General features: G+C 37.5%; 2 protein-coding genes across 3 annotated transcripts; one reads left to right on the top strand and one right to left on the bottom strand.

The window, feature by feature from the left end:
• The first annotated feature begins 3873 nt into the window (after positions 1–3873).
• On the top strand, positions 3874–28791 carry FAM227B (family with sequence similarity 227 member B). The gene is made up of 9 exons (XM_056135374.1): positions 3874–3924; positions 6258–6302; positions 8151–8382; positions 15232–15284; positions 19909–19944; positions 20709–20813; positions 23310–23408; positions 25302–25428; positions 28646–28791. The coding sequence occupies exons 1-9, from the start codon at positions 3874–3876 to the stop codon at positions 28789–28791; spliced, it is 894 nt and encodes a 297-aa protein (XP_055991349.1).
• Positions 28792–42253: 13462 nt separating this feature from the next.
• On the bottom strand, positions 42254–105183 carry FGF7 (fibroblast growth factor 7). 2 transcript variants are annotated; one of them, XM_056135396.1, is made up of 4 exons: positions 105039–105183; positions 103891–104440; positions 45804–45907; positions 42254–43379 (listed from the first exon to the last, which is right to left on the bottom strand). In XM_056135396.1, exons 2-4 carry the CDS (start codon positions 104174–104176, stop codon positions 43185–43187), a joined length of 585 nt encoding a protein of 194 aa, XP_055991371.1. In that variant the 5' UTR covers positions 104177–104440; positions 105039–105183; the 3' UTR covers positions 42254–43184. The 2 variants fall into 2 exon arrangements, with proteins under 2 accessions (XP_055991371.1, XP_055991372.1); XM_056135397.1 differs by having other exon boundaries at positions 103891–104267.
• Positions 105184–116833: the final 11650 nt, after the last annotated feature.

Raw genomic sequence — 116833 nt, 5'->3', positions numbered from 1 at the left:
GCTGGGGCTCCGCAGCATACCCCAAAAATGGGCAGTGGCTGAGAGCCCCGAACTTCTTCAAAGGGGATCTTATATAGGCCTTCACTGGCCGTTACAGCAAAGCCCGCGCATTTCATAGCCAATAGATTTGTAACAACATATACTTTCTTAACCAATCCATTTAAAAGTACCTCACTCCTTAGCCTATAGATTCAAAGATCAGCATTTACGTACATCGATTGTCAGCACAAGCAAGGTTATAGCTGGAATCATTAAGCCTTAGGTAATCTCCCTTGACCATCCTCGTTTTGTGTTACCCAAGTCTGCAGGGTGCTTTAGTGAGACAATACATTCCAGGAAAGGGCAATTTCCCCCAACCACCAGCATCCTGAGTTAGCCTTTACCCAAATCTGCAGGGTGCTTTACTGAGACAATACATTTCAGGGACAGTAAATACACCTGAATCTTGTAGAAAGAAGTTATGCCCTGTTCACTTTGCAAGTCCCCTCTCCCCCAGGTGCAAAGCAGCCAAGCAGTTTTACAGAAAGCAATGTTGCAAGTTAGCTAAAGTACACAAAAATTTGATGCCCTAATATGGATTCTTTCAGAATAACCCCTGTGTATCGCTGGGTGTAACCCAAAAAGAAAAACAATAAATAAATAATTGTATCTATTTTAGTGTCTTTGGGTTACCAAAATTGAGTATTAGAGAAATTTAGTTTTGCAGGGTTTTGGAAGCTAAAAGTTCAAGATTAAGTTTTCATCACCTTTGGTTTTTAGAGGCATCGTTCTTTTTTTTTTTTTTTTTTTATTAGTGAAACACCATGAGGTACAGTTGTAGATTTACAAATTTTTGTGCTTGGATTTCAGTCATACCATGATCAAATACCCATCCCTCCACCAGTGCCCATTTTCCACCACCAGGATAATATCCCTCCCCCCCCATCCCCCCATCCCCCCATCCCCCCCTGCCACTGAGGCAGGGCATTCCCTTTTGTTCTCTCTCTCCTTTTGGGTGTTGTGATCAGCAAAAGAGGCATTGAGTGGCAAACATGTTCAGTCCAGTCTACTTTCAACCTGCATCTCCCCTCCTGGGAGGATCCTCCAAACACCCTCCATTTGGTGTTCCCTTCTCCATCTGAACTGTCCTTTCCCCTAGAATACCCGGCTGGAAGAGGCATCGTTCTTTCTGGGTTGCAGATGACTGCCTTCTCACCTGTCTTCCTGTGGTATTTGTATATGGATAAAGATGACGAGCTGGGGCTGGAGCAATAGCACAATGGGTAGGGTGTTTGCCTTGCACGCAGCCAACCCGGGTTCAATTCACAGCATATGGTCCCCCAAGTACCACCAGGAATAATTCATGAGTGAAGAGCCAGAAGTAACCCCTGAGCATCACTGGGTGTGACCCAAAAAGAAAAAAAAAAGACGAAAAGGTTTCCAGTATCTTTTCCTCTTCTTAGATATGACTTCTAGTTACAGAAGTTATTAGATTTTTGGAATTAGGTTAGTTGTTGGATGGAAAAATAAAAATTTTAATAAATTATGAAAAATTTGGTATTACTTAGTAATAGACAAATGGATGAATGAATTAGAATAGAGACCTAAATATAAGCCCGTGCAAACATAGTAAACTGATCTACATAAAGGAGCAAAGGCAAATAGATTAGAGAAAAGATAGTGCTTCTGCTAAAAGAGCTGATTTCTCTTGGAATCCCAATGAATCTTGGGTGATTTGTTCTGTATCAAAAGGCAATTTTATGCAAGTGTGGCAGATGGCAGAGAACATCTATAAAGATGAGGACTCTGGAGGAAGCGTATATCCAGAAGGACAAGGGTCCTAGTATGTCTACACTTTTGATTTTTGACTCCCCTTTTTCCCTCTCAACCCAAGATTAATTTAACACTGGTTTTGAGGCCCCCTCTCCCCCCCAAAAAAAAAAGAAAAGAAAGAAAATGTAGTGCTTTTAGTAAATGGGTTGAAACAATTGACTATCCAGCAAAATATTAATGCATTTATACAGTGACAACAGTTAGCTAAAATTTAATAAAATACCTAAATATAAAACACAGAATGATAAAATAATCCTATGATTCTTTAGGATATTATGTAATAAAGATTGTAATTATGCATACAAGTTACTTTTAGGTTATCATATATATAAAATTTTAAAATTCATACATCAAAGATTATCAGGAAAGAATATTAGATATCATTTGTTACTCTTTTCTTATTTTAGGTCTATTGTGGTCAGAGAATATACTTTGAAATTTCAATTGTTTGAAATTTTTGAGAATTGTCATGAAGTATATGTTCATTTTGGTGAATGGTACACGTTCTATTACTTTAAAGGTCCAGATATTCTACAGTTGTGTGATTTAGTCCTATAAATGTCCACTAGGTTAAAGTGTTTGGTAATCAATTTTTATATCATGCTGATTCATGTACATGTTTATGCAATAGTACATCATTTATTCAGAGAGATCATTCATATCTCCAACTGTAATTGTTTTTTGCCTATTTTCCTTTAATTTTAACAATTTTCACATTTGTTTTTGGAGCACTATTAGTCTATGCAAAGAGTTTTGCAGTGGTATATTAATGAATTAAACTGTTATCAGCATGAAATAGCCTATGATATTTGGTAATATTCCTTGACTAAAGATATCCTTTTGTGTTAACATACCAGCTTTCTTAGGATAATTGTATGTAAGGTTTTAGAATTCCATTTGTTTCTTTTTACAGAGTTGGGGGTGAGGGCTCACCTTATGGTGTTCAGGGCTTAATTACTCTCATTGCACAGGGGTCATTCCTGATAGTACTAAAGGAATAGTATGTGGTGTCGGAGATTCAAACCCAGGTAACCCTAAGCAAGGCAACCTCATCACTTTCTCTTTATCTCCTATCCATCTATTTGTTTCTCTTTTTAGAATTTCAATTTATCTTGAAATATCCACTTTTATGTACTACAGTCCAATCTACTATAAAATCTTTGACAAATTTATCATTTTTTTTAAAGTTCTTAAGAAAAGAAAAGTGCCTGCCGCAGAGGCAGACTGGGGTTGCTGGGTGGGGGTCGCAGAAGGGAAACTGGGGACACTAGTGGTGGGAAATGTATACTTGTGAAGGGAAGAGTACTGGAACATTGTATAACTAACCCAATCATGATCAACTTTGTAACTGTTACTCATGGTGATTCAATTAAAAAAAATTCATAAAGAAATTAAGTCCTTACCTGCGAATTACAATAACCAGTTTCTCGGTGAATTGGTTTATATTAAATTTTTTTGATTGGGAGTCCTATTTTCCCTATATATCTTGTAATTTATATTATTATAAGTTGGGCATTATATGGGAGAAATTGTGGAAGTTGAAGTCCAAGCTAGTTTCATTTTCAGAGAGTGCATGCCTTTTCTTTCTTTGGCTTTTAGGATGAAAAGCTGATCATTATTAATTCTATGCAACTTGAGTTGATCTTTAGGGTGACTGCAACTGCCTGTGTCTAAATTACCTGTATCTAATGCAACTTCCCACCTCACACTCCACCTCCACCCCATATCTTCCTCATATTTTGTTAATATTGAGCTGGGAAAAGTTTTGACTAAAATTTGAGATATTTTTGGATCACCTTCAGAGTTAACTCTTTCAAGCCCTGAGAATTGAAATACTAAAAATAATGTTTTAGCCTATTTGAGCTCCCTTACCTTTCCATCCCTTCCAGTATTGTTACATTTTTTGTACAAAAATAAGAAGCAAGGTATGCTGCTGGGGGAGGGGATTGTGACTGAATCATTTTTCTTTTTATTTTGGGTGTCTTTCAGAGTCCAGTTAATTCCCCTGGTTTATGCTGATATCTAGCTGGTTTCTTCTGATCTAAGAAAAGTTCTTGCACCATGTTAAACCAAAATTCCCTTCTAAATCTGTACAAACTTTATTTCAGACAGGTAAGGAAAATGGCACTATTTAACGCTCTCAAGGATGAAGGGTAGGTATTTGGACTTTCAACTAATACAATTGGAAAGGGCCTCATGATTTGAAGGACCTTACACTGGGTCTAACAGTTTACTGTTACCTTCTGAAAATTTGTGATTTTGAACAAATTATGTATACAGTCCTGCTTATTGGCATCCACTGCTCTTCACTAATGCCAAATAAAAATAGTTTAATTTTCTCCAGTTTTTTTCTTGTAACCAAGGAAACATAGGTATGTTGCATCCTACCAGAAATGGAAATGTTATCTTACATCATTTTACATGGAATTACTTTATGTCTTTTTTCCTTTTAATTTTACCCTTAGAGAAGTTAAAAATTTTTATATTGAAATAAACTAAAACTTTCAAAAAACTTTCATTTCCTGAACTTATTGTTCAAATTGTCTTTAGTTGATGTATGGATATTATTTTGATGTTTCAAATTACTAAAAGTAATTTGACAGCCATTAAAAAAAGGAGTCAAAATTTAAGTAGTTTTAATTTGCCCCCTTTTTATTCAGTGCATTTCAAAATGTGAAGATTCCTTCTAGCCAAATTAGTCTACTCACTGTCTTTGAAGTCATTATATCATGAACATTTTTCTGATAATTAAACACCATCTCCCTTATTTTTTACCCTTCTCAATTGGTTAAGTCCATCTCATGTTTTCCATAATTCTTTTTTTATTTAATTTTATTTTTTTGATTGAATTACTGTGCGACACACCCTTACAAAGCTGTTTATGATTAGGTTTCAGGTGTATAGTATTTCAACACCCATCTCTCCACCAATGTACATTTCCCAGCATCAGTGTCCCCAGTTTCTCTCCCATCACTCCCCCACCATCACCCCACAGCCTGCCTCTGTGGCAGGTGTTTTATTTCCCTCTTTCTCTGTCTACAACTCTATCCGTTTTTGTATCTGAACACCTATCTTTTGAAATTTTTTAATTTTTTGCTTTTTGGGTCACACCCGGCAATGCTCTGGAGTTACTCCTGGCTCTGTACTCAGGAATTACTCCTGGCAGTGCTCAGGGGATCATGTGGGATGTTGGGATTCGAACCTGGGTCGGCCACATGCAAGGCAAACACCCTACCCACTGTGCTATCTCTCCAGCCCCTGAACACTTATCTTTAAAGCACTATTAATATATATTCTTTATTATATTATCATCTATGTATTATAGCCTTAGAACTTAAATAATATTAAAAGAATAAAATATTCTCTTCCACTTCAAATGTGTAATTATTTTTTAAAAACATGACCTATTATTTTGTTTTCTTAGTTATCTTTTGTTGTGAAAAATGTGTTTCAGTACATTAAAATGTGATCTTTCCAGCCATGTCCTCATCAAACCACTAAAGTATTACATTAAGTTATTCTGAATTGCTCTTATGTTTTCTTATCTCTCACGGGTTTTCCATCTTCTAAAAGTGTTTTGATTTTTTTTAATAGCTTACATTTTTGACATTTCCCTATACATTTACTCCATTATTTTATTCACACTACAAGTACTTATACATTAACCCAGGGCCAACTGATTTATGAAATTCTGACAGTTTAGCAGTGGTTATATTATAGATGCTCACTGCTTGGAGATACAAATTTTCTGTGTGTTATCATACAGAATGAAAGAAAAAGGAAAATTTTCTAGAAAAAGTGACTTTCAATTTGATATTGGACACAAACATTAAATATTACAAGAGGAGATTGAAGGGAAAGAACAAAGAACTTGGGATTTCATCCTTCAAAGCAGAAGGGAGAATAGAATGTCTCTGTCAGTCTTTACCACAAGGAAAAGAAATAACAGCTTTTGATTTAAATTAGTTTAATGAAAAAAAACTTTTGACTTGCAAAGATACTACTAGTAAAAACGTGCTTTTCACTTATTATACTGAAAATCTCAATTACTTCAGTTATCTTTATCACATCCACAAGAGAATCATGTGATTATGTTGCTGGTACTGTATTGAATGTTCACAACTTCCAACATAGCTCAAATGTCTAGAATCTCTGGTAGGAATTTGAAATGAAGACATTCAGTAAGGATTCTTGTGGCGTTTAGCTCTAGGAGCTGTGTATAAAAGAGAAGCCCTTTAAGAGAATTTGCTTTGGTGGCTCAAAATTTAAATGCTGATTTCTGTTCCTTTTCAAAGTCCAGAGTGAATATTTATTTTGCAATATTGTATAGCTCTGAAAATTATAAACTAAGACAAGGGTTATTTTTATTTTGTAATTGTGTATAGGCAATTATGTATAAATAATTTGAATTTTTGTTAATGAGAAATATTGAATTTTTTTATTAGCGACCTCCAAAAACTGTTGAAGAATTTCTTAAAAATCAAAATTGGGTAAGTAAAGCATTTTACTTTATGTGCCCATGACTCTTTTTTTTTAAGTTATGTGGATATGTAAAGCTCAGGAAAATACTTAAATATAAATTCAAAAAATATGTTTTAGTGGAGAAAAATATCTAAATATGTATGTCCTTTGGTAGATGTTATAGCTATCCCCTCTTGTCAGTATTCTGTTCTACTTTTCACTCTTAAAAAAGCCAAACTCTGGATTTTATTCAAAAAAGTATATTTTTCATACAATTTTGCTGTTATTCCAACTGGTATATTTACATCTTAAAGAATATATGACAATATTGTTTACTTTCTAACTGTATTTATTTATGTCCTACAGTTTAGACTTATGCTTCCCAGATGTCTGTATGTCTTTTTAATTGATATCTCAATAGTGTATGAGAGAGGTCACTTACAAAATCTAAATGGCAGGAGGACCAAGATCACTCTGGGAAAGTTTTCCAACACTGAAAACTGGTCTAAAGACTCAGAGAATGAGGATGTATGACTGGGGTGTTAGGAATAGGAATGTTCTAGGAATTCAGAGTGTAGGCTATGAGGTGGTGTGAAAAATCAGCCCAAGTGGAGTGAGGAGAATGTTCATGTAGAATGTGCAGCCTGGAGTGGGTGGGGGTAGGAGGGGGGTCAGAGCCGAAGCAGGTAGATCATCCATACAGAAGAGGCTGATTGTAGATAGGATAGATATAAAGAGTACAACAGAGAATTCATATCGACGGGGAATTCAATTTTCACTTAAAAGCCCCAGTAAAATTTCATGACATACAGGTTATCTGCTAATCACAAACATCTACCTGCTGGAAACCTGTATTATACAGTAGGTTATGAGAACTGACCAAAATAATAAGTTATCTGCTGCCTGTACCTATTTTTGCTAATTTATTCTGCGATTTGCTTAGCTAGTACAAAATTTATATTAACCTGCTGCTTTCACTCAAATAAGAAACTTCCTCCCTTGAAGAGATTCTGCTAACACTCTGTTCTTTGTATCTGCCAGAATAAAACTTGCTTGCCTTATTCTCTTGAGTACTGAATAATTCTTTATTTTTTATTCAAGCCTTCAGACCTCAACAAGACTAACTACTCAGGAGAACTGACTAATAAAAGTACATATATAATGATAATATCATCTATGTTATTTGCTGTTGGAGATTGGAATTGCAATATGGGGGGAAAGAAAAACAGAATATTTGGGACTGGAATATTCATAAATGTAGAGGTCAAAAGAATACTGAAAAGCCATTACAAACTCGCAAAGGACTAAAGACATAAGACTTCTATATGTAAGATGCAATAATAAAGTAAATTCTTTAGATTCAGGTGATGAAACTCTAATAGATTATGTAGTAAGAATGCATTAATGGCAATCTCCTGGTATTTGATGCTTGTATTTCGATTATGTAGGTGAAAATGTTTATTTTTTAGAAATGTTATGGTAAAACCAGCAGATATTTTTATTTTCTTTATTTGGGATGTGGTGTGGGCCTCGCCCAGCTGTTGTTTAGAGTTTATTTCTGGCTCTGTACTCAAGGATCACTCCTAGAAGTCCTCAGTGGTCCATATGTGGTGCTGGAGATTGAACCCAAGTTGGTCATATGCAAGGCAAGCATGGTACCCCTGGTAATAGATAACCCACAATTTATTTTCTGAATAATTCAGAAGTGTTCTATAAAACATTTAAAACCTTTATATCTTAGTATTGTTTCATGATTTTGAAATACATTTGATTAAAATAATACTATGAAGTAAAATCCCAATTCATTTCATTGATTTTTAAACTCATTTAAATTAATTTTAAATAATTTTATTTGTATTCTCTCATGTTTAATACAGGATTATTGGCCAAGGGATTTTATTTTTCCTAATAAGGATCAATGGCTAAATGATCTACAACAACTAAAACATGACTGTACTGTTGCTGAAATTTATTCACATTTGTGGAGTACTGTTCCTCGAGTATACGATGCATCCATGAATATGGAGACAAGATTAGCGGAATGTTTGGCTTTTATGAAAAAACACGCATCTAAACTATTTGAGGAGGAAAACCTAGTAACTAGGACATGTAAATATTGTTTCATATGAGTATAGTATAATGCCCATATGTGTGTTTCTGTGTGTGTCTGTGTGGTTTTGTAAATAATGAATTCCTCAGATACAAAGTATCTGAAATCATAAAAATAAACTTACTTCATTTTAAAAATCTTTTCATTTGGAAAATGGCCCAATATAGTTTTTCAGTTCCCCTGAAACACATGAATTCAAAGAAAGTATTGCTAGGACAAGCCAAAAATTATCTGTCAGTTTCATTAAACTGGAGTTAAGGTAGCCTATTTTGAGGAAAATAGGAGTGCATCAGCTGACATTGGTACCATAGATAAGTAAGTCAGGAAGTCAACAAGAGTCAGACTACAAGAACAGAAATATCTAGGACAGAGAGACCAGTTGTATGCCTGGTACCACATGATTTTTCTGTGCACCTCCAGATGTGTCCAGGGCCCTCCAACCCCAGCACTACTGGAGTGACCCAGGTAATCCTTGGTATTGAAGGGCCCAAGCATTACTGCATTTTCATATCTTAGTATTGAGCCACTGAATCAGCAACTGAGTATTGCCAGAACCCCACCCACTCCATAAAGCAAATACAAACAGAAATACCTAAAACCCAAAGTTAAAGTGATGAGAATTGACCTACATGATCAGGAAGGGATAGTTTATAAGAAATGCTTAGCAATAGCATCCAATAACTACAAAATTGATTGAAAAGCATACATTTAAGTAATGACAATGTTTAATGATGATGTTTAATGTCTCATCTATCTGAATTGATCAATGAATGTAGAATACATTTTCTACTAATAGTCATTCATGTCTTATAGATTTAATGAACAACATTGCCATATATTTCATATGTGCAAGTGTGGATATAGAGGGAGAATGCATACATGTACACTTTGTGTATATACATACATATACAATATACTATAGCTTGTAAATTTTAATGGGTTTTAATATAAAATAAACATGGACTTTTAAAAAAGTTTAAAGATGTTTTAAAATAAATTTAAAGTTGGGGCTGGAGTGATAGTTCAGTGGGTAGGGCATTTGCCTTGCACGCAGCAGACCCGGCTTCGAATCCCAGCATCAGATATGGTCCCCTGAGCACCTCCAGGAGTAATTCCTGAGTACAGAGCTAGGAACGGCCCCTGTGCATCACCGGGTGTGACCCAAAAAGCAAAATAAATAAATACATTTAAAATTACTTGAATTTAAGGTGACTATAAAACAATCAAATATAAATCAAGCTCTCACTATTTGCAGATGATATGATATTAAGAGAACCCAAAAACCTCAACCAAGAAACTCCTAGAAACAATAGACTTGTATAGTAATGTTGCAGGCTATGAAATCAGTACCCAAAAGTCCATGGCTTTCTTATATGCCAATAGTGAGAGACAAAAAAAGTGACATGAAAAAAAAATCCCATTCACAATTGTGCCCCAGAAAATCAAGTACCTAGGAATCAGCTTAACTAAGGAAGTAAAGGGCCTGTAAAAAGAAAACTACAAAACGCAACTTCCGGAAATAAAAGAGGACACGAGAAAATGGAAAGATATCCCTTGCTCACAGATCGGGAGAATTAACATTGTCAAAATGGCAATACTTCCCAAAGCATTGTACAAATTCAATGCGATCCCTATAATGATACCCATGACATTCTTCAAAGAAATGGAGCAAACACTCCTGAAATTCATATGGGACAATAAGCCCCCACAAATAGCTAAAGCAATTCTTGGGAAAAAGAAAATGGGAGGAATCAACCTCCCTAACTTCAAACTCTACTACAAAGCAGGAATAATTAAAACAGCATGGTACTGGAACAAAGGCAGAGCTAGACCAATGGAACAGGGTTGAATATACTGACATCTCCCCCCAAACATATGATCATCTAATCTTTGACAAGGGAGTAAGAAATGTGAAGTGAAGCAAAGAAAGCCTCTTTAACAAATTGTGCTGGCAATACTGGACAGCTACATACTGAAAAAATGGGCTCAGATCTCTGCATAAAACCATGTACAAAAGTAAGATCAAAGTGGATTAAAGACCTCAACATCAGACCGGAATCCATAAGGTACACTGAAGAAAAAGTTGTCAAAACCCTCCATGATATTGAAGCTAATGGTATCTTCAAAGATGTCACGCCACTGGCGAAGCAAGTGAAAACAGAGATAAATAATTGGGACTATCTTTTTTTTAGATTATTAACAGTGATTGTTTTTAATAACAAATGTCTATCACTTGATCACTTGACTTCCCGTTAATTGTCGATTTGCTCAAGTGGGCGCCAGTAACGTCTCCATTTGTCCCTGTCGCGTGCTAGTGTAGCCCAATGGCGTCTGTTCGTTCTAGGAACACGAAGAGCCTCAAATCGATCATTCATGGTTTTGATGAAGAAGTCTGACCATCTGTTAGGTGGGCGGTCATGCGGTCTTTTGACATCCCATAGAATCCAGTTGGTAATGGCTCTAGTCCAGCGGTCATCTCTAAATCTCATTACATGACCAGCCCATCTGATTTTGATGCCTTGGCAAACAAGACAGCGTCCCTGATTCTTGATCGTCCATGGAGGTCGGAACTCCGGATTCTTTCATTTGAGTGAAACGTGATATTCCAAGCATAGCTCTTTTAATTCCTCTTTGGGAGACCGGAGTAGCGTTCTCATCCTGTTTGCGTAGGGCCCAGGTCTCTGAGACGTATGTTAATGCAGGAAGAACAGTGGAATCAAAGAGATGTGCCCGGAGCCGGAGGTTCTTCGTCCTCTTTGCTATTTCTTCAACGTTCTTGAAGGCGTTCCAAGCCGCTCTCTTCCTCCTGCGCAACTCAGGTGCCAGGTCATTTGTCATGTTGACTTCTCGACCTAGGTACACATAACTGTTGCATTCGGAGATGGTTGTTCCGTTTAAAGCGAATGGAGCGTCAGGAACGAGGCTGTTTCTCATAAACATTGTCTTCGTAAGATTCAGCTGTAGTCGGCCTTTCCACACTCACGGTCGAAGTCGGCCAGCATTTGTGCCGCTTGGCTAATGTTTGATGTTATTAAAACAATGTCATCAGCAAAGTGGAGGTGGTGTAGTTGCCAACCATCTATCTTCACTCCCATTCCTTCACATTCCAGCCGTCACATGATGTTCTTGAGGGTGGCACTGAGGAGTTTTGGTGAAATGTATCACCCCGCCGAACCCCTCTCTTGACATCAATGATCACTTCTTTGTAGAATGGGGAGATCCTGGTAGTGAATCCGTAATACAGCTCACGGAGGATCCTGATGTATTGAGTTTGAATGCCCTGATTGGCTAAGGCTTCAATGACCACTTCCATCTCAACAGAATCAAAGGCCTTCTTTAAATCAATGAACGTTAGACAGAGCGGCATCTTGAACTCCCGAGAAACCTCAATGAGCTTGGTTATTGTGTGTATATGGTCGATGATGCTGAATCCTTTGCGGAACTCGGCTTGCTCACATGGTTGTCCTTCATCTAGTGTTCTGCCAATCCTATTCTGGATGACTCGAGTGAACAGTTTGTAGATGACAGACACTAGGCAGATTGGGCGATAGTTGCCAATGTCATGGATATCTCCCTTCTTGTACAGTAGTACAGTCCTGCTGGTTTTACAAGAAGCTTATAGTTTACTTATGACAGTTGGCCAAGTTTGCAGTTTCCTTGTGATACCCTTGGATAATACTCCTGATGACTATTCACTTTATTTTCGGACCAATGAAAATTTTCACTGATTTAAAATATGCCTGACACCAAACAAATGTCTATGAAATATTTAATATACAATTTAAAAGGACTTTATGAAATTGATATTTCTATAAGCCCCTCAAATTTTATCTAAGTGGATAAGATTTTCAGAGATTGCATCTATAAAAATGGAATATAAAAAAATTGCTGAATTCTGTCATTCTAGCAGAAATATACACAGATATATGATCTAATTTCCCCCAAATAAAATATTTCAATTCATTTTATTGGTATATACATATATGTGTCTATATGTATGTCTATGTATATATACATCTATATATAGATATATATTTATACATCTACATATATATCTCTCCAATAAAAATTCTCTGATTCCTAAAATACTAAAATACTTAAAAATTAAATGTGTTCATTCACCTTGCCTCTGTGGCAGGGCACTCCCTTTTGTTCTATCTCTTCTTTTGGGTGCTGTGGTCTGCAGAAGAGACATTGGGTGACAATCATGTTCGATCTATAGACTACTTTGAGCATGCATCTCCCATCCTGGGCAGATCTTCCCAGCACCCTTTATTTGGTGCTCCCTTCTCTATCTAGTAAAGTAAAGTAAAGGCCCTCCCGTTGATCATTGATTTGCTCGAGCGGGCCCAGTAACGTCTCCATTGGAGACTTTGTTGTTACTGTGTCTGGCATATCAAATACGTCACGGGCAGCCATGCAGCCAACATGGCCGACCCGAGTTCAATTCCTCCGCCCCTCTCGGAGAGCCCGGCAAGCTACCGAGAGTATTCGACATGCCAGACACAGTAACAACAGTCTCCAATGGAGACGTTACTGGGCCCACTCGAGCAAATCGATGAACAACGGGAGGGCCTTTACCTTTACCTTCTCTATCTGAACTGCCTTTATCCCTAGAGTGTGCAACTGGCCTCTAAGCCATGGAGTGAACAACCTGGTATTTATCACAGCTGTTCTTGGGTGTTAGTCTCTTTATTTTGTTACTCTATATTACCCAGGTGAATGCAATCTTTCTATGTCCCTCTCTTTCTGACTCATTTCGCTTAGCATGATATTTTCAGATGGGACTATCTTAAACTAAGAAGCTTCTGCACCTCAAAAGAAAGAGTGACCAAAATGCAAAGACAGTCTATTGAATGGGAAAGGATATTCACCCAATACACATCCGACAAGGGGTTGATATCAAGGATATACAAAGCACTGGTTGAACTCCACAAGAAGAAAACATCCAACCCCATCAAAAAATGTGGCAACGAAATGGACAGAAACTTTCTCAAAGAAGAAATCCAAATGGCAAAAGGGCACATGAGAAAATGCTCTACATCATTAATCATCAGAGATGCAGATCAAAACAACAATGAGATATCATCTCACACCGCAGAGACTGGCCCACATCCAAAAGAACAAAAGCAACCTGTGTTGGTGCGAATGTGGCAAGAAAGGGACCCTCCTCAACTGCTGGTGGAAATGCCGACTGGTACAGCCCTTTTGGAAAACAGTATGACCAATTCTCAAAAAATTAGAAATTGAGCTCCCACTTGACCCAGCAATACCACTTCTGGGAATATATCCCAGAGAGGCAAAAAAGTGTATTTGAAGTGACATCTGCACTTGTTTGTTCATTGCAGCACTCTTTACAATAGCCAGAATCTGGAAAAAAACCTGAGTGCCCGAAAAAAGATGACTGGTTAAAGAAACTTTGGTACATCTACACAATGGAGTATTATGGAGCTGTTAGAAAAGATGAAGTCATGAAATTTATATACAAGTGGTACTACATGGAAAGTATCATGCTAAGAGAAATGAGTCAGAAAGAGAGGGACAGACATAGAAAGATTGCATTCATCTGGGGAACATAAAGTAACAAAATAGGAGACTAACACCGAAGAATAGCCGAGATGAGTACTAGGAGGTTCACTCCATGGCTTGGAGGCCAGCCGCACATGCTAGGGAAAAAGGCAGCTCAGATAGAGAAGGGAGCACCAAATAAAGGGTGTTGGGAGGATCCTCCCAGGATGGGAGATGCATGCTGAAAGTAGACTATAGACCGAACATGATTGCCACTCAATGTTTCTTTTGCAAACCACAGCACCCAAAAGGAGAGAGAGAACAAAAGGGAATGCCCTGACACAGAGGCAAGGTGGGATGGGGGGGAAGGAGGGTGGGAGGTATACTGGCATAAGTGGTGGTGGAAAATGGGCACTGGTGGTTGGATGGGTTGTTGAATATTGTATAATTGAAATCCAAGCACAAAAATTTGTAAGTCTACAACTGTACCTCATGGTGTTTCACTAATAAAATTTTTTAAAAAAAATAATAAAACAATCAAATATAAGTGGCTGTGCTATTTGAAAATCATGGGCTTCATAAGTAGAGGGAGAGAGTAAGAAGGAAATTGTCTCCCCTAGAGGCAGGGGAAGAGTGAGACAGGGTAGGTGGGAGGGATACTGGGGACATTGGTGGTGGAAAATGTGCACTGGTGTTGGGATGGGTGTTTGGTCATTGTATGACTGAAACTCAAACATAAGAGCTTCGTAAGTGTAGCTCATAGTGATTCAATAAAAAAAAAGTGAAAAAAAAACCACATGGGCTTACTCAGTTGAGAGGGATTGAGGAAGAACTTCAGTTAAAGAAGTCACTGTCACTGTCACTGTCCTTCCATTGTTCACCGATTTGCTTGAGCGGACCCAGTAACGTCTCCATTACGACAATTGTTACTGTGTTTAGCATATCGGATATGATACAGGTAGCTTGCCAGGCTTTCCCGTGTGGGCAAGATACTCTCAGTAGATTGCTGGGCTCTCCAAGAGGGGCGGAGCAATGGAACTCGGGTTGGCCATGTTGGCTGTGTGCAAGGCAAATGCCCTACCCACTGTGCTATCACTCCAGGCCAGTTAAAGTAGTAAAGGCAAACTAGTTGGACTATGACTTTTCTTAAGAACAAGGAAACAGCAGATAATATTTCATTCAACTTAGAGTTTGTATATCTAATACTATGCTTATCAAAATTACTAACTTGTTGAACAGCTCATATATAATTTCTTTGAAATATTTTATATTTTAACTGTTAAAAGATAGACATATTTGTATCTCATAAATTCTCATTTTAAAATTTTCTTTTGAAAAAGTTCTAGGATGCAAGTCACCTATAAAGAAGCACAAGAAGAAAGAGAAGATAATGGTATAGTAACTGTTTTAATCTTCCTGAAAAATTTGTACTTTCACAAAAATATAATTATAAATTCACAGATCAATACTACTATTTTAAAATATTTTATTCTATATCTTTCTATTCCCTTAAAATAACTAGATTCATTGAACTTGACTCAATAGTCTAAGGTCGGCATTTTCACATTATTGGTAGTTATTTATTTAAATGTACATGTAGTTCATTTTCTTGTTATGCAATATTTAGAATAGATTATACTTGGTAGTGCAGGCCCCATATCAGTTCTTTTTCTTTGGAAAAAATTATTTTGAAAAAATTTTAGAGAAAAATGCATTCTTCTCTATTATTATCCTTAGAATTTCTCTAACTTTTTTTCTAAGAATTTTTATTAGAATTATAGTTTTTGAATTACTTTTAGAAACTTGGCCCTGTTCGAAAATACATTTTAAGGTTGTATGATGCTGAATTTCAGTGCCACCACTAATCCATTCACTTCAATTAATGTTATTTTTTAAAATTTCAACATGACTTTAATTTGGGGCCCACACATTGCTTATTAGTAAATCACCTACTTTACCAGATATGAAGCTACCAGTTTTATCATAAGCATTGCCTCACTTTTCCCAGTCTCTGGCATCATATGAAAATTTATACCGCTTTCTACTACATGGAAAGTATCATGCTAAGCAAAATGAGTCAGAAAGAGAGGGACAGACATAGAAAGATTGCATTCATTTGGGGAACATAAAGTAACAAAATAGGAAACAAACACCCAAGAATAGCCAAGATAAGTACCAGAAGGTTTACTCCATGGCTTGGAAGCCAGCTGCACACTCTAGGGGTAAAGGCATCTCAGATAAAGAAGGGAGCACCAAATAAAGGGTGTTGGGAAGATCCGCCCAGGGTGGGAGATGCATGCTGAAAGTAGACTATAGACTGAACATGATTGCCAGTCATTTTCACTTTTGCAAACCACAGCACCCCAAAGGAGAGAGAGAACAAAAGGAAGTACCCTACCACAAAGGTGGGGTGGGATGGGGGGATGGGGGGTGGGAGGAATACTGGGATTAGTTGTGGTGGAGAATGGGCACTGGTGGAGGGATAGGTACACTATCATTGTATAACTGAAACCCAAACAGAAAAATTTGTAAGTCTACAACTGTACCTCATGGTGTTTCACTAATAAAATTTTTTTAAAAATTTATACCACTTTCCCTAAAGCACAGCGGGTAGGGCGTTCGCCTTACAAGCGGCCAACATGGCCGACCCGAGTTCGATTCCTCCGCCCCTCTCGGAGAGCCCGGCAAGCTACCGAGAGTATTCGATATGCCAGACACAGTAACAACAAAGTCTCCAATGGAGACGTTACTGGGCCCGCTCGAGGAAATCGACGATCAACGGGAGGGCATTTCGAGGAAATCCCTAAAAACTATTTTTTATTCTATTACATACTTTTTGGCTGGAGCGATAGCACAGCAGGTAGGGCGTCTGCCTTGCATGCAGCCAACATGGCCGACCCGAGTTCGATTCCTCTGCCCCTCTCGGAGAGCCCGGCAAGCTACCGAGAGTATTCGATATGCCAGACACAGTAACAACAAAGTCTCCAATGGAGACGTTACTGGGCCCGCTCGAGCAAATCGACGATCAACGGGAGGGCCTTTACTTTTACTTTACTTATTACGTACTTTTTAAAATACCAGTAGTATGATTCTCATTGTATTACTAGCATGTTGTAATCCTTTCAATTTTGTTTTTTGATTACCCTCCTCTGAAATAGACATGTGTGTAAGCTTCATTATTTCTGGAGAAATTGGAATATCAAAATAAGAACAATAGACCAACATGGCTAGATTGAAAGCTATAGCATACTATTGAAGGCAGTCTGTTTCTGTGTATAGAGACTGTGGAGTTGAGGTGGAAATGTACCACCCTTCACGGAATGGCCTATTGCCTCAGGTGCTAGTTAGTGCTGTTTGAGAGCACCCATCTGCTTTCAGAATATTAAATGTTGCAGCACCACCAGAAAAATCCTTTTTCCTGAGGCTGTACCTTTCTGGAACTACCCATATCCAGTGACAGGAGGTAAAAACATCTGACTAGTTAGTCCTAATGCAGAACTGTAATGAGTCTTGAGCTCTTAAGGTCAATTGAGTATACGAGACTTGCTGTCTTCTCCATGTTCCCACTCCCACTTTTTCCTTGGTCTTTCATAAATATTGATCCCAAAACATATCCAATAAATACTCTGGACACCAAACATATCCAATAAATACTCTGGACACCAAACTCAGCGTCCATTTCTTTCTTTTTTTGTTTTAATTAATTAATTTTTTCATAATTTTATTTATTTATTTATTTTACTTCTTATATTTATTTATTTATTTATTGAATCACTGCGGAAAAAGTTACCAAGTTTCAGGTTTAAGTCTCGGTCATACAATGATCAAACAACTTTCCCTTTACCAGTACTCATTTTTCACTGCCAAGAACGCCAATATACCCCCCTCCCACCCCTCCCAATGCCTGTGAGGCAGATGATTTCCACTAAACTTTTCTCTACATTGATTAGATTCATTATTTTGACAAAAGATGCACCATTATTGCTTAGAATCCCCCCCCCCCCAACAATCAGAATTGCTGAAAAGACATTGTGAAATACTTTGTGTTCTATAGCTGGTTTTGAGAATCATATAATGATTTTGGATTTCTGCAAAGAGCCAGATCATTACGAGATTGGTTTCTGCGTGTCTGGTGTTATGACTGTGCCGTAGAGCCACTCATGGGGGCAACTCGTGACCTCGGTAGGGTGTGAAGGATGAACTGGTACTGCTCCCCCCCTCCCATGAGACTGCAGTTGCCCGTCACCGCTGGCTCATACCTGGCTTTCCTATAAGCTCTGAGGCGGTGGCCACCTGCTGTCAGGGGGGAAAAGGCAGAAGGGAGCAACACCCTTTCCCTCCCAGGGAGGCATGGCGCCATAGTTTTAACACATGGTCCATTCACTTTTTTGCCACAAGCTGCCGGGCTCTGGATTAAGTCCTTTTGCCTCTGGATCCATGCCCGTACCGGAGAGCTGCTCGTGGGGGGCAACTCATGACCTCAGTAGGGCGTGACGGACAAGCTGGTACCTCCCCCCTTCTCATGAGACTGCAGTTGCCCCATCACCATAGGCTCATACCTGGCTTTCCTATAAGCTCTGAGGCGGTGGCCACCTTGTATGCGGTCCAGATGCATTTCTGCCAAAAACCACTGGGTTTCAAGATTTGTTTCTGAGTCTCTGGGATCATGGCCGTTAATCAGCTTGATCAGGAGCCAGAGAGGCCGTTTGTAGGCGGCGACTCGGGGTCTCATTTGGATGGGGAGGAAGGGCCGGTTCCACCATCTGGTGAGGCCTCACCTGTCTCGTCACTGCACCCAAACCTGACTGTCCAGTGGCCTCTGGAGGATGGTGGTCACTGGGCCACCGGGGGAATAGGCCAAGGCACGAAACCTATTCCCACCTGGAGTGGCCCAGCACCAGTAACCTACTGCAGGAACAGGACAAATTTCTGCCTTTGGGTTCCGAGATTCGTTTCTGAGTCTCTGGGATAATGGCCGTTAACCAGTTCAATCAGGAACCAGAGAGGCCATGCTTCCAATTATATAGCTGAGCCAGAGGTGGTTTGTGGGTGTGTCTCCTACATACCTAACTTTTGGCCATTTACTTTCTTGGGAAACTTTGCCCCAAGTTTTTGGGCTCTGGCCAAAGGCACCGTAGCAATTTTGGGGTATCTGAAAGTCTGATGGTACCATCAGGCTGCTGATCCTTTCACCTCACAGGTATAGATTAACCTGCTGGCGGCACCATACCCCCATTAATTTATTTTTTAATGAATCACCAATGAGATACAATTACAGATTTACATACTTTGGTGATTACATTTCAGTCATACAATGATCGAGTACCCATCCCTCCACCAATGCCCACGCTCCACTACCAATGTTCCCAGTATCCCTCCCGCTATCCACCTCCCACCCCACACACACCCTATTGCTTCTGTGGCAGGCACTTTACTGTTTTAGCTTTTACTTTCTCTCCTTTTGGGTGTTATGGTTTGCAATACAGGTACTAAGTGGCCATCATGTTTGATCTATAGTCTACATTCAGCATGCATCTCCCATCCCAAGCGAGCCTTCCAAGCATCATTTACTTAGTGGTACCTTCTCTATCCCAGCTGCCTTTTCCCCCAGCATGTGAGGCCAGATTTTAAGCTGTGGAGTGATCCTCCTGGCCCTTATTTCTACTATCTTTGGTGTTAATCTCCCATTGTGTTACTTTATATTCCACAAATGAGTGCAGTCATTCTATGTCCATTTCTCAGTGAAATCAAACTGCAATACGTAGTTTACTTATAAATCTAGATTCACCCCAATCTTTATATTTTGTTTGTAATGTATTTTGATTTCCATCTTGTGCTATGACTATCCTGAAATTAAGGACCATCTTTATATTTCTGACATTTAATAGAAACAATACTTTGTGCTTCACTATGGGACACACACACACACACACACACACACACATACACACATGCTAAAAAATATGTAGAATTTTAAAAAAGCATTTAGACTGTTAAAGAGTTTAAATGTTTTTCAGCTTTCACCTGAAATGAAGACGGAGAAAAATATAGAGGTATTTAACTTTCTTGTTATATAAGATTATGTGGAGATAAGATTGTTTACAACAATGTAGATACACTTATAAATAAATATCTGTAGGAGCCCTGGGAAAGAGAATTGGAAATAGGCACAGATGTTTCTTTTTCTGTCTAATCCATCTCTTTATATGTGCTTTAGTTAAAAGAATTTTTTTTATTTTGATTTTCGGGCCACACCCAGCAGTTCTTGGGATTTATAGCTGGTTCTGCACTAAGGAGTCACTCCTGGCATGCAGTGTTCACTCCTGGTGGGGCTTAGGCAGACCATATATGGCACTAAGAATTTAACTCAGGTCAACCACGTGCACAGCAAGTGCCCCTACAGCACTGGCCCAAGTTAAAACTCTTGATTATTCGATTCATGTCACAATTTGTTCTGCAATATGAGCCTGGCAAGCTACCCGTGACATATTTGATATGCCAAACACCGTAACAACAAGTCTCAAAATGGATATGTTACTGGGCTCGCTCGAGCAAATCGATGAAAAACAGGAGGACAGTGCAGTGCTATGATTGTTTAATTTTTATATTAATATATGAATTCATTAGGGCTCTTAATTTCAGAGGGGAAGGAAATATGAAGATCTTAGAATATTTGGGATAATACTCTTCACTTATTTTAGTAAAAAGAAGTAAAATAACTGTTAATTAATTATAAATAATTACATGTCTTCTCTAATAATATATGAATGCTGTAATTAAGAGTAATGACTGTTCTGTGACATTTTCCTCTTTCTAGGGTTTCAACTTTGCAGGATTTAAAGCAAGTGAACTTACTTCACTACCCAGACATTTGGATGCTGAACGAATTTATCTTTTTATTTTAAAAGCCCAAAAGCTGGATGTAAGTGAATTTTACTCTATTTTCATATACTTGGTACTTTTTGAGAATAATGATCTCTATATATAAAATATATTAAAAATAGAGATTGTAATTCTCAAATGGAGCATTTTTTAATTTTTTATAATTTTATTTATTGAATCACCATGAGAGCAGTTACAAAGCTTTCGGGTTTAAGTCTCGGTCATACAATGAAACACCTGTACCTTTACCAGTGCCCATTCTTCACTACCAAAAACACCAGTAATACCCTCATCCCACACCCTCCCCCTACTTGTGGGGCAGATGATTTTCACATTACTCTTTTTCTACTTTGATTGCATTCAATATTTTGACACCAGACCCACTATTTTTATTTGGGATTTTAATCCAACACTCAGATCTGCTGAAAAATCAACAGTAGACAATTTGTTTTCTATTTCTGGCTATGAATAACATATGATGTCACGCGGCTGCAGTAGTGGCCGTGCGATTTTGAAATTCCTAAATTTTAACAATTAAACCTGGAGGGATTTCTGCCAAAACTTGCTGGGTTCCAAGATTTGTTCCTGAATCTCTGGGACCAGGCCGTTAAGCAGCTTGATCAGGAGCCAAAAAGGCCATTCGTTGGCAGCGACTTGGGACAGGGAGGAAAGGGCCAGCTCCACCCTCATCCTGCCAAAAGCCATTGGGTTTTGAGATTTGTTTCTGAGTCTCTGGGATCATGGCCATTAAGCAGTTCGATCAGGAACCAGAGAGGCCTTGCCTCCAATTATATAGCTGAACCAGAGGTGGTTTATGGGTGTGTCTCCCACATATCTAATTTTGGCCATTTACTTTCTTGGTAAACTTTGCCCCAAGATTTTGGGGTCTGGCCAAAGGCACAGCAGCAATTTTGGCGTATCTGGAAGTCTGAAGATGCCATCAGTCTGCTGATGCACTCACCTCACAGGTACAGACTGACCTGCTAGCAGCACCATACCCCCGAAATGGAGCATATTTTTATTTTACTTTAAGTTATGATATATTTTTGCAAGATTTAATTCTTTGGAAATGAAGTTTAGCAGGAAGAGTGGGGTGTTTACCTTGATCACTAGAGGAGAATGTATTATGGTCTCAGTGTTATGGTCTGGAGAATCTGAGATTCCTAGTAGACACAGACTTGATAGGTGTGGGTAGCATTACATGCTCCCTCTTCCTGATTTATCAGCTTCGGTTTTGTAGCTTACTCTTTAGTCCCAGCATAACTTATGAGAACTTTTCCCAACAACCCATTTTGAGCCTCCAAGTATCTGAGGAATATTTTAATTGTACCCCTTCAGAATTGTCTGTTGGAAAGAAGATGCAAGCATAGGTAGGAAACCAGACCATATTTCAGTGATTTGCAGGGGTGAAACAAGAATTGAGTGGTTATCGGTACTGATTTCTCAACCACTTCAAAGACACATTAATATTTTTGTTCCCTGAATGCTTGAACAATGCTCCTTGCATCCCCAAAGAGATTTCATTTCAACAGATCTCTGAAATGGATTCAGTGCCTAATAGCTTCAGTTAGTGCTGGTGACCATGTGTTTCAGGGATTGAACCCTGGTCTCTCACATACAGAGAGAAAATAATCTTTTCTTTTCTAATCTTCACAATAATATAGTCAAATATTATTGTTGAGCATTTGAAATGTGACTGTAACTACCTTTTCCTCTTTTTATTTATACAAAATTATATATATAGCTTAGAAACTAATATTTGCATTAAATATTGAAAAACTTTTCATAATGATCACAAAAAATATATAATGTATTTTATGAAGTGTACATACTGACCTAGTATTTATGATGAAATCGAATTGTTCAAATTGAAATGTGTTATAAGCCTAAAATATATACCATGTTTAGAGACATTGTACCAAATAAGAATGTAAAACATTGTATTAATAATTTTATAATTATATTGTTTCTGTATTTGTAAATTCATTTGTAGATTTTTTTACTTGTTATAAAGTGGTTACTAGAAATTTTAGTCATCACGGTCGTCACGGTCCTCCCGTTGTTCATTGATTTGCTTGAGCAAACCCAATAACGTCTCCTTCATGAGACTTGTTGTTACTGTGTTTGGCATATCGAGTACGTCACGGGTAGCTTGCCAGGCTCTGCCGTGCGGGCAAGATACTCTCGGTAGCTTGCCGGGCTCTCCGAGAGGGGTGGAGGAATTTTAATATTTTTTAAAATTTTTTGGTTTTTGGCTCAATTCCAACAATGCTTAAGGTCTACTCCTGGCTCTGTGCTTTTGGGATCATATGTGTGTCTGGGGAACTAATTCTGGGTTGCTGCATGCAATGCAAGAGCCCTGCTCACTGATTATCTCTCCAGCCGTTTATTTTTAAGCAAATGTTAAAATGCTTTGTATATTTCCAGTTTTTGACTGCTTTATATAGTCAATTTCTGCTTATAAGGACAATTTCTATTAATATTATTAATATTTTAAATAAAATTTAATTTTATCTTTGTGTTTTTTATTTCACAGGTAAAAGTTTTTAAGATTTGGAAGTCTCATTTTCTTTTACCATCTTCCATTGCTCTTTTGATTGACTCTTTTTGGTGGTGGTTTCTCTATAAATTTAAGGTACAATGATATTTTAACTTATTTTTAAATTATAATTAAATTCTCAGTTATAGTAGTACTGGCCCAAAAGATTCTTTTCTTGATCCTTTCACAGAATTTGAATTTTGAGTACTCCACATATGTAAGAAATTCTGCTTTAAATCTACAGTTTTTTCAGAAAACTTAGGTTTAATATAGATTTTTTTAATATTCTGGGTTTTGATTATTATCAAAAAAGATTACTGGAATGAAACACTGTATTTATTGTGAAGTTATAATGTTACTTCATACTATAACATGCTTATAAATACAAAACAGAAAACCCACTGTAAATAATTACTATTAAAAGATATTTTATTTGGAAAAAAAGGTTTAATATATAAAGTCAAACAAGCATGATCTTTGTCCTTATTTAATTTTAATATATTATTTTTACATAGGTATACCTATGAGCTGGAGTGATAGCACAGTGGTACAGCTTTTGCCTTGAACGCAGCCGCCCCGGCTGAACCGGGTTCGATTCCTCCACCCCTCTCGGAGAGCCCAGCAAGCTACCAAGAGTATCTTGCCCGCACAGCAAAGCCTGGCAAGGTCCCCGGGATGTATTTAATATGCCAAACACAGTAACAACAAGTCTCACTATGGAGATGTTACTGGACCCACTCGAGCAAATCGATGAAAAATGGGAGGACAGTGCAGTGCAGATATACTTATAACTACATTTTTTATTTGAGGAAAAGAGATTTAATTAGCTTGCTGTGGTAATGCAGCTATGTACAGATTACCATTGAAATTCAGGTGGGTCGATGCCCAATGCTATGCATCATTTCATTATGTAGTACTAATTTGCCTTTTGAAAATTGATTAAACTGCTGTAATTATAAAAAACATAATAATTTTAATTGTGATGTAAATTATATTAACGCCATACATGCTTTGTATTTTAAGCCTGATAAAGAAAATCAAGCTTTCTTATTTGATAGAATGTCAGAAAGTTATGCAATGCTATTCACGAGCATACCTGTAAATCAGAAGGATGCATTCATTCAGGTAAGCATAGAAAGTATCTGGTTATGCTAATTGTTGTAGAGCTAATAAAGTAAGTGGGTAGGGCGTTTGCCTTGCACAAGGCCGGCCCAGCAAGCTATCGAGAGTATCGTGCTTGCATGGCAGAGCCTGGCAAGATCCCCGTGGCGTATTTGGTATGCCAAAAACAGTAACAAGTCTCACAATGGAGACGTTACTGGTGCCTGCTCGAGCAAATCGATGAACAACAGGAGGACAGTGCTAATAAAGTAAAAATAATGACCTGAACATGTATGTTAATACATTTTATTGTTTGGAACAAAAAATTGCCTGAATTGTAGCATAGGTACCACTAATTTTTATAAATTAAATCACCGTGAGACAGAGATAGAGATAGACTATGTCGTTCATGGTTGGTTTTAGTCATACGGTGTTTCAACACCCATTAGTGTATATTTCCCACCACCAGTGTCCCCAGTTTTCCTCCCGCCACTTTCCCCCAGCCTATGACAGTCTCTCTCTCTCTCTCTCTCTCTCTCTCTCTCTCTCTCTCTCTCTCTCTCTCTCTGTCTCTGTGTCCCATGCCTCCCCAGTTTTGGGGCATTCATGATTTGTAATACAGATAACTGAGAGGTTATCATATTTGTTCCTTTACTATAACAGTAATTTTTTAAGTTAGTCTATCTTTTAGAAACCATCATTTTATAAAGCACTTTATGAACTTTGTGTCTAATCAATCTCTTCAACTGATTAGACAACCCAGAGTAACTGAGAGGTTGGATGTCTTGTGAAGATCACCCACTCAACAAACAAATTTTGATATTTGTAGTACTTGAGACACATAACCAAAAAAGTGTGAAAACGTTCTCATAAGACTCTTTCTTGTAGGTATACCCTGACTATTTGTCACAAGCTATCTATGTAACATTCCAGAAAGCATTTCCAGAATCCTGTGAACTCTTTGATGAAGCATTTACAAAAGAGTTAGTGAATACCGTCTTTCTTTGGTTGTCAGGTATAAACATCTCATTTACGCATTGATCATTTATTTTGGTACCTAAAACTTTTGGACTTCAGTATTTTTTTACTCTATTAAAAAATTGGTAGTTTTGGCCAAGAAAGTTGCTCAGTATGCTTGTTTCACATGTATGATGCTCTGGGTTTCAGCCTTGGTGCCCCCAACATTAAAAAAAGTAATTACATCAAAAGAAACGGTAGTAACTATGCCTTACAATCCATGCTATCTCATTGCCTGTGTTTTAAAATAATTATTATTTACTTATGAAAAATTTTAGGTCAAAATTAATTGGCTATTTATTTTAGACAATAATTTTATAGACCACTCAATCGTTGAAGAATAGTTAATTATCACAGAAATTAATTACATAAATGTAGTGCATATTTTCAAGGAAAAATCTCTTTCTTTTGGCTTTTTGGGTCACATTCAGCGTTTCTCAGGAGTTATTCCAGGCTCTCCATTTAGGAATTACTCCTGACGGTGTTTGGGGGACCATACGGGATGCCAGAGATGGAACCCAGGTCAACCGTGTGCAAGGCAAAAGTCCTAGCCACTGTACTATTGCTCTGGCTCCTCAAGATAAAACTTTTAAAGCTATCGAACACTGTCAACATTTATGGGAAAAAATATTAGATAGATTTGAAAGCCAATTCACTTCTCATACAATTAGTCATTACTGGATGTAGTCTTGGTTTTTGAGTTACGTACGTGTACATAGGAGTCATAGAACTGAAATACTGAAGAGAGAAAAATTCTATTCCTTCAGGAATAGTCAGGAGATTTATAAGAAATGTGTTGACAGCACCAAAAGGAGAGAGAGAACAAAAGAGAATGCCCTGCCACAGAGGCAGGGTGGGATGGAGGAGGGGGCAATGGGAGGGATACTGGGATCAGTGGTGGTGGAGAATGGGCACTGGTGGAGGGATGGGTATTCGATCATTGTATAACTGAAACCCAAGCACAAAAATTTTTAAGTCGACAACTGTACCTCATGGTGTTTCACTAATAAAAATTTTTAAAAAAGTGTTGAAATCTAATGGTAAATCCAGCAAACATGTCTGTTTTGCTTTTCTATAGATCCACCAAGTAGGCTATTTATTCCACATGCAAAGACAAAGGCACTAATAGACATATGCCTCATTCTACATAGCTATTGGAATGGGTAGTTTTAACTGAAGTAAATAAAAATCTTGGTCAGTAAGTTTCCTAAGGATATGACTTGTAGCCTTATTTAAAAATTAAAAATAGGTAATTTCTATTATTCTGTTTTCCCATTCTCTGGTTCATTTCTATAAGCACTCCATTATAATGAAGAACACACAATACTTTTTAAAGTTTCAGTTATTATTTTAGTAATAAAATTCCCACTTAGCTCTTTTTCATATGTTCAATTTGCTAAAACTGTTCTCCCTGCCCTGTTTGTTTCAAGTATGTTCATCATTGCTCAATTATTTTTACTGTAACTTCTTAAAAATTGTGTCAGATGGGGCCAGATAAATAATCCAGCAGGTAGGCATTTGCCTTGCATGCCACTGAACCAAGTTTAGTCCCCAGAAATGCTTATGGTTCCCTGATCCATGATCACAGAGCAAGGAGTAAATCCTGAGCACCACCAGGTATGTTGATAAAAAAACAAAAGAGAGATTTTTTTTTAATCAGATGACTCTAATATCTGAATCATCTGCAAACCTGAGTTTAACCTCTTCTCCATTTTAGATCACTTTGTTTTCTTTTTCTTGTCTAAAGAAAGACATTGGACTATTCTCTAAACCCACAAATAAAAATGAACTCAAAATAGATTAAATATATTTATTTAACACCCCAAATTATAAGGGACATAATTATACTATATGCTCCATTATATTAGCATTAGAGATTTGTTTTGGGGATTTGTGATAACGATAAACATAAAAGCAAGCAAAAATAAACAATGCAATAACAGTAAATAGACAAGTTTTTGTACAGCAAAAGAAACTATAAACAATTAAAATACAGGCTGGAGAAATAGTACAATGTGTAAGGCTCTTATATTGCATGTACTCTACCCAGGTTCGAGCCCCAGAGGCCCCTGCTGTCCCCCAAGACTTGCCAGGAGTGATCCATGATTGCAGAGCCAGGAGTAAGCCCTGAGCACGCTGCATATGGCCCCATAACAAACAAAAAAATACAATTAAAATGCATCCTACTGAATGATGAAAGATATTTGCACATCATTATTCTATGTTTGCATGTATTCTATATTTGCACATCATTATTCTTATTCTATAAGGGATTAATATCCAAGGCAACGTTCATCAGTGCTCAGAAAACAATTCTACTAAATTTATGCTATTTCTTTATTAACAAATATTTGCAACTTTAGTGATATTATAAACTATGATAACTCTGTCACTGTACCGGTCGTCCTGTTGTTCATGAATTTGCTCAAGTGGGCCAAGTAACATCTCCATTGTGACACTTGTTACTGTGTTTAGTATGTCAAATATGTCATGGGTAGCTTGCCAGGCTTTGCCGTGCAGACGAGATACTCTCAGTAGCTTGCCGGACTCTCCGAGAGGGGCCGAGGAATTGAACCTCGGTCGGTCGAGTCGGCCGCGTGCAAGGCAAATGCCCTACCCGCTGTGCTATTGCTCCAGCCCATGATACCTTAATAAAAATACTTAAAAATCAAACAAAAAATATTTATAAGATAGGGACTGTAGTGATGGTAAAGCAGGCAGGGTGCTTGTCTTGTATGCAGACAATCCAAGTTTGATCCTTGACATCCCATATGTTCCCCCCCAAACCCTACCAGGAGTAATTCCTGAGTGCAGAGCAAGGGGTTACCCCTGAGAATCACTGGGTGTGGCCCCAAAACAAACAAAAATACTTACAAGATAAATTTTAATGAATATTTTATTAACTGCTGTTTGGCTATATTATTGTCAAATACTGGTTCTTTACATGTTTCCACAATAATTAATCTCTTCATATATCCTAGCATATGTTTATCTTTGTGAGACAGAAGACAATACTGAGTTTTAACTGTTTATTGCTGATTTATATAGTAAAATGTTAATATTTCTATGTAAAGTTTCCCTCTTGTGAACCTTGAGATTGTCACTTCTCACAAGAGTATTGTGCTAATGAAAAATACAAAACTTATAAATGCATTAACAAATGTACATATCACAATTCATATATCTATGGTTAAATGCACATTTTATATCAACAGGTTTAAAACCTCAAAAACACGTCTTTGCCCATTGGAAATGGAATGATCTCTGTACCAGTACCACACAGGATCTCAAAAAGGAAACTTCAAAACCTCTACTAGAAAAGTGTACAAGGACTCAAGAACTTATATCATCTTGTAAGTAAATTCATTATAAACTTAGTGAAATGAAAATCAAGCTTATTAAGTTATTTGCATTTTCTAATGACTTAGTTTTTATAGATATTCTTATAATAACATTTGATTTATATATTAGTGGTATTAATGGTTTTAATACTGCTTTCCATTTTAGTTTTTTGTAAGAAAAGTAGTCATCTTTAAAACCTTTTCTCATTTGCTTTTGATTTTATTTAAATAATTACTTTAGGAACTTTTCAGGTTCTACAACAAATATTCTTACTTCTTTGTTATATTGATAATTTATAATAGTTTTTGACTACAGCTAAGTTTAAATTTTTTATTTGGTAAGTTTGAATAATATTTAAACATTGTTCTGTGGAATGTTTGCCATGTGCAAGGAAATATGTCATTGAATTTGACATAATTTAAGATAAATTGTTAGAGAAATACCAAGACTAAGGCAGGAAAAATAGAAAATTAGATTCAACCCAAAAATCTTCCCCAAAACATGGACTGGAGTGAGAGTATAGCTAGTAGATGTTTGCCTTGCACACAGAGAACTTTGTTTCCATATATAGCACCATATGGTTCCTGGAGCCCAGCGGGAGTCATTTCCGAGATTAGAGCCAGCAATAAGAATTAGCATAGATCACTGAGTATGGCCCAAACCTCCCATAAAAAGTTGAAAAGAACAAAGACCAAACAAACAGGTTTATGAAAAGATGCTCATCATATCTTACTAGGGAAGCGCAATAGAATTCCTCTTAAAAGCAGGGACCCATTCTGTATTGGGTATTAAACATAGGGCCTATTCATGCACGACAGGTTTGTTGAGAATATTTGCATCAATGTTCATCAAAGTTAGTGGTTTGTAATTAGTTTTCTCTTTTTGAGGTGGTATGCCTATCTAGTTTGCTTTCACTTTAATAATTCTGGTATCATAAAATGTTTTCTGAAACATTCCTCTTTGGATTTTTCTTTAAGCTCTTCTTTAAAGCTTTTGTAGAATTTAATAGTAAGGGTTCTTGGGGGTATGGTGCCGCCAGCAGGTCAAACTGTACCTGTGAGGCAAGTGCATCAGCAGCCTGATGGTACCGTCAGACATTTAGATACCCCAAAATTGCTGCTGTGCCTTTGGCCAGACCCAAAAACTTGGGGTAAAGTTTACCAAGAAACTAAATGGCCAAAAGTTAGGTATGTTGGAGACACACCCACAAACCACCTCTGGCTCAGCTATATAATTGGAGGCATGGGCTCTCTGGTTCCTGATTAAACTGCTTAACGGCCATGATCCCAGAGACTCAGAAACAAATCTCGAAACCCAACAGCTTTTGGCAGAAATGCGTCCGGTCCCTGCAGTAGGCTACCGGTGCTGGGCCACCCCAGATGGGAGTAGGTTTTGTGCCTTGGCCTGTTCCCCCCTGGCGGCCCGGTGGCTGCCATCCTCCAGAGACCACTGGACAGTCAGGTTTGGGCCTGCAGTGATGAGACACGTGGGGCCTCACAGGATGGGGGTGGAGCCAGCCCTTTCCTCCCCATGCCAACGAGACCCCGAGTTGCCACCCACAAACGGCCTCTCTGGCTCCTGATCAAGCTGCTTAACGGCCATGATCCCAGAGACTCAGAAATAAATCTCAAAACCCAGCGACTTTTGGCAGAAATGCATCTGGACCATGCAATAGGTTACTGTCGCCAGGTCACCCCAGGGGGGAAAGGGTGCTGCCCCTCCGCCTGCTCCCCCTTGGTGGCCTGGTGGCCACCATCTTCCAGAGACCATTGGACAGTGAGGTTTGGGCCCACAGTGACGAGACACATGGGGCCTCACGGGATGGGGGTGGAGCCGGCCCTTTCCTCCCCACCCCAATGAGACCCTGAATCGCTGCCCATGAACGGCCTCTCTGGTTCCTGATCAAGCTGCTTATGGCCATGATCCCAGAGACTCAGGAACAGATCTCAGAACCTAGCAGGTTTTGGCAAGAAATCTCTCCAGATTTAATTGTTAAAATTTTGGAATTTCAAAATTGCACAGCCACTACTGCAGTCGCGTGGCATCATATATCATTCATCACCAGCTATTAAAAAAAAAAAAGGTCTACGGTTGCCTTTTCAGCAGATCTGAGTGTTGGAGTAAAATCCCAAATAATAATGGTGGGTGTGGTGTCGAAATGTTGAATGTGATCAAAGTATAGAGAGAGTGATTTGGAAATTATCTGCCCCACAGGTAGGGGGAGGGTGTGGGATGAGGGTATTACTGGTGTTTTGGGTGGTGGAGAATGGGAACTGGTGAAGGTATGGGTGTTTCATTGTATGACCAAGACTTAAACCCGAAAGTTTTGTAACTGCTCTCACGTTATAAAAAAAAATGGGGAAAAAAAGAGTAAGGTGGAGTTCATGTAAAATTCAATCAGCCTAATCAGTGGCTGAATAAATACTCCTATATTAATAAAAAAAAAGGGTATCTGTTCTGAACTTTTATTTTGTTTTTTTTTTAAATAGTAGCTAACATAGGGAAATAGACTAGTTGCTCATTGATAGAGGTATGATAGTTATGTGGTATTTGAACTGTTCAGCAACATTTTTAGTTGAAATTCTGACATTTGTGGAAAAAAGGAAAGTAATTCAAAGGGATATGCAGAGCAAGATAAGTCAGAATGAAAAAGATAAATGTTAGATAATTTGCACCTCTATGTGCAAAATAACGTGCACAGTAGGTGAATGGATAAACCAAAATTAAGATAAACTAATGTACAATGACTTTAGAACTGAGTTTACCAAAAGGGAAAAAAGTGGAGGAAAGAGAAGACATTTAATGAATGATGGCTGTTTTTCTTTTCATTAAAAAAATAAATATGCATGATGAAAATTTAAATAGAATTTAACCGAATTCCATACATTTCAGATATAATATTCAAATTTTATATTTATTTTGTTCTTACTCGGATTTTCCACTTTATATATTGCATGTTTATTTAACTAAGAGTTTTGAGATGACTCATAACAGCTATGTTTTTCCCCCTATCTTATAAAGTGTCCTTTCTGGTTTGTCATTATATATTATATGAATGCTTCTTATGTAAACATGAAAAAAATGAAAAGAATGTTTCACACACATGATAAATATTTTTGCCATGTTTTCAAGCATTTTTACATATTTTTGGTATATTCCCAATTTAGTTCTTCCTTCTCGAGTGGTAACAACTATACTAATTTTAGGTGGACTTTCTTCCTTTCTATATTGTTTATATGTTCTTTACTTGGTATGAACATGTATATCAAGCTTATTATATTTTAATATCTAAGTATAATAAGCATTCAGTAATTAACCAATAGATGAGACCAATTTTTTTTTTTTTTTTTTTGCTCTTTGGATCACACCTGGCGATGCACAGGAGTTACTCCTGGCAGTGCTAAGGGAACCATATGGGATGCTGGGAATCGAACCCGGGTTGGCCGCGTGCAAGGCAAACGCCCTACCCGCTGTGCTATCTCTCCAGCCCCGAGACCAATATTTTTTTTATAATTTATTTATTTATTGAATCACTGTGGGAAAAGTTACAAAACTTTCAGGTTTAGGTCTCAGTCATGCAAATATCAAACACCTTTCCCTTTACCAATACTTATTTTTTACCACAAAGAACCCCAATAAAACCCCACCCCTCACCCCTCCCAATGCCTGCGAGGCAGATGAATTCTAGTTAACACTCTATCTGCTTTGATTAGATTCATTGTTTCAATAAAAGATGCACCACTATTATTTAGAGTTTACCCCCCCCCCCCCAAATCAGACATGCTGAAAAAGCATTGTGAAGTGATTCGCTTTCTACAGCTGGGTTCAAGAATTAAATGTTGGTTTTGGATTTCCGTTATTTTACTAATTAACCCTGGAAGTATTTCTACTGAGAGTCAGATAATTAAGAGATTGGTTTCTGTGCTCTGGAGTCGTGGCCGTGCTGGAGAGCCGCTCGTGGGGGGCAACTGGTAGCCTCGGTAGGGCGTGAAGGACGGACTGGAACGCCCCCCTTCCCATGAGGTTTTAGTCGCCCCCACACCCCCGGCTCATACCTGCTCTCCACAAGGCTCCCATGTGGCCGCCATCTTTCTTTCCAGAGGGAGGAGGGCGGAAGGGAGCAACACCCTTTCCCCTCCGGGCAGACATGATGGCCTGGACTAACTCATAGTCCATTCACTTTTCTGCTCCAAGCTGCTGGGTTCTGCATTAAGTCCTTGTGCTTCTGGGGCCGTGGCCATGCCAGAGAGCCGCTCGTGGGGGGCAACTGGTGGCCTCGGTAGGGCATGAAGGACAGACCGGAACGCCCCCCTTCCCATGAGGTTTTAGTCACCCCCACACCCCCGGCTCATACCTGCTCTCCACAAGGCTCCCATGCGGCCACCATCTTTCTTTCCAGAGAGGAGAGGGCGAATGGGGCAACACCCTTTCCCCTCCGGGCAGACATGTTGGCCTGGATTAACGCATAGTCCGTTCACTTTTCTGCTCCAAGCTGCTGGGTTCTGCATTAAGTCCTTGTGCTTCTGAGGCTGTGGTCATGCTCCAAACTTAACTCTGATTTTCAGGGAGAAACGTTGGGTGATTTACTTCCCATTGATCACTTTGTATATACAGAGATGTCGCGCGGCTGCGTAAGTGGCTGCGTGGTTTGGAGGAAAAGTCCTAGTTCCCGCATACTCGAGCTATGTTTGTAGAGGCTTCTGGTCACTGGGGTTCCATCTGGGGGAGGCGGGATGCGGCACCTACCCCATCTGGGGCTTCCCGGTGATCTCGGCCCTTTTTGGAACCTGGTGTCTTCTCCGGCAGCTGTGGAGCCAGCCCTCCATGTGGCCCTTCTTCTCTCTCTGCATCTGTGTGCTGTAAAGATCGAGACCAATATTTTTGATTGTTAAATTAGTCTATAGTTTGTTTACAGTTGAAAGTTTTTTCACTTCTAGAAAATACCACTTATCAGTTTTTAATCTCATTAACATTTTTTATAAATATTTCCTATTTGTATATTATTTTATAATAATCTTTGTTAAGTCTCCAATGGAGACGTTACTGGGCCCGCTCAAGCAAAATTGAAGAATGGTTTTATTTCCACATCCATTCAGTGGAATCTAAAATTAAAAAATTACTCTAAATAATGATATATTCTTTCAAAGAGCCTTTATATATATGAAATGATCATTTTATTGAAGAAAACAAAAATCAGTTTGCTCCAAACATACTTACTATATTAATGTGAAATATTAATAAACACATAAGTTATCCATAAATATGTGAAAAGGTATTTCTCTAAATATAGACATATAAAAGGTGCGATGGGTATTTTATATTATAAACTGCCTAAAATTTAATCATTTTTAACAACTTGGGAAAACCTTCAAGTTTTAGTATATACTTGATAAAATGTGTTGATTTATTAAAACCTTATGTACTAGATGACTTTTATTTTCATCAATAAAAAAAGGAAACTAAAACATAGCAAAATTACATAATTTGCCATAGGTTACATAACTAATGGGTAAGTGTTATGCATTCAACTCCAGGAAATTCTGGTCTAAAAGTCTGGGTCTTTTTTTAATTTTTTTTCTTAATTAACCGTTAGATACAGTAACAAAAATTTTGTTTGAACTTCTATCATACAGTCATCAAACACCCATCCTTCACCAGTGCACATTTTCCACCACCAAAATCCCCAATATTCCCCCTCCCTATTCAACACCTTCCCCTGCCTATGTGGCAGCCAATTTGCAAAGTATTCTTTCTCTACTTTAGTTACCTTCGATATTTTGAGATCACCCCTACCACCCCTCATACCTGCTGAAAATGCAGTTGCTAGACAATGTGTTTTGTATTGCTTTTTATGGACATAATATAATATAATATATAATTTCTAGAGCGGCCTCATGGTCTAGGAATTCTAAGATTTTAATAATTAGGGTCTTAAGAAATCGCTGCTGCAAGTTGCTCAGGTCCGAGATTTCTGTGTGTGTGTGTCTGTGTGTCTGTATCAAGGCCATGTGGGAGCTTAAGTAGACGGTGGGCAGATGTGGCATCATCTCTGCATCCCATTGGGCTGTGGCGGGGGGAGGGGGTAGGAGGACCCACTCCTCCCCTGTCCCAAGAGACTTGGGATATACTGTCGCTGTGGCTCATACCTTGTGCTTCCTGCTGGCTTCTAGAAAATGGCGACCACTGAAGCTCTTAGAGGGCAGGTGGAGGAACGGCGCCTGCCCCTCTTTGGAGCGGCCCAACAGAGAAGACCTATTGCAAAGTCCCAGGCCATCTCTGCCACAAATTGCTTGGGTCCAAGATTTCTGTGTGTGTCTCTAAAAGTCTGGGTGTTATTAAAATTTTTTAAATTGATTTACCATGAGATACATAGTTACAAAGCTGTTCATGATCAGGTTTCAGTCATAAAATGATTCAACACTCATACCTCTATCAGTGCCCATTTCTCACCACTGATGACCCCAGCTTCCCTCCTGCCACCCCCCACCAGCCTGCCTCTGTGGCTCTATTGCAGGCACTTTCCTTCTCTCTCTCTCTCGCTCTCTCTCTCTCTCTCTCTCTCTCTCTCTCTCTCTCTCTTCTCTCTCTCTCTCCCTTCCTCCCTCTCCCTCTCTCACTCTGTCTCTGTCTCTCTCTGTCTCTCTCTCTTCCCCTGCCCCCCACCTTTTCTGGGCACTATGGTCTGCAACACAGATACTGAAAGGGTATCCAGTTCCTTTACCTACTTTCAGTACGCAGTTCCTATCCAGAGTGATCATTTCCACCTATCTTTGTCATAATGGTCTAAAAGTCTGAACTAATCACTTCATACACTGCATCTTAATCATTTCATTTTATAGACTTGAAAAATCTATTGAGGTTTAAAATTTTCATTACTGGGTGACAATTATAACTTATGAAAATTATCATTTTTAACCACTCAGTACAAATGTGAATAAATCTTTAATTCCTTTCTCAGAACCAAATATTATTAGGTCAAAAGGAAAGGGTAAAGATGTTAGGAAACTGTGACTGATGGGAAGTTCACTTGTTTCCCAATTTTGCATGCAGACTCCTCAAGCAATAAATAGCAACCAGCAGTTTTGGGAATTGGAAAATCCATACCCTGAGTCAAAGTGATCCAGAAGTACATGAAAAGAGAGTCAGGATTTTTGAACCTCCAAAGAAAGTGAACTTCTCAGTTCTGTAATTCAGTGCCCAGGGTTTGTTGTCAGTTGTCTATACCCTTTTTTTTTTTTACATACTATAGGTGAGATCATCCAGTAATTTTTTCGCCCTCTGGCTTACTTTACTCAGCATGATACCCTTCAGTTTCATTCAAGTCTCAGCTAACTGTGTAATTTCAATTTCCTTATGGCTGCACAGTACTTCATTGTATATTTACATCACAACTTCTTTATTCATTTGACTGTCATTGGACATTTGGATTGTTTTCATATACTGGCACTGTGGTGCAGTGAACACAGATACGCATGTATCTTTTAAAATTAACATTCTTGTATTTCCAGGTAGATGCCAAGAAGTGGAATTGCTAGGTCATATAAGTGCTGTCACCTTTTGAGATATTTTTTGAACATCTCCATCCTGTTTTCCTTAGGGACTGAACCAGACAACATTCTCACCCACCCAAAAATGAAGCTTACTTCTTTATTACATCCCTGACAACACTGGTAGTTTTCCATTTTTTATATATGTCATTCTTACTGCTATGAGATAATAAGTCAGTTTTGATTTTCATTTTTCTAATAAGTGACTCACTATTTTCATATTTTTATTGGCCATCCATATGTCCTTTTCAGTGATTGCTTTATTCAAGTGTCTGTTTATCTTCTCTTCCAATTTGTGATGGGGTTACTGATTTCTTGGGGGGTTGGAGCCATAGCACAGCAGTAGGGCGTTTGCCTTGCACGCAGCCAACATGGCCGACCCGAGTTCGATTCCTCCGCCCCTCTCAGAGAGCCCGGCAAGCTACTGAGAGTATTTCGCCCTCAAAGCAGAGCCTGGCAAGCTACCCGTGATGTATTCGATATGCCAAACACAGTAACAACAAAAGTCTTCAATGGAGATGTTACTGGGCCCGCTCGAGCAAATCGATGAACAACGGGAGGACAGTGACAGTGACTGATTTCTTGTTGCTGGGTTTTGTTAGTGATTTGCATTCTTTTTTTGTTGGGCGATATTAGTCCTTTATCTGATCTGCTGTGTGCAAATGTTTTCTCCTGTCTGGTAGGGTATCTTTTTATTTTAACCCATATTTCTGAAAATACCAGCCTGGGATAGTGGGTGGAGATAATGATGAGTTGATTTGGAATTAGCACAATGGCATTGGTGAAGTACATTTGGGCAATGTTGGTGTGGGTGAGGAGAGGTAACTGTTGTAATATATCACATAAATTATAATTTTAAAAATATTGGTGCTGGAACCATAATACATATTATGGGCAGGTAGGGCAGCAGGTAGGGCATTTGCCTTGCATGCACCAGACCCAGGTTCAATTCTCAGCATCCCATATGGTCTCCCTGAGCACTGCCAGGAGTAATTCCTACGTGCAAAGCTAGGAGTAACCCTTGTGTGTGACCCAAAAAGCCAAAAAAAAATTTTGAAAACAGCCATATAAAAAAATAAATAAAAGTCAAAAACAAAAGAAATTGAAGTTCCACTGGGAAACACAGATCTGCTTACAAAGCTCTGCTTTTCCATAGGTGAACTAAAATGAAAGGTATATCATTTTTAAAAAGCAAGGATTGCTTCAATAGGTATAGTGGTTTTTGTAAATTTATGCTTAGATTGTGACTTCTAGGAAATATATTTAATGTAGAAGTTTATTCAAATTTACATGTTTGTTTCAACTTTGAGCCTCTAATGGTTCTCCTGAACACTAAACTACTTTTCAAAACTATCTTCTGTGTTTTCGAAATTATTTAGTGGTCTGGGTCCAAGCCAGGTTCGATTCCTCTGCCCCTCTCGGAGAGCCCAGCAAGCTACCAAGAGTATCAAGCCCGCAAGGCAAAGCCTGGCAAGCTACCTGTGATGTATTTGATATGCCAAACACAGTAACAAGTCTCACAATGGAGACGTTACTGGGCCAGCTCGAGCAAATCGATGAACAACGGGAGGGCAGTGCTACAGTGCTTGAGCTTGTCAGAGATCTGAAATAACATCTCCCAAACATCAAACTTAAGCACCATTATTTATAATATTGTTAATGGCCAGAGCAATAGTACAGTGGATAGAACATTTGCCTTGCTTGCAGCTGACCTAGGTTCGATCCTTGTCATCCATTATGGTCCCCTGAGCACCACCAGGAGCAATGCCTGAGTAGAGAGCCAGGAGTAACCCCTGAACATCACTGGGTATAACCCCCCCAAATAATAATAATAAAATCCTAAGATACATTATAATACCGTCATTGTTTCAGGAATACCTTATTGCTACACTAGAACCACATACCCTGCCTCTCCAACACCTGGCAAGCTCAGTTCTATAAAGTTTAGGCCTGTTATCTTTAGCCATTGTCTTCACTCTTTCTCTATACGCCATACATTTGCTCATTCAGTACTTGTCCTTTGATTCACTTCGTTCAGTATTATAAACTCCAATTCAACCCAAGATGAACTGCAGGATTTCATCTTTTCTGATATCTGAGTTGTATTTCTTTATGTATATGTACCACAGTGTTTTTACACACTCATCTTTTTTTTAAAGCACTGGATTTTTTTCAGATCTTGGCCATTGTAAATAGTACGACAATGAACATGGGGGTGCAAATACCTTTTTGAATTCATTTTTTGGGTGCCTTTGGGGTGAAGCCAATAAGTGGATCACTGATTCATACATTTCTCATATTCATTGAAAGTGAGAGAGATAGTACAGAGGTAAAGGCATTGCCTAGCACACAGCTGACCTCATTTCAGTACCTAGGACCGAGTATGGTTCCCCAGTCACCTTCAGGAGTGAACCTTGAGGACAGAACCAGGAGTAATCCCTTGGCACAGCTGGATAATCATAGAAATTTCCCCACTCCCACTTGTGCTACCCAAATCATAGAAATTCTTTTCATGGTAATTTAAGTTTTATGTTTCTTTATCATCTGAGTAAGAATCTTTTTCACACAAGTTAATGGTAGTAAAGTAGTGTATAGATCAAGTTACATGATGAAGTCCTTATACATCTTTCTGATGCGTCACTTCACTTTGCTCACTTACGTGAACTTCATATTCAAGCAAACAATTTTCCTGTGGAATAAAATGCATAAGTTGCACGAATTTTTAAAAGAGATATTAAAGACATTTTATGTCTTTTATAGTCTACCTTCATGGCATTTCTTAGATTCTCATTCTTTATCTCTCTTATCCTTGGTACTTTAGTAGAAAAATTTCGAGAGGCACCAGTTTAGGATATTTGTGGATATAAAAGTGTTTTTACTATAGCTGTGTCTCACAGTTTATTAATTTATTGCTAATCACAGTTAATTTATTATTAAATTAATAAACTGTCTCACAGTTTATTAATTTAACCTCATTAAGATGAACTAAGACTTTATCTACAGAGAACCTTTTCCTCTATCAGTTTAATTTAAAGCCAAATCACATGTTAATAATTTATAAAATGGATTTTTATATAAAAGCATTTATGTAAAAATTAGTTCACTAATTGCACTGAAAGCATCTTTTATTAGTACTTTGGTTACTGTACTACGTTCTTCATTTTCCTCTCTATTTATTGGAAGGCTATAAGTTTAACAAATTTCCACTTTCAAAGAATATTGTAGGAAAGGCAATACTGCATATGTGGATATTGTGCACAATCCTCTTCTTTGTTCAAATAAAAGGTTACACATAAATGTTAGATTGGGACTTAAGATGGGCAATTGTATCATTACTTTCCTCCTTTTTTGAGTCAGTCATAAGATAGGCTAGTCATTATGTATGAAGAGAAAACTGACCAAAAACATAAATCACATTTAATGCAAATAATAAGATTAAGTTTCAGTTGGAATTTTTAATTTTTTAATTTTTTTTGTTTTCTGGGTCACATCTGATAATGCTCGGGATTTACTCCTGCCTCTGTGCTCAGGGATCACTCACATGGGACTTGGAAGACCATATGGAGTGCTGGGAATTGAACCCAGGTCAGCATCATGCAAGTCTAATACCCTACCCATTATGCTGCCTCTCCAGCTCTCAATTGAAATGTTTTAAATGGAGATCACTAGATGTTAGTCCTAATAATCTTAGAGTAGGAGATGCATATTAAATGACCTAGACCCTTGCTCCTTGCTTCTTAAACTGGGTTGTGAGCCATATTATAACTAAATGTGCAGAATATGGGTGTTGCAAATATATCTATATCTATACATATATATGCAACAGTGAAAGGTTTCTGAACGCATGACTACCAAAAATAAATTTTAAAATGAAGCATTTCTGACTTCAGTATTCTCAGGTGTTAAAGGGGCTGTGGGTACAAACAATTGAGCCCAGATTAGGTACTTCTAACAGCTCTGTATACTTAGCCAGCTGCATAATTTTGGATATGTAATAATCTCAGAATCTTGACTTACAAATGATAGGAAAGATTAAGAGATGGAGCTAATATTTCATGCATTTTTAAGATTCTAGAATTTCAAGTATATGTAACTAGTATAAATATTAACTTCTAAAACTTTTATTTCAGGGGAAGGGCTACACCCAGCAATGCTCAGGGGTTATTTTTGGCTCTGTGCTCAAACCTGGTGTGCTAAGAAAAACCAATTATTGAAATTGTTTCTAGAAAGCTTTAATTCATGACCTACAATATTGGGTTGGTTTAACTACCCAATTCTGATGTTTCTTTAGTTAATGTTTCATTAGTCTTCTTATAAATTTTCTTTGATATTAAACATCGAATATACTGGAGCGATAGCACAGCGGTAGGGCGTTTGCCTTGCACGCAGCCAACATGGCCAACCCGAGTTCGATTCCTCCGCCCCTCTTGGAGAGCCCGGCAAGCTACCGAGAGTATCTCGCCCCCCCCCCCCCCCCCATGGCAAAGCATGGCAAGCTACCCATGATGTATTCGATATGCCAACCACAGTAACAACAAGTCTCAAAATGGAGATGTTACTGGGTCCGCTCGAGCAAATCGATGATCAGCGGGAGGGCCTATACTTTTGTTAATGACTGTGAACAAACCCTCTGCTAGGCACTAAGAAAGCAAATCTGAAAAGCTTATGTGTTCCTCTATGTGCAATGCATTCATATGTCTGCAGTCACAGAACCTAATTAAGGGACCCTAAGAAGGTTCTTAATCAGAGAAAATTTGAATATTATTTATGGCATTCCCAAGTATATATAAGAAGGGAAAATTCTTTCTAGCTTCCTACAGCCTAGTCTTGCAGTTAAGCTATAAGAAAATTAAGCTGTTGTTTCTGTTAACTTAATCTTTCATATAACTTCCATCTACAAATATATTACCATAAAATATTGGCATAAAATGGAGTTGAATGGTGAATATTCTGAAATTAAAACTACAATGTCTAATATACCAACAACTTTAAATAAGTGTTGACCTGTGCTACTAAGATCTGATAATTGGAAGAATCATTAAGTGGAAATTTCACTTTCTGATAAGACCATTATTTGTAACCTAACCTCAAGCTTTCATAATATCGCAGGACCTTAAATACCCAGCCACAGACTTTATTTTGGGCATTTTTTGCTCTCACTCTTTATTAGGAAAGCAATTTTCAAAATGGCCGTAATCTGTTCAAGAAGAGTTTTAGAGGTTAGAAAAACCAATCAAAGCATATTTTTAAAATATGCATTATACTCAAACATATTCTGGAATTTTTTGGGGGGTCGCATATGTGTGTGTGTGTGTGTGTGTGTGTGTGTGTATCTCGGAGAGCCCGGCAAGCTACCGAGAGTATCCCGCCCACACGGCAGAACCTGGCAAGCTCCTCGTGGCATATTCCATAGGCCAAAAGCAGTAACAATAATGGGTCTCATTCCCCTGACCCTGAAAGAGTTTCCAATATGGAAGCTTTGGGAAAGATGAGTAAGGAGAGGCTGCTAAAATCTCAGGGCTGCGATGAATGGAGATGTTACTGGCACCCACTCGAGCAAATCGATGAACAGGATGACAGTGATACAGTTGATTAGTCCTTTCATCTGCTGTGATTTCACTTATATGATTCTATTTAGTTGACATGCATACGTGACAAAAACATATTTTATATTTTTATATTGTTCCCTGTGAGACATCTATTGAAAAATTGCTGCAGGCTGTCATTTTTGTCTGTCAGTCAATATCTGATGGCCCAAGTGCTGTGCACTAGCCTGGTATTGGTCAGAAAGGGGATAGGAAGCTTGCAACTGAGACGGGCGGTTTTGTTATTGCCTGGCTGTAGAATTGAAAGCATATGAAACAGATACAACTTAATAGGTTGTTTTTCTTTATAAATAACATAAACTTAAATAACAAAACAATAAAGTTCAAATACAACTTAAAATAGAGTTTAATGCTGTAACCACAGTAAAGAAGCATGATTATTCGTGGGAAAAACATTGTTAAAAGCCATATCCTGGATATGAATTATACAAAAGATAGATTATGTTATTCAAAAAAACACACAAAGATTTCTGAATTTTACCTTTAGGAATCATAAAATGTTTTCTTGTGTCAAGTGAGATGAAGTACAGAATTATCATTATTATTGCTATTTTATATACAAGATTCTTTTTTTAAAAACACACTTTTAGCAATATCCTTTCAATTGGAGCAGCACTAAAATTTTGTTCCTGTTGATAAGTACATGTTCTAATTCTTTACTTTTGTAAAACTACCTATTTGATATAATTCTATAGTAGAATTTTTGAAAACAGTCCCTTTTTCTGAATAGATTTTAAGAGAATATTAATTTTTCACTAGAAAGCATTTCAAATACTGCTCATCTTCCATAGTTAATATTGGCTTGATTGTTTGACAAGTCATTCCAGCAGCCTTTAGGTCTGACATATCTTATAAAACATCATCTGAATTATTATTAATATTATTATAGCAGCCATTTTATAAGCAGATAGGAATATTTAAATAATCATCAGATAATTGAATCTAACATACTCTTAAGGGTAAATTAATTTAAGAAAAAACATTACTATTACTAACACCATGATTGTACAATCAGTTTTACAATTTTTTACAACTTTTAGTTACTAAATCTGATTGTTGTGTATATTTTTCAAATCTTTCTTTAATGCAGTCTCTTAAAATAAACATAAATGCGCAAGTCCAGCTTGATCAGTTTTTCAGTAGTTTTCCAGCCTTTCTTGGTTACTTTTTAAAAATAGAAAAGAAAAGAAAAAAAGAAAGAAAACAGTCCACGTAAGAAATCTCCCTGCTGGAACTGGTTTCTTATGTACCATATGTGATTAGGTTATTGCCATAGGAAGAAAGTGGGCTGTTTTTTGTTCTTTCTTGGTTTTCTTCCCTTTTACAGGAAACCCTTTTTGATTTAAGGCAACAAACATCTCTCCTCCACCGTGTGTCCATTTAGCTGATGCATATGTGTTGTAATGGTTTTCCAGAATTAATTCTTTGAAGTTGCAATCATCGTTGCATTCTTTCTGTTAAAACAAACAAACAAAAAAGGTTACCCTAATTATTTTTAGAGGGGGTCAATTAAACAGAGTAAGTAATAATACTTGGTAGAACTAAAAGATATATACATTTATTAGAGTGTGAAGCTAAATTCCTGAAACTTATTTAGTATTGTAAACTGATGAGATGTCAATTTTTAAATGAAAACTTGTGACTTAATAAAATGGGTTTATTGCAGTTTATTATCTATGGTTGGAATAATTGTCAAAAATAAAAAGGAGAAGTAACAGTTTTTTAAAATGATACTCTCTGAGTTTTGCAACATATGCAACATATGTAGTTTTTCAAATAAGTAGCTTTTTGGTGGTCAGTTGCTGTTCTTCAGTCTTAGGAGTTATTACTTCCTAATTAAAAACTTTTAAATTACTCTGTTCACCCATTCCCTAACTCCTAGATTTGGTATAATTCACAGAATTTCTTGTCTTCCTCGACTTAAGAACATATCTCACCACTCTTCTTAATTTACTACTACACTTCTACTGTTATGAAGAAAACTTTATACATAAATTATAATTAATTTATTCATCCAATTAATCATTCATTCATTCAGTTAAACCTATATACTTGTTTGATTTGGGAGCCCGAACAAACTGTGCTCAGGTTTTACTCCTGGCTGTGCTCTCAAGTATCACTCCTGGAAGGGCTCAAGGGTGACCATACACAGTGTTGGGGATCCAACCCAGACCAGTTGCATGCAAGGCAAGTGCCTTGCACACTGGACTATCTTTCTGGCCATTAGTTAAACTGTATGTTATTTTATTATTGATTGAGATTATGTAGTTTACAGTATTGTTAATAATGGTATTTCATGCACATAATTCCAACATTTCATCCATCACCATAGTGTTCCCACATCTTACCTCCAAGGACCTCAACATCTAACCCTACATTTTAATTACTGTATTCAGGTGCTTGACTGTGATGATACAAAGAATGTTAGTTATACCTTATTGTAGTAGAGTGAACTGTTACATATTTTATGTTATAATAAAGTGGTTATATTGGGAATGATCACAGTTTAAATCCATGATTGTGAAATTATGTTGATAAACAACTGTACTAATTTTTCCCGTGGGAAATTTCAAGTCAACTGTGTCAAATCTGATGGACTTTAACAAAATGTTTCATTGCTGACAAGTGCAAATTTTACCTTTATGTATCTAAAATACACATGAAATTTCAGGGCAGGAAAAATCTCTAGTGGTCCATTCACCCAGTGGTCATTTTACAGATAAAAAATGGGAGTTAATAGAATTTAAGCAATGTTTCCAATGTCATGTAGAAAACATTTTCTTATTTTTTTAAATTTTTATTAGTGAGACACCATGAGGTACAGTTGTAGACCTACAAAATTTGTGCTTGGGTTTCAATTATACAATGATCAAATACCCATCTCTCCACCAGTGCCCATTTCCCACCACCACGGATCCCAGTATCCCTCCCACCCCCCAACCCCCTCCCCATCCCACCTTGCCTCTGTGGCAGGGCATTCCCTTTTGTTCTCTCTCTCCTTTTGGATGTTGTGATTTGCAAAAGAGGCATTGAGTGGCAATCATTTTTGGTCTATAGTCTACTTTCAGCATGCTTCTCCCATCCTGGGAGGATCCTCCCAACACCCTTTATTTGGTGCTCCCTTCTCTCTCTGAGCTCCCTTTTCCCCTAGCATGGCCTCCAAGCCATGGAGCAAAATTCCTGGTACTAATCTCGGCCATTCTTGGGTGTTAGTCTATTTTGTTACTTTATGTTCCCCAGATGAATGCAATCAGAAAACATTTTCTTAATATTTAAATATAAAGTGTTCTAATAAAATCATTGGCATATCAATGGAAAAAATTAATCCCATTTTTACTTTTAAGAAATATATTGTTTTACCCAAATGTCCAACAACAGATACTTGGCTAAAGAAGCTATGGTATATATACACAATTAAATACTACATAGCTATAAGAAAAGATAAAATCTTGCAGTTTGCTGCAACCTGGATGGAACTGAAGAGTGTTATGTTAAATGAAGTGAATCAGAGGAAGAAGAACATATACAAGATGATCTCACTCATCTGTGATATATAAACAAACAAAACAAAGGACCAGACAATAATGAATTGATGACAAGACAGTGGTCTTTGATTGCAAAATAGAACTTAGCAAGTAGCAGAGAAAGGAGAAAGAAGAATTAGGAAAAGGTGGGATAGAGGTGACATGAGGACAGAGTTGGAGATCCTGGGGGACTTTGGTGGTGGTGAAGATACAAGTAAGTAACAGTGCCCATCAGAAATAAACATTAGCACGAATGTAATGTTACAAAACTACAGTAAACACATTTTTAGAACAATAACATTATGTTTTAACAAAATATTTTAAAATTAAGTCTAAGCTATGAATCATGAATACCTTTGCATAGAGTTTTCCATCTTTGTTCATTGCAAGGTAGTATTCACTTTCCACTCCCTTGATTGCCACAATTCCAACTGCCACTGTTCTGATTTCCATAATATCTGGAAAGAATCACAGAAGTTTCAGTTATTTAATCAGTATTGCATGTTATCTAAAAACGACAATTCTTATTTCTTTTATAGTTGGAAATTTGTGATATCATTAATGTGATTTTTTACTCAATCTGAGAACTTCTGCGCCATGCCGCAAATACTGAGTCGTTCGTTTGTTTGTTTGTTTTTTGTGAGTGTGTGCCTGCCTGCCTGCATGCCTGCCTGTGTTACAAAGTTGTTCAGGGCTGGATTTCAGACATGCAATGTTCCAGCACCCATCCCTTCACCAGTGTACATTTTCCCACCACCAGCGTTCCCAGTTTTCCTTCCACCACCCCTCATCTTGCCTGCCTCTATTGAAGGCACTTTTCTTCTTTCTCACTCTCTCTCACTCGTTCCTTTTGGGCATTTTGGGTTGCAATACAGGTAAGTAGTTCTTCTTAAATAAGGAAAGTGTTAAGTGTTGAGTTTTTTATTTTGTATTCTTTGGGGAGGGGACTTTTAACAACTTTTATTGAAGTAATATACAATATTTTGTAATTTTGAAGTGTGCATCATCAACTTGGTCTTTTATATTGTAGAAAAATATCTGAATTCAAAGAAATAGTTACAAATTTCCATTTTTATTCCCTAGAATTACATTTCTAACTTACTTTGTTAATAGCAATAGCTAATATTTATTGCACTTATATCACATGTTAAAGATTATTCCAGCATTCATATATCAGCTCCTTAATTTATCACCACAGACTCTGAAGCTTTTGCTATTCCCAAACAGATTAAAAAATTTAGGCTCAGAGAAATTAAGTAATTTGCTCAATTCTCACAGCTAGTGTCATTTGAATCAGGAGAATCTGATTCCTAATCAGTTCATAATACTGCGAACACAAATAATAAGCTAACATATTTACACTTTTACTTAAAATGTATGTAACAATATTGCTAAAAGAATATCTCTTGAATATGCTTAAATTGAATAAAACTTTGAATTAAGGCAGTTTTAGTAATAATAAACTTGACATTTTAATAAGGTAGAGATTACCAACTTGAAAGAGTTAAATATTTTAAACTGATAATGAATTTTTCGTACATGAGAAAATACACTATAACCAGTTTATGAATTCAGTTCATATAGTAGTGATTCTTTCATATCTGCCAAGTTTTTTAATCTTTGTTGAAATTTTTGACAAAATGTAGTTACCAAATAATGTTAATATACTGTTCAATTATGTCTTTTTCTTAAGTATTACATTTTAACGATTTATACCATAAATAGCAAAATATCAGTTGAAAATGCCATGTTAAATTAAGAGGTTAGTGAGCCTTTTATGAGATGTATAATAATTATACTTTTAACATGAAGGTACCTCCATGCGATATTCTCTTTTCTGTGCCCAACACAATACAAACAAACAAACAAAAAAAAAATCCAAGTCAAATTGCATCCATAAATCTAGTCTCCAAATAGTGTTTTCTAAAATATTCAATATTTACAGGAAAACCTAATATTTTATAGCTTTGTACTTTCATTTAATTCTAACATTTACTCTTTTTGTTTCAGTTTTACTATATGCAAAATAAACTGTTACTCACTTCATTGGGGTTTATGTAGCATAGCTAATAATAATCGTCTGTTTCACACATGTGGTACCTATAGAAGCTATTTCCCCAGTATATTATGCTTAGTGCTAGTCAAATCTTATTCAGATGAGAGTTCCATAGCTGTTTGTTTGGAAACTAATGTCAACAAACAAGACATGAATATTTCTTCATAGAACAACTGTCCACAAAATATATTACAATATATATCGTAATATACAAAATGATAATTATTGATAATTATTGGTATGTGAACACATGTGCTTTAAAATTCATTCAGGATATGTCTATTTTGTCTAAGCCCTTTTCCACCTCTAAATCCTTTTCTGTCCTTGCCCACTGTGGTTGCTGTTTGTTTACTTTTTTTGTTTAGACAGCCACACCCAGCAGCTTACTCCTGGCTTTGCCTCAGGGATCACTCCTGGTGGGATTCAGAAGACCAGAGGGGTGCCTGGAGGTGGAACTGTGGATCAGCAGAGTGTAGAGCAAGACCCTTAGCTACCGTACTAGCTTTCTGGCCCCTGCCACTGTGTTTTCATTGCACCCTGATTTTCAGAAATATTGTTGATTTTTTTCAACTCTACCACTGCTTGAACCACATCACCAAATTCTTTATATTTTTAATAACACACTTAAGAAGAAGACAAAATGCCTGAAAAATACCTTAGCAAAGAAGATAACTTTTAAAGGTTCAATCTTTAATTTGGTTGAGGGGAGATTTGAAAATGTCAGGGTTCCTGATTCAATAACATGCTGAATTTCTTTTTCACTAAAAAATCAACAGATCTAATAAAGATTGCTTGACAAAGCTTTAAGCAGTATTTCTAGAATACTCTACCAACCTGACTTTCTAGAGCTGTCTATAATTACAGACTGTCAGTTACAGCTACTATCCTCTCCTTTATTGAAGAAAACCGAAGAATGAAAAAAACTAAAATTACTCCTCCTTTATTCATGTGCAGTGTGGATAGCAATGTACAGACCTAGAAAGATTAGTTCTATGTAAACTCACAAAATTCTTCCCCCAAAACAAGAAACCATAGAAGTACTCAGAAAATGTCATATGAAAATATATAACATGTCTGTATTAGCTATAAAAATAGCTGAATTTTTGTTTCTTCCACAGTTTTTTTCTTTTGCCTTGTGTAAAATGGTTATACATATGAGTTAATTTGTTCTCAGACACATAAGGTATATTTAACATGGTTATATCAAATTGTTAACTTAATGATTATTGGTAGAATGATCATATTATTGAAAAGTATTTAAAACAAATTAAGCAGCCTTTTCCATCTTGGAGAAGGCCAAGTTCTCTCTTGAACACACCCCTCTGTCTTTTTCACCCCTAGCACTTCTATAAGTAAATTTATTTAAATAAAACGCTTTGTTTCACTAAAGGACAAAAAGGAACTAGATCACTATCAAACATCATACACTAATTTTAATTCAAAATGTATTTAGGGGCCGGAGCAATAGTACAGTGGGTAGGGTATTTGCTTGCATCTGACCGAACTGGGTTCAATCCCTGGCATTTGATATGATTCCCCAGCACTGCCAGGGGTGATTCCTGAGTGCAAAGCCAGGAGTAACCCCTGAGCATTAACAAGTGTGCCCCCCAAAAAATGGATTTAAAACTTACATAATACCCGAAGCCATAATAAACACATGAATAAAATATAGATGATACAATCCTGGACTTTGACCACAAAGATGTATTTGAAAAACAAACTCCAAAAGGGAAAAATACATTAAATAAAGTATATAGAACTATACAAAATTTAAGAGTTTTTACACAGAAAAACTACCAAAACAAATGTCACTTGACAATTGGGAGAATATATTTGCATGTTAATGTTTGATAAGGAGTTGATATCCAAATTCAACTTAACAGCAACAAAAAAGAAACTCAATTGAAGAAACAGGCAAAAACCTCAATAGACACTTTTCCAATGAAGACAAACACATTACCTGCAGGCATATGAAATTAAACTTGTAAATTAACTTATTATCAAGAAAATTCAAAGCAAAACCACAATGAGATATCACCTAATACCTGTGAAAATAACCTATATATCTAAAAGATTGGAAGCAACTAATGTTCCAGAGAAAGAGAAGAAAATGAAACTCTTCACTGTTTGTGGGCTATAAATAGTTGTAGTCTCAATAGAAAATGATGTGGATTATACTTAAAAGGCCAAAAAATAGAAATACTATATGCATCTACAGGTGTGACCCAAAAAGGAAAAAACATCCCTCCAAAGCGGGTAGGGCGTTTGCCTTACACGCGGCCAACATGGCCGACCCGAGTTCGATTCCTCCGCTCCTCTCGGAGAGCCCGGCAAGCTACCGAGAGTATTCGATATGCCAGACACAGTAACAACAAAGTCTCCAATGGAGACGTTACTGGGCCCGCTCGAGCAAATCGACGATCAACGGGAGGGCCTTTACCTTTACCTTTACCTTTTTATTTATCTCATGTTTAGGCTCTTACAAGTAAGTATCTAGAAACAGAAGGGTGCATATTTTTTCAAATGATTATTTTCATATATTTTGAGTAAATGTTTATAAGTGGTATAAAATATATAAAAAAATCATTTGAAAAAAATAGATGTAGATGCACAAGAGTTACTCCTGACTCTGCAATCAGAAATTACCACTGACAGTGCTCAGGGGGTCATATAGGGTGCTGGGAATCAAACCCAGGACGGCTGAATGCAAGGCAAATGCCCTACCTGCTGTACTTCAGTCCTGGGAGGGATTTTTTAACTATACGTTTAAAAGCTTTGTTTAAGGAAGATTAATTGGACATAAATGACTGAAGCTATGTAAGGACAGTTTTCAAGCTACTGTTATTCATAGATGTTCATGTTGACCATAATGGGTAATTGTGGTCAATTATGACCTTTACCTAAGAGAATAAATAAAGGTTTTACAAACGCTTTGCTTAAATTACTAATTCAGGAAAAGTCAGTTTTATAATGCATGTGGGCAAAGCTTCTTAGAGTTCTTAATCATATTTAGATCACTGTAGAGAGCTGTCAAGACCAATGTGTTTGAAAAGATCTTTTCTAAATCCTATTTATATTGGTCTATTGGTATCTTCATATTTTCAGATGGTCTATCTTTAGAAATTTTACATAACTGTCTATATATATAAATTTATAAATAGCAATGCCATGGCATATGAATGCAGTAATGCTTAATATGCTCCAACATGTCTAGAGAATTTTATAATGACATTTAAAAATACCAGCTTGCATGCTAAATAATGTAACTGAATAACAAGCTATATAAAACATTCATGTTTACTCAACTTGGTTACTAATTTGTTAGTATGGCTTTAATTAAAAAGTGATTTGAAAACATTATACAACTGTGATTTTTATACACTGACACAATTACAGGATATCAAGGAATTTTTATAAGCACTGTCATTTTTGCATATTTATTTGCTTTCGATAAATGTGAGAGTTGTGTTCAGTTCTAATGTCTTCCTGTATTCTAGGTAGCCTTTTCTCACCTACTTTAAGCATTGAACACTTGGAGTCAGAGAGTAGCTCTATGGTAGAGCACTTGCATTGCACGTGCGTGGCAGACCTGGGTTTGATTTATGGCACTGAAAATTTAAACTCCCTAAGCAATATTCTGTGCTTTTTAATACCCATTTTAGCTGGGTCAAATGTAAGCTCAATTTCTAATTTTTTGAGAATTGTCCATACTGTTTTCCAAAAGGGCTGAACCAGTAGGCATTCCCACCAGCAGTGAAGGGGAGTCCCTTTCTCGCCACATCCACGCCAACACAGGTTGCTTTTGTTCTTTTGGATGTGGGCCAGTCTCTGTGGTGTGAGATGGTATCTCATTGTTGTTTTGATCAGCATCTCCCTGATGATTAGTGATGTAGAGCATTTTCTCATGTGCCTTTTAGCCTTTTGGATTTTTTCTTTGGAAAAGTTTCTATTCATTTCATCACCCCATTTTTTTGATGGGGTTAGATGTTTTCTTCTTGTCGAGTTCAACCAGTGTTTTGTATATCCTTGATACCAACCCCTTAACAGATGGGTATTGGGTAAATATCCTTTCCCATTCTGTAGATTGTCTTTGTATTTTGTCACTGTATCTTTTGAGGTGCAGAAGCTTCTTAATTTAAAATAGTCCCATTTGTTTATATCTGTTTCCACTTGGTTGGTCAGTAGAGTGTCGTCTTTGAAGATACCGTTACCCTCAATATCATGGAGGATTTTGCCGACCTTGTCTTCAATGTACCTTATGGATTCTGGTCTGATGTTGAGCTCTTTAATCCATTTTGATCTGACTTTTGTGCATGTTGTTAAGTCGAGGTCTAAGCCCATTTTTTAAATTAAATTTATTTATTTATTTTGAATACCCATCCCTCTACCAGTAATCATTTCCCATCACCACAGATCCCACTAACCCTCCCACCCACCATTCCCCCAATCCCGCCCTGCCTCTGTGGCAGGGCATTCTCTTTTGTTCCCTCTTTCCTATTGGGTGTTGTGGTTTGTAAAAGAGTTAAGTCTGATTTTCAGGGAGAAATGTAGGATAATTTACTGTCCATTGATCACTTTATATATAAGGAGATGTCGTGCGGCTGCATAAGCTGCCGCGCAGTTTAGAGTAAAAGTCCTGGTTCCTGCATAACGTTTCTTCTCTGTGGCTGTGTGCTGTAAAGATGGCGCTGGGGGATGGGTTGTGGGCGTGACTTCCGGAATCAGAGGTTACCTGGGAGCTGGGGCAGTACCGGTCGTTTGGGGTGAGATTCCTGTTCCCGCATGCTCGAGCTGTGCTTGTAGAGGATCATGGTCACTGGGGTTCCATCTGGAGGAGGCATAATCCCATTTTTTTGCATGTGGTTGTCCAGTTATGCCAGCACCATTTGTTAAGGAGACTTTCTTTGCTCCACTTCACATTTCTTGCTCCCTTATCAAAGATTAGATGTTCATACATTTGGGGTTGTGTGCACAGATATTCCAACCTGTTCGATTGGTCTGCGACCCTGCCTTTATCACTCCTGGGAATATATCCCGGAGAGGCAAAATAATACAGTCAAATGACATTTGCCCTTCTATGTTCATTGCTGCACTATTCACAATAGCCAAAATCTGGAAAAAAACTCGAGTGCCCGAGAACAGATGACTGGTTAAAGAAACTTTGGTACACCTACACAGTAGAGTACTATGCAACTGTTAGAAAAGATGAAGTCATGAAATTTATATACAAGTGGTACTACATGGAAAGTATCATGCTAAGTGAAATGAGTCAGAAAGAGAGGGACAGACATAGAAAGATTGCATTCATCTGGGGAATATAAAGTAGCAAAATCGAAGACTAACATCCAAGAATAGCCGAGATAAGTACCAGGAGGTTCACCCATGGCTTGGAGGCTAGCCGCTCATGCTAGGGGAAAAGGCAGCTCAGATAGAGAAGGGAGCATCAAATAAAGGGTGTTGGGAGGATCCTCCCAGGATGGGAGAAGCGTGCTGAAAGTACACTATAGACCGAATATGATTGCCACATAATGCCTCTTTGGCAAACCACAATACCCAAAAGGAGAGAGAAAACAAAAGGGAATACCCACAGGGATGGGGTGGAATGGGGGGGATGGAGGGATGGAAGGAATACTGGGAGCACTGGAGGTGGAGAATGGGCACTGGTGGAGGGTACTCGACCATTGTATAACTGAAACACAAGCACAAAAAATTGTAAGTCTACAACTGTACCTCATGGTGTTTCAACCAATAAAAATTTTTTTTAAAAAATACCCATTTTTAAACTTACATGTTTATATCCTGGCACTTTTCTTGTGGAGTTCACTGGGACAGAATCTAGTTGATGTTAAGTAGGTGGAGTATTGCATGGCAACTCCCAGGAATATTCCATAAGAGTAGCCATCAGTAGCTCTTTGCATACACTTTTTCTTTCTTTGTTCTATCTCCTTTCTTGAATATAAGGGATACTCCCTTATATTATAAAAACCAAATTATTTTACAGTGAACTTAATAGAACCTAGAAATCTCAATTGCATTTGTGGAACAAAGTCATCACTTCTCCAAATACTACTGATAAAGATAAACTGTTTTAAGTACACCTAATTTTAATGCATACCTAATCCTCATTTGTTAGGTGCATTTTTCATAAAAGGGACATAACCCCAGAAGCCCTTTTTGGAGAAGTTATTCTAAGCCACCAACCAGAATATCCTATTTTCAACATTTGTTAATAGTCCAGTGTTTATATTCAGGGACTTTTTTCCTACTTCCAAAGTCATGAGATAAAAATAAAAGAAGAAATTAAATCCCTATGCTTTTACGTGCTTAATTTTCTAATTCAGAATGTCAGTGTCACTAGAGTTTCCCAGTTTCTTTGGATAGTATCATTTATTCCCACATACCTAAGGATTTAGTTACCTTAAATCTTAATCAGCACATGTTGGAAATATCCCAATACTCCTAGTAAACTGGGTGAGACCTGGGTTCAACTGCTTCCTAGCCTAGGAATAATCTTAAATCTGCTACCACTTCTGAATGTTCCTTAAACATGACATGCTGTGGCAAATCTATCAGAAGATCAAATTCATTCTTCTTGGTTAGAATGTCATAACTCTTCATTGGTGAAGAAAACTATTTTGGGGCACTGAGTTATGGTCAAAACTCTGTACATACGTTCTCTTTCTCCTCTATATCAGCTTATTATATTTCATTATCAGTTATACTGCATCTTAATGATAGTTTGGATCCCCTAGCCTCTTCAGATTTTTTCTTTTTGATTTCATTTCTTCATGTTTTTTTCATTTTGACTTTATTTTCAAAGTGTTTTTGGCCCCTAAAAAATTGCTTACCAGAACTCTTTACAATAGCAGAATCTGGAAAAAACCTGAGTGCCCAAGAACAGATGACTGGTTAAAGAAGCTTTGGTACATTTACACAGAGGAGTACTATGTAACTGTTAGAAAAGATGAAGTCATGAAATTTACATGCAAGTGGTACTACATGAAAAGTATTATGCTAAGTGAAATGAGTCAGAAAGAGAGGGATAGACATAAAAAGATTGCATTCATCTGGGGGACATAAAGTAACAAAATAGGAGATTAATACCCAAGAATAGCCGAGATCAGTGCCAGGAGGATTACTCCATGGCTTAGCGGCCAGCCAGGCATTCTAGGGGAAAGGGCAGCTCATATAGAGAAGAGAGCACCAAATAAAGGGTGTTGGGAGGATCCTCCCAGGATGGGAGATGCATGTTGAAAGTAGACTATGGACCAAACATGATTGCCACTCAATGCCTTTTTTGCAGTCCACAACACCCAAAAGGAGAGAGAGAAGAAAAGGGAATTCCCTGCCACAGAGGCAGGGTGGGATGAGGGGGATGGGTGTGGGAGGGATACTGGGATCCATGGTGGTCGAAAATGGGCACTGGTGGAGGCATGGGTATTTGATCATTGTATAATTGAAACCCAAGCACAAAATTTGTAAGTCTACAACTGTACCTCATGGTGTCTCACTAATAAAAATTTTTTAAAAAATTGCTTACCTTATCTAATGAACATTGAATGAAGTATCTTAAGTCTTTTTAACTTTTATATTTAAAAACTACAGTTTATATTTACATCACATGTGATTTTTTACCATTTCATACACAGGGACAAGCATAACAAATACATCCCAAATCATTCCAAATGGTTCTATTGATGTTCTTGCATCCTGAAATTTCTTCTTGCAAGCTGTGAGTTTCTAGACTATAAATTTTAATTTTGGGGGATATCTTTTTCCCCCTTTTGTTATTGTTCTAGGAAGTGAATCAAAATTCTGAAATGATCAACTTAAAGTCAAGCCTAACTCCTTTCACTCAATATTATAGAACACAAATAATTTGATGTTTACTTGATAGCAATGATTTACATTATTTCCACCATATTTATGTATCCTCTTTCACTGTTCATTTCTGTAACTTCTAGCCCCAGTTTATGATGAGGCTAAGACAAAAGGATAAAGAAATTAACTTTGAAAATGAGTATATGAGAGGAGAATACATTTTTTACTGAAATAGGAGTAACAATACAATTGACTTTTTATGCCTTTTTGTGAGTTTTATGGTCTGACAATTGTCTATATAAAGTAAAGTAAAGTAATGTAAAGTAAAGTAAAGTAAAGTAAAGTAAAGTAAAGGCCCTCCCGTTGATCATCGATTTGCTTGAGCGGGCCCAGTAACGTCTCCATCGTGAGACTTGTTGTTACTGTGTTTGGCATATCGAATATGTCACGGGGAGCTTGCCAGGCTCTGCCGTGCGGCCGAGATACTCTCGGTAGCTTGCCGGGCTCTCCGAGAGGGGCGGAGGAATCGAACTCTGGTCTGCCATGTTGACTCCGTGCAAGGCAAACGCCCTACCGCTGTGCTATCGCTTCAGCCCATTTATTTATTGTCTATTGTAGTGTACCTAAATTTGACGAAAGCAAATCACTTTTGGTATAGAGCCACAGCAAACTTCTAGCTTGCTGGATGTGTAAGATTAATAGATCACTTATTAGCAACAGAAAATATTTTTTCACATTAATTACATTTTACTTTAAGAGTATCCCTAATGCTTTTAGAATATCTACCTTTCAAATATGGTGATCGGGGGCTGGAGTGATTGTATAGTGGATAAGGCAGTTGCCTAGCACCCAGTCAACCTTTACTCAATCCCTGGCATCACATATGGTCCACTGACCACTGCCAGGAGTAATTCCTGAATTCAGAGCCAAGAGCAACCCCTGAACATTTTCGGGTATGGCCACAAAACAAAAATAAACAAATTATAAAATAAAATATGGTGATCAGGGATCATAGAGATAGTATAGAGTAGTTATGATTTATGATTTGCATGCAGCTGAGCTTAGTTCTGTTACCACTCTTCACCAGGTATGACCCTATAGAGACCGCCAAGCACCACCAGAGTGGCCCTGAAAATCTCAATAATTGCATCTTTGGAGATTCACATTTAACCACCAGCAAGACTGTTAAGGATCACCAGGAGGGGCCCTCTGAGCCTCTACTACACTGCTTAGGAGGCCTCTCCCTGGGTAATCATGTTAGTATTTTTAATTTTTTCCTATTAAGCCTTCACTCAGTTTTCTTAATGCTCCCAGTCAAGGCATCATGAGACATATTCTCACACATGCTACCCTGCTACTTCTTCTTTTAGAATCTTCAGTCACACCCTAGAGTTTAGTCATTTTTTGTGCTTTGATAGTTCTCTGGTCTTCAAAAGAAGGGAAGAACCAGAATGCCCCAGTTTGATTCTGATTGTTATATAGGGCTTAAATTTTACTATCAGAAATTATATTAAGACTTGTATTAAAGCATAGTTGTTATTTCTATTGTTATTTCTATCTAATATCTTTTTGCTGGTGATTCCGCTGGGACCATCAAACTTATTCATTGTACTGAGGATATGAGAATTCTTTGATGTGGATAAAATTGCTTATTACCATTTAAAATTATTTCTCAATTTGAGATGCTTCTTAAGACTTCCTATAGTTATGAACTATGGAAAAATTATGGCTATGTATTTTAATCATAACTTTTTTCAATTACATTATTATACTGTACACTTTTAAAGGTATATCTTCATTGTGACCAAGAAATTAGTAATTAATAATAGCATATTAAAAAGTGACACTAAAATTTGTAAATTAGGTCCTCTACTACTTTTAGCAAAACCAAGTTATATAAATAGTTTATTAAATGCTCAGTAATACCTAATAACTTAATATGTAAGTCACTGTTTTGGCCTTGAAAAGAAAGCTTACTTTCTTTACTATTTGTACTAGAAGGGAAATAAAATTTGTTTTATTTAAAGTCAAATGATTTGTGACCAAAATACAAAGACAGTCTACAGAATTGGAAAGGATATTCACCAAATACACATCCAACAAGGGGTTGATATCAAGGATATACAAGGTGCTGGTTGAACTCCACAAGAAGAAAATACCCAACCCCATCAAAAAATGGGGCAATGAAATGAACAGAAACTTTCTCAAAGAAGAAATCCGAATGGCTAAAAGGCACATGAGAAAATGCTCTACATCACTAATCATCAGGGAGATGCAGATCAAAACAACAATGAGATATCATCTCACACTGCAGAGTCTGGCCCACGTCCAAAAGAACAAAAGCAACCGGTGCTGGCGGGGATGTGGCGAGAAAGGGACCCTCCTTCACTACTGGTGGGAATGCCGACTGGTTCAACCCTTTTGGAAAACAGTATGAACGATTCTCAAAAAATTAGAAATTGAGCTCCCATTTGACCCAGCAATACCACTCCTGGGAATATATCCCAGAGAGGCAAAAATGTATATTTGAAGTGACATCTGCACTTGTTTGTTCATTGCAGCACTCTTTACAATAGCCAGAATCTGGAGAAAACCTGAGTGCCTGAGAACAGATGACTGGTTAAAGAAACTTTGGTACATTTACACAATGGAGTACTATATAGCTGTTAGAGAAGATGAAGTCATGAAATTTACATACAAGTGGTACTACATGGAAAGTATCATGTTAAGCGAAATGAGTCAGAAACAGAGGGATAGACACAGAAAGATTGCATTCATCTGGGGAACATAAAGTAACAAAATAGGAGACTAACAACCAAGAATGGCCGAGACTAGTACCAGGAAGTTTGCTTCATGACTTGGAGACCAGCCACACATGCTAGGGGAAAAGGGAACTCAAATAGAGAAGGGAGCATCAAATAAAGGGTGTTGGGAGGATCCTCCCAGGATGGGAGAAGCGTGCTGAAAGTAGACTATAGACCAAACATGATTGCCACTCAATGCCTCTCTTGTAAACCACAGAACCCAAAAGGAGAGAGAGAGAGAACAAAAGGGAATGCCCTGCCACAGAGGCATGGTGGGATGGGGTGTATGGGGGTGGGAGGGATACTGGGACCCGTGGTGGTGGAAAATGGGCACTGGTGGAGGGATGGGTATTTGATCATTTTCTAACTGAAACCCAAGCACAAAAATTTGTAAGTCTATAACTGTACCTCATGGTATTTCACTAATAAAAAAGAAAATAAAAGTCAAATGATTTGTTAGTCAGAGGCTTTAGAATGAACTAATGCAGTGCTTACAGATAACTCATAATTTATGAAAATTGAATATAAAATACTCTGATAATTAATTTCAAAGTCCCCACACCCTTCAATAGAAATATAATTACATTTTATTTTAAGAGTATCCGTAAAAAAAGAAAAAATAGCAATATTGTGTGCAGTACACAGTGAAATGAATGCTTGTATGTCTACTAGTAGGGAAATTGTTCTTTAATGCATATGTTTGTTTTGTTTGGCTGTCATGAATAGTGATGCAATTAACATAGGAGTGCACTATATCGTTTATTGGGGGTGGGGAGAGGGGCAGTGCTCAGGGCTTATTTCTAATTCTGTAGTAAAGATTACTTCTGGTGTTGCTAGGGGACTATATGTGGTGCTGGAATAAAACCCAGGAAGTGTCTTAGCTGCTGTGTTCTCTCTCTCCAGCCCAGCATGTATGCTTCAAAGCAGAGTAACGGCTCTCATATCAAGCGTTGTAGAAAGATTGCTTTTAAGAAGGTTAATGACTCATGTACTATCTTAAGATTGTTCAGTTTTATATTTATGTTTAAAATGGTTTATAAGTCATTTTCTTATAAACAGTTTATACATGGGCCTTTTACCATGAAGATTTATGAAAATAGCATAAGATATGCTCACTTGAGAACATGTAGGGAAAAATAAATAAATAAAATATCCAAAAAAGTTGGAATAAAAGCTAAGGAATACCTTTTAAAAAAAAAGAACATGTGGAGGTTGGAGAGACAGCACAGTGGGTAGGGCATTTGCCTTGCACACAGCTGACCTGGATTCGATTCCCAGCATCCCATGTGTTCCTCTGAGCACTGCCAGGAGTAATTCCTGAGCACATGAGCCAGGAGTAACCCCTATGCATTGCTGGGTGTGACCCAAAAAGCAAAAAAAGCAAAAAATAAAAAAAAAGAATATGTAGCTGTCAATATTTTATTTCAGGGTGTCAACTTAAAACATAAACAAATGACCTTCAGAAATATATGCTTATTATTAAAATTTAACTTTCCTGAAAGTTATAGTGAAACAAACAGAAAACACCAAATCAGTATAAATACGTCTGCTCTGACAGATAAGCACAGTGACTTCCTAGCGTGGTCAACAAATTTCTTCTGGGGGTTTAGCATTGAATTAGTACCATTCTGTGGACATATGCTGTACCCAAGCTGACTTTGCTGACTAGGAAAATGCTTCTGTGTTTGAGTTTGGAAAGGAGTAAGTTCACTTTCCCCATATATCTTTATTCTTTCACTTGAACTTTACAGGGAAGGGGTGACACAAAGGACTTTGTGGAGGTAGTAACTTCCAAACAGGGTCCTCATTTTCCCATGAATCCAGAAACCCACCACTGGAAGATAATATAATTGATAGATAATGTTGGTAATGCTAGTCTATGGATTACTTTACAAGAAACTGTAGGATGACAGCTTTCAGACAGATCTTTCGCAGGCACTGAAAAAAAATATGACAACTAATGAAGCCAATAAGAAATGATAATAGGTAAATTATTACCAAAACTCAGAAATTATAATTTCCATCAAGACATCATGAAATGCAAAATAGTTTCAGTGTTCACAAAACTGCACATATGGAATATAACTAAAGTATTCTGCAAGACAGTCTCTTCCATGCCATTATCACCATTAAGCAATGCATTATAACAGTTTTTACAATCCTGTGTTTATTCTAGCAACATTTAAGTGACTTGCCAGGTTAAATAAAAAGAACTGGGTCAGGTCCGGAGAGACATTACAGGAGCTAAGATATTAACCTTGCCCATGATCCAGAGATGCACAAAAGAACCTCCAAATCGAGCAGCTCGCTGCAGAGATTTCCCAGACCCTAATTATCTAAAATTTTAGAATTCCAGAAGCACATGGCCTCTCTCACGGCTGCGCAACATCTTGTGCTATTCGTAATAAGCAATACAAAAGAGAATATGGGGGAGATTTTCTGCCATAGGGATGGGGGAGGGGGATACTGGGGATCTTGGTGGTGGAAGATATGCACTGGTAAAGGGTTGGGTGATCAATCATTATATGACTGAAACTCAAAGAGTAAAGCTTTGTAACTGTATCTCATGGTGCTTAAATAATAATAATTTTTAAAAACATATTTGCTTTGCATGCAGCTGATCTACATTGTCCCCTGAGCACTGTCAGGACTGACCTCTAGGAGAGACAGGAGTAGCCCCTGAGCACTGCTGGGTGTGACCCAGCCCCATCCAAAATAATCATATCCTTCATTCAGGGATTAACTTTTTTTTAATTGAAGTTACATAGCACTGTAATATTACACAATTTTTAATAGATATCATTAAGATCACCAGGTATATATACTATATTATTATTCAGCAATATAATTTTTAAAAACTAGAATATTATAACATCTTTAGAAAGTATATCAGCTTTAACCAGATAGATAGTACAGCGGTAAGGGTACTGGCCTTGCATGCAACCTACCCAATTTCACTGCCCAGCACCCTATATGTTCCCTTGAACTCACCATGAGTGATCCTTGAGCACAGAGTCAGTAGTAGGCCCTGAACAACAGTGGGTGTGGCCCCCAACCCAGAAAAATAGAGAAGTAGATCAGTTTGTGGTGCAGTGATGACAATTTTTGTGTGTGATAATTTGAGTTACAAAAACCCCTTTTAGCACATTCTGATCTATACCAAAATGAGAAGCAAAATATTTGGTTGTGTAACAAATAGGAAGATAGCAGTGTCATGTTACTGAAGAATGCCATAGGAACGTTGTTGCACTGACTGTACAGAACTAAATTTCTCAACCAGTTTACTAAACTCCTTCTCATTTTTTGCCTTTCTGCAACTCAGGAAAGTCTGAATTTCTCCATTGGGCCAGGAAAACAAGCAATGTTCCTCTAGTCAGACAGAGGAAATACCCATTGTTTGTGATTCTAAACTTTTATTTAGAAGAACTTTTTGTTCTTGGTGAACACTTAAAGTGCTAATTTTATTGTGCTTCAATAATGGCTCCAAAATCATCAGAATAGTATATAGCTACTAAAACCTCAGAATGTGTAAGAAAAACATTAGAATTTTGAGGAACCTCCCAAGTGGTGCTAAGAACCTCTGAGGGCACTTGTGGATATACATTGCAATGTGAGAGCTCAAGGATGAGTAATGTGTAATATAAAGTTTCTCTTCCTATCACCTAGAAAAAGTCTTCTGTTTTTCTAGCTTCCCCAAAGTATCTTCAGTAGTAAACCAGGAGATTGGATTCATTACAGGGGATTAGAGATAGGTTCAAAATACAATTATAGGTTACTCCCCAAAGCACTATACAGATTTAATGTGGTCCCAGTCAGGATACCCATGACATTTTTAAAGAAATAGACAAAACACTCCTGAAATTCATATGGAACAATAAACAATAGCTAAAGCAATCCTTGGGAAAAAGAAGATGGATGGCATCACCTTCCTCAACTTCAAACTGTACTACAAAGCAGTAGTAATTAAAACAGCATGGTCACTGTCACTCTCACTGTCCTCCCGTTGTTCATCGATTTGCTCGAGCGGACCCAGTAACATTGTAAGACATGTTACTGTGTTTGGCATATCAAATATGCCACGGGTAGCTTGCCAGGCTTTGTCGTGGTATTGGGCTAGAAATAGACATGCAGACCAATGGAACAGAGTTGAATATTCTGTCACAGACTTTCAAATATATGATATGATCACTAAATCCTTGAAAAAGGAGCAAGAAATGTGAAGTGGAACTAGGAAAGCCTCTTCAACAAGTGGTACTGGGAAAACTGGATAGTTAGCTACCTGCAAAAAAAAAAAAATGAACTCTGACCTCTATCGCCAGGCACAAAAGTCAGATCAAAGTGGATTAAAGACCTAAATATCAGACATGAATCCATACGGTACATGGAGGAAAATGTAGGCAGAACCCTCCATGACATTGAAGCTACAAGCATCTTTAAGGATGAAATACCATTGACCAAGCAAGTGGAAAAAAATATAAACAAATTGTGACTACATCAAACTAAGAAGTTCCTGTACCTCAAAAGAAACAGTGACCAGCATACATAGAGATCCCATGGGATGGGAAAGAATATTTACCCAATACCCATCTGATAAGGGACTAATATCCAGGATATACAAGACACTAGTAGAATTGTACAAGGAAAAAAACCTCCAACCCTATCAAAAGTGGGAAGAAGAAATGAACAGAAGCTTCCCCAAAAGAGAAATACAAATGGCCAAAAGGCACATAAAAAATGCTCTACATCCCTAATCATCAGGGAGATGCAAATCAAAACAACAATGAGATATCATCTTACACCACAGAGACTGACACACATTCAACAGAACAAAAGCAACAAGTGCTGGCATGGATGTGGGGGTAAAAGGGACGCTCTTTCACTGTTGGTGGGAATGCTGACTGGTCCAGCCTTTCTGGAAAACAATGGACAGTCCTTCATAACTAGAAATTGAGTTTCCATATGACCCGCAATACCACACAATACAACAGAGTATGGGAGAAATTATCTGCCATGGAGGCAGGGGGAGGGTTAGGAAGGGGGGGGTGGTATACTGGGGAGACTGGTGGTGGAGAATGTGCACTGGTGGAGGTATGGGTGTTTGATCATTCCATGATTGAAACTCAAACATGAAAGCTTTTTAACTGTATCTCACGGTGATTCAATAATAAAAAATAAAAAAATACAATTATGCCTTGGAGTGATAACACTTAAACATAAATTCATAAAAGTATCCTTTTAAGAGCAGAATTTTGTTGGGCTGTACGGGAATGAGCACAAAGGCCCAAGAATGAAACTGAAGGGGGAAACATAAAAGAAAGAAGTTAGAGAAACTTTCATTAGCATTTTCCTTACAGCTAACTCTAGGAATCAAGATGGCTTATGTCTTCAGCTAATTCAGAGACTCACCAGTTTCAAGTCCAAATCACAGTTCTTCTTCATCCCTTTACTTAAATCTTAATAACTCCTGTGACTTTCTGGTGCAAGAATAATCTTTCCTCTAGCCCCCTTTTTTTGGTGTTTAAATATTTTTCTACCAGATAGTATGTCTAAATACTGTGCTTCCAAATTCATCCTGGAGTGTAAGAGTGTAATCTGCATTGAAAGATCAAATATGATCTAAAGCCATTTTGACTGTTTTCTATCTTGGGAAACTTTTGGACTTTGCTGACAGTCTTTTCAGTAAGTCCTGACATGTAGTAGTTATATTTTTCACAGAAATAAGAGAGGAAAACAAAAGAATAAAATTTCTGAGTTTACAGATTTTAAATATTTAAAAACAAGTCCCACACACCCCAAGGTCTTATCAAGCTAGTATGTTTGCTTATAAACTTATAGCTTCTTAACTGCTTTAACCCTCTGACTTTATCTTTACTCTTTATTTATGAAGGTAGGCTATCACATTATTCTTCTGCTCCACACTTTCTGCAATGCAATCCATTAGCAACCAAGACAAAAGAAAATCCTTGTTACACTTAGCATTCAAAGACCTCCCACCTACTTAAAAGTTTCTTCCATTATCAAACCGATTTATTCATTGTCTTCCTACAAAATAACAGGCTTGTGTCCACCAGTTTCCATAAGAATCATTATTCCAGTATCCCCCCTCCCCCTCGTCCAAGCATTGCCTCATGAATTCACTGTGTGGAATCATGTGATGAACTCTTAAAAGTCTTCCTTAGAAAACGACTCACCAGGGATGAGATGAGGCTTGTGAATCATATTTTAACAGCCGCTACATTCAAGTGAGTCTTCTTTTAAAGCCAAATAAAGTAATTTCTCCATAGTATTTCACAAGTTTTATTTTTTGTTTTGTTTTGTTTTGTTTTGCGAAGGGGACAGCGGGTGGTCAAAGCCAGTGGTGTTCAGGGCTCACTCCTGGAGGGCTAGGCTCACCATATGGGATCCCAGGGATTCAAACCAAGTCAATCACAAAAAAAGGCAAAAGATCTATCTGCTCTACTATCACTCTGGCTTAAGCCATAACTTGTCATCATACCCTTCACTTTAAGAAATACTGCAATAAATAAAAAGTATTGCTATAAATGACAAATATAGGTGGCTATAGAATAAGTGTCTACTTCTACCATTATTCATAATTTGCCTATTTTTCCCATTTAAGTTGTAAGATATTTGAAGAAACTATCTTATGCTTCTTTGATTTCCTCATTATTGAAATAGGAGTTTGTACTTGGCAGGACCTCATTTAATGCTGAAGTAAACACTCCATCATTCCAGGATTAAAGATTTCATGTTAAAGAAATTTCTCAAAGGGCTGAGTTCAAACTTTGTGTGCAGGAGGTTCGTGTTAGCTCTTTGTTGCTGGATTGGCCCCTGAGCATCACCAAGAATGGTTCCCAAGCACTGGGCCAGGAATAGCCCCCATGAACAACTGGGTGTAGCACAGAAAAACCAATCTTAAATTTTAAATAAAGAATGAACAAATATCATACTCATATTAAACATCTGAAGAACTAGAGTGAAAAAATTGATTAATTAGAACTCTGTTGAATTTCCTTCTAATTTTCATTTATGATCATTTTATTATGTAATGACATCACTGTCACTGTCACTGTCCTCCCGTTGTTCATCAATTTGCTCGAGCGGGCCCAGTAATGTCTCCATTGTGACAACTGTTACTGTGTTTGGCATATCGAATACGTTATGGGTAGCTTGCCAGGCTTTGCCATGTGGGCGAGATACTCTTGGTAGCTTGCCAGGCTCTCTGAGAGGGGCGGAGGAATCGAACTTGGGTTAGCCATGTTGGCCGCTAGCAAGGCAAACGCCCTACCTGCTGTGCTATCGCTCCAGCCCATGTAATGACATAAAAAAGCACAAATGACCATGTTTAAATCAAATATTTCATCTCAGATTATATTTCATGATGCCAACTCAAAATGTGATACCTACTCACATCTTTAGTTTTCTAAACAGTTATTAGTTTTTATTTCTTTGTTTTAGCTAAGTCTTGAATCGTTCATGATTTTAACATGCAACTCTTACATATGTTTTGTTTGCTATGTACTATGCCACATCTATCTTTTTGTGCATTCTAGTTCTAGTATTACCTGAGCTGACTAACAAAGTCTCTGTTCTTCCTACCCATATTATTATTATTTTATACATATTGAATAGAATCCATTTTAATGTTCATTTAAGCAAACAGTATTTCTGGTGATAGTTGAAATTACTTTTGCCTATGTCATGTGCCTCTTATATCATTCATCTATTACCATTCCATGATATGTCCATTGTGCCCTGTCACTGTCACTGTCCTCCCGTTGTTCATCGATTTGCTTGAGCAGGCCCAGTAATGTCTCCATTGTGAGACTTGTTGTTACTATGTTTGGCATGTCAAATACACCACGGGTAGCTTGCCAGGCTTTGTCGTGCGGGCAAGATACTCTCGGTAGCTTGCCGGGCTCTCCAAGAGGGGCAGAGGAATCGAACCTGGGCTGACTGTGCCCTATACTTTTTACTAATGCTTAGCAAAGAACATGGCATCTGTATTCCAGATGTAAATATACCATAATGTTTACAGAGAACAGTTATAATATGTACTGTTTTGTGTTTTACTTCCTTCTTGATGATGCCCATTGCTTTACTGGTCTTTTGATTACAACTTCATGAGAAGATAATATTATTAGAGAAACAGACACTGTAATTTCTTAGAATGTGTGTGTGTGTGTGTGTGTGTGTGTGTGTGTGTGTGTGTACAACCGGGGGGGGGGGAGGAGATTTTTATCCAGAGCCCTTTATTAAAGAAAATACAATTTAAATTTTATTATGAAATTTGCAACATTCAAGCAGCTGCCAATTCTGTTTAGCTATACATGCCATTATTAGTTTATTTTACCAATTTAAAGATTTTAGTATAACTGCAACTTGGAATCTTTATCTTTTCACTGTGGACCAGCTTGGGTTACTTTAATAATTCCTTACTGTTCCACATTTTAATTTCAAAATATTCAAACTAAAGGCTTGGGAACAGCTACAAATCATGCCCTGCATGCAGCAGACCTGGGTTAAATCCTAGCACCATATGCTCCTCTGAGATCATCACCAGGTGTAGCACTAGAGATCCCCAAACACTGCCAGTGTGTCCCCAGGAATCCCAGATCCACAGGCCAAAACAGCACCACATCCTTGGGCTCTTACATTGAACCACTGGTTTCAGTGGCCAAGAGTGGCTGGAATGGCCCCTGCACACCCAAGCACCACTTCGGAGCATCCCAGCCAAGTATTCAAACTTATTTGAATATTTTATTCAAATATTGTTTTAATTTTGGTTATTTTTCATATAAACAGTGATTTTTGGCATGAATGATAAGCTGGAAGTAGGCGTGGGACAGGTATTTTGAACATAGAACATCAGAGGAAATGTTTTCAGAATTCCTGGAATTTTTATAACTATATATATTCCATGGAGATTTCCCATCTGTGGAAAGTTATTTCCTTCCTAATCCATCCCTCTCAGGGGTTATCCCTTATGATAGTCAATGATATTTGTAAGGGCATTCACTATACAACAAGAATTTAGGGGCAGAAAATGCTTGCAACCAATTGAAAACCAGGTAAAGTATTTTTTACACATTGCACCTTCTCAGTTACAGGGATTTTGTCCTAGGGTCCTAATGGTTGTGTTTTGAAACATTGTTTGGTCAACCAGATTGAATAATTTTGAAGGTCAGAACAAATATACATCTACATGATTGTTTCCTCAAAGAACTTTCGTAAATAGGTAGAATAATTTTCCGCTTATAGGAACTCTCTAGTCTTTCCTATAATTTTCTAGTCTTTCCTATAATTCATTACAGTAATTCACTTCTTATAATTTGTTATAGGAACTCCTAGTCTTTCCTATAATTTTCCCCTTGTAGGAACTCTCTAGTTTTTTCTTGTCTCACTGCTACATTGCTACAAAGCATATGTGCTATTTCTGCAACAGATAGCACATATGCTTCATAGCACCGTAGAAGTGAGACAAGGAAAACCAGGCAGAAGGAATTACTGAGAAAGGTAGAGGAACGTAAAATGCTCTGGCATGTGGTGTGTACTTCACTGGGCTTGAAGCATGTATAAAGACTGTGAGGAGAATAAAAGAAAGACTAGGTGGGCCAGTATAGGACCAACTTATGTCACTAGTTGAATTTAAGTTTTTATCCTGTTAGGAATGAGGAGTCAGTGAAAGTTTTAGAAAGATGCTTCTATGAAATGCTTCTATAATCCTTAAGAGGCAAGACTATGAAAGAGATGATAGCACCGATCTAGGAAAGGGATAATAAAGTCTTGCACTAAGCCTTAGAGTCTAAGGTGGGGGTTGGAAGCTAAATACTTGCTTCTTCAGATTTCCTCGAGCGGGCCCAGTAACGTCTCCATTGGAGACTTTGTTGTTACTGTGTCTGGCATATCGAATACTCTCGGTAGCTTGCCGGGCTCTCCGAGAGGGGCGGAGGAATCGAACTCGGGTCGGCCATGTTGGCCGCTTGTAAGGCGAACGCCCTACCCGCTGTGCTATCGCTCCAGCCCTAGATTGTTTAAATAAATGATTAATAAAGATCCACAGTCCTGTTTTGAATGATTTAAAGCACAGCCTCTCAAAAGTCTGCAAAATAATGTTGAAACTTACAGAACCTGATGCTGCTCTATCCACCATGCCACATTTTTAATATGGCAAAATTAAATGTATGTGTCTAATTTATGACCTATGTAAAGAAAAGGTTATTATATATTTTGAATTTTTGAGAGGTTTTTGTTTTGTTTTTTGGAGGAGGCTTCCCAAACGTGGTACTCAAGAGGTCTGGGGGCCACTCCTGGCAAGTCTCAGTCAACCTAGCAGGAAGTTTAGTGAGAAAGCCCATGGGCACAGCCCTGTAGTGCTGGGATTATCCTACTCAAGGATCCATGCAGTACCAGGGATTGAACAGGGTCAGCTATATACAAGGCATGTGCCTTATCCCCTGTGCTATTTATCCAACTCTAAATATTTTTAATCAATCTCAGGTTTATCATTTACTCTTTCAAAATATGTCTTCTTCCTTGTACATCCCAAGATGATTACTTGTCTAAGCTACCTTTATATTATGATGACTCATTTCTATTTCAAAGCTGTGTTTTACAGAAAATGAAACAAATGAAAGAATAGAAGGAAGGCAGAACATAATCTTTATCATTAAATCTGTGAGCAAAGGAAAGTTACCTTCTCTCCTCCTGGAAAGAGGCAGTTAGATGCTTTCCAGTTCTGTGCCAGTAACTTTGGATTCTACGCACAGAATTAGGAGACACAAGTTGGAATAGAATGATGAAGGAGTCATAAGTTATATTTGTCGGTGCTAGAAAAGAGAACTGTGGGCTGGGTTAAAGATATTTTTGGACACAGTCCAGTGTGATCTGAATCTCTAGTCAGTGTGTAGAAGAAAGGATTGCAGAACAATCCCATATTAAGAAACCTCATCTGACAACATATAAAATCAGTGAACAATTAAAATAGGGCTTAGTATTCACTTGCAAATTATTTGGAAAGGGTTTTCATCAAGATATTTTCCAATATCAAGATTCTTTAAAGTGCATTCATATGTGATTAAGGTACAAAAAAAAAAATAATCAACTTTCAAATTCTTGCTTATTCACATAAATCAGGAATACCCTAAGAGCCCATTATAAATTGTGACTTTCAAGTATTTAATTAGAAATTTAATAAACTCAATAATGGGCGTAATAAAATTCAACGTAAACTTTCTTTGATATCGCCCATGTTTTAGTTTTGTATCAGTTTTTTCCTAGTCCAGGAGGCAGTTCAACAGTCTGAGAGCTTGCTGGAGGCTTGGGTTCCATCCTTGATACTGTTGGTCCATTACTCACCTCCAGGAATGACGCCTGAGCACAGAGCACAGACTGTGTGCATGACCTCCAAAGAAGCCAAAAATGTCCTCAAAAATATAAGGCTTCTTCCCTTTTGAGAATATAAGCATCATAACTATACTTTCTAGATACCTAGCACACAAATTATTTTAGTGTGTCTGCAAGGATCAACCTCTGATCACTAAGTTAAACAGGAGCACATGATTCTTTCAGAGTCAAGACATCTAACAAAGTGGGGGGAAATGCCAAACTGTGAAATACACATTTCCCTCACAACAGTTGAAACTTGTACTAAAGTATATTATGATATCAAATAAAGCCACTTATTTATATAATGACCAAGGAACAGTAACCAAAGTAAATCAGTTAAATTTTTCCTGTGTGCCTGCCCTGTGTTTGCCATTGTAAATTAATACATGACACACATGCACACACACACACAGTTGATTTTCATCTCTGAGAAATGATTTTTTGGAGGGGTATAAATAAACAAAAAACTACAGGTATCCTGCAAAACAGGAAAGACTAAATAGTAAAGTAGTAAAAGAAAAGATCAATGTCACTAATCCAGCCAGGGAGGAGTTTGAAGACAGAATAGCCATTAAAAGGTCTATGAAGGGGCTGGAGCAATAGCACAGTGGGTAGGGCATTTGCCTTGCACGTGGCTGGCCCGGGTTTGATACTCAGCATCCCGTATGGTCCCCTGAGCACCGCCAGGAGTAATTCCTAAGTGCAGAACTGGGAGTAACCACTGTACATTGCCTGCTCAAAATAAGCAATAGTTGAGTAAGGAGAAACAATTCGTAGGAAATAGAGTAAGAAAATGGCAGAGGGTGGGCAGAGAGCGAGGGCAGGGGTTAAGGTGCTTGCCTAGCATGGTTCAATCTCCAGAACTTCAATATAGAAATAGAAACACCCCTCCTCTCCAGCACCACCAGGAGTGATCCCCGAGTATGGAGCCAGTAAGCCCCGAGTATCACTGAATATGGACCCTTCAAAGAAAAAAAAAGAAAAATGGCAGGGTGGGTAAAGGCTTGAACTGACTCCATACACTGCACCCTACCTTTGCTAGCTACATGATCCTCTCCATCAAAGGGGAATTTGATGTCATGGAAGTTGGCTTGAACAAACAATATTCCTTAAAATAATAATAATAATTAAACACAAAATCAAATTATGAAAAAATACACAAGATTTTTTAAAAAATCAAACAGCTTATTTTTTGGTACTTATTTTACATACAACAACCACTCAAGTTTGGCCTCAAGCAGATAAAATGCATTGCCAAGACCTAGAAACTGCAGATTTTGCCAGAGGGATTTCATAATTGCTTAATTGTTAATATACATGACTGGTATCAAGAGTTCTCCTGTTTTTCAGAATATAATGAATACAATGTGTGTGGATTAAAATATTTGTTTTATTACTTGGCTGTTGCTAGAACATTTTTGACATTCACTAATACTCCCACCTCGAATATTTGGTGATGATTGTTGGGACCATGAAGAAATGTCAAAATTGTAAGAATGAAAGAATTCTGATATTAGAGATTAGAATTTTAAATAACTTAGGTAGATGAATTCCAGATTTTGCAATTCATTCAGAGATTATATGTGGACACCAAAATATGCCCCAGATGCCCACATTATATTTCACTCCACAAAACAACAAATATCAAAATCAAGCTTTTCTATATACATGACTCTATGAGAGCCTCAGCATATTGCTACCTGCATGTGGATTTATGATTTTATATGATATGAATAGCATTGTGTAATAATTCATTTTATCTATTTTAGGAGCATTGGGTATTTTGGGCATTGTGAAGGGTGTTGGAAAATGAAAAATGGTGGACACAGAACTTTCAGATTAGTTGCTATCAGGAAAAGGAAACCATTTTTCTTTCTCTCTTGATGATTCAAAGCTTGCCTCTTCCTTGCTGGTTGGTGTAATTTGACTCCATGTGCAGGTTGCCACAGCACTAATAAAGTCATGAAATCTGTTTTGATGGATACAAAATAGCCAAGGGAGGAAGGTGATAGCTTTGGAAATTTCATCTCACGGCAATGGATGTACTGGTAAATATTTGACAAGTGACTTTCCAGAAGGAAAAAAGAGGTTCTGTTTTATAGCACTTGCCAGTTTCCATGGTGTAAATGCTCCCACCACGTCCAAATTCATACCCTTATCAAGTCACTCACATGGTTTATTAAGACATGAACATGAAGTTGGAAAAAAATGCACACGACTGACTCTCAAGAGCTAGGGTGAGTCAGCTCCAGAGTTCCATTGCTTTTAAGTTTCGGGCACAATCCAGGCTGCCACCTAGTCTAGTCTTGGCCCTAAAAATGTTTTAAGGTTATCTTTCAAAAACATAAAACAGTTATATCCAGCACTGCTTAAATATTGGTTATAATAGGTTTAAACTATATAAATTTACATAAGAGCAAAATTTACAGAACATTAGAATAAATATAAAAGAAAGAATTTTAAGATATATAAATAGAGATATATATAATATATACATATCCAATGAAAAAGGACAAGTATTAAACACAATGCTTAAATGCAATTTATTTATTAGCCACTTTTCTAGCTCACAAAAAGAAATGAAAATAGCACTAACAGAAAGTAGACATATACTGGGATATAGCTTGGCACTGGAGAGAGAACTTGTCTCTCATGTATGAGGTCCTGGGTTGGATCTCAGCATCACTGATCAAAAAAAAAAGAGTATGTATATAGATGAGGCAATTTAGAAAATACATGGAATATATTTACTAATCAAAAACTTTTTAGAAGCTTTGAAAAATGTGTGTTGAACAGTTGTGCTATTACTCCAGAGAATTTCTTTTTCAACTTTTTTTTTCATTGTTTGGGGGTCTACAACCAGCTGTGCTCATGGTTTACTCTAGACTCTGCACTCAGGAGTAACCCCGGGAGGAGCTCAGGGAGACATATGGAGTGCCAGGGATCAAACCCAGGTTGGCTGCATGCAAGAGAAAAGCCTGACATGCTGTACTATTTCTCCACCCCTTACTCCAAAGAATTTCTAAGGCAAATAACCTACTGAGAGCCTGCCCACCATAGCTGACATAATCAAACGGGTACAAATCTATCTTCCACTAGTCAGTACAGTTTGTACTTGCCATCAATTACAATGATACAAGATGCAGATATGTACATATACAGTCTCTTTTCTGGGCAAAGAATTGAAGCAGTTGGAAACTTCCCAGGAAACCTTATTGAGTCAGGTAGAAGATATTTTTGTCATCAGTGGTAACTTTTATTAAATAACCTACTAAAAAAGAAATTGCTTATTAAAAAGAGTAGAAGTTTGGGAAACTTGGTCTTTATAAATATAGACAAAACACTTGTGCAAGAAAATAAAACATAATTTTTCTACAAGGTTAATGTTTTCCTGTAAATTTTAGAATAAATTTCCAAAAGATAAGATTGTAGAGTCTTCAAAAGAAACCACAACTGTAACTAATCCTATTGCTTTTATAAAACTTTATAATAAATTTGATTTTGAGATTTGTTGTCTGATTTATTACATTTTTCACTTCATATGAGAATCAAAAGATACAGGAACATAAAGTTCGCTCTGATTTCTATAAAGATAAGAACTTGGTGATAGCAAAAAAGCAATTTCTAATCACTGCATTCTTAAGACATTTCTTCTAGCGAGCATTATCTTTAAGTGAATGAAATGTGTTGAATCTTAATTAGGGAAAGAAAGAACAGGAAAATTTTAGCTGAAAAATAATCCAAATAAAAACTAAAATCTCAAGATGATAATGAATTCAAAAAACATAATAACTAAGCTGAATGTGCATGATTGTGAGTTTAGTTGATGTTTAAAGATGACTCAAGGCCACGTGATAACATGTGATTTGTGACTTTAATTGGGGGGGTTCTTTTTCCCCAGTGAATCAAGAGTTTATGTTGTTAGTTATGGTATCTGGACTTATTATTTTATCAAACTGAAACTCTAACTACTTTTCACTAAATTTTTATATAATATTTGTATATTTTATTATATTTGATCTACCCAACAGCACTTTTGCCATGAACTAAATATTGTGATTAAGTGATATCAATTGAGAAAGACTATCTAGTCAAATAAAAATAACCTCAGTAACAGATTTAATACAGCTGATACTAACACTAGCAAAAATTTATTGTTTTTTAACTATTATAAACCTTTTTGAAAATTATATCATTTAATTTAAAATTCTTGGGTTTCATTAAAATGGTGCATTCATAAAGTTTTTGAATTTGTTATATAATAAATAACTCTGCAGCATTCATTCCTCTTTTCTAAATGCTAAATTATTCATATGTTATAATTTACTGACCTTGGTACCTGAGGACCCCTGCAAAGATTCTAAAGCAGGTTACACTCATTTTATAAATTTACTACCAAGCCTACACACTATGATCTACAAATTATTTTAAAACTAACACAAATGCTACATTTATGTTTTACCAAATATCAAGTCCTTTGGACTTGTTTGCTAGTATAAATGACATCACAGTTTTTTTTAGTTCCACACAGTCATTTAAGTAAAATGCAAGTCCTCACCTTGTACTTTATTCTATTTAACACCATGATATTAGTAGTAAAAACTGCATTGACCTTCATTGGTCATCAATTCTGTGATCTTGGGCATGGATACTAACATTTGTACGGCTGAGTTTCCTTCTTTGTTATATAAGGATAATTCTATCCATTTTTATTTAATTAGATTTATATTCAATACCTCTAGCCCTGTAGCAAATACATTGTGGTAACAGTTCCCAGTTCTTTCCCAATCTTACCTTTCATGAACAAAGTTAGACTGTTCAAAGGAAAAAAAAAGAAATACTGCAGAGAAAATAACAATGAACAGAAAAACAGCAATTGTGTTTAACCAAAGTAAAGTAATACAAAGTCTAGACATTTTTTATATTTACTTGACATCATTAGTATATTAATAAGTTCCTAGTTTAATAGAGTGCTTCTACGGAGATGTCCTTATACTTCGCTACTCGGTACAGTTGTTCCTACGCAGTGCCCAGGACTTCTTCCCTGTGCACTTTCCAGAACACTCTGAGTGATATAGTAAAAATTGAAAGACTCATATTTCTGGTTTCCAAAGAGAAAACAAAAGAATAAAACTGTGGCTCAGTAATACTCAACTCTGAGGGCCAGCGTGGCGATACAGCAGGTACCGCACTTGCCTTGCTGGCAGCTTCCCCGTGTTCAATCTCAGCACCACATACTGTGCCCCGAGCCCCACCAGGAGTAATCCCTGAATTCAGTGCCAGGAGTACCTCTGGGTGTGGTCCCCCAAAATTAAAAAATAATTAAAAATAATTAAAAATAATACCCAATACTAAATAGAAACACTTGAAGAAACTTAAATTTTTTCTCCTGTTACCTAGACTCAAAGTAGTTTTCTCACAAGCATGTTTCCTTATTTCTCCTACATGCTTAACAAGAAAATCAATCCCACACAGATCAAAACCCCAAAAGCTTTTATTTCTTTTAAATGCTTCCATATAAAAATATGCATATATAAAAGTAAAAAAGTTTGAGAGAAATTAAGTTAAAACTCTTCTTAAAGGGCATTTCTGCAAATTGTTTGTATAACATTATGGACTTAACCACAAATTCCATAAAGACAATATTTATATTTTAGTTGTCAGAGTGTTGCGTTTAACAATTAAATGGCTATATTTTAATTTTCCCTTATGAAATTTGTATTACTTAAGAAAAGACAAAAATTAGTTCGGGAAATACTGGGATTTGATGCACTCTTTTGCATATGATGTTCAAAGGAATCAGTGTATAAGCACAGTGACAATGGCTTTAATTCTAGATGGACCCATAGCAGCTATAAACTCTATACACTGGTGCTAGCCTCAGAAAATTTGTATTTGGCACCTAGCACAGTGATGTTACACATCACTGAACAAGTGATATGAATAAACATATCACTGAGATTTGTTATCTAATCTTTTTTTTAACTGAGTGGGGTCCTGCCAAGCAGTGCTCAGAAAACTTGGTACCCACCAATAATTCTCAGCTAACCAGACCAGCAATTCAAAATGAGACCCCAAGGATGCAGTGCTGCTCTGGCTTTGCACTGCTGGGGTTTACCTTAGCCACCCCAGAGATGCTGAGGGCTCCAGGGACATACCCACCAGTGGTCAGTAGCCTTTGAGGTTGTACCTGATGATGCTCAAAGGAAGGACTGTGTGGTACCAGGAACTGAAACTGGGTTAGGCATGTTCATTAGGTAGACATCCATTCACCTTAACCACTGTGCTATCACTGGGCCCCATATTACTGATCTTAAGCATTTATTTAGATAACCTGAAAGGCCTGTCACAATAGATTTTGATGTAATGTATGAGGATTGAAATCTAGGAAGCATGTTTTGTAACAAATGAACTAGATCATCTTGATACAGGCTGTTCCCAAACTATACTTCTCTATCCTCATTTTTCATCCCAAATCCCTGAAATCCCTAGAATATTCTAAAGAAAAACAGTGAGATTATAGTCCTATATTGAATAATTAAAGAGCACAGTTGGTATGGGGAATATCTACATCATGAAACTCTCGTCTAGATTTAATGTACAAATCAGCTGAGTGGAACCACTTTCTCATTAATAGGGAATTTCATAGAAAAACTGAATTCACTGAACAATATGCTGATAGGTAGATATTTTCTGTATACAGACCAGGCCTTAATAAATGTGCTATTATTCCATTATTAATAATAATAATATTTTAAATAGGGTAATTTTGGTGCTTCTCCCACTTTCTCTGTATATGCTCTTCTTTTGGAATTAAACTGAAAGTAGGGAATAGAGGAGAAAATACGTGAGAGATACATCATAAAGAGGAAACAAGTGCTCTTCTCTTTATGAACCTCTGGGTATTTCATGGTGTGTTTCAGGAAGTCAAACCAATGTATTTAACCTTTGTTTATGCTTGTAACTTGGTTACTTTATTTTTCAGAGAAGTGTGTCATGTCCACAGGCAAAGAGAGTGGAAGATATTCGCTAATGTGAATACACAGAAGTGTTAAGGAAACAAAAAGTCAAGTACACCTGAAGTGACAGCAAATAGTAATATGTAGCTAGGGAAAAAAAGAAGGGGGGGGGGCAGAGCAATAATATAGCACCTGCCTTGCACCTGGCTCACCCAGGTCTGATTCCCAGTATCCCATATGATGTCCTGAGGACAGGCCAGGACTGATTCCTGAGCACTACTGAGTGTGGCCCAAAAACAAAAACAAACAACTCCCCATCACTTTAACACTGATCTTGTCTGTAATGAAACTTTCCTTTTTCTAAATTTTTCTCATACAAAATGTTTGCCTCCATAATCCTTAGTGATGCAAAAATTACAATCTTCAGTTTTATAATTATTATGAAAGTTAATAAGCCTTTTGTAGAAACTGACAAAGTCTCTGTAGCTTAGAATTCAATAATACTCCACATAAAACTACTAATTGTATTTTGAGTTAATGCTTCTGAGGGAAATACATGTAAATTATACAGAAAATTGTTTTCTGATAAACTTCTATTAGATCATAGAATTTCTATTTTATTAATAAAATGTTGATGGGATTAAACTTGCCTCCAATATCTGGCTGGCTAAGAAGACACAGCAAATCACTCTCAGGAAGTCTTGAAGGATCAGAGAACAAGAAACACCCCCCTAGCAATGTCATTAGAGACATAGGCCCTAAACGGGGAGTTCTGCAGATGCAAAAGCACAATAAAACTTTCAGGATTCAGTGGAAAGGGATACACTACAATGACAGAAAACTGCTGAAAGATGCTCACTTCATCAGTTATTAAATTAGTATCTCCTGTCAGCACTGAGTCATGACATATACACTAAATTCACTTTCTAATTCTAATTCCATTATGGTGAAAAAAATTTTTTATGGTGAATAGCCCTCTAAAAAGGAATGTTTGTCCAGTGACTTCATTTTTTTTATTTGTTTCTAATCCTGTGGACTTATACCACTTTTGGCACATGAGTTGCTAATCTACTCCTTATGAGTCCCGGCAACTGCATTTGTATGAATGTGCGATTTCAGAGTGTTGCTTGTGACTGAGAAAACACTGTCCTCTTTGCAAATGTCAGGTATTCTCTCTCTGTGTTTCCCAGTTTCACATTATAGCTAATACATATAGATTTCCAAGAATTATATTAGAAATTATAGGAAGTCATGTGTATCTAAAATTGAATAAACATTTGGAATTTCTGGCCTTGTTACATGTAACTTGGGTATTTTTTTAATTAAAAAAGATTTGTATTATATTTTCACTAATAGGGTTGCAATAGTGCTCATGCTTATGGTATTAATGTACAAAGTTATTATACTCCACAACCACCAAAATGCCCATATCACCCCTGTCCCTATGTCAACTCCAGTTCGACTTTACTTCTCTCCACATTATTTGTTGACTACCGTTATGGATTTGATGTATGTTGCTACCTCCCTTAGCACCATGCATGTTCTCCAGCCTGAAATTTAGGTGGTGGTGGTGGTGGTGGTGGTGGTGGTGGTGGTGTGTGTGTGTGTGTGTGTGTTTGTGATTGTGTATGCGTTTTAACAATGTCTAGAATTTTGAGATGAAACCAGCAAGATGAAACTTAAGAAACTTAATGTCAAGGTACTATAAATATAGGTTCAAAACAACACTTGTGCAAGTATAGATGTCTAGGAGACCTGACTTGGCAACACTCATTTTAAAGACACCTGGAACTTTTAGTAGATAAACTTAAGATGAGTCAACAGTGTAGTGTGTCTGCTCCGAAATATATTAATGGCAGGTTTGGCAGCCTTAACAGAAGTATAGTGTTGCTGAGGAATCAGTAATCCTGACGTTCTTGGCCTTGCCCTACTCAATTTTGTTCTGCGTACCTTTTTTAAGAAGGTATTCATAAAAGATTGGTGGTTGGTAAAAGGTTAAAAATTATATTTGAGGTTAGCGGTTAGTAAACCTTAAATATAGCCTTACTTTGACTTAATTATAAAGTTAATGGTTGAAGGAATTTACACTTAGTAACTAGAAAAGATTACCCTATAAATATAATTCTATAAAATTTTTTAATGCTATAAAATCATTGTCCTACAAATATGGCTTCTGAGGCATAGGTATACAACTAAAACTTGTACTAATTCAAGGTATTATTTTGTTATGGATATATGGATTTATGATAGTTATATTCCATAAGAAATGAGTTTCAATAAATATTGGGGGGTCAATATGACCCTATGTGGATGAAAGTTACTTTAATTTTTTATAAAAAATTTACTATTTACCATTGGTCTATGACAGTATATAAACTTCAAGCAATTGCTTTTAGGGCCAGAGCAATAGTACAGTGAATATGGTGTTTGCTTTGCACACAGTCGACCCAGGTTTGATCCCAGCACTACCTATGGTCCCTTGAGCCCACCAGAAGCAATCCTTGAGCACAGAACCAGGAGTAAGTCCTCAGCACTACCAGTTGTGGCCCAAAAACCAAAAAGTAAAGAAAATTACTTCTAGTAGAAAAAAATCTTGGTTTTAACAATATAGTCTGAGATAGTATTAGAGTAAATAGTTTTCTGCAAGCTGGAAATATTTCTATTCAAGGATTTGTGGCCTGGAGAGTTATTACAGGAGGTAGGATACTTGTGATGCTCAAGGTAGACCTAACTTTGATCCCCAACATCCCTTATGATCCCCTGAGCACTACCAGGAGTGGTCCTTGAGAGTGAGGGCCAGTAGTAAGCCCCAAGCACAGCCAGGGTGCCCTCACCCCCACCCAGCAAAAAAATGAAAAGAACTCAAAATTATTGGCACACAATAAAGGATGTACAGGATATTTTCTCCTTTCATTACTACTTTTGTTACAATAAAATGTATCTTATTCTTTGGGTCATCCAGGCAGTCAGTGTTCAATAAAGTGAATCATTTAGTCATTATTGTAAATCACTCTGCCAAAAAGGTGCAAATGTAGAAAAGAAATAGTAAAATTTCTTTGACTATTACAGTTTTTTAAAAAAATTTAAACAAGAGGGTAAGTATAGAACGATAGTACAGCAGGGTGTTTGCCTTGTATGCAGACAACCCAGATTTAATCCCTGGCACTTTGCCTTGCTTGTGGCCAACCCAGATTCACCTGACACACCATGTGATCCCCCAAGCCCACCAGGAGTGATCCCTGAGTACAGAGCCAGGAGTAAGAGTTAAGCACAGCTGAGTGGGGCTGAAAAACCGAAAGAAAAAATCTCCACAAGAATACAAATTAAGCTGTTTCATTTAGGATTTTAAATTTCCCAAGCACATTTTAATATTTGAAACTTTTATCACTATCTTTTTATTTTAGAGATTTCTTTGTAAAATTGGAAAAACTAGAGAGGTGTTTTTGTTTTCAGAATAATTAGAATCAGACTACTCAAGAACTCTTAGAGCCACGAGTGATTCTGAAATTAGTTACAGAGCAGAGTGATTTGAATGTGCTAAGGTAAGAATTTAAAGTCCTAATGATCATCTGAACTATCTGATACCTTTGAATTCAATCACATGCACTCGGCTAATCAAGGTGTTTAAAACTGAACTTAGTATTGATCTGTATTTAATTCATCTAGTTGTAGTTCCCTCTTTCCTGGGTCCAAATTTCCCTTGAAAAATTTCTGCATTTATAGTTACATACTTATTTTCCTCTCCCCTAAGGAGTCAAGAAGGAATAACATTTTCTTTCTTTTATTTTCTACCCCTAGTGCTTGGCTCAGTACCTAACAAGTAGTCATTTCTTTGGGGCATAAATTTAAACTTAAATCATTTAAATCAGATATTTAGGGGATTCATTTATGCCTTCAGCATTTATTTACTTGGTACAATATATGTCCCAAGCACCATTCTAGTTACCTGATAAGTAATAGTAAATAAAAAATGTTCTTTTAATCCAGAGATGTTTATTCATGTTAAATAAAAATAATATATGTTAGATAGTGATAAGTACTAAGGGGGAAAAAAATAAGGGACTGAAGTATTTTGGACAGAGAAACAAATATTGCAAAGACGATGTTTCAGAACTTTGACTTTCACCTTTTTTGTTGATTTTTACTTTGGGGCCATACCCGGTGATGCTCAAGGGTTACTTCTGGCTCTGCACTCAGGAATTACTCCTGATGGTACTCCAGGATGATATGAGGTGCTGGGAATTGAACCTGGGGTAGCTACGTGCAAAGCAAGTGTACCACCTGCTGTACTATCACTCTAGTCCCCTTGCCTTTCTCTTAAGGGCATCTAAGGAGACTGGTTTGAATGGAGCGGAGAGAATTTAAATGGTGTGAAGAGTGAGTGGTGAGGCCTTTTAAAGATCTTAGATTTTGATTTGAGTTCAATGGGAAGACATTGAAGTCTTGAACAAAATATGACATGATCTGATTTCTATTTTGAAAGAATCATTCTGATTCTTATTAAGAGTAGACTTAGTGGGGCTGGAGCGATAGCACAATGGGTAGGGTGTTTGCCTTGCACCCAGTCAACCTGGGTTCGATTCCCAGCGTCCCATGTGGGCCCAGAGCACCGCCAGGAGTAATTCCTGAGTGCAGAGGCAGCAGTAGTCCCTGTGCGTTGTCGGGTGTGACCCAAAAAATCAAAAAAAAAAAAGAGAGAGGGATAAGAGAGAAGATGGGGGGGAGGGGGGAAGAGAAAGGGAGGAGAGAGAGAGAAGAGAGAGAGAGAGAGAGCCTACCTTAGAGACAGACTTTGGGAATGGTGGCAGAAGGGAAACTAGGGACACTGGTAGTGGGAACTGGTGGAGGGATGGGTCTTGGAACACTGTATGACTGGAACCTGAGCATGAACAGCTTTTTAACTCTGTATCTCATGGTGATTCTACAAAATAAAATTTTTTAAAAATTTAAAGAGTTGATTTAAAAGAATAAGGGTGGAAACAGGAAAACCAGATAGAAAAACTATTGCCGTAATCTAGACCATGATGAAAGTACTTGCAGTAAAACAGCAGTGGTGATAGAAAGAAGTAGTCATATGTGGGTGGGTTGTGGAGCTAGCAACTCTAGGATTTATTAAGTTAGTAAGAAAAAGAAAAGGGGTCCAAAGTTTGGACCCCTTTACAGGAAAGCTGGCATTGTCATTACCATTTTCAGGAAACTTTGCTGGGAGATGGAAAGAGCAAATCCAGATTCTGGTCCAGAAATATTACACTTGGGAGCCTGAGCAATAGTACAGTGGGTCAAGCACTTGCCTTGCACACAGACAACCCAGGTTTAATCCCCAGCACCACATACGGTCTGCGAGCCTGCCAGGAGTGATCCCTGAGCTCAGAGCAAGGAGGAAGCCCTGAGCAGTCAGATGTGCTCCCCCACAAACTAACAAACAAAAAGAAATATTAAGCTTGAGGTGCCTGATAGCCGTTCAGGTAGAGGTACATTTATTCATCTGGAGTTTAGGAGCACGATCTAGACAGACAAATTTTGTGGCCATTTGCTGTAGACTAATTAGATGTTATAAAGGGATGTGTGTAGACATGAGACAACAACAAAAATAGGATGTACTGAAGCCAGAACAACAATACAGAGGGTGGTGCACAGGGGTTACTCCTAGCTCTGCCCTCAGGAATCACCCCTGGCGGTGCTCAGGGGACCATATGGGATGCTGAAAATCAAACCCTGGTCGGCCGCGTGCAAGGCAAATGCCCTACCCACTGTGTATTGCTCCAGCTCGACAGTAGGGCTCTTGCTGCACACACAGCCTAGCTGGTTCCATCTCTAGCACCCCCATGTGGTTCCCTGAGTCCCACCAGAAGTGATTCTTGTGTGCAGAACCAGGAGTAAGCCCTGAGCATCGCCAGGTGTGGCCCCCCAAAATAAACAAAATATAAGCAACAAAAAAGATGTATTATTTCCCCAAATGTGTGAAAGTGTTTAGTCATGTCAATCTACTATTTACATGCAGGAAAAAAGAACCTGATGAAAAGGGTTTAAATTAAAACAGGGATAACTTTTCTAAGCAGATAAAGTGTTCCAAATGTTAAGGTAATCTAAAACTGAAATGTATTGCAAGAAGCCCAAGAAAATATACTACTAATGAGAAACATTTGTTTCAAACAAACAACAGACACATTTGCTTCCAAGAAATGCTTAATTAAGTGTGCTAATTATGTGTTTTCCATTAACATATATAACACACAAAATGCTCAAGTTAGCCATGTATCTCAGTCATGACTTTTAAAATTAATTTTATGGTTCTGGAGAGATGGCTGCAAGGATCGTAGCACACACCTCATGTACAGGAGCCCCAGGAAACATAAATTCAGCTCTGATGCTTTTGTATATAAATAAATCAGTGATTCAATAGCCAGTGTGTGTAAAATGACTGGTCACATTTTCCATTTTAAACCTGTGAAAGCTATTTCTGAGTACTGGCTCCTCCAGTGAATAAAAAATGTAAGGAATAGGTTGCTCCACTTATAAAATGAAGATAGCAAACAAGAAATATTCCTTGTAAAAACCTGTACTCGATCATTCAAGATAATTAGGGGACTCCAATAGACGCTGTTCTAACCTTGAAGATGACATCATGAGAACCACACAGTCCCCTTAGAGAATTGTGAAACTGTCTGAGACAAACTCACTATTGCGTTTGAGTTAGTAACAATTTTATAGTAGCTTACAAATTATACGATGACATATTTTGAAGATAATGTTACCACAATCAACAAAAGATTATAAAATATTTAAGATCGTGATGTCTGAAAAGATGTCCTGATGTTTCATAGCTTTTGTTTGAACTAGTTTTGAGAAAAATAGATGTTATTTGTTTCATTGTTTACTCTAAACTTGGGCAATTGTTTCTTTTGAGTAGTAGTTTACTTAGGAACTAGATTGATTTGAGGAAGTGATGAGGGTATCCTTATTTAAATAGTAGACATTTTTGAGACTTTGTATAGGAATTATTTTATATAAGGAATTAATTTCCCTATTTGACCACTTTAATTTTTTATTTAGCATACTTAGTATACTATAAGGAGCATATAACAGCATATATTTTACATCTACAAACTTGATTGTGTATTTTACTGTAATTGTTTTAAAAGTGAATTACTCTTTCTGCAGACAAATGCCACGGATTAAAATCAGATATAGACAGGTTTTCTTTAAGACAAGTGAATCAACAGTACCAAACAATGACAAAATCTTGACCTTGTATTATTATGTGACAAAGTCTTGTCCTTGTATTATTGGTCTTGAGTCTAATATTATCCAGCAGGAAAGGAGAAGGGATGTATAGAACGAAGAGGAGTACTGAAAATAACATAAATTCATTGGTGAAGAGTACTGGGGATTTTGGTGCTAGTGAGGTGTGGTACTTGTATGTGAAAACAATAAATATTCACACTAGTGAATTAAAAAAAGAGAGGGTTTCTTTATAAAGTATACAAAGCTATACTTTATTCCTCAGATATTGATCTTAAACTATCTCAGAGAAATATCTCAATTATTTATAAGGGCTAATTATTACAGTGAATAAAATTACATTTTTAGAAAACTAAATATGGAGGCCTCCAAACAATTTTTGTTCATGTGTTATTTGAAAGCTCTTGTTGTAGCCCATGCATTCCTTGTTATTTGTCACAATTTCCCCCTTGACCATTTTAATATAGCTCTGGATACCTAGAAACCCAAGTTCCAATCCTTGCTCTACTTCTAACCAGCTTTGTGTCCTTGGCTTATTTCTTTAACCTTATGGAATAGCAAAACGCTTCATCCCCTAAGGAAAGTTCAACATGATCAAATAGTGTTTGCCAGCTATGTACAAAAACAAAAATAATTTCTTATACAAAGTCTCAAAATAAAATTTTTAAGTCAAATATAATACAAAGTCACTTGTACTTATTTATGTTGTGCCTGGTGGGTTACCTTCATAAATTATTTAAGGGTGAGAACTGAGAACTCCATAATAGGGAAGAGAAGACAGAGTAAATGAGAGATGGAATAGAGGTAATACAGGACATTAGGTGGGTATTGTGGGCACTTTGGTGATGATAGCATTGTACCACTGTCCTCCCGTTGATCATCGATTTGCTCGAGCGAGCACCAGTAACGTCTCCATTGTGAGACTTGTAACTGTTTTTGGCAGATCAAATATGCCATGGGGAGCTTGCCAGGCTCTGCCTTGTGGGCGGGATACTCTTGGTAGCTTGCTGGGCTCTCCAAGAGGGGCAGAGTAATTGAATCCGGGTCGGCCATGTGCAAGGCAAATGCCCGACCCGCTGTGCTGGTAAGGTGAGATAGCTATGTACCCCAAGACCATAAAGTCAACACTATTACAAATATGTAATCTAAGCTATAAAAATTAATGTTTTTTAAAAAGTCGTTGGTGGAGGATCACAGGCACTTTGCTGGTGATGCAATAACTGTGCATCAGAACTAAAACATTAACACTGTTGCAACCAAGTTCCTTAAATTATAATACTTTTAAAAGTAAAAATTTTAAAGTAAATGCAAAAAAGTTGGTATTCAGAACATGCCATAGTTTAAGTATAGAAAAAAATGAATATTTGTAAGGTTACAATATATATGAGAAATCTATACTATATACTATATTATTGCACTTTCCTATACTTTTGGATCAGGAGTTTAAAATTGTATATTTTCTTAACGCTTTTATATCAATGCTATAATTCCCTTCTCATCACCTCCCCTTTTCTTACCTGTGACCTATTAAATTAGCTCTTTATATATACGGTCATGTTCATATCCCCATTGTGCCTCTCACTACTTCTGTCTATTCTCAGGCAACAGATAATATGTGTTACTGGTTTTTGTATAGCAAAACAGTATTTATATTAAGTTGAATTGTTCAAATATACTTTTTCTGTCTGTTTTCTTCTCCAATCAACAATTTAGTGCATTCATAAACCCCTATAGCAAAGACTGGATAGATTAAAATTTTCAGTATATGTATGTATTTTAAGTAAAAGTTAAAAATGCAGATGTATTCTACACAATGGAGTACCCTGCAGCTGTTAGAAAGGATGAAGTCATGAAATTTACATACAAGTGGTACTACATGGAAAGTATCATGCTAAGTGAAATGAGTCAGAGAGGGACACACATAGAAAGATTGCATTCATCTGTGGAATAACAAAGTAACATAATAGGAGACTAACACCCAACAATAGTGGAGAAAAGTACCAGGAGGTTCACTCCATGGCTTGAAGGCCAGATGGACATGCTAAGGGAAAAGGCAGCTCAGATAGAGAAGGGAGCACCAAATAAAGGGTGTTGGGAGGATCCTCCCAAGATGGGAGATGCATGCTGAAAGTAGACTATAGACCAAACATGATTGCCACTCAATGCCTCTTTTGCAAACCACAGCACCCAAAAGGAGAGAGAGAACAAAAGAGAATGCCTGACACAGAGGCAGGGAGGGATGGGGGAGATGGGGGATGAGAGGGATACTGGGATCAGTGGTGGTGGTGAATGGGCACTGGTGGAGGGAGGGGTACTGGATCATTGTATAACTGAAACCCAAGCACAAAAAGTTGTAAGTCTACAACTGTACCTCATGGTGTTTCACTAATAATTTTTTTTAAGAATGCAGATGTATGTATTGTATACTAATCATGAAGACACAAATAAACCGAATATAAGTATTTTTAACAAATGTCATAAGTGTATTTTCAGTAGAAGAAAATTTAATATCTTCAGCAATTTGAAAGCATCACCTTTAAAAAGAAAAGCAAGGGAGGAAAAAAAGCAAATATTGAGGGTTTGGACTATCTGGTATAAATAGCCACAACTTAGAATAATGGCTTAAGGAGCTAGGCTAAATTTTCAATTTTAAAATGGTAGACAATTATAAAAAGGAACTGAAGATGTAGTAACTACTTGATGTAATCTGTTAAAAAATAAAAACAAACTGAAGGTTTAAACACCAACTCAGGGGTGAGACAGAAGATGTTTTGTGTAAGGAAAGTTGTAACAAAGTTTTTATTTTATAACAATAAGATAATACAAAGTACTCGTTGGGTTATATTACAGAGAAGGAAATGTAAAATGTATAAAATTTTTTGATGCAAGTTATTCTGCTGCGTGATATTAATTAATGTGTTATGTTTTCACAACTCCAGTGATAATGTTGTGGTGCGGTGGTGATTACTAAAACTAGGCTTTGGAATTTTAACTACTTGGGTTCATATCCCCAAATCTGACAGCTACTAGCTATAGAAACTACAGTAAGTTTTCTTCATTCTGCAGGCCAAATGAGCATAACATTGACAACCTTAAAAGTATTTGAAAAGATTTCATGAGTAAATAATGCATATAAAGTGTTTAGTACCATGTCAGCACACATTGCCCGTCCAATAAGTTTCCCTCTTCTAGAAGTTATTTTCTTTTGATTTGGACTCAGGGGTCACTCCTAGCAGTGGTCTGGGACTATATGCTGTGCTGGGGAGGAACCCTGGGAATCCTACACGTAAAGCATGCATTCCAAACCATTGAGCTACCTTTATGGCCCATAGTAGTTATTTTTATTGTCTTAAAATAGTAGTAATGACCTGTGTTTTCACTGAGAGAAAAAAGTTAGTTAAAATGTCTCTCCTTCCCCTTCAAAGTCCCACAGAAATTTTAGTTGACAATAAGGTAGTAAAGGGAAGGTTTAAAGTAGTGTAATAGCATAACTCCTTGTTCTTTAGTATGTAGTGATGCCAGTAACACGGCAAGTTTATCAGGACTAGTATTCAATATCTACCCTTTGTAAGTTAACTGACCACCCAAATATTTCAAGGAAACAATTATTACACAGAGGCCTTTAATTTGATCATTTCAGCCATCATCTAATTTTGAAAAAACAGTCTTTCTTAATTAAAATGAGTTAGCAGGCTAAAAATTATTTAGTTCCTGTATAGCATATGCCATGTATGTGCACAGCCCTATGTTCAATTCCCAGCAAATTACCCACCAACAAATAATCTCTAAATAAGACTATGTACGATTAAAAACCAAAAGTAGTATACTACCTTAGGGTGGAATGGGGGGTATGGGGGATGGGAGGGATACTGGGATCAGTGGTGGTGGAGAATGGGCACTGGTGGAGGGAGGAGTACTTGATCGTTGTATAACTGAAACCCAAGCACAAAAATTTGTAAGTCTACAACTGTACCTCATGGTGTTTCACTAATAAAATTTTTGTTTTATAAAAGGGACTAATATTGACATTGGAATCTTACAGCAAAGAGATATTTTAAGAATTAAGTAGAACGGAATTGTTAGCACCATAAAAATTTAGGGTCAGGGGGCTGGAGCTATAGTACAGTGAGCAGGGCATTTGCCTTGCACACGGCAGACCAGGGTTCGATTCCCAGCATCCCATATGGTCCCCGGAGCACTGCCAGGAGTAATTCCTGAGTGCAAAGCCAGGAGTAACCCCTGTGCATTGCCTGGTGTGACACAAAAAGCAAGAAAAAAAATTAGGGTCAAGTACAACTTAACAACCATGACATAGATCACAGGTGATTTTTTTTCCATAGCTAGCAAAGTTGAAACAGAAGAAAGATAAGAGAAAATATGAATTCCAAATTCAGCCAGAAATTTTTCAGTTGGTAGCAACTCCAATGTCTTTTAAATACCAAATATGACTTTAAATGCATTATTAGTACAGAAGGGGAACTGAGCACAACTTTTCAGAAACAGAGACCTCAAAGATTTTTCAGAGAGGAGGAGCACCTGACCTCTATACCCACATCATGGTTTAAAGTAAGTAAAACCATTCAAGTTGTTTGACTACTGCCCTGATTAATATCTACGGCAGGGAATTTAACTGTATGACGGTATCTTGCCTTAAAATAATATGGAAAGTAACCTCCATAATATTTTTCTTTAAGACCAAACATATGCTTCAAAGCTATTGCATCTCTCACTTTTAGAGACTTTTATGGGAGGTAGGAAAAAATCCTCCAGAATGATAAAGTCACTTTTAGAATTATTTGTGAGCCAATAAATTATGCATGCTATAATTTTGACCAACAGATGAAAGGCAATTTAAAAAGAAAAATAGGATCCTAGAAGATATCTCAAAGGGCTCATGAATATGCATTGCATGGAGGTTTCAACGCCCAACATCGTGTGGTTTCCCACCACTGAAAAATTCATTTGTTTCAGCCCCTGAAAATTAATAATTTCTTAATTGGTCCAGAAAAGTGTTACCTTTCTATCGTTGAGCTTAACAATGATAACTCAAAAGATACTAAAACACTGTTCATTTCTCAATACTAAAATACTCTTTTTAATACCAAGCATTGACAGAGTATTTTCTTGTGGTGGTTTTATGCATTTGTCTCTTCCTTTCATCTTGCTTATATTTTTGGTAATTTTTTTCCAGTGGAGACTTCCATGTTCCCCTCTTCAGTATGAGTTAGATAATTCCTTAATGTGCTCTAAATTTTTCCCACCTTGTCTTGTAGTTCATCTACTATCCCCAGCTAAACTATTCTCTAAAAACATAGACTATGAAAAAAAAACATAGACTATGTTAGCCTAATAAATAACCTCGGTGTGACATAGGAAAGGTACTGGTGATAGTTATTTGCATTAATAAAAGAAGCAACCAGTCTTTTAGTTTTGAATAATATATCTATTATTTCTACCAACAAAGGATGAAGGTGCCCACTGCCTGCAAATGAGCTCTCCCACTGTCCAAATGTGAATCACAATCAGAGGCAACCCTCTGAAGACCGGTGTCAAACACTAAAATTCACTGAATGTATTTCCCAACCCTGAACATCGGCCCTCTTGTACATGTCATCTCTTCTTCTCGGTGATGGTCATTAAGTCCAGGATTAATCTTGTGTTACTAATTCAATAGATAAGTCCCTGCTAATATAGCTTATTTAATTCTCCTTTCTATAGTGTCTTGTAATGCATATATTTCAGCAGCCATTGTTTACAATGAATTTTTGTATACATTGTTTTTTAATATACAAGGACTAGTTGTCAGTCAGTTGGGAATAAGAATGGGCATGCCACATAAATAAACTAACCTCACAGCTTAAGAACTTGGAGAAGGACCAACGAAAGGAGCACAACCCAAACAGGAGGAAGGAAATAATAAAACTCAGAGCAGAGATTAATGAGATGAAAACCCAAAAAACAATCCGAAAGATCAATGAAACCAAGAGCTGGTTCTTTGAGAAAATTAACAAGATCGATAAGCCCCTAGCAAAACTCACAAAGAAAGGGAGAGAGAAAACCCTAATAAACCGAATCAGAAATGAAAAGGGGGCCATTACAACAGAAACTACAGAAATTCAAAGGATCCTCAGGGAATACTTTGAGAAGCTTTATGCCACGGAACATCAAAACCTCGAGGAAATGGATAAATTCCTAGACTCCTACAGACTCCCAAGGCTGAACCAAGAAGACCTGGAATACCTGAACAGACCTATCACCATCAAGGAATTGAAATGGTAATAAAAAGTCTCCCCAAGCACAAAAGCCCTGGCCCGGATGGATTCACCAGTGAATTCTTCCAAATCTTTAAAGAAGACTTACTCCCAATCCTCTTTAAGCTTTTCCATGAAATTGAAATATCAAATACACTTCCGAACAGTTTCTACAAAGCAAATATCACACTGATACCAAAAGCAGACAGAGATAACACAAAGAAAGAGAACTACAGGCCGATATCCCTGATGAACACAGATGCAAAGATCCTCAACAAACTACTAGCAAATAGAATTCAACTACTCATCAAAAAGATCATACACCATGACCAAGTAGGATTCATCCCAGGGATGCAAGGATGGTTTAACATTCAGAAATCAATCAACATAATCCATCATATCAACAAAAGAAAAGATAAAAAGCATATGATCATATCAATAGATGCAGAGAAAGCATTTGACAAGATCCAGCACCGCTTTATGATGAAAACCCTAGCCAAAATGGGTATAGAGGGGACTTTCCTCAACATAGTTAAAGCCATCTACCACAAGCCTACAGCAAGCATCATCCTCAATGGGGAAAAACTGAGAGCCTTCCCTCTAAGATCAGGGATGAGACAAGGATGCCCACTCTCTCCACTGCTGTTCAATATAGTACTGGAAGTACTTGCAATAGCAATTAGGCAAGAAAAAGATATTAAGGGCATTCAGGTAGGAAAGGAAGAAATCAAGCTCTCACTATTCGCAGATGATATGATACTATACTTAGAGAACCCAATAACCTCCACCAAAAAACTCCTAGAAACAATAGACTCGTATAGTAAAGTTGCAGGCTATAAAATCAATACCCAAAAGTCCATGGCTTTCCTATACGCAAACAGTGAGAGAGAGGAAGGCTACATGAAAAAATCAATCCCGTTCACAATTGTGCCCCAGAAAATCAAGTACCTAGGAATCAGCTTAACTAAGGAAGTAAAGGACCTGTACAAAGAAAACTACAAAACGCTACTTCAGGAAATAAAAGAGGACCTGAGGAAATGGAAAGACATCCCCTGCTCATGGGTCGGGAGACTTAACATTGTCAAAATGGCAATACTACCGAAAGCATTGTATAAATTCAATGCAATCCCTATAAGGATACCCATGACATTCTTCAAAGAAATGGAGCAAACACTCCTGAAATTTATATGGAACAATAAGCCCCCACGAATAGCTAAAGCAATTCTTGGGAAAAAGAAAATGGGAGGAATCAACCTCCCTAACTTCAAACTTTACTACAAAGCGATAATAATCAAAACAGCATGGTACTGGAACAAAGGCAGAACTGCAGATCAATGGAACAGAGTTGAATATACTGACATCTCCCCTCAATCATATGATCATCTAATCTTTGATAAAGGTGCAAGAAATGTGAAGTGGAGTAAGGAAAGCCTCTTTAACAAATTGTGCTGGCATCACTGGACAGCTACATGCAAAAAATGGGCTCAGAACTCTGCCTAACACCTTGTATAAAGGTAAGATCAAAATGGATTAAAGACCTCAACATCAGACCAGAAACCATAAGGTACATTGAAGACAAAGTTGGCAAAACCCTCCATGACATTGAGGCTAATGGTATTTTCAAAGATGCCACGCCACTGGCCGAGCAAGTGAAAACAGAGATAGATAAATGGGACTATCTTAAACTAAGAAGCTTCTGCACCTCCAAAGAAACAGTGACCAAAATACAAAGACAGTCTACAGAATGGGAAAGGATATTCACCGAATACACATCTGACAAGTGGTTGATAACAAGGATATACAAAATACTGGTGGAATCCCACAGGAAGAAAACATCCAACCCCATCAAAAAATGGGGCAATGAAATGAACAGAAACTTTCTCAAAGAAGAAATCCGAATGGCAAAAAAGCACATGAGAAAATGCTCTACATCATTAATCATCAGGGAGATGCAGATCAAAACCACAATGAGATACCATCTCACACCTCAGAGACTGGCCCACATTCAAAAGAACAAAAGCAACCGTTGCTGGCGCGGATGTGGCGAGAAAGGGACACTCCTTCACTGTTGGTGGGAATGCCGACTGCTTCAGCCCTTTTGGAAAACAGTATGGACGTTTCTCAAAAAATTAGAAATTGAGCTCCCATTTGACCCAGCGATACCACTCCTGGGAATATATCCCAGATAGGCAAAAATGTGTAGCCGAAGTGACATCTGCACTTGTTTGTTCATTGCAGCACACTTTATAGTAGCCAGAAACTGGAAGAAACCTGAGTGCCCAAGAACAGATGACTGGTTAAAGAAACTTTGGTACATCTACACAATGGAGTACTATGTAGCTCTTAGAAACGATGAAGTCATGAAATTTACATACAAGTGGTACAATATGGAAAGTATCATGCTAAGCGAAATGAGTCAGAAAGAGAGGGATAGACATAGAAAGATTGCATTCATCTGGGGGATATAAAATAACAAAATATGAGATTAATGCCCAAGAATAGCTGAGATCAACACAAGGAGGATTACTCCATAGCTTAGAGACCAGCCGGGTATACTAGGGGAACCGACAGTTCAGATAGAGAAGGGAGCACCAAATGGAGGGTGTTTGGAGGATCCTCCCAGGAGGGGAGATGCAGGCTGAAAGTAGACTGGACTGAACATGTTTGCCAGTCAATGCCTCTTTTGCTGATCACAACACCCAAAAGGAGAGAGAGAACAAAGGGGAATGCCCTGCCACAGTGGCAGGGGGGGATGGAGGGGGGAGGGATATTATCCTTGTGGTGGAAAATGGGCACTGGTGGAGGGATGGGTATTTGATCATGGTATGACCGAAATCCAAGCACAAAAATTTGTAAATCTACAACTGTACCTCATGGTGTTTCACTAATAAAAAATAAATTTAAAAATAAAAAGAATGGGCATGGAAGAGGACAATAGTTTTTCCAGCTTCAGTCTTCATAATGCCCTGCAATTATCCTTTCAGTATCAGTATCTCAGTAGTGCCTGTGGTTTTCCTTATCACTGTCCTCCATAATAAAGTTCTTCTGCACTAGTCCCTTAACTTTTTTTGAAAATAGACATTAAGTCAAATAAGTTCTCGATGAAGTCGGTGGGTTTTTTTTTAATGAATAAATAAGAAGTGAGATTTTTTTCTCATTTATTTTCACTTTTAATTCTTTTCCACCCTAAATCCCCATTATAATGTAGCAGTCCATTTCTTGCCTATAAATAATTTTAGATGTGTAAAAATGTAAGGGAGAAATGTATTGAGTAACTCTGCCTGTCTTCCTTCCTCTAAAATATAAAACTTCATCTTTCAAGAATTGACTTTTTAGGGGCTGTAGAAACAGTACAGCTGTAGACCTTGCACACAGTCAACCTGAGTTTGATCCCCACCACCACATATGATTTCCCACGTCCCCCAGGAGTGATCCCTGAGTACAGAACCAGGAGTAAGCCCTGAGCACCACCAGATATGGCTCAAAAACAAATAAGAATTGACATTCTGTGGAATTGCCAAACACAAACAGAAAGGAATATTAGTCAAGGCAAATATATTCTATTTAGCATTAGAAATTCAGTTCTGTTCAGAACTTAAATGTCTCACGAAAGGGATAGCACTGCACTCTAGCACTGTCTTCCCGTTGTTCATCGATTTGCTCAAGAGGGCACCAGTAATGTCTCCATTGTGAGACTTGTTACTGTTTTTGGCATATCAAATAGGCCACAGGTATTGGAATTAATTCATATTTGCCATCCTATGTTCATATTATGATAAGTATTATATTTCTAAGTAATTTGACCCATAAATAAAATTTATCCTTTACTGATGTAGTAGCTTAAACTTTTACTGAAACTGCTGTTTTTCCTTACACCCATCAGTTCTGAGGGTTTACCCCTTGCTCTGCACTCAGGAATCACTATTGGTGGTACTTGGTACACCAAAGTGGGTAATGATAGGGGATCCTGGTGATGGAACCCAGGTGATCCATATGTGAAACAAGCACCCTACCCTCTGTCCTGTATCTGCAGTTTCTCAAGCCACTTTTAAAAAAGCCATAAAAATGTTTATTGTTTTTAATAAGAATTTTTAACCTTTTAACCTTTATATTATTGGATGGGAAAAGGTTAGCTCAGTTTCTAAATTGCCCAAACAATAGCTTTTAGGAATCATCTCAAAATACGAGACTGATTAGTCCTATAAAATTGTTCAGAGCTCAGAAAAGACCTTTAATCTAGATTTCAACCTTACCTAAAATCTTTGGACTCAATTCAGTATCCATACACAACACATTACCCTATTTGTCAAAAATTTTATATAGGAGCCTGCCTTTAAAACAACACATTGGTTAAAATAAATTCTATTTATCAGTTATTAATAAAAAAAACATATTTTTGATTTGGGGGACATGCCTGGAAGCCAGGCTTACCCCTGGCTCTTTGCTCAAGGATCACACCTCACAGTACTCAGGGGACTGTATGTATTGCTGGAGATTGAACCTGGGTCAGCCCTGTACAAGGCAAGTAGCTATCCACTGTTATCTCTCCAGGACAGAAAAAACAAAATTATGCAAAAAGTTAAACTAAAAGTAGAAAAAGGGACCAGAGAAAGGGGGGTTAAGGTGCTTTCCTTACATCCTGTCTATCCTAGTTAAAAATCCCTGGCACCACATGAGGTCTCCCAAACACGGCCAGGGCTCCCTCCTCAACACAGAGCCAGGGATAGAACCTGAGCAGCATAGGGTGTTGCCCAAGCATACCCCTCATCACAGTAGATAACTTTTAAAAACTGTGTGAACACCATCCCTTTTCAACATTTTTTGTTGTATATTCTTGTATTTAAGATGTACAAACTTCATATGACATCATGAACTAAGTCCTCCAAATCAAGCTAATAGATCCATGATCTTACACAGTTACCACTTTCTTTTTCTTTTTATGGTGAGAACCCCTTATGATTATATACTTAGCAGATTTCAAGTATACTATATGATACTGATAATTATAGGTAAATTGCTAATCATTGGATCTCCACAACTTGCCTTTGCATAACTGAATTTTTTTACCCCAAGACTTCTCTGTATCAATCTCCTCCAAGTTCCTGGAAACTGACATTCAACTCTACTCCTGTGAGTTTGATTATTTTAGATTTCTAATACAATTACCCAGCATTTGTCTTTCTGTGTCTGGCTCTGTTTACTCAGCATAATGCTCTCCATGGTCATGCTTGATGCTGCATGTGGCAAAATTCTCCTCTTTATTCACAAAGGTTGATTTCATAGCCTTTTTTGTGACCCTAACACAAAACGATAGTTTGAAATTTCTGCGTTAAGAAAAATCTACAGACTGAGTTGATTCTGAATTTAATCTGAAATCACTTCCTCAACATAATGTATGGTTACATGTAAAGTTCAAATAGGCAGATAAATGAAAAGTACTACAGTAATTTAAAGTGAAACACAATAAAGATGACTTCTAAGAATATTGATATATGCCTCATTTCTCTAAGGTTAATCATAACAATAAGCTCTGTTCCAGAATTATTTTGATACACAGATGCATTAGTTTTAGGCACAGATTTAAGTAATATGCTCAAGTCTCCTGTTCAAAAATATCTGTAATAACATATTATTATTTCAATCACTCACCAAACTATTTTGGTTTTGTTTGCTTTGGTCTCAAGCATTCTTTTTCTGCTATTTTATCTATTGCATTCATTTTCCTATTCATTAAGTGCATTAAAAGAATTTTCTAGGGCCTGGGAAGATTGCCCATGGGTTAGAGGCAGATGTTCCCAAGCTCAAACCTACTACTGAGTACCACCACGTGTAGCCCTGGACAACTCCCAGAAACCAATGTGGTAGTCCTATGGCTACCAACACAGCTGAGCCCAAGCAGCTCTACATTGCTGGACCAAGCAATGAACAGTGTAGCCTGGTTGGCCAAGTTACATGGGACTAGCCCTGGAGCTCCTTCAGCAACCACTTGGGAGCACCTCCCTTGCACCACTGCCCCCACCCCCAGCATCACACACACACACACACACACACACACACACACACACACACACACACTCCAGATTTCTGTAGCTATACTTTAGAATGCTTTGTATTCAAACTTTTCCTTCAACTTAAAATACAAAGCCCGTTAAAATTTTAGCAAAATAAAAGTTTCGTTTAGGGAAGTAAGAAGAGAGAGAGGGAGACAGGCAGAGATATGTGTTCAAGCGAAAATGTGGCCTTCTCCAAAGGGAGAGAGCCAAGAGTGGACACAGTAATGTAAAAGAAAGGATTTACACTCCTCAGGTTGAGACGTGGGTGACTAGAATAGGGACAGCACACCAAGGTCTATTAATGTGTATGTGAAGTTCTTTCCCCTTTCCTCCTTTCTCTTTTCCTTTCTTTTCTTTTTCTTTCCTATTTATGAAGCTCTATATTCCTACTCCTAGAAGGTCACAAGCTAATGTTTCTATTAGATAATCATGCCTTCTCCAGTATGTGATTATAGATCTTCAGAGAAATAGACTGAAACAACTGGAAACAACTGGACACCTTCTAGATTATAAATTGTCACCAGCATACATCAAATTTCTCTTCTGGAAATGATATTATTTTCCTAAAGGCAAATTTTGCAAACATAAAATTGTATAATTCTTTTCCCTCCTTCCCAAGCCTTTTGTCTCCATATAGTACTACACAAAGTATTTGCACAACTAGCTAAATAATTTCAACAACATTGCTTTTGTTAGTAAAATTGGCACAGTTTCTCTACCTAATTCAGAGGCAGATATGATCTCAAATTCAGCCATAAATATTAATCAATAAACAGTCAAGTATTTGTTCATATATATAATATATATAAATCATATTATATTATAAAGAATAACTTATGTGGATCAATAATATACTTCAATCACTGTCACTGTCACTGTCCTCCCGTTGTTCATTGATTTGCTTGAGCGGGCCCAGTAATGTCTCCATTGTGACAATTTTTACTGAGTTTGGCATATCGAATACGTCAAGGGTAGCTTACCAGGCTTTGCTTTGCGGGCAACATACTCTCAGTAGCTTGCCGGGCTCTCCGAGAGGGGTAGAGGAATGAAACTCGGGTCGGCCATGTTGCCCGCTTGCAAGGCAAATGCCCTACCCGCTGTGCTATCGCTCCAGCCCATACTTCAATCAAATGTTGTTTTTTAGAAAGAAAGGAACATTGGGGCCAAAGAATTAGCTCAGAGGACTGGAGCACATGCAGTTCATATGGGATCCCTGGTTTGTTCTGGGAACCACGTAATTCTCTGATCACCACACTAGAAGGGCCAAACATGTGGTTCCAAATCAAAAATATTGACTATGTTTTTTATAAAAGGGGGTAGGAGTTTGTATGTTAACTCATGTAACTTAATTAGTTCTTTTCCCCCTTCATATTCCATACATATACACAATTCCTGCCTTTTCTTCCACGTGCTATATGTGAAATCTAAATATGGAAAAGTGTTGTATTCAATAGTGTTGTAAAATAAGTAGCTGTGCTACCCCAAAATACTTCATATAGTAAAAGAAAATTGAGCGCCTTAGAAAAAAGGAGAAAGCTTTACCTTAATTCCACATTTACACCAGAAATAAAACTGTAGCTTCACCAACTTTTCACTAATGATAGATTCTTGAGAACCTCAAGTCTAAAGTTCTTCAACCGCTGATCTGAGGACTGGTATTAGTTCATAGGTATAGAAAGATTAGAAACCACTGGTCTACCATTTTTATTATAACTGCTGGTCTATGGTCCAGTTAGGGGGACAAGTTCTATTCTACAGGTATTAAAAGGTTGAAGAACATAGGGCTGAGTTTCCTTACTTACAGGATTTTTGAGATTGGAGATTGTCTATTTAAAACATTGCATTTGAACTTGTGGTGGATATGAGAGGTGAGACCCTAACTTTAGAGCATCTGATTTGATAGCTATAAGTGGCTCATTTAAGTACTGAGTAAACAGGTACTGATACCTGTATTTCTGGGAGACTAGCTGAAGAGATTCGTGTCTGCATGTCATTGTAAGTCTGTGCCACAAGTCGTTTTCTTTTCTGCAACAAACCCATTTACCAAAGACGTTTTCTTCCCTAGTCACCAAAGGACTGTCATTGTATACAGTATCAAGCCAGTTTACCCACTGAGATCTGTGAGGGATCAAATAGACCCAGATTTTAATGGTCACATAATTTAGAGGCTCATTCCTGATATATCCACTTTAAAATTATTTGTGATATAAATGAACTATGGAACCCCATGAGAATTCTATTTAGTCCAGAGACACTTGAGAGGATTCAGGCAGAACTAGAATCCTTGGTTCCATTAAGTGGTCATTTCAGCCTTCAGTAGGTATTAGAATCACTGGAGAGCTCCAGCAAACATAAATTAATGTCTGAGTTCTCAGCTGCAGACGATCCTGATATAATCTAGGTATATTTTCCTTATTAGTCTAATATGTTTCCCTAAGTCCAGAGGTTCTCCACTTTGGCAGTATATCAGCATTCTCTGGGGAGTCTTAAAATTCCTGATGCCCAGGCTTACCACAAATTAATGTATTGAGAATCATTTTGAGTAGGATCTGGCATCAGTAGTGTTTTTTAATGTTTCTCCAATTCTCACAATACTTAGCCTAGACTGAGAAATAGAAATACTTGGAGCAGTAAACTCCTTCCATATAGCTTCTTTCCATTTATTCATTTTTTCAGTTCACTTGGATCTCTAAATGCTCTAAAACTATAGCCTGAAGAGTGATACAACTCTTTTAATGTTGTGCCACATGGGAAAATGAAGGGTCAGGTACTCTGGATTGATATAAAAATTAAGATGATGAATATTTCAGGTGAGGATTCAGAAAATAGTAAGATTTATATCTGTGGCAATAAATTATTTGCAGTTAAGATGTCAGGCATTTATGTTAATCATGCTAATAATAGTCCTTAGTATCAGAATTTTCGATGAATTGCTATTATTTCCAAATATGCCCACCAGCAATTTCGATATGCCAGACACAGTAACAACAAAGTCTCCAATGGAGACGTTACTGGGCCCGCTCGAGCAAATCGATGATCAACGGGAGGGCCTTTACCTTTACCTTTACCTATAATTTAATGCCTTGACAACTTAGTTAAGGGAATAGTGACTCATGATCACTAGTCTACAGGATTCCACTTTATCAATCATTCTAGGATTCTGATTCAACTTCATAGATAATGTCCCTCATTATTTATTTTTTTATTGAATTGTCCTGATTTTCATATTTTTAATTTTGAAAATGCTTATTATTTTCCCTTTGATACATTGTTAATAACTCTTGGGAGCACACGTGAGTTCATATTTCCAATTTTAAAGTACTGAGTATATTTACTAGCTACTAGCAGAGATTATTATTGAGCGGGAATTTATCCAAAGAATTGTTGACAATTGAATTGCTGAAGGTTTTGTGGCCAAAGTGAAATCCAACAACACTGTGTTTATTTTCTTTTTGCCAATGTTAGGCCATATCCCGTCACAGTCTAACCATCCAAAAGAGAATATTGCTAAATCGCTGGCCAATTTTCAGAACAGCTAAATCCTTTTCTTGCTATGGATTTTACAATGCTTAATGACAAGTAAGCCATGCTGTTTCCTGGATAGGTGGTTCTTGACAATTTAGTTCTTTTCATTTAAAAGGAATAGGAGATAATGACCATTGTTGGGAAGGGCAAAACTGTTTAGTAATTGGATGCCAAGAGCAGGAAAATCATCCTGAGGGATTGAGTTCACTGTTTCATGTCTGTTGACCAGGGCACTGCTGCCGTCTCTCACTCGGCACCTCAATTCCCAGCTTAAACAGCAGTGTTATTTCTGTCAGGTGTGGAGTGATTGCTTCTGTCTGCTGACGAGCTGAGCCATCCAACAGTTATCCAAACTCACCCTCTGGTCTTGTCCCTGCGAAAGTGCTCTAACAAATAGGGGTGGTAGTATTTATTGAGCACCCACTGCCAGTTCTTTTTTGATGTTGTTGATGCTCTCCTTCCACAGAGAATGTGAATATTTACTTCGAGGGGGCAAGCTTGAACATCTTCTATGCTTTCATTACCCCTATTTTTAGTTCAGGTCAGGTTCCAACTTTATTGCATAGAAACCTGTTTGTAAAGTTAAATGTGCCACCAGAGAGAATAAGAGGGGTGACTTTCTGCCTCCTGTTAAGAACAGCATGCCATCCTAACACCACTTAGTTTTTCTCTCCTCTTAAGCAAAAGTCATAAATGCAGTGCAGGCCCTTCTGACTCCTCGTGAATTTCTACATCTACCTAGTTGGGTCTTGTTTCTATGTCTACTCGTATGTCTTATTCTACGTTCACATATGTCTTATATGGCAACTGGTACGGTTTGGTTCTTTGATGTACTTTCTCTACTATATGTACCCTCTATTTAAAAGAGTTCATAAGACAAAACTCAAATTAGAATTTTCGCAATCTAGGGTGGCTGAAGTAATTTAATTCCCTAGAGCTATAATCCATTTCCCTACCACTTTTTCGCCTCCAAACTGTCCACCTACCTCAGCTCAACACCTTCTGGACGCATTGAACACCCAGCTTTTTCACCTCTCCTACTGACTCCAATCCATCATCTTAGTGATATCTTATGTACACATTACTCTGAGGGAGTTAAGCTTCTGCTGGTGAAGTGAGCAGTCCATTAACATCATTAGGTTGTTTGCCCTTTCATTCAAAGCAAAGATGTCACAGTAGACTAGGGAGATTTTAGAGTAATCCAGAGAACAATTAGGTTTTACATCTAATGTTCCATGCAAAATTTAATAATCTAAGACATGAAGATCATGTCCACCTTAAGAGACCTCCAAAGAAGGGTTTTAACAGCCTGCTAACAAATCTAAGGTATCAGAAAATTGAAAAGGAAGTTTGGAGTTTGACTTTGATCTTTACTGCTTCCTGAATACCACTGCACTACCCTTTAACTTGGTAGACCAGCATTCTTTAAGCTTTCACACCTGTGTTCCAGAACCTGCGCTGCATATTGGTTCACACAATGGAAGTTGCAACCAAAGCAATGGTTTTCAATCTCTCTGTACCTGTGGACTAGCACCAGTGCATGGACAACCACTATAGTAGACAAACTACTACATTTTAGACTCATCGTAGGAAGAAAACATCTTTTTCTTCATTCAATTAATGGCTGAGGAATGTAAATTTTGAATTTTTAAATTTTAAATCTCTCAGCATCCTTGACTTTTTAGAGGAAATTGTGGATTTCTTTGTTCCTGGATAAGTACCTTCAACCCAATGTGTTCTATGAATGAGGAATTCACCTTAAAATTCAGTTTGGTGTTCCTTAAATAATAGGAAATGACTATCTTAATTCTCTTCTAATAAGTATTCTTCATCTATTTTTTCATCAAAGTATTCCCTTTTGTAACTTGAGATTTTTATAAACAATTGTTATTTAGCTCTTCTTTAAAAGGAGATTGATTAGCTCTTATTTCAATAGAATAGTAGCAAAACTTGAGAAAAAATTTAAAGTTTACTAAAAGAATAATGATATTTTCTTTCTCAGGAGGAAAACCAGTGTAGTTTATATATCACCTATGAGAGTGAAGATTTTTACATAACATGCATCATATTAGTATACTGATATTGTGACATGTATTTACAACATGAAATGACTTTTCTTTTTTTTTCCTACTTCCTATCATCCTTCTGTCTTCTTTCCTTTTGACCCTTCCGCCTTCTTTCCTACTATGAAATTACAATGTTAGAAGATAATGGTGTACCAAACTGGTTTTATGGCTGTTCAGGATTAGCACTAAGTTATGTTTCAAACTATAAAACAATGATGGCATTTTATGCATGTTTACAAATACCCGAGTTTCATAATTTTAAGAAATTTTGACATGAAATAAAACATTTTTGAGAATATTTTTGATGTAGATAATTTTTATCAAAATGGATATATTTTATTATTCTCTTACTCATTTTTACTGGATTTTACATGTAAGTTTTACCTTCTAATTATTGGATTAAAAAGTTAAAGGAATTCACATAGAGTAGAATTCTAAAGTTTTTTGACTTGTATCCTTATTGCTATAATTTGAAATTATTTCTTAGAGCTCATTTTATCATTAAGATGATAATTGTACTTTTACTTTCCATTTTTGACATTCAAGATTTTGATAATCTATGCTTTTTAATACTGACTTTTAAATTTATTTTAAGATGAATAGCCAGTTGTGTCAATTCTGCTGTCCTCTTTACGTATGTGATACCACAATAATTTGATTACAATTGCTTGGAAAATAATTTTTACACTTTTTTTGGTAAAGTCAGACTTTCGGATAAATTCTAAGATTACCTTATTTACTTAAACATTGCTGAGCTTTATATTTACCTTATGTCATTCAATACGCATGAAAATTAAACATAAGTACTTAGAATTATTAGCATACATTATATATATTCAATGCTTTAGAATATAATAAACTTTAGTAACTAGAAGGTATTTTGGATTCACCTACATATGCCCCACATTTTGCAGATAAAAAATTGAGAATTGGAAATCTTGGAAAGTGTTCCAAGACTATTCAATGGCAGGATTGGACCTACATGTCATAACTTCCACCTGGGCTCAGATGTCACTAGGTTTCATTATCTGTGATAAAAATTAGTAACTTTTCAATAAATAAGCCAGATTTTGCTGCTTACATATAAGTCCTCCAAATAGTTAATTATTTACTTAAACTTTAATACAAGCCAGTTAGCTAGGGATAACATGATAATTTAAGAATAATAATAGTAGAAACTAAACTATTATCAAATCACTCTATGGTCTTAGCATTTTTAACATAAATACATTTCAGTTGGAAACATAATTCTTCAATTTTCAGTTATTCGTTTAAGAAGCCTAAAAGAGCAACTGAAGCTTTAAGTGCTTCCTGTGAGTTTGGCACTGTGCTGGGTAAATGTTTATACAGTCATCCCCATGCATTTGTTCCAGTACTTTAACAGACATAGTATTTTACATTATTCAAAGGCTAAGAGTACAAATAAAATTGAAATGTTAAATTATTGATGTATATATATATTCAACATAATACTATTGAAATTGATTATTAATCACAACTGCTAAAGAATGAATACAGTTCTAATCTTTCAAGTTGAAAATAATAACTGATTCTGAGGTTAAATGTAGAGCTTATTAATTAAAGATAATGAAATTAACATAATTTTAAGCTCACTGTTATTTTCTCCTTCATATTTAATGTACACTTTTCTTTAGGCAAATAAAAGTTTTCTGGCATAGAAGATTCATATAAAGGAAATGTTTGGAGGACATTATCTATTTTCTGCCTAGATAAATAATCAAGCAGTCTGATAGAAGTTCATTAAAGCATGAATAGATGAAGAAAACAGTGATTTTTCCCCCCATACACAATTTCACAGATCACATTTGAGCAAAGATTAAGTACTGTAATCACAGAAATATTCCTTCAATGGAAAATTTAAAACACTCTTGTTCCTCAGGCTGGTAATCAGTAGTTTTCAGCGATTACTTACTAAGCATAGCATTACGTTTTCTAATGAGTTTTGCTAAACACCTGTAACTCACATTTTAATGTGAATAATATTTAAATTCTGCTTAGCTTGAGAGCCTAGCTTAGGATACAGTGCAGTGAATGTATTTTTTAATTAGCTTGGCTTGTCAGCTTTATACTATCAGTATATTTGTCCGATTCCAGGACATATTTTTAGGATATGTCGAGCTATGTTCAGCACAACTATTGCAATTTAGAGAAATTAAAGGATAGTTCTTTTTTAAAAAAAATGAAAAAACACACCATTTGAATGTCTCTGTGATTTTTAAAATTAAAAAATATCATAAATAATAGACAATACTTACTATAATTGTTCTTCATCTCTTGAGTCCCTTTCACTTTTCCCCTTTTATCAATCCTCAGATACCACTGTGTTCGGCAGAAGAGTCTTCTCACTCTTATATCCCCTCCTTCCATGTAATCATAACTTCTTGTATGTCGCTCGGGGCTGGAACAGTTCACATTTGTAGCCATTTGCTCTGGAGTCATGTCATTGCAAGCTAAAGATATAGTGCCCACTAGACAGATAATGTGGAAGAATGATCTGTAGAGCAAAGTTGGCAGGATCCATGTCAGTATCCATTTGCGCATTATAGTGTAGTGCTCCAGGTGTTCATGAATAACATAATGAAAATTAAATCTTGAATTGATTGCTGCTCCTAGGTCATTGACCTCTTCCTATCTGTGAATTGTGGTTGAGTTAAGAAAGAGTAGCGGTTCTTTCCAGGTTGTTCCCCTTATGCTTTTAGTGGCTGATAAGAATAGAAGATTCCTCCTTAAAGAACTCTGTTATATCCGTATAAAAAGAAGGCTGTAATGAACTCAGTTGCTGAGACGCTGTTTGCTACTTGACTTCTGTTCACAATGAGAGATTAAGAATGGGGAGGGGAGGAGAGAGGAAAATGAAAATTGCATGTATAAATTTCAGTGGGTAAATAGTATTTTAACATGCAGTGCTGTTTATACCGTGAAGATACGTTTACAAACAGCTTTTTACAAAGGATGCCAACATCTTCACCATTCCTCTATTATGTATAGATGTATAAAAGTTATGTATTTGCAGACACAAATAAGTATATGATTGTGTCATGCATCCTAGTTGCTATTTTGGTAAGAAATATCTTGCTATAAGAACTATGGATTTAAACAAACTCAAAGTTACTATTAACAGAGTGAAAAATATTTCTCTAGATTCCTTTATTATATGCTTTTATGTGTGCAAAATCGCAATGGTTTTCTGCTGAATTACCCACATTTCTCAAGTTACAGTGTCAGGATTGCTCTGGAGAACTTCAACCTTATCTTTATTTAAGTTCCACAGCATAATTACTATAGATAGTTCTATGACCCAAAACTCCGATAACTTTACTTTTCACCTCGGCACTAAAACTAGAGAGATCAACTGCTAGAAAACATTCAGCATTATTTTTAAAGGCAAATAACAGCAACTTACTTGTTCTGTTGATAACAGCTGGATACACAAGAATTCCATGTCTGTTGTCTGCCTTGTGCAACTTGAGCCCTTCTACTGTAGCTACAAACTATTTCTCAGCTGAGAAATTCTCCAGCAGAATCATAATTGTTTCCATAAATCAACAGGCAAACGGATTTTCTCTGTGTGTGAGAGCGAGTGCTTGTGTGTGTGAGTGTATGTGTGTGTATGTGAGAGAGAGAGAGAGAGAGAGAGACAGAGTGAGAGAGAGTGTATGTGTGGTGTGTGTATGTGTGTGTGTAGTGGAGCCTTTTATTCAGAGCTTTTCGATAAATACCTTTGCTGACCTCATTGAAAGCAATTAAAACTTAACCAGTAAGCTGTTAGTTGAATATAATAGCGAGAGTAGAAAGGAGACTTAAGAGGGAGCTATAAACAAAGCTTAGGTTTAAATCTGCAGTGGGCACCTACTTTGTGAAAACAGATCCATGATTTTCTGAAGCAGTCAGAGGGAAGGGAAATTTCAGACCATCTTTCTAACATAAAAGTTGTATATGCGTTGAAAAATATTCCTCTGTACCCATACATAAAAGGAATTTTTAATTAAAAAATATTTCCCATATCTTTGTAATGCATGCATTTTTACTGTTACTTGTTTTTGCTCAGAATTTTGGGACAAAACTATAAGTATATGTGAACTTAGAACTTAGTGTCTTTAGACATTATTCAGCTGAATTAACAATATGTATTTTCATACAGGAATAGCTCACCTTTGCATATGAGTTATTTTCATCCTTATAGTTCCAGGCTGAAAGTAAAAAGACCTAGGTTCTGACTTGAATCTGGCCACTAATTCCCAGGATGACCTTGAGCAAGTCACTTGACTTCCCTGAATCTTGACTGATATATTTATAAAAAGTGTGTAAGTCTAAATTATTTTATAGCACCTTATAGTTTTAAAATCCAGTGACATGAGACATACCAGCAACTGGTATAAGGAAGAAGACACAGAGTCTAAAAGCACTTTCTCAAAAGTTAAAAATAAAAAGGTTTTAGAGTGGTTTTCAATATTTTAATCTTGTCTTAATATAAACAGCAACACAAAGAATGCCAATTTGGGGTATGAAATTGTAAGAGCTTTAGCAAATGTGAATAAGGAAGAGCTATTTTACTTTCTAACAGAATTTTTCCTGTAGCTTAATTCTTGGTTTTGTAGCTAGTAGCTCATATACATGGTGTTTTATTAAATAGTTATTGAAAAATAATTGCATCACTAATATTAATCAATGTTTAGGGGTATATATTAAAATTTTGCATGTTGATACACACACAACTCAAACTACACGCACACATACACACATGCTACTTGAAATACACTACTTTACCACCAGGTGGTGCATGTAGACCAAATAGGAAGAGAAAATTAAGTCCATTCAATTGGAGTATAGTTTGTGATTTCCCTTTGTATCTGTGTTTTTTTGGTGGAACAGAATCAAGAGAACAGAGAAATTTAAGGGTATGCATTTACTTGTTTTGTTTGCAAAACTGAAATGTTTAAACTTATTAATACTAAGCCCAGTAGATCTGTCTATACTGTATATGTTGAAAGTTATATAGGGGCAAAACATTTGACCATTTCTCTAAAAGGAGAAAGATGAGAAGGAAAATAAAACCACATGTAATGATTTATACCCTCACTCATTTTGTTGCCACAATAATGAATTGATTAGAATTTCTAGGACACAGATATTTCTTACAAAAAAAATTGAAAATTATTGATATCCAGTTCAGGAGATACTAAATCCACCTGCTAATGCTGACTTCACAGATTTTAATTAAATCATTGATAGATATATGTAACAATTGTTAATAATTGTTAGATGTACAATGCTTAAAAGAAATTAATAACTTCCTTCACGCCCTGCTGTGGCCACAAGTTGCCCCCCACAAGCGGCTCTCCGGCACACGGACCTAATCCAGAGCCTGGAAGCTTGCAGCAGAAATGTGAATGGACTATGTGATAAACTATGGTGCCATGTCCCCCCAGGAGGGAAAGGGTGTCTGTCTCTTCCTGCTTCCCCCAGTAGCCTTCCGGCAGCATGGTGGCCACCACCTCAGAGCTTATTGGAAAGCCAGGTATGAGCCAGTGGTTGATGGGGCAACTGCAGCCTCATGGGAAGGGGGGCCAAAACGGCTCCAACCAAGGCCACAAGTTGCCCCCCATGAGCGGCTCTCCGGCACAGCCATGGCACCAGACGCACAGAAACCAATCTCGTAATTATCCAGCTCTTGGCAGAAATCCCTCCAGACTTAATTAGTAAAATATCAGAAATCCAAAAGCATGCTACTGCAATAGCCGTGAAATAAAAATAATTACTGGGGAAGGGAAGGGTGTCTGATCATTGTATGACAGAGACTGAAAACTTAAAATTACTCTGTACATTAAAGCAACAGTAATGAATTGCCTGTCAATGTTACAACTAAACATATATATATATATACATATATATATATAGTATTGTACATCTAAAATAAAGCTTTGTAACTTTTCTCATGGTGACTCAATAAATAAATTTAACAACAAAAAATAAGGTTAAAAAAAGAAATCATTATTAGATGTAAAAAAAGAAATTAATAACTTATTAATTTAGTAAAGAATTCTTACTAAATTTACTTGCCTAAAATCTACAAATGGTTCATTGAGATAGTACAGGGGTTAAGGCACTTGCCTTGCATGTGTGATCCCTGGGCGCCACTGAGTACAGCCCCAAAACAAACAAAATAGATTATTAATTTAATCTTCATTAGTTCATTTTAAAATTGGAAATAAAGTTAAGTAATAAATTGTGTTGCGCTTTATTAGCATACATGATACTAGTAATATTAATTAACCATTATTACTCTTAACTAGAAAACTATATTAAATCAGTTGGTTATCAGTTTTATTTATAAAGAACAATTGATTGAAGATAGGCCCACAATCTGTTTCACTGTTCTGTAGCTATTATGAAGAATCTCACTTAGATCTCACATAAACCCTATTAAGCTTTATCATAAAGAGAACTTATCCAGAAATCAAAAATAATTTTGTCTATCTTCACATTGGTGATAGTCCTACTGTTGTGGTTTTTTCTTAATGTCTAGTTGTAACATTGACAGGCAAGTCATTACTGTTGCTTTAATGTACAGAGTAATAGGCAAAGCACAAAAACGCTCTGAAAAACTGTGCATACAGTTGTTTCTAGATTGAGTTCATTTTAATTGAAAATACCTTTATCCTCTGCCTGCTCCCAGCAGCCCAGCAGACTCCATTACTTCCATTACCTCCACTACCCAGCTGCCGCCATGCTCCTGGATGCTTCCCAGACACTCAGGCCGAGACTCATGCACAAGTGAATCCCCACAGAACCAGGGAAGCAGAAATCTGTGACCTTGGACTGCAGGCTCAACGGACCCAGGAACAGAAAGCCTCTGCCTGCTCCCAGCAGCCCAGCAGACCTCCATTACCTCCACTACCTCCAGTACCCAGCCACCACCATGCTCCAGGACGCTTTCTGGCCCACGCAGCTGCAAAGCATGGTCACATCATAAAACACTTAATACAAGATTACCACACCATATTTGATGGGGGTCAAGTATGGCTTGAACCATGGGAACACCTGCAAGGGCGATTAGAGGCCACCCTAAATGCCTCTACCCCATCTCAGAGAGCTACCGAGAGTGTCCCGCCCACACGGCAGAGCCTGGCAAGCTATCCGTGGCATACTCGATATGCCAAAACCAGTAAAGACAATGGGTCTCATTCCCCTAACCCTGAAAGAGCCCCCAATATGGCAGCGTTAAGGATGAGGAAGGAGAGGCTGATAAAATCTCAAGGCCTAACTAGGCTACCAAAACGAAGGACAAAAATGACTGTACTTTCAATGCATGTTTGCTGGCATTGGATGCATCCATCGAGGACCTGATGGTACAAGCGTGGAAGATCAAGTACAATATCATTGGTCTGGCCGAGACTAGAAGGCATCAATCACATCACACCGTTTTCGACACTGGAGAAGAACTGTTCGTCAGAACATGCGACAAAAGAGGCATTGGTAGTGTTGGTGTTCATGTCAACACGAACTTGGATATAAACATGGATTTATTCAAATGCCTAACAACCCGAATCAAACGATTACACTTGAATAGATCTGGCTCAGTGCAGAAGTTTCTATCTTTGTTGTCTGTGCACCAACATCCAATTATCATGAAGGAGAAATTGAGAAGTTCTGCATGGAGCTGGAGAACTGCTATAAATAAGACCATACCTTCTACAAGATCATTCTTGGTGATTTTAATACCAAGATAGGACTGAGAAGATCAGCTGAAGAACTCCACATTGGGATCCATGGCCTAGAATGGAATGAACAGGGTGAGAGACTGTCTGAGTTCATCATGTCGACCAAGACCATCCATGGTAACTCACAATTCCAGAAGGCTGAATCTAAACATTGTACTTGGGAGTCTCTCAGTGGACGGTTCTACATCATATTCAATCGACGGTCTTGACTGACCAATATTGCTGTTATCCCAAAATTTTGAACAGGATCGGACCACCAACTCCTTCATGGAAAATTCTACTTCACAGAGTGGGGAGAAAGGGCTGCAAAGTTTAAGAAGAGAACTCCCAGAACGACCACCAACTGGGAGCTCTTTGGCATTATTGCTGCAACATGGGAAGATGACATCGTTGACAACATTGATGAGAAATATGATCGATGGTTCAGCACCCCCATGATTGTGCAAAGAATGCCAAGAGAGAGATAGCTACAAAAAGATGCCTGTCTTTGAAAACTCTTGAGCTCATTCGCCAATGTGGCTTGGCGCAAGCCTCAGGCAACTGCAAGTGGACGTCTGAGCTCACAAAACAGTGCAAAGAACCAACAAAGGAAGACTTCAAAGAGAGAAGAGCAGCAATGCTGGCAGATGTGGCAGAAGCCAGGGAAAGCATTCACAACACCCGCCTGTCCTTCGACAACTACAAGACCAAGATGATTGCCCTCCGATGTCCTGGTGGATCTATCACATCTTCCAGAAGGACAATGTAGAAGATTATCCATGACTTCTACTCAGATCTCTTCGATAGCCATGTCCACCTTCTCTCATACCAAATTCCGCAGGATGGATATGTCATTCCCAATGTTCTCCCTTCCAAAATCCGACACACCATTTCATTGGTAAAGAAGTCAACAGCACCAGGTCCAGACAAGATCAGACCCGAATACCTGAAGAACCTGCTGTCAGTCTCATCACCCTCTGTTTCATCAATACACTGGCTCGGCTCTTCACACACTACTTGTCTGAATGCAAGGTTCCATCCCAATGGAAAACCAGCAGGACTGTACTACTGTACAAGAAGGGAGACATCCATGACATTGGCAACTATCACCTGATCTGCCTGTTGTCTGTCGTTTACAAGCTGTTCACTCGAGTCATCCTGAATAGGATTGGCAGAACATTAGATGAAGGACAGCCATGTGAGCAAGCCGGTTTCTAAAATGGATTCAGCACAATCAACCATATCCACACAATAACCAAGCTCATTGAGATTTCTCGGGAGTTCAAGATGCCTCTCTGTTTAACGTTTATTGATTTAAAGAAGGCCCTTGATTCTGTTGATACTGAAGCGTTCATCGAAGCCCTAGCCAAATAGGGCTTCAAACTCAATTCATCAGGATTCTCTGTGAATTGTATTGCAGATACACTACCAGGATCTCACCATTCTACGATCATTGACATCAAGAGAAGGGTCCGGCAGGGTGATACCATTTCACCAAAACCCTTCAGTGCCACCCTCGAGAACATCATGCGACGACTGAAATGGGAAGGTATGGAAGTGAAGATAGATGGTCGGCAACTACACCACCTCTGTTTCACTGATTACATAGTTCTAATAACACCAAACATTAGCCAAGCGGCACAAATGTTGGCCAACTTCTACCGTGAGTGTGGAAAGGTTGGTCACGGTCACGGTCACGGTCCTCCCGTTGTTCATCAATTTGCTCGAGTGGGCCCAGTAATGTCTCCATCATGAGACTTGTTGTTACTGTGCTTGGCATATCGAATAATACGTCACGGGTAGCTTGCCAGGCTCTGCCATGCAGGCGAAATACTCTCGGTAGCTTGCCAGGCTCTCCGAGAGGGGCGGAGGAATTGAACTTGGGTCGGCCATGTTGGCCACTTGTAAGGCAAACGCCCTACCGTTGTGCTATGCTCAAGCCCCGGAAAGGTCGGATTATAGCTAAATCTCATAAAGACAATGTTTATGAGAAATGGTCTCATTCCAGACTTTCCATTCACTCAACGAGACGAACATCTCCAAATGCAGCAGTTATGTGTACCTAGGTCGAAAAGTCAACATGCCAAATGACCTGGCACCTGAGTTGCGCAAGAGGAAGAGAGTGGCCTGGAACTCCTTCAAGAGCGTCAAAGAAATAGCTAAGAGGATGAAAAACCTCCGGTTCTGGGCACATCTCTTCGATTCCACTGTTTTTTCTGCATTAACATACGCCTCAGAGACCTGGACCCTTCAAAAGCAGGATGAGAACGCTATTCAGGTCTCCCAAAGAGGAATTGAAAGAGCTATGCTTGGAGTATCATGCTTCACTCAAATTAGAGAAAGAATCTGGAGTTCTGACCTCCATCATTGATCAAGAACCAGGGATGCTGTCTCATTTGCCAAGGTGTCAAAAATCAGATGGGCTGGATACATAATGAGATTTGGAGGCAACCGCTGGACTAGACTCATTACCGACTGGATTCCACGGGCCGTCAAAAGATCACGTGGCTGCCCACCTATGAGATGGTCAGACTTCCTCATCAAGACCCTGAACGATCGGTTTGAGGCTGTTCATATTCCTAGAACAAGCAGATGCCATTGGGCTACACTAGCACGCAACAGGGATGAATGGAGACGTTACAGGTGCCTGCTCGAGCAAATTGATGAGTATGGGATGTCAAGTGATCAAATGACCTTTATCTCTTGGACTTATATTTTATATAATAAAGCACTCTTATTGGTTGTTTGTTTTTTATTGGTTATTGTTCTTTGAAAGTAAAGATCAGCACATAGAATTCTTCAAAAAGAAACAAAGCCTACTACTTGCCAAGTTTAATTAGTGAGTAGAATATATTAAGAGAACACTGAGAATATAATTTAGTGAATTCCTTGAAAAGATGGGCAGATGTTAAATTCTGTCTAATTTTGCTTAAGCAATCTCCACTACATTCTCATATCATTAAGCACTGTAGCACTGTCCTCCCGTTGTTCATTGATTTGCTCGAGCAGGCACCAGAAATGTCTCCATTGTGAGACTTGTTGTTACTGTTTCTGGCATATAGAATACATCATGGGGAGCTTGCTAATTTTTGCCCTATGGGTGGAATACTCTCAGTAGCTTGCTGGGCTCTCCAAGAGGGGTGGAGGAATTGAACCCGAGTCTGCCGCATGCAAGCAAATACCCTACCCGCTATGCTATCATTCTGACCCATCATTAAGAGACAAGTATAACAAATAAAATTTTCAAATCAATTATGACCTTCAGTAACTAATTTTATTTTTTTTAATTTTTTTAAATAAGGAACATGACTCTTTTTTTATTATTATTAGTGAAACACCATGAGGTACAGACGTAGATTTACAATTTTTTGTGCTTGGGTTTTGATTATACAATGATCAAATACTCATCTCTCCACCAGTGCCCATTTTCCACCACCATGGGTAATATCCCTCCCACTCCCACCCTCCCATCCCACCCTGCCTCTGTGGCAGGGCAATCCCTTGTGTTCTCTTTCTCCTTTGGGGTGTTGTGGTCTGCAAAAGAGGCATTGAGTGGCAAACATGTTCAGTCCATAGTCTACTTTCAACATGCATCTCCCCTACTGGGAGGATTCTCCAAACACCCTTTATTTGGTGCTCCCTTCTCTATCTGAGCTGCCCTTTCCCCTAGAATGCCCGGCTGGCCTCTAAGCTATGAAGTAATCCTCCTGGTGTTGATCTCAGCTATTCTTGGGTATTAATCTCATATTTTGTTACTTTATATTCCCCAGATTAATGCAATCTTTCTATGTCTAGCCCTCTCTTTCTGACTCATTTTGCTTAGCATGATACTTTCCATGTTGTACCACTTGTATGTGAATTTCATGACTTCATCTTTTTTTTATCATTTTTTTTATTAGTGAAACACCATGAAGTACACTTATAGACTTATAAATTTTTGTGCTTGGGTTTCAGTTATACAATGATCAAGTACCCATCCCTCCACCAGTGCCCATCCTCCCCCACCACGGGTCCTAGCATCCCTCCCACCCCTCATCCCCCTCCCCGTCCCACCCTGCCGCTGTGGCAGGGCATTCCCCCTTGTTCTCTCTCTCTTCCTTTGGGTACTGTGTTTTGCCAGAGAGGCATTGAGTGGCAATCATGTTTGGTCTATAGACTACTTTTAGCATGTCTCTCCCACACTGGGAGGGTCGTCACAACACCCTTTATTTGGTGCTCTCTTCTCTATCTGAGCTTCCTTCTCACCTAGCACATGTGGCTGGCCTTCAAGTCATGGAGCAAAATTCCTGGTACAAATCTGAGCCATTCCTGGGTGTTAGTCTTCCGTTTTGTTGCTTTATGTTCCCCAGATGAATGCAATCTTTCTGTGTCTATCCCGCTCTTTCTGACTCATTTCGCTTAACATGATACTTTCCATGTAGTACCAAAATCAATCAACATAATACATCATATCAACAAAAGAAAAGATAAAAATCATATGATCATATCAATAGATGCAGAAAAAGCATTTGACAAGATCCAGCACCCATTCATGATGAAAACCCTTGCCAAAATGGGGATAGAGGGGACTTTCCTCAATATAGTTAAAGCCATCTACCACAAACCTACAGCAAACATCATCCTCAATGGGGGAAAACTGAGAGCCTTCCCCCTAAGGTCAGGGACGAGACAAGGATGCCCACTCTCTCCACTGCTGTTCAATATAGTACTGGAAGTACTTGCAATAGCGATTAGGCAAGAAAAAGATATTAAGGGCATCCAGATAGGGAAAGAAGAAATTAAGCTCTCACTATTCGCAGATGACATGATACTATACTTAGAGAACCCTAAAACCTCTACCAAGAAACTCCTAGAAACAATAGGCTTGTATAGTAAAGTGGCAGGCTATAAAATCAATACCCAAAAATCCATGGCTTTCCTATATGCAAATAATGAAAGAGAAGAAAGTGACATGAAGAAAACAATTCCATTCACAATTGTGCCCCAGACGATCAAGTACCTAGGAATCGCCTTAACTAAGGAAGTAAAGGATTTGTACAAAGAAAACTACAAAATGCTACTTCGGGAAATAAAAGAGGACACGAGGAAATGGAAAAATATCCCCTGTTCATGGATGGGGAGAATCAACATTGTCAAAATGGCAATACTTCCCAAGGCACTGTACAAATTCAATGCAATCCCTATAAGGATACCCACGACATTCTTCAAAGAAATGGAGCAAACACTCCTGAAATTTATATGGAACAATAAGCCCCCACGAATACCTAAAGCAATTCTTGGGAAAAAGAAAATGGGAGGAATCAACCTACCTAACTTCAAGCTCTACTACAAAGCAGTAATAATCAAAACAGCATGGTACTGGAACAAAGGCAGAGTTGCAGACCAATGGAACAGAGTTGAATATACTGACATCTCCTCCCAAACATATAATCATCTAATCTTCGATAAGGGGGCAAGAAAAGTGAAATGGAGCAGGGAAAGCCTCTTTAATAAATTGTGCTGGCAAAACTGGACGGCTGCATGCAAAAAAGTGGGCTCAGATCTCTGCCTAATGCCATGCACAAAAGTAAGATTGAAATGGATTTATGACCTCAACATCAGACCGGAATCCATAAGGTACATTGAAGACAAAGTTGGCAAAACTCTCCACGATATTGAATTTAGTGGTATCTTCAAAGATGCCACGCCACTGGCCGAGCAAGTGAAAACAGAGATAGACAAATGGGACTCTTAAACTAAGAAGCTTCTGCACCTCAAAAGAAACAGTGACCAAAATACAAAGACAGCCTACAGAATGGGAAAGAATATTCACCAAATACACATCTGACAAGGGGTTGATATCAAGGATATACAAGGTACTGGTTAAACTACACAAGAAGAAATCACCCAACCCCATCAAAAAATGGGGCGAGGAAATGAACAGAAACTTTCGCAAAGAAGAAATCCGAATGGCAAAAAGGCACATGAGAAAATGCTCTACATCACTAATCATCAGAGAGATGCAGATCAAAACAACAATGAGATATCATTTCACACCACAGAGACTGGCCCACATCCACAAGAACAAAAGCAACAGGTGCTGGCGCGGATGTGGCGAGAAAGGGACCCTCCTTCACTGCTGGTGGGAATGCAGGCTGGTCCAACCCTTTTGGAAAACAGTATGGACGATTCTCAAAAAATCAGAATTTGATCTCCCATTTGACCCAGCTATAGCACTCCTGGGAATATATCCCAGAGAGGCAAAAAATGTATAGTCGAAGTGACATCTGCAATTGTTTGTTCATTGCAGCACTCTTTACAATAGCCAGAATCTGGAAAAAACCTGAGTGCCCAAGAACAGATGATTGGTTAAAGAAACTTTGGTACATTTACACAATGGAGTACTATGTAGCTGTTAGAAAAGATGAAGTTATGAAATTTACATACAGTAACTAATTTTAGACCTGTTCCACATTAAATCAATAGACTAAAACATCATTAAACTTTTGGGGGGATGTGGGGACCACACCTGGTGATACTTAGGGCTGACTGCTGGCTCTGCACTCAGGGATCATTCCTGGTAAGGCCCGGGGGACTCTTATTGTAGTGCTGGGAATCGAGCCCAGGCTGGCTGCACGCAAGGCAGGCAACCTACCCACTGAACTATCATTCCTGTCCCAATCATTAAACACTTTTAAAATTTACATTCTTATATCTTATTCTATTCACCATCCTTCCAGTTCCTATTATTTCCCTTAATTATAGATAACCATTACTATTCATTTCTTGCATATCTTTCCAGAGCATATCATGCTAACTTCGCTAGAGCTAATCGATGAGTAATAGGATGTCAAGTGTCAAGTGATCATGCTAACTGGATATATATATATATATGTATATATATGTATATATTTCACTTTTTTCTTTTACAAAAGGTAACATACCATAAAAATGTTCTACATATTGCATACTTTTAAGAAATTTAGTTCTCATGACTTACAGTGTTATTCATGAAAGGGTTTCATGGGGCAACTAAAACCAGACCCTCCACCAGGGTATCTGCTTCCCTCCATCATTGTCTCCATGTCTCTCCTGTTCACTCTCCACCCTTGGTAAGCAAGATTCTGTTGCCTTTGGCATCTTGTTATTCGCTTGCTATGATTTTTGTGCCAAATATGAGAGATCATTCTGTGCCTGTCTCTTTCCTTCTGACTGACTTAGCTCTAGTTCCAGTCACTTAGGGGCAAACTGCATGATTTTATAGCCAATTAGTGTTCCACTGTGTTTTTCTATAGATGCACATACAAATATACAAAGAACAGTAGCCAAAATACATTTGCATTGGAAAGCATTTCAACATGGCACACCAGTTTGGCTCTAAGAGTGAGAATGAGGGGAACTGTGGTTCATGAGTAGGCTAGAATCCCTGCTGGGAGTATGAAAGAGTTTTAGTTTTATCCTGAGAGCACTAAGAAGCCACTATGGTATGTTTAACATACCATAGTTGTGATCAGAATTG

Source organism: Sorex fumeus, unplaced genomic scaffold (assembly GCF_029834395.1).
Source record: "Sorex fumeus unplaced genomic scaffold, SorFum_2.1 ptg000111l, whole genome shotgun sequence".
In the NCBI taxonomy this organism is placed as follows: Eukaryota; Metazoa; Chordata; class Mammalia; order Eulipotyphla; family Soricidae; genus Sorex; species Sorex fumeus.
Note: the sequence above shows the minus strand (reverse complement) of the source record. Positions and strands in the feature narration are given on the sequence as shown.

Excerpts from the sequence above, each read along its gene's own strand:
- FGF7 (XM_056135396.1), bottom strand. The coding sequence starts at position 104,176 with ATGCGCAAATGGATACTGACATGGATCCTGCCAACTTTGCTCTACAGA. Across the intron at positions 45,908-103,890 it reads AGAGATGAAGAACAATTATA|ATATTATGGAAATCAGAACA; the intron begins GTAAGTATTGTC and ends GATTCTTTCCAG. Across the intron at positions 43,380-45,803 it reads ATGGAAAACTCTATGCAAAG|AAAGAATGCAACGATGATTG; the intron begins GTATTCATGATT and ends TTGTTTTAACAG.
- FAM227B (XM_056135374.1), top strand. The coding sequence starts at position 3,874 with ATGTTAAACCAAAATTCCCTTCTAAATCTGTACAAACTTTATTTCAGA. Across the intron at positions 8,383-15,231 it reads AAACCTAGTAACTAGGACAT|TTCTAGGATGCAAGTCACCT; the intron begins GTAAATATTGTT and ends CTTTTGAAAAAG. Across the intron at positions 23,409-25,301 it reads GGTTTCTCTATAAATTTAAG|GTATACCCTGACTATTTGTC; the intron begins GTACAATGATAT and ends TCTTTCTTGTAG.